Consider the following 144,179-nt stretch of genomic DNA (forward strand, 5'->3'; position numbering starts at 1 on the left):
GAGAACCAGTCATTACAAGACATAATATGTGCAGTACAGTATACACATGGAAGCCATGAAAGACGGCCTTTGACATCAGCATTCTTGTGAAGCAAATTTTTACTTTTTGTAAAGACAGTGCAACTTATAAATATCAAGTGTTTAATACTTCTATTTTGAAGGTGTTTTTAAAGGAATGGTACACACTAAAAATAAAGTTGCTGCCTTAAATTTGTAAGTACATTCAACATGGATGTTTAAGTCAGTTCAACTAATATTACATTAAACTGACTTTAAAAATGAGTATAATGCCGTTCTCTTGCATTACTTCAGATAATGATGTGCTCAGAAATAATCACTGCCATTGGGACAAACGCTTTTTTATACGTATTTTGAGTCTGTGCCAATGTGGGAGTATTTCATAAACATAGTGAAGAGTGTGTATGGTCTTTAAAAATCGCAATTGACGTTTTTTTCCCACAAAACGATCAAATAACCCTAGGATGTAAAAAACTATCAAACCAACAGATAAGACTATCGATATACTGAAAGTATGAGGAGCTGTTCATTTCCTTCTGATAGGAAACCAATGAAATACTATCAGCATACTTTATGAGGGAAAGATTATCATCATCACACTGTAATTCATTAATGAGAACAGTACTGGAGAAAGTACACAGTATTTAAAACCAAGCCGTCAGACATGATATTATTGATAAAGCTGAGGTCGATCTTTTAAAAAATCCTTAATCCATGAAATCATCCAGCTAATACCTAAATCATAAAGGCGCTTTAAAAGAAGATGAGTTTGGACATTATTAAAAACAGATGAGAAATCCATGAAGAGAATTCAATTGTAAAAACTAATAAAATATGTCTTTATTTATTAAACCCTGACATCATTCCAAACTCTTAATAACTTTTTTATCTTCCGTGGAATGCAAAATTTACTTTGTAATGTGTTTGTAATGAATGGGAACTGAAGTACGGTGGCCGAGAGAGCTCAAAGATGTTTTCTTAATTTGCTGGGTTTTTTAGCGCAATTTTCCACCGGACAAAATTGCGATTGTTAACTCATGATTTCTGTTCTGTCTGTGTGCACCAATCTTGCACTTCTATCTACTCCTCAACCAGACCACCTAGAGACTTCGGGTTTTCGGCATTATGTTAAGGAAGGTCTAATCTCGGGAACGCACAAAAAAAATCCAGGAAAAGATTTACTATCTCTTAGTGTTGTGATCCCATGACGTGAGAAAATTGCGCTTAAACACTCACCGAGTTTTTATTACTTTTTTTCTTTCTTCTGTTTGCATGTGTTTTGTAAAGTTGCAGCATGTTGAGCTCTCTCGGCCACCGTACTGGAGTTATCTAGTTTCAAGAAGGAAAATCAGCCATTATTGACTTGAAGGATTTGAAATTTTTGTAATTTTCACAGAAAGCTATCATATGACTTCAGAATACTTTTTAGTTGCGCACGAGTCATGCAATATGGACCACTTTATACTTACATTTACTTAATGTACTTAATTTTTTATTTTTGGTCACTCTCATTAAAAGTAGACAATAGAAAATAGTGGCCTGCATGGTTAAATATTCACCTTTTGTGTTCTGCATAGTTTGTTCCACAGGTTTGGAAATGGCATTAGAGTAATTATCATTTTTGTGTAAACTATCCCTCTCTAAGCTAACTTGCATTTCATGCTGTTTAACCAGATGTTTATTCGGGTCAATTGCCACATAGCAAGCCAGGTTCATGGACTCTGATGTTCTCCAGACACCTGACATACTTTTAGCTTCATACTTTGAACACAACAGGTTGTCTTCTGCCCTTTAATGAAGATCCAATTTCTTGTGCCATTTCTCTTTTAGAAAGGACAGTGTTTGGGTAGGAGAAGCCGGTCCTCTCAAAGCCAAGTGATCTGTACTATTGGCTTATATTCAAGGCTTTTTAAGGCTACTAAGCCACGCACACACAAGTTTTGGGAGTGAGAATAACTGAAAAGTAAATTGTTCTGTGTGTGTACAAAATACAGGTGTTACATCTTGCATTTGAGATGGCTGAAGTAGTGATAACCATAGAAACAGTTTGGCTTCTCAAGGTTGTAAACAAGAACATGGATGTCATCTAAATTGAAGCAACATTAGCTGAATAACAGATACTACCGTTAAAAGAAATGAATACTTTTATTTAACGAGAAAGCGTTAAATTGATCAAAAGTGACAGCAAAGACTTTGTCAAATAGATGATGTTCTTCTGAACTTTCTATTCATCAAAGGCCCTGTTTACACTTGGTATTAAGATGCGTTTTGGTCGATCGAATCTCCAGTGGATGAGGGAGACACATTTCCGTTCACACCTGGTGTTTTAATCCGTCTCTTTTTCGTCCACTTTCAACCACTTCTGTCCTGATTTATTTAAAGGCAAGGTCTGTATTTAGTCTTCAAACCAAACTTGGGTCTTCAGGCAACAAAGTTTAAATCCTGTCTGGCTAGCGCGCTTCCTGTAATTTTTACGGATTAAGTCAGTAGGCGGAGAGTAGTGGATCTTGGACACATTCGACCACATGAGCGTTTACACTACGAACGCGATCCGGTCTAATGCGTTTTCGACTACCTCTGGAAGTGGTGGAAAGTGGACAAGCTCAAACGTTTTAGACCCCATTTGCACCTGTATTTAGCGTTGTCCACTTGTGATCCGATCGACCAAAACACATCTCAATACCAGGTGCAAACAGGGCCAAAGAATCCTGAAAAAATTTAACACGTAGTCTCCACAAAGCATTTAAGCAGCACAACTGTTTTCAACATTGATAAGAAATGTTTCTTAAGCACCAGATTAGCATATTAGAAGTAATTCTGAAGGAACATGTGACACTGAAGACATAAAAATTCAGCTTTGCCATCACAGTAAACAGTTATATTTTTGTTGTAATAATATTTCACAATATTATTGTTTTTACTATAAATCCAACCTTGGTGGGCATAAGAAACTTCTTTTAAAAACATAAAATCTTAACGATCACAAACTTTTGAATGATATTCTTCAATTTTTATCAAACTGGTTTTTAACATAAATTTGAATAAGCCAAGATATACATGTGATTATATCTTCATAGCATTGCACCACAGACAAGCTGTCACAAAGATGGTGGTGTCACTTTCAGAACTGTAAGGTTGTAAAATGAGTTTTTCAGTTTTATAAATAGCCGAACTCTGTGTAGTACAGAAAGAGATGGAATACTCAGAGAGGAGTGACAACCGTAATTAGCTGCAGTATCTATGTGGACATTGTAAAATCAAAAGCTGCTTCCCAACTTCTGTCCATATGCTTTGAAATGTTTATCGGGAACCGTCAGGTGCTTTAAAATTGGCTGTAACTTTCAGACTTCAATATCTGCCAACACGTTCTTGCAACAGGTAAAAATGTCCATTTGGCCTGAAATTCAAGAACTGAACAAAAGGAAAAACTTGACTTGCTGTCTTCCCATAGACCCTCACAAGATACCATTCTCTTTGGGATTTAAGTCCACCTGCCCTCTTTCCCACAAGCGTCTGGGGCTTTTCAGAGGGGTTTATGGTGTCAGCCTTGAGGGGGTTATTGGTGGTGACCCTGGGGCTTCCTCCTTTGAGCCAGGGATTACCTGAAGAATAACAAGAGAAATGGGGCGAAGAAATCTGCAGCACTGTGAAAGCAAATACCCCGAGATCGAGAGGTGAAGGGGAACTGAGAGGTGATAATCAGAGCTCAGACTAAATAGAAATTAACAGCTGGATTTGCAGTCAAAATGGTTTCAAGAGGTGTTTGAAACATGGACTGAAGGGGCACAGAGAGGGAAAAAAAACTTTGTTTACCGTATAATAAATTTCAAGCATGTGCTAAATGGGATTCATGTGTGTTCTTATGAGTTATCAGCATGGTGGAGTGGAACAGGCAAGGGTAATTTCTGTCTTTCTTCCCTTTGAAGAACAGCGACTGAGCTTTAAAGTGTCTTAACACGTGGTTTCAATTCAAAGGCACTCCAATAAATATCACTCTAAATGTATGCCGTCAGTCCCCATACAGTTCTAAATCGGATTTTTGATGTAAACTATCCAGCATATTTACCATTTCTCCTCCAAATAGTTTCCAGAGATACAGGTGTTCGCCCGTGAAATATTCTCTGACACATCCTTTTATGCCGTGCTCTGTAAACTATTGGAACATGTCGGAGGCCTTTTCATCAGGCTTGGATCGCCGCCAGCTTCGTTCGCTCTTTTCAACCTGGCTTCAGGGAGCTGTGTGTTTAAGGACTTGAACTTCTAATTCCCCTGCAGTTTAGCTTTCAAACCTGACATAACAAGCTCTTATGCAGTTGCTACAATTGGGTTGTCATGTCTTGCTCTGTGTTAATGATGTCAGTGGAATGCACCTGCAGGGAAAGAATTATATCTGCAGCATTATATCTGAAGAAGACAAACAAGTAACTGTGGACAAATTAGTAATAAAAAAAAAAAAAAAAGAATAATTTTTTTTTTAAATCTATTTTATTCAGCAAAATACATTAAATTGATCATAAGTGGCAACAAAGGCTAAAATATACAGTATATATATATATATAAGTGCTGTCAAATTGATTAACCGCGATTAATCACATCTAACAAAAGTTTGAATATATACTGTATATGTTTGTGTGCGTGTGTCTGTGTGTATGTATACACACACACACATGTATGTATATATATTCATGTTTGTATGTACTATATATACAAAATGTTATGTCAGACGCGATTAATCGATTCAGCCCTATTTTAAATAAATGCTGTTCTTTTGTACTTTCTATTCATCAGAGAATTTCAAAATTCCTGTTTTCAATGTTGGTAATAAGCAGCAAATCAGCATATTAGAATGATTTCTGAAGGATCATGTGACACTGAAGACTGGAGTAATGATGCTGAAAATTCAGCTTTGCCTCACATGAATATATATATATATATTTTTTTTTATAAATTTAAAAGTAGAAAACTTATTTTAAATAATAATAATTCACAATAATAATATTGTTATATAATATTTCACAATATTACTGTTTTTACTGTATTTTTAATCAGATAAATGCAGCCTTGGTGAGCAGAAGAGACTTCTTTCAAAAACATAAAAACATCTTCCCAACCCCAAATTTTTTGACAGTAACAACAATGATATTTGTTTTGTATAATCTAATTAATTAAATGCTTAACAGATCAAATCTAGTTTATTTTAAACTTGATAGACACAAACCAAAATATTAATTATTAAGTCTCATACAAACACATTACATTACACATTTTACTCTTTTTCTTCTTCTTCTTCTCTTCTTTTTTTGTGGCTTTCACCTGCAAACAACGTAAAGCTGTCCTGAACACTTACATCTTCACAGTATAGGGGCCAATTTTGTTTTTTATTTATAATAATGTAATATTGAAATAAACTTCAGACTGCATGCAGCTCGAGTGCATTAAATAAAGATTTCACTCAAGTTGTTAAAAGTTTTTGCACTTTTGAACCCTACTCTATTGGAGTATAAACATCTTTACAGTCACAACAAGTGTATACTGTCATGCTGCCCAGCCCTCATTTCTACTGTAAGGGTCAATTTTGTGGTGTATACAGTAATTTGATCAGACTCTTCTTCGCAAGTAGCTGTTTAATGGTTGTAAATCAGTATTTTTATGTGGTTTAACGATTATCCCAGCTCTTAACAAGATATTTTGTTTATTACAGGAAGACAGTGAAAACTCACACTCTCTTGCACACTTATATTATAAAGTGTTTTCTTTTCCGTTCATATGAACAGGTCTTTCATTTCCTGCTTCAAAGGTGCTGTAAGCCATTTTCTTGGAACACTAAGAATAAAATGGCCCTATTATCTGAGAAATCACATTGGTCTTTGTAATGAAAAAGAGTCTGTGTGCATTCTTGTGGTGCCATCGACCAATCACTGTTGGCATGACATAATTTCCTGTGCCTCCAGAGTGATTAGCCACATGGCATTCAGCCCATAAGCAAAGATGGCAGATTTTCAATCACGTACTTCCAGGGGTGCATGCTGCAGCTGAGCCATTGAGATGAATGGGATTGCTAACAAATAGCTAGCTTTCATCCAGTTTGCTGACATGTCTGCGGACAGTGGGAACGTGGTTCAAGCAAGATGACGGAAGTTAGCAAGACAGCTGAAATCGCTTACAGCACCTTTGAAGCCCTGTTTATTTTACTTGTGGAAGAATGATCTTTTCCACTGTGACAAGAATTTATTTTCGCCATCCTAACATTGGAACAAATTTCAATATTTAGAGCGGTGAGGACAGTTGTATACATCCACCATGAAGCACAGTGTAAATCAGAACATCTGTGGGAAATGTGATGTGAAAAAAACAACAAGAGCAGGGATTCATTTGCCATAGGACCACTAACCACGCAGCCTCAGGCTCAGGGTTTGTGGACCGCAAAGCAAAGCCAGGCTGTTTGATTATGACAGATTCTCAACATCCTTGCCCCTTCATTTTTTTCCAAATGAGTTTTTGCTTGTGACTTGTTGATATATAATATAATTGACTCTTTTGTCAGCGGCATAGCAGCCATTAAAATGGCTTATATAGAAATGACTAAATTTGCTCCTCTTATTTTTTCGAAGATAATAACTATAATCATTTTTTTTTTTTTCTGTCTGTCCAATGTGAAGAAAATATCCTGAGCTGTGATGTGGAAGGCATAAATCTGTTATTATATATATATATATATATATATATATATATATATATATATATATATATATATAGATAGATAGATAGATAGATATAGATATAGATATAAGGTCATGTTTGTAAATGAGAAGTGGTTCTCAAACAGTTTACCTGGATAAATAAAGGTTAAAAAAAAAAAAAAAATATATATATATAAATTAAATAAAAATTACACTATCTACTAGTAGGGGTTGAACGACTTCAGAACATTTTTTTAAAGGCTCACTGAAGTGCCTTGAAATGTGCAGCGTTATTCAATGTGTTGACATAATTTCCTCTGAAACATGAAGACAGGACCTCCCCTTTTTTTAAATAGCCATTAGCATTTAGTTTATATCACAGCTCAGAGCCGTTGAGATCGGTAAAGCCGCAGTTTCCAACTAATCTCTAACCGTTTCTCCTCCTAATCTCCTCCATATTGCTTTAAAATATAGCATTCTGTGCAGACTTCAAATGGGTCCGATAAGTTTTGTGGTCTGCGCCAACTCACAGATATGATCCGCTCTGTGCTATCGTGTCTCTGGACCGGAGCAGACTGTGTGTGTGCGCTGCGGCAGTTCGCGTGACACTAACGTAAAACCAGACTTCATTTGCCCCAATGGAAAGCATGTTCACACTCTCTGAATAGTTCCCTATCCCCTATATAGTGCACTTTGTGCCATTCATCATGTAGAAAATAGTAAATGTGTGAACAAGTGACCGATTTCAGCCGCAGCTTCAGCGTCGGGGGCGGGACACTTTAGATTCTAGAAAGTATTTGATTGGACAGAAAATCTGATGAGAAGCTGAAGTTGCAGAGTGATGTCATCAAAATCATTGATCCATATTTGCGGGTGAGAGTGAGAGACTGTAAGTTTTGAATGCTGATATCTTCTAAATGCGAATTTTTTCAGTGTTTTGGAGAACACTTGCTTATAGATGACAGTAAGGCTAACATAGTTATACTAAAAACCAAAAAACTTGCTTTGATTTCATGATGACGTCATCAATGAACAAATGAGCCTGAATCTCGAGCTGAGACTTGAACGCGGGTTGCCTTGAGCACAGATAGGGCATCTGACACAGTGCTGCACACAAGGCTATTGCTCCTACAGAACAGCTTATTTTTATCAGTTCTTTGTCTATATTTCTCACAAATTTCTGATTGTTCTAAATCATATACAGATACAATAGCACAGTAAAGATTACATGTATGTGAATGCATAAGTGAGAGAGAGATTGTGTGTGAATTAATTCTACCTGGCAGGGTCTCTCTATTAATAGTGAAGCTTTGGGTTTTAGTTACTAAGAATTACATTCTAGAACTTTTCAGTTTCAGAATCTATTTTATGATAAATCACAGAACAGTGTTGACAATACATTTCAGCGCTACTGAATGTTTCTGTGCACGATCTGCACGTGATGTGCAAGCTACTTTCAGTCTGTGTGTGTGTTACAATGCAGCACGCATTAGTTTAGAGCGGCGATTAACTTACGTGTACAATAAACTGTTTAAAATGTGCATACACCCAATTTTGAGCATCTGAATGGTATAATCAAACATATCTCGTGGAGCGCTCCCGGAGTATGCATTTATTTGTCATTTTAACTGTTGGAAACAGTAAAAGTGGGCTTAAAATATTTCTTATCCTGTTGCGCCCTCTATAGGCCATGATCAGCGACTAGTCGATGTCAAGTATTATTGTTATGATTAGGAGTAGTAGTAGAGCCCTCAATAAAAACAACTATAACATAATGAAATGTTTTCAGCTAATGGATAAGTAAGGGATAATGTACATCCAGCCGGTGGTTCTCTCAAAATAACCCCCGACAGGATGAAGAGGATCAGCCTGAAGGGGGTTATTTTGAGAGAACTACCAGCTGGATGTACATTATCCCGCTTATTACACGGCTACTTGCCACATAAGTAAATAATTAGACACGAAATATTGATCTGTGTTGAAATATTTTATTAGGTCTTTAAACGCAAAGCTTCCGCGGAGAGAGCAGTTGCAGCGCGGCAAGTTCAAACTAAACAGACATTTAAGAGATACGGTATACAGTCATTCATATCACTTATTACACAGCATTTCGCCACATAAATAATTATGGGGATAAGATTTATTGATTTCAGATTAAACTGTTTTAAAATCATACCTGTTTGAATCTCATAATCCAACAGCGTACAAAACAATAGTCACAAAATGGCAGCAGCTGCGTTTGTATGAGTCCACGATACTGGGTGGCATAATTAAATAACTGTACACAAAATATTGATTCGACTGAGTTTGAATATTTTATTAGCTCACCAAACGTAAAACTTTTACGAAGAAAAAACTTTCCTAGCGAGCGTATAGCGCTGCTGACTTCAGTGACCCGGATGAGCCTGCGTTATCTGCTTTGAGCGGTTGTTATCTGGGAATAACTTACCGCTGGATGGCGCGATTGACCAATCAGAATCAAGTATTCCACAGAGCCGTGTAATAATTGTTGTTAACCATTACCATAGTCCAAAATGATGTGGTCTTACACAGTTTGACAGCTGAGAGATAATGCAGAGATCTTGTGTAGTTCACATGCAGTGGCTGCCGAGACCAGTCTGTTTCTATGGTATATCACTAGTGTAGCCGTAAACAAGTCCGAGGCCAAATCTCACAAATCCCTAAGACCAAAGTATCAAGTCTGCATGCCAAAAGAGTTGCTCTTACTCTAAAGAAACATCATGCACAAGTGCAGTCTGTACTCTGTCACGGTAGATACCAAACATGGTTTAAAGCGAGTGATGAGACTGTCCAGGTGAAACCCGTGAGCTGCGGCAGTTTCTTTAAATACCTTTCGTGTCTGTGTTCTCCAGCCATAGAGTGAGCTGTTTTCGTGACTGCAAGGGTTAGAATGTCCAAGTGTTTATTCCAGGACCATTAACAATTCATTCCTAACTATTTCTGATGTCATTTCGCTCTTTTACTGGCATCCAGAGCCTTATTCAGACTTGCTTGTGAAGTCGCTCCTCACCTGCCAAAAATTTGGAAACAATGTAAATACTGTATGTCTTTTGTACTGGCAAAGGTCTTCTGTACTGTTTTCAAAGATGAGACACTAAACTATTTGTGCTAAAGCATTCAGATTCAGAAAATGCAATCATGTGTTCGTAATGTATTTGTGCATTCATTTGAAAGTTGCTTCAGATAAAAGAATAATTATTAATGTGGAGGAATTAATGTGGCTTTAACAGATGGAAAAGCCTGGAATTTGTATTGTGTATTATACCAACAGGAACATTGTTCCCTAATAGATTATAACTTAATTAGGTCCTGTATATGTCCACACAGACATTGAAATTGTTGTTAAATGCGCTACTCATAGGGAAATATTTCAGCTTATTCCTAAACCTACCAAGACCTCCTGGTTCTGGTCAAGAGATCCAGCACATCTGTTTTAGATTGAAACAGCCTGACAGAAGCGGTCAGATTTAGGTATCTTTGACTTCATGCCTGCGATTTCCCCACAGTTACTCAATACCATAATTCAGTAATTGGCGAGCTTTCACCTCCACACAGAGAAACAGAAAGGGAGTCGAAAAAATAGGACAGCTGACAGTTGGTCTAAATTGCCTGCTATTATGCTTTTTAAGACAGCTTCCGCAAAATAACGTCCTGAGGGCAAACGAGACAAAATCCCGGCCTCTGGATTCCAAGCAAGCCAGAGCTAGCCGGCAGCACGCAATCCTACTCAAGCATTTGCTTGGCCTGGAGCATCAATTCACTGCAATTATTCTTTTGATCAGCTTTTGTTTGTTTTTTTCCCTTTTCTCAATTATAGTTGTTGGTTAAGTAGCTGACTGTCAGTTTGTGCAAGCATATTAACTAAAACAACATGATTTATAAAACTTAAGACATTTGTGAAGTGAATGGATTCCCAGACCAAAGCATTTCTTATGTTGTTAGTTGTTTTCCACATGATTCCTTTTGAGATAAATTTGTTTTATTCCATATTCTTGGTGGCTCCCTACAAATAATTTGATTAAAATATATAGAAATATGTATATATATAATCACAAGTAAGATATTTTTTTCTAAAAACCTAGGTAGGCCTATATATTTGTTTCTAAAAAATCTGTTTAAATTTTTTTTCATTCTTTTTTTTTCATTAAAGTATGACCATCATGCATCAGACTTTGTCTAATGTTAAGTATCTGATGGAGACAGATGTTTGAATACTGTGGTAGGTGAAATCCAAAACACTAAAATAATGGTTTGCATTGCGATTTATAAACTGTCAGAAATAGGGGTACAGTAGGAGTCCATTTCTGTCCCCCAAGGTACAATCTACACTAACGTATCCCATAGGGCTTATTATTTGACCTCAAGGTACATATATGTACCGTTTCTTTTAAAGGTTAAGGTACAATATTATACCCTTGAGGGTACAGCCCCAGTGACAAGCCATTGTACCCCTAAAGGTACAAATATATACTTTATTTTCTGAGAGTGTACATAATATGAAAGCTGAATAAATAAGCTGTATGGTTTGTTAGGATAGGGCAATATTTGGCTGAGATACAACTATTTGCCAAAAAATCGAAACATTGAGAAAATCGCCTTTAAAGTTGTCAATTTATGTTCGTGATTGTGCTGCATTCACTAACAAAAATAAATGTTTTATGGTAGGTAGTTCACAAATATCTTCATGGAACGTGATCTTTACTTAATATCCTAATGATTTTTGGCATAAAAGAAAAATCGATAATTTTGACCCATACAATGTATTGTTGGCTATTGCAACAAATATACCCGTGCGAATGTAGTCCAGGGTCACAAATGTAGTCATTACTCTTACAGTCATTGATTCCAAACACAGTCAGTGATTTTATTTTTGGCAATTTAGCCCTTTTTTAAAATACCTTCTCATGATTTTATGTAGTGAAACGATTTTGGATAAACTTAGAAAGTGTAAATCGTTCACAGTGTTCACAGTAAAAACGATTACTATAACGATAACTAGTGTCCACACCAATGCATGATGTTGTTCTGTTTATTCTGCTGCTTTAAAGCAGGATGGATTCTGATTGGCTGTCAATCTTTAAAAATCGTTCTGAAAGTGATTCCAGCGATATTGTTCCTCTCCTCTATGCCGTTAACGTTATAGTTGTGATGTGGACTCTGCTGTTCTTTTATATTTACAACGATTTTTGGAACTATATATTTACCGTTATAGTTATTGTCCTTGGTGTGAACGGGCCTTTATACTGGCAAAATTGGCACGAATGTCTTGTTGTCTGTCCTATGTGCATGTAATTCAACATTCGAGCATAGTTGTGTAAATACATTTAGTCTGCCTCTCTGTACTACATTAAAAAGTCACTCAGTATTTGTTGCTTAGATGTGGCTTCAATGCAGAGTAAAAATCAGCAATGCAGCCATAACTCATAACTCAGCGAGGGGCCCCCGCACGGGACTGTCCCAAACGCCTGTGCTTTTAATGTTGTCCAAGTAAATGATGTAACTTCTGTTTCTCATTGAGGGAATTTGTTGAGATTGTTAAATTACGCAGCTGCTGGTTCAGAGAAGTGCAGAAGAGATCTGGCTTTATGCTTGGGAGATGTGAGATATATTTTACATTGATGTCTTCACATTTCAACACGGCTATATCTCTGGTGGGAAAAGTCAACCTGTTTTCTTTAGTCTGAAAAGTTGAGTCTCAGCAGTGTTTTTGTCAAGGAAACATCAAAAGATTCTCATTATGTGACCACTGATGTGTTTGAAATGTTTACTGTTCACCCACATGTTACTTTTATACACAATGAAAACATATCTGCTAGTTAATGAGTTAAACAGCCATTAATGAGTGACTAGCATTTTTATAGATGCTACTGAATATCTGTTCTGTGTTGTATTGAAATTGTTTATACTTTTACCGTAGGCCTATATACATTTTGCAATTTTCTGTGTAACTGCACTTATCTTCATATTTAACCTTAACTGGGTTAAAGGGTTAAGAGTAACTGGATTAAGATGAACTGGGCATGAACAGTATGATGGCAGAGAGAGTTTGGGGTCAGATGAGGGACTTCAGGCCAGTGCTGTGTTCACACTATATCTTCACTCTCAGAAAACTCAGTAACAAAATAGGGCACACATTTTCCATATTGCTTATTCACAGGTTTTTTACCCCTATTTTGAATTACGCATTACATTGTGTTGTGTTTTGGGGTTAAAGGAAATGTCTGTAAACTTAACTGATAATGTCATGGCAGAAAATGACCTGCACTTTTTCAGTTTTTCTACATTTATTTTTCTTATAGTGTGGCATTCATTGTGTTTTATGCAAACATACACATTTAGTTTACTGTGGTATATTAAATGGTGTTGTTGCAAATGAACATGTCACCACAGTAACGTTATCTAGTTGGCTGACAGATTAGGTTCTGTCTAAATGATTTGTGATAGTCTTGGAAGCATCATAGCATTGGTAGAAAGTTATAAACAAATGAGTAATGTTTTGGAATGTATGTCCTCATTTTCCAGAAAAAATGCATTTATAAATTACAGCTGTAATGGAGTTACATTACAGCCAGTGTTGCAATTTAATTTGCATAATTTCCAGTATATAATATAAATAGATTATACTATACTTTTATTTTTATTTTTATTTTTAAATAGTTTGTTGTAAATAGTTTGTTATTATTCAATGAAAAATAGATATTTATTGTTAACTGTGTGTGTGTGTGTGTGTGTGTGTGTGTGTGTGTGTGTGTGTGTGTGTGTGTATATATATATATTATTTTTATTTTTTAACAATGTATTCATTAATAATTATGCTACTGTAAAAAAAAAATGTTTTATCTGTAAGATTTTTTATTTTTTTAGTTTCTAATGCTCACCAAGGCTGTATTTATCTAATAAAATTGAATTACAATTTTAAAATGTAAGTTATTTCTGTGATGCCAAGCATCATTACTCCAGTCTTCAGTGTCACATGATCCTTCAGAAATCTTATATGCTGATTTGCTGCTCAAGAAACATTTCATCTGGAATGTTGATCTCTCTTTTGATTCGTCTCTCTCTATTTTATTCTCTGAAGCTTGTAGAAACTTGATTTTTGCCATTTCTGTTCACCACTGCAAAGAGACAAAATGTACGAGTTTTAGCCGGTCCTGGGAGAGGCTCAAGCAACTGTCGGATACAATAGCCTGAACACTGTGTGCCACACACACACACACACACACCCTCTGGCTACTCACTCGGATGAGCCTGTCCACAGACGACGAGCAGGTGCTTCATCTTGATCATGTCGGTCTACTGGGTGGCTCTTTCCAGAACACTACATGCATTAGTGTGTGTACTTCAGGACTGTTTAACTGAATGAAATAAATGACAGATTCTTTTCATCCTTTTTGCAAATACTTATCCTAAAATATAATTAGGTGGTTAACTAATGAACTCCATCCAGGAATTTCCATCATGATAAATGTATCTGTTTCAGTGATGTCACACTTAATCATCATGGGCCTCAATGGCCAACTGGTGTCCAAAATGAATGCCGTAGTCACGGCTGCATTCATACAGTGATGACCTAAATATTACTCCATCATTCTGAAAACAATAACTAGTTTTTTTGCATCTTTTGGAAAGAGGGCTTTCCCAAGATCTTTATAAAAGCACACCTCTCATCAACGAGCTGCATGATATCATTTATGTCTGTGGCATTATGTTACTCATCATAGTTTAATAAGTACAGTAGGGTTAGGGGTTTGGTCATCATACATGTGTTTATGGTTTGTGAAATGATATCTTTGTATAATTGCTAACAGCATGTGTGTGAAGGTACAATAGTGTCCAGTTCTATATCCAGAGCTGATTATAATTCCCCCATCTGGATTCATCATCGTCTGTTGTCAATAACTTCAGCAATAAGTCTTTTACACCCTCTCATAACAGAGCTCATCCAGCCAGCCATCTGGATGTGTGTATGAGAGTGTGTTCGTGTTCATTATGTCCTTGGTTGGTTTTATTAACAACCATAAATTTGTCAGTGAAACATTGATAAATTATGCTGGCAATGAAATACTGTACTTAAATCATTATTTTTATTGTCTGACTTTTGTGCAAGCAATAACTGCCTTTAGATAAATGTTCTTTATATCCTAACATATTTCCCCGTGCAACTATACAACCCATTGTACTAATACTGCCATCATATTTATGATTTCCTTCCGGCAGGGCATAAAACAAGTGGAAAATCTTATGGAATTGCATAGAAGCAAGGACCCGAGCTATATCTAGAAACCAGAAAATAATAGAGACTAGGGCTCTGTTTGAGGAACAACCCACAAAAGCCTAGCATTCACTTCCTTTTCCTTTAGAATATGTAAACAACATTTTACAGGTCTCTTTGTAACAAGTTGTAATATAATAAAATACATATTATATTTATTAGCTATATATATGTAATGGTATATATTAAAAATGTATATGTAATGTTATATATTATAAAAAATAATTTGTGATAAAATTTTTAAAAAGACAAATAAGTACCTATATATGAAATTCATTCTAAATTAATTCTACATTTTTAAATTGTGATATATATATATATATATATATATATATATATATATATATATATATATATATATATATAACACACACAGTATGTATGTTATGTAATGTGATATATTTAGGTATTAATTTGTAATAACAGTCAAATTATATATAAAAAAATTATTAAAAATGTTGTAAAAAAGAAAAGAAAAAGAAGCTAGTCAAATGAAACCTGTATTCAATGAAGTATGAAAAATACCCAGATGAAAAACAAAGGTTCAAATGTTTGTCATTTGAACCTATGTTTTTCATCTGGGTGTTTTTCATACTTTATTGAATATAAGTTTAATCTGCTTCTTTTTTTTGCAGGAGGGTCCGAACATGCCCGCCGTTTCACCTCATCCTAAACCATGATGATTCTCATTTTATGTAATGCTATGTGACAGCTTCTAGTGAACCTATAGCACAAGTCTTCAGTGTGCACTAAAGCGGATGCTGTCTATGCATGGACTACTAGTCCACAGCACAAAGCCATGCTTCATCCATGAGCTCTGCCACACATGAGTGCTTAGAGAAAGCTTGCCCTCCAGCCGCTGGAATCCATAGCCCTGTGGAGGCTGGAGATAAGGCCGGGCGTATGTGCGCTTGGGAAGGGCTCACGTTACACGCTGAAACTCATGCCACCCAGGAACTGTTACCATATGAAAGCAGACTGTTTTGAAAGGAGAGTACCGCCTGGCTCGGCTCTTTGTGTCAGCGTGATAACACCGGCTATGCCAGACGGAACGTGTTAAACTGTCTCTATCACAGCTAATGAGTTTGAGGTCAGCAGCTGAGGATTTCTTAGACAAGCCACACAGAAAGGCTGTGCGATCCAAAGCAATTTACTGGAGGTTTGTGTATGTTGTGGCATGCGGATGGTTTGGGTGTTTGGGCGTTAGTTGATGTGTGTCACATTTGGGGTTTTGGTCTGTCTTGTTTGTCTGCGCGCGTCACGCTTGAACAGTAATTTGACAGTGATTACTACATCACTCACAGAAGATGTTTTCATTGACTGAAGCTTGGCCTATGATGTCTGAAATGTGCCTGACTTCATTTCACCAGTGGAAGGAATGTATTTGGACAGATGAGGTGTTTCTCCCTGTAGGAAAGAAATAAGTCATTGGAGTCATCTTTTTAATGTGAGAAATGTTTCTCCTTGACAACAGTGAGACGTCATTGAGAGCAAGTTTAGATTTTTGTCTTCAGAAAAAAGGCCGAATGCGTTGAACTGGTGAATCATTTTTGTAAATCTGCTCAAATAAACTGATTCACAAATAAACTGATTCACAAGAATGAATCGGGCTTTCCAATGCTGCATGAGCATTATGTATTCAGTAAATGGTAATTATATAAAATTATAGCTTGCTTCCTATTTTTTTCTACCTCATTGCAGAGGAGCTGGAAGCAGAAGATGCCACGCTGGTCTATACATGTACCATGAGGAGCACAGGAGATCTACGCTAAAGACAGACAGGAGAAAACAGTTCACCTGGATACATTTCACAGGTAAACATTCTTTCTTTCAAGTACAAGATTACTTGTATAAAAAGCATATAAGTCTCATATTTTCAATTGAAAAAAAAAAAATCAATGTCCAGAAACCAAAAACTATGCCATGGTAGCTTACAGAGGTTCATTCAGGCTGTGCTGAAACACATGTATGAGGCATTTCTACTGTTAAATATAATGTCAATTATATCTCAGCTCCCAGATTCAATGAAAAAAAAAAAAAAATACCATAACGTCTTTTGGACATGTAACATGGTACTACCATGTTTTTTGGACATGTACCATGTTAATACTAAAGTATTCTTTGAAGTATTCTGTGATTTATGTAATATTACCAATATGATATCATCAGTTCTGTCACAATATCCAGTTTAGGAGACTATTCTTAGTTATTTTTATTAAAAGGTTTATTACATTGGATAATGGATTCTTAAAACTGATTAAACTAAACCAATTTTCAGCTGCAGATGGTCTTATATATGACACCATCTGCAGCTAAAAATCTTTTTTGAATATTTCACTGTTATTTTATTATTTAAATATATGACCATCAGTTCAATAAATATGCATTATTTTCAATATATTAATTGGCCAGTATTAAAAGGAGATAATTTTTCAGATTTAGACAGTAAACTTAGTATAAAACAAAAACAGTTATCCATCTACTTGAACTTTTTCAGTACTTGAAAATAAGAAGTGCCTGAAAGAAATGAAAGAAAAAAAAATCTCACAAATATTTCAGTATGTAAAATACTAGATTGTAGCTTTATTGTGAAGCTGTTTGTGGAAAAATACGGTTTAGATCTACAGATGTCAGCCATCATATAGTTTATCTACCATTCTTTAGCTGCCATTATATAATTACTGGATACCCATAAAGCATCTGTGCATCACAGTGCAGAAGAAAATCTGAAGAAATTTGGCATCATATTTGTATGTATGCTACTGGTATTATGTGTGATCAAACCTAACATGAATCTGTGCCGTACTCAGGTCACGTTGAGCCCATGCGGTGGTCCATGCTTGCCCTGCTGCTCTTGTCCTGCAGCCAGATGTTTGCCCAGCGCCCAGGTGACATCTGCTTACAACACAACCACCACGGAAAAGATGTCACAGCCATCCCTGTGCCAACCGTGGATCCCAAACTCTTCAACAAGAGACGGTACCGCTCGCCCCGCGTACTTTTCAGCGAACACCCCCCCGACTCGGAGCCCACTGGGCACCGGATGAGGAGCAGGACGAAGAGGAAAGCAGGACCGCCTCAACACCGCGGCGTTTACTCCGTCTGTGAGAGCGTCAGCACATGGGAGGGGAACAAAACCAAAGCTACAGACATGTCAGGCAACGAGGTCACCGTCTTGCCTGATGTCATCATCAACAACTCCAAGAAAAAGCAGTACTTTTTTGAGACGACCTGCAGCAGCGGGCGGACCGGAGGTTCTGGGTGTTTGGGAATCGATGCGCGCCATTGGAACTCATACTGTACCAATTCGCACACGTTCGTGCGAGCGCTGACTTCATTCAAGAACCTGGTGGCGTGGAGACTCATAAGGATCAATGTAGCTTGTGTGTGTGTGCTGAGCCGAAAGTCTTGGAGACAATGACACACTGGCTGCTTCTGAATACACCAGCAAAAGCCTTATGATATCAAACTTGATATTCCAAATTCCTCCATGGGATGGTGGACATTTTACTTGTGCAAACCGTTAATGATAACTTGTGACATAAAATATACCATCTAAGGAGGATATTGTCAATGGAATGAGTTGGACTTCAGAGTTTGTTCTTTCTGTTCTTTTTTATGCATTTCTGTCTTTTTAAAATAATTGTTTTCTTTTGCAGCAGTAGGCCTACCTGAACATGTACATACATTGTTGTGTGTGGTAATTGTTATTTATTAAACTGCAGCATTATTGTCAAGTTTATTGTGGGTCCTTAGTGTGCATATTAGGACGTGGATCATTTTTTAAAGCAACATTCTGGGTTAAATTCAACCTAAAATTAAAATTGTCATGATTTACTCTTACTTGCAAACTTCAGTACATTATTTGTAATTGCATTGACATTTTGTCCTGTTTTTGTTCTGTGGAAGAAAAAAGCCATACAGGTTTGGAACGACATGAGAGTGAGCAAATGATGACAGAATATGTTGTTAACAAAAGTGAACTTAATTTTTTCCTAATACATGTTCCTTTTATTATAGATTGGTGCACATTTTTCCAAAGCAAAAAAAATAATACTGAATGAATTTCATTTTTGGCCCCTCCAACCACTTTTTCAACATATTTTCAGTCTTGCCAGTCTCCAATAGTTCAAAAAGTCATGGGCCCAGTTGCAAGAAGTGTATTGTCAAGGGTTTTCTTAATTTAAGGGATTTCTTGCAACCAACTGCTGGCCTGCATTTTGTTTTTGTTGAATATCTTGACTCTAAAATTCGTCACCTTATCAAATTAAAATGGTTTGGAAATGGTAAAAAAAAAAAAAAAAAAAAGTATCTTCTATGATACACTTAGTGAAGCCTAGTAGATAACCATGCTTAAAGGGGTGGTTGATTATGATTCCACTTTTCTAACTCTAGTTAGTGTGTAATGTTGCTGTTTGAACATAAACAACATCTGCAAAGTTACAACGCTCAAAGTTCAAAGCAAAGGGAGATATTTGCTTTTAAAGAAATTGCTTTTTAAGGACTACAACAAACTGCTGGTAGGGACTACACAAGCTTCCTCTCGGGTTAGTGACATCACCAACCCTAGAATTTACATAAACCCCGCCCCTGAACATGATTTATAGATTATCAAGACAGAATATGCTAATCAATGACTAGAAGATCTACACATAAATTCATCAACTAACCATTCAGAAACGTCCTGTTGTATTCTACATGTTGTCACTTCTTCAGTCTCTCCATCATTGTCTGACTCCGATTTGAACATAAAAGGCTAAAAGTTTAGAAATTTTCAGTGCATGTCTGTGTAAAGTAAAATGACATAAACTGTTGAAGCTCCGTCCCCCGTGCTGGGAGCAAAAGCTCATTTGCATTTAAAGGAACAGACACAAAACGGTGCGTTTTTGCTCACCCTCAAAAATGTACAACTTCAACATGTTGTAAAATGTTGTATAAAAAAGCTGTATAAAAATATCTGTGGGGTATTTTGAGCTAAAACTTCACATACACACTCTAGGGAAGTCTGGAGACTTGTGAAAAGGGCATTATACCACCACTTTAAAGGGACAGTTCACCCAAAAAAATGGGAATTCAGTCATTATTTATTCACCCTGTTGGTGTTATAATGCCATATGACTTTTATTTTTAAGACCCCATATGACTAATGTCATATTTTCCAAGTGTTCCGAGGGCATATGATAGGGTTTGGTGAAAAACACACCAACATTTAATTTATTATTTAGCGAAAATCCTGCACAATTATTTTGGTTGTATAATCATAACACTCAAACATTACATGTTAGCATGACACTGGTTTGATAGATTTGCTTATCACCCAGCTAAAAAAAAGTTGGGGTTACTCTTTATTGGTAACTATTTTTTAGCATATACCATATTTTACCACTTTATTACCATATTAATAACAGTAAAATATGCATAATTACATTAAATTAATCCTCAACCAAACCCTAATCTAACCCTAACCCTATAGTAAGTACATGTTGTTAATTATTATTACTCAGTGCTTAAATATATAATTACACTGTAACTCACTGACTCCTTAAAATAAAGTGTAACCCTTTATTTTAAGGTAACGTAGTTACATCAAATAAGTAGTGACTAAGTAATATTAATTAACCATGTACTTACTATAGAGTTATGGTTATGGTTTGGTTTAGGGTAGTTACTAGTAATTATGCATAATTTACTGTTACTATAGTAGCCTAAGTACATGTAACGTGTAACTACGTCACCTTAAAATTAAGTGTTACCAAAGTTAAACCCAGTTAAACCTGCATTTGGTATTTGTGCAAGAATACCAGTAATAGACATGTAAGGAAACCAGTGATTATGTTGGTGGTAGTGTTAGTGTATAACCAGAACTTTATCTAGCGAGAAAATTAGTTCCACCTCAAAACCTCATAAATTTACTTCATGCAAGTTACTATAACATAAATTACCTTTATCTTTTTGCTTTTAAATGTTGGCCCACTAGACTTCAATTGTAATTGCTTTACTATAAATATTTGATATTATTTTTTGAACATTAAGGAATGTCCAGATTATTTTCTGTGGTCACTGAGCACATGCCAAGCTGCTGACAGAGCCTAAATTGCATTTAATCTAGCATATTCCTTTAAATATTTCCCAGTGTGCTTGAAGCCCAAAAAAGCCATTGAACTTTCCATAAACGACCTCAGTTTAAGCTTTCAGGAGTTGAGTTTTTTTTTTTCTGGTTTTGGTGTAAAAAAAACCTGTGACTCAGACATGGCCTTCAACCATGTGGCAGAAAAACTAAACGGTTAGGGCAAATTTTGTCAGAAGCTTTGAGTAAGCTGGAGATTTTGTTAAATGTGTTGGTGGGGTCGACCTCACGTCTCAACAGATGTGCTTCTTACACATGGAAACGGGCCTACGCTGGAATGCATTAGATGTTATCCTTCCAGAGGCTTCCACATGATGCAACTGGCCTTGAGAGTGAAAATCGTTAAAAAGCAATTCTAACAACCACAAACAGGTGTGTCACTTCAATCAGACTCTGAATACATTTGTTTAGGCAGCATGAGGAAGTCTAAAAAACAGATGGGCCGCGGCCTGCGATACCTACCTCAGGTTTGATTGCGTAAACAGGGGGAGACCACATGTCAAAGGTCAGGTGCATGGCCAAATGATGAGGTCATGTCTGGAAGCCTGAAACCCTGAAAGCCACAGGCTTAAGTCTGCGAGGTCAGGCGTCAAAGTTCGGGTGGAATATTCAACAGGATTGTTAGGTTTATATATCACATCACCCACAAGCGAGTCCTTCATCAGCAAGTGTTTGTTTAGCGATATAGTGCGGGTCAAAAGGGGTCGTCATTCAAACAAAATCACGGTCACACACTCATTTGCTCTCGTTAGGTGATGTTTTGTGGTCATCGGCTATTTCAAACAGTTCTGTGTACTCGGATGAAGAATGAGAGAGAATTTTCCTCACGCTCATGTAAATGGAACAAACATGCCTGTCTCTGATTGTTTGTAGGACAGCTCCCAATGGAGAGTCTGCTGTAACAAATCCAAGAGAAGCTCTTTTGTTTAATTCACAAAGAATATTAATGAGATTAATGAACTGTGGATGGTACTGACACACTGTGGAGATTTCAAACAAGGCTACGGCCACCCTCAGCATGCGTAGCCTACTACAACGCAGGATTTATTGTCTTTAGAAAGGTTAAAGATTCCCTAATTACATTCACATAAAAGTCTAAAAGTCTTAATCGAGATATGACTGTGTATTATGGTAGGTTATGTAAAGTGATAAGGTGTACAACAGTAAACAGCGCTGGATGGAGCGATTCAAAAACAAACAACTGTCGCCCCCTAGTGCTTCATTCGCTCATTTACGCTTTCCAGGATGATGACTGTTTGCATTCTCCTCTGTAATATGAGTGAGAACGAAGTTTGGTAACACTTTATTTTACAGTGTCCTTGTTACATAATACATGTACTTACCATAGAAATAACAGTAAATTATGCATAATTACATGCAGCTAACCCTCAACCATATCCTAATCTTACCTTAACCCTATAGTATGTTGCTTAATATTACTCAGTAGGCTACTTAAATATATAATTACACTGTAACAATGACACCTTAAAATAAAGTGTAACCCGCAGTTTATGCAGAAATTCTATTCCAGATGTTATTTCACTCAATTTTACTTTCAGTTTCTTCAATTGTACTTTCTATTGTTGTACAATACTGAGCATGTTTGAACCACAGCCTACATATTTTATCACAAGAGGGAGCACTGCTCTTACAGAACACATTTTATCTCTATGAAATTGGTGTTAAATTAATGTAATGTTACTTATTGCTCATATACCCCACGCCATGATTTTATTGCAGCTCTATAAGGTTGTGCTTGATTCATGGGAAACCATGTTCCTGAGATAATTATGAATCTTTTAAATAGCAGCATTTCCACTTTGAAATCAATATATTTTTATTAATTTTCATATTACTTTATTAAATCATGGTTTTATAATTATCACTCATTATTATCCATAAAACCATTTGTCCTCAGACCATAACTCAATGCTATATAACATTATGTCTGGTGTGGTGAGATCTGGTATTTACCTCAGTGTCTGATTAACCCATAGTTAGGTGGTCTTTTGCTGTCAGGTCAGATTTACTACACTGGCTAGTTTGTTAAATCTAAAGTATGCCATTTAACACAATATACAACAATAACAATCATTGACTCAAAATATCTTACATGCTTACCCTCCGGTGAAAGCTTCTTGGATCTTTTTTGTCCTGGTCAGGTGAAGATATACAAATCCCTATTTTATTGCTATTGGACTTTCTTTGTACAGCTGACGTAAGACGAAAAAATACTTTTCTTGTTTAAATAAAATAAAAGTTTATTTAAACAAAAGAGAAATATAGCCTACTTGTCACGTGAATTACAGAAAACAAAGGGAGGACTCAAATGCAAAGGGAAAATAATTTATTTACAAAAGAAACACTAAACACAAAACAAAACCCACGAGGGGGAAAACATAACTAAATACAAAACAACTTCAAAAACGAACATACCAAAAGGGGTCACGGGAGAACAGGAGACGTGTACAAGACAACGATCCGACACAGACTGCAAACACAAAGGAACTTATAAAAGGGACAAATCAGGCAGGTAATAAGGAACAACAGGTGGGGCAAATGAAACCAATAATGAGATAACAAGGAGGGTGGGGTCAAACAGTGACAGGAACACAAACACCACATGTGCTACACAAGACAGGACAGGCATGTGACATTACCCCCTCCTTAAGGAGCGGCTACCAGACGCTCCACAAGGGACGGGAGGGACAGACCAGGGCGGGACGGGAGGGACAGACCAGGGCGGGACGGGAGGGACAGACCAGGGCGGGACGGGAGGGACAGACCAGGGCGGGACGGGAGGGACAGACCAGGGCGGGACGGGAGGGACAGACCAGGGCGGGACGGGAGGGACAGACCAGGGCGGGAGGGGAGGGACAGACCAGGGCGGGAGGGGAGGGACAGACCAGGGCGGGAGGGGAGGGACAGACCAGGGCGGGACAGGGGGAACAGGAAAGACAGACCAGGGTGGGACAGGGGAAACAGGAAAGACAGACCAGGGTGGGACAGGGGAAACAGGAAAGACAGACCAGAGTGGGACAGGGGGAACAAGAGAGACAGACCAGGGTGGGGCAGGGAAAATGAACAGTTCTGGAGGCCAGGGTGGAGCCGAGAGTCCATCGGACGGCCAGGGCGGAACAGAGAGTCCATCGGGCGGCCAGGGCGGAGACTTTCCCTCGGGCGGCCAGGGCGGAGACTTTCCCTCGGGCGGCCAGGGCGGAGACTTTCCCTCGGGCGGCCAGGGCGGAGACTTTCCCTCGGGCGGCCAGGGCGGAGACTTTCCCTCGGGCGGCCAGGGCGGAGACTTTCCCTCGGGCGGCCAGGGCGGAGACTTTCCCTCGGGCGGCCAGGGCGGAGACTTTCCCTCGGGCGGCCAGGGCGGAGACTTTCCCTCGGGCGGCCAGGGCGGAGACTTTCCCTCGGGCGGCCAGGGCGGAGACTTTCCCTCGGGCGGCCAGGGCGGAGACTTTCCCTCGGGCGGCCAGGGCGGAGACTTTCCCTCGGGCGGCCAGGGCGGAGACTTTCCCTCGGGCGGCCAGGGCGGAGACTTTCCCTCGGGCGGCCAGGGCGGAGACTTTCCCTCGGGCGGCCAGGGCAGGGACCTTCCCTCGGGCGGCCAGGGCAGGGACCTTCCCTCGGGCGGCCAGGGCGGAGACCTTCCCTCGGGCGGCCAGGGCGGAGACCCTCCCTCGGGCGGCCAGGGAACAGGCACCGGCTCAGGAACAGACATCACCGGCTCGAGCACTGGAACTGGCACCACCGTCTCGGGCACTGGAACTGGCACCACCGGCTCGGGCACTGGAACTGGCACCACCGGCTCGGGCACTGGAACTGGCACCACCGGCTTGGGCACCGGAACTCGCACCACCGGCTCGGGCACTGGAACTGGCTCGGGCACTGGAACTGGCACCACCGGCTCAGGCACTGGAACAGACACCACCGGCTCGGGCACTGGAACTGGCACCACCGGCTCGGGAACTGGCACCACCGGTTCAGGAACAGACACCACCGGCCCAGGAACAGACACCACCGGTCTAAGTGTGTGCGTAGACCACACACACCACATGGCTGTGGCCATAATGGCCAGTGTCGCGGTCACTGAGGGCGCAGGAACAGACGCCTCCGGCTCCGGCTCAGGAACTGGCACCACCGGCTCGGGCACTGGAACTGGCTCGGACACTGGAACTGGCACCACCGGCTCGGGCACTGGAACTGGCTCGGGCACTGGAACTGGCACCACCGGCTCGGGCACTGGAACTGGCACCACCGGCTCGGGTACTGGAACTCGCACCACCGGCTCGGGTACTGGAACTCGCACCACCGGCTCGGGCACTGGAACTGGCACCACCGGCTCGGGAACTGGCACCACCAGTTCAGGAACAGACACCACCGGCCCAGGAACAGACACCACCGGCCCAGGAACAGACACCACCGGCCCAGGAACAGACACCACCGGTCCAAGTGTGTGCGTAGCCCACACACACCACATGGCTGTGGTCATAATGGCCAGTGATGCGGTCACTGAGGGCTCAGGAACAGACACTGGCTCGGGTACTGGAACTCGCACCACCGGCTCGGGCACTGGAACTGGCACCACCGGCTCGGGAACTGGCACCACCGGTTCAGGAACAGACACCACCGGCCCAGGAACAGACACCACCGGCCCAGGAACAGACACCACCGGCCCAGGAACAGACACCACCGGCCCAGGAACAGACACCACCGGCCCAGGAACAGACACCACCGGTCCAAGTGTGTGCGTAGCCCACACACACCACATGGCTGTGGTCATAATGGCCAGTGATGCGGTCACTGAGGGCTCAGGAACAGACACTGGCTCGGGTACTGGAACTCGCACCACCGGCTCGGGCACTGGAACTGGCACCACCGGCTCGGGAACTGGCACCACCGGTTCAGGAACAGACACCACCGGCCCAGGAACAGACACCACCGGCCCAGGAACAGACACCACCGGCCCAGGAACAGACACCACCGGCCCAAGTGTGTGCGTAGCCCACACACACCACATGGCTGTGGTCATAATGGCCAGTGATGCGGTCACTGAGGGCTCAGGAACAGACACTGGCTCAGGAACTGGAACAGGAACAGACACTGGCTCAGGAACTGGAACAGGAACAGACACTGGCTCCGGCTCTGGAACAGGAACAGACACTGGCTCCGGCTCAGGAACAGACACTGGCTCCGGCTCAGGAACAGACACTGGCTCCGGCTCAGGAACAGACACTGGCTCCGGCTCAGGAACAGACACTGGCTCCGGCTCAGGAACAGACACTGGCTCCGGCTCAGGAACAGACACTGGCTCCGGCTCAGGAACAGACACTGGCTCCGGCTCAGGAACAGACACTGGCTCCGGCTCAGGAACAGACACTGGCTCCGGCTCAGGAACAGACACTGGCTCCGGCTCAGGAACAGACACTGGCTCCGGCTCAGGAACAGACACTGGCTCCGGCTCAGGAACAGACACTGGCTCCGGCTCAGGAACAGACACTGGCTCCGGCTCAGGAACAGACACTGGCTCCGGCTCAGGAACAGACACTGAAGGTTTGAAGGGCGTCTCCAGGATCCGAGCTAAATGCTCTAAATAGCCGATCAGTGCCCCCCCGGCCATGAGAATGGGCATCTCCCGATCTGTCTCCGACTGGGCAGACGTGGCTTGAACCATCTCTGGCTGGGCAGATGTGACCTGAACAGTCTCTGACTGGGCAGACGGAACGTGAACAGTCTCAGGTTGGGCCACTAGACTCGGGACCACCAGACTCGGGACCACCGGAACAGGGACCACCGGAACAGGGACCACCGGAACAGGGACCACCGGACTCGGGATCGCTGGAACAGGGACCACCGGAACAGAGACCACCGACATAGCCACGGAGGGGTTCTTTCCTCTCCTCCTCCGTTTCGGAACCACCGGAACTGGGACCACCGGAACTGGGTCGAGGAGGGGCCAGAGTGGAGAGTGGTCCTGAAATTCCTCTCGCCCACCTCCTCTACTGCGGCCTCCACGGGTCCCGCGAAATATGACCAACCGGGTCCCCTCAAAACTTTGCCTCCTCTCCCGCTCGGTGGCTGGGGAAGAGACCCTTTGCTGAGTCCTTGACATGGTCGGATCGTTCTGTCACGTGAATTACAGAAAACAAAGGGAGGACTCAAATGCAAAGGGAAAATAATTTATTTACAAAAGAAACACTAAACACAAAACAAAACCCACGAGGGGGAAAACATAACTAAATACAAAACAACTTCAAAAACAAACATACCAAAAGGGGTCACGGGAGAACAGGAGACGTGTACAAGACAACGATCCGACACAGACTGCAAACACAAAGGAACTTATAAAAGGGACAAATCAGGCAGGTAATAAGGAACAACAGGTGGGGCAAATGAAACCAATAATGAGATAACAAGGAGGGTGGGGTCAAACAGTGACAGGAACACAAACACCACATGTGCTACACAAGACAGGACAGGCATGTGACACTACTTGGTTACACAATAATCAAAAAACTTTTTAGCAAATTATCAAAAGGTTATTATGATTCTTCAGCTAATCCATTCCCGGGGCAGTCCCAGAAAATGGATGTACAAAGAGTAACTTACTTCTAAGCAGTTCACGCAAGCAATCTGATAAAAAATAACCTGTTCTCGTCTTGAGCTTCTCAGGTTATGAAATAGCAGCAGGTAAAAATAAGGATCTAGAGAGAATTCACTCCCTCTAGAGATGAACAAATGAACACACTTGAACATTCTTTTTCTGAGGCATATATCCTAAACCACATACAATGTTCCTGTTTAGGCCACTTTGGGTTTTTCCAGAGGAACTGGGGAAAACACAGTCTAGTGACTTCTATGCTTTGTTTGCAACATGCAATCCTGCATAGTTGCAGATAAGTCCTCACGTGTCACTCTTGTCTTTTTATGGTGTTTCCTTCCCTTGTGCTTCTTATGTGTCTGTGTGCGCGTGTGTCCGAGTGTACATTTACACTTGTACACATGTACACTTTGGAGGTTCATTTAACTCCTTATTAAAATATTCCACTACACTGGGTGAATTTCTAAGATATGACTTCTTCTTTAAATTCACGTCCGTTTGTGTCCTAGAAGTACTGTATGTGAAGACTTTATTGATATTTAGCTGGCTGTATGATGAACTATAGGGTTAGCTTAATCTTACTAATATTTTATAAACCCAAGCTCATCATTGTTGATCTCTTCTTTGTTGGCACCACTTGTGTTTTGGCATCATTGTCTTAAAGCATTTTAAAGTTTATACCTAAACAGGGAAGGCTAAAGACCCTAACTAAATATGAGTAAGTATACAATTTTTTATATATATATATATATATATATATATATATATATATATATATATATATATATATATATATATATATATATATATATATAAAGCCTGATTTGTTTTACATTATGTATAAATACTCAAACTCCCACGGTTTTGGATAAATATGACAGTCTCTAATGAAAATGTGAGAAAGATTATCTCAAGATTATCAGTGTGTCCCGAGTTTGACCTCAGACCAGCAGACAATGGTCGTTGAGATGACAGTGATTATGACAGATTCATTGTGTAGTGAAACAAACCTTATGGAAGATACTCAGTAATGAATACCCTGAATGTCTGACCACATGATGAAGGCGTTGTAAATTACACCGTAGTTTCAAACATAATGCCTAAAGCAATTCTAAACCGACAATCATTGTATTTTGTGTGTGAGGCGTGTGTTCTATCTATCTATCTATCTATCTATCTATCTATCTATCTATCTATCTATCTATCTATCTATCTATCTATCTATCTATCTATCTATCTATCTATCTATCTATCTATCTATCTATCTATCTATCTATCTATCTATCTATCTATCTATCTATCTACATTCAGGAAAACGCGGGAAAGAAGCATTGCCCTCGCCCCCGTGTCCTGCTGGACCAATGGGCGGTGCTGATCCGCGCGCGCGCGCTCTCTCACACACTGTGCACACGCGAGCAGCGCTGGTGTTGACGGTCCGTGAGTGGATTCTGCTTGAATAATATTACTGACCTAAATCTCCGAGACAGGCCTGCACATTTGCGCAAACATTTTGGTCGAAACGGCGAGCGCGCGAAACGAAACGGCTGGCAGGATGAGCAAAGTACAGGGCGGCATGAAATGTGTAAAATACCTGCTGTTCGTCTTCAACTTCATATTCTGGGTAAGTGCGAACAGTGCTGATGATATCTGCGTGACGATGATGTCACACATACATGCTTTGATCTATAATGAATTGCACTGACACAAGTGTACGTGCAATTGCTGTCGCCTTGTTTTCTAGGAGTTGCTCAACATCTGTAGGATGATTTTTCTGTCTCGGCACAATTTTTATTATTATTTTATTTTCGCATGATGCAGGTTCCTATGGACTCTAGCAAAAACAACAGCAACACATTTAGGATGCCGATGTTTTTGTAAACTACAAACAGGTGACAGATGTCGGCTCTGTTCAATACCTAGTGAGCCGACTATCTGGACAACACTTTTGAGCCTCAAAGGCACGTGCAGACATTTTGAGCATCATTTGTGCATTATAGATAGACAGTAGATTTTGAAACACAGCCACAATGTGCCTATGTCTTAGAGGAAAGCTATATATTTTTATGTTTATATAGTATCCATGGTCTATTATAAGGAAGAACGGGGCAAGTTGCACACTTTTTTCTCTCCAGTGAATATTCTTAGCGTGGATTTGTGTCAGCATGTCTCAATGGGAACTTATTGTTTATTGACACAGATTTTAAAATAGTACCTTATTTTGAAAAAGCCATTTTCCACAATATATCTGTATTTATTAATTGAATGTAATATTTATTAAATAATTAATGTAGCCTATTTATTGCCTTTAGGGCTGACTTCTAATAGTCGAGGATTCGACGATTCGATTCGGAGAGGTCTGATTCGACTATGAACCTCATAGTCGAATACATGGGCGTCAGTTTGGTTTGAAATGTGCTGGGGACAGAGACGCATTCGCATTTTCAGAAGGGCTGGGTACCATTTTTATTTTATTTTTTCGCTTTCGCGCAGGTCAGGTTTTGAAAGATGTCCTGTAGCTTACTAATGTAAATAAATAAAAATGTATTCAAAAACCTGCTTCACGTTTTCAGCAGGGCTGTGGAGCGGCTGTGAGTTGACTCCACACGGTTCTCATGTGCGTTAAAAAGCTTTACGTGGTTTAATGTACCTAAACAATGATTACTAAATTCCCCTCTCATGTTGCTCCTCACCACTTAAAATGGTAAAAAAAAATCGAACCCAGAGTCCAATTATTATGGACGTTAACTGATATTAAGCGTTTCTGCTTCACATTTTCAGCAGGGCTGCGGAGCGGCTGTGAGTTGACTCCACACGGTTCTCATGTGCGTTAAAAAGCTGACTCCACACGGTTCTCATGTGCGTTAAAAAGCTTTACGTTGTTTAATGTACCTAAACAACGATTACCAAATTTCCCTCTCATATTGCTCCTCATAACCACTGAAAATGGTCAAAAAATCGAACCCAGATTCCAATTATTATGGACGTTATCTGATATTAAGCGTTTCTGCTTCACATTTTCAGCAGGGCAGCGGAGCGGCTGTGAGTTGACTCCACACGGTTCTCATGTGCGTTAAAAAGCTGACTCCACGCGGTTCTCATGTGCGAGTTGACTCCACGCGGTTCTCATGGGCGTGAAAAAGCTTTATGTGGTTTAATGTACCTAAACAACCATCACCAAATTTCTCTCTCATATTGCTCCTCATGTTTATGAAATGTTATGATATATGTGTGATATATATGTGTTTTTTAGCTCTTTTGTTTGAAATGGAAAAAATCTAGCTGCTATCTAAAAAAAAAGGAAAAAAAAAGGTTCGACTATCAGTCGACTACGGCAAAATCTAACGAATCAGATTCGACTATGAAAATCCTTAGTCGAAAACAGCCCTAATTGCCTTTTAAGTTAAATTCAAATAGTAAAACCTTCATTAGCTGACTCTTGATTGAATAATTTCTGTGGTTTTATTGTGTTTATATTTTACAAAATTATTCTAGTTTTAGGACAGTTTTAACTAGGTGTTTGAAACCAACATACAAAAACCACACTTCCAGAGAATAGGCCAAGTCTCGGCTGTATGTATATATATAACAGTTAACTAACTATGCCATACCATAGGAGAAACGGTTTCTTATTGTTTTTTGACTCTCTATCCATCCACTTGCATTGTGGACTGTGTCTCAATGTTTTATTTGGGCATTTTCTAGTACACCCCACCAGCTGAGAGTGACAAATGTTTAACAGGCTGTCAGTTTGTTGTGACATTTTCAACAAAACTCATGTATAGCCAGATAAACAGAATTGGTCTTATTTATTTAGGATCATTTGAGGTTGTGATGTGATTTCCTTCGGTCAAGTCTTTGAAAGTACTGTGTGGATCCATAATTGTGTTTTAAAGTGGAAAGCATATGTCTAAAGCTGAATGTGGGTCATTCTATAATTTAGGGTATATTTTATGTACATTAATGATGATTATATTTTTTGTAACAATTTTCTTTAGAAATATCATATTTTATCCATTAAGAGAATGCATACTATAACCTCACCCAAATATTTTGTGCACCCTGTTTTTTAGTTTGCTTGAAATTGCCTTTATGTCCGTAAAATTAGTTCTTGCTTTGACCGTTCTTTGAAGTCAGTGGGTCTAGAGAACTACATTTATTTCTAAAATCTAAAAACCTTAGAAAAATACATTGAGTTTAAATGTAATTTTCTTTTTCAAATAAGAAAATGTTTAATTTTACTGTAAGCTCAAATTCTGTCAACTAAATGTTACTAGCCAAACCACGAAAATCTAAAAAATGGTTTATCCAAAAACCGTATATCCAGCATCATGTGGTCTTTTTCTTCTGCGGCAGATATTTTGAAGACATTATGCTAAATATCCTCTTATTTTTTTATTTTACCTCCAATGATCTTTTGTCAAGGAGTATACTAATTGCCCGTCAACTATGTTTGGTACATTGTTATGGTTTGCAATATTTTTTTATGATTTTTAATTCAAGTAAATATTAAAATTTGAGGGTAACCTGATCAAGTAATAAAACATAACGCTTGGTTGTCCAGACAAGGCCTGCCCTTGAAATTATGAGTGAAAATGGTAACATTGTCAACTATGTTACCTGTAAAATAAGTTACCCTGTAGAGCCAACTCTTGAATGAAATAGTTGTTATGGTCCTACTGTGTGACTGTGTCCTCTGATGATAATGAATTATTTGTCATGGATTAGTTTTTAATCATAATTTAACCCTATTTGTCTCAGAGGAGACTGAGTGTTGATGTGCATGAGGGTGAATCTGGATGAGGAAGGATTAAGGGATATTTGACTTATTTTACGAAATTAACTTTATTGTTTATATGCCAGTGAAAACATAAGAGATCTTCACATGCAAATGACTTGAGTGTCATTGTAACAATGTGTCCAGTCAACAATGTTTCTTGTGTCAACTATGTTACTGTTAAATAACTAGAATGCTGCTTCTGATATTCTTTCAGGGTATAGTTTACATCTACACTGACTGAGTTTTGCAGAACATCTCTTAAAACTATCAAAATGATCTTTAAGGAAGATTTCTGATTACAAAATATTCTTGTCCTTAGTGAACATGCTGAGAATTTTACAGAAATATCTGCAAAACATAAAATTCTCAGAAAAGTCTTGAGTCACTTAAAGTGTAGCACTTAAAGGAACACTCCACCGTTTTTTAAAATAGGGCTTATTCACCTTCTTTCCTACATTTAGATAGGTGGGCAAATGCATTTTTGTCTCAGTGCATGCATTATTTTAGTTTGACAGGGTCGGCGCTAGCTTAGCTTAGCATAATGAATGGAATCCTTTGTTGCCAGCTAGCATGTCCTGAGTAAAAGTGATATAAAAAAAAAACCCACCTAATTACTTCTTGTGGCCTGCGTATTCACAACAAGTACAAATAGCGATGCAGATTAAGACTAGGCGATTTCCTAGGCAGATATTGACTTATATATTAAGGACTATATTAGGGGGAAGCACAGGCGAAGCACTGCTACTTGGGCGTGATATCTCTGTGCCCAAGTAGCTGTGCTTCACCTGTGCTTCCCCCTAATATAGTCCCAAGTCAATATCTGCATAGGAAATCGCCTAGTGTTAATCTGCATCGCTATTTGTACTTGTTGTGAATACGCAGGCCACAAGAAGTAATTAGGTGGGGTTTTTTATTTTTTATATCACTTTTACTCAGGACATGCTAGCTGGCAACAAAGGATTCCATTCATTATGCTAAGCTAAGTTAGCGCCGACCCTGTCAAACTAAAACAAAATGCATGCACTGAGACAAAAATGCATTTGCCCACCTATCTAAATGTAGGAAAGAAGGTGAATAAGCCCTATTTCAAAAAACAGTGGAGTGTTCCTTTAATAGTGGCATACAGTTTGCTGGTAACAGAGTTTGCAAAATTACCAGGGAAAACATCTTTTTATTTGTAATATCAAAATGGTGATATTGGCAACTAGCTGACGAGTTACACTTACCAATAGTTGTTTTATTAAGAAAGCATATTGTTTTTACACTTTTTTGCCGATGTGATATGTGCCCTAAATTATAGAATGTGATCGTTTTTACCTTGATACTTGCACTTGTACATAAGAAGCAAACAACATACATAATCCATCATAAGGGGCTTTGAAATTTCTCTGTGGCTGTGCAAACGTTTTTTTAAGATTCAAGCTGCACATGCTGAATGGGAAAACCTTCAAAGCTAGTTCTCAAAGATCGGGTTACTAAGGAAAGTTATTGAAAGTGTAGAACCCTCTTGTGCTGCATTCAACACCCCTTTATTCACTGGGCTGCATTGAATTCTGAAGGATTCATTGAGACTGAAACAACTTTCTGGATAATAATGGTGTTGTCATTTCTTCAAAGATAACGCCACATTGTTGATTAAGTTTTTGTCACATGCAAAGCAGAGTACATGCACTGTACGTCCTCAGATAATAATTTTACAGCATGTTCCGTGAGGTGGATAAGGTTAATATTTGATCATTTTATGGTCTCAGTTGCTTTATACACTTCGTTTTATTATTCCTTTGATAAAAGTTCAATCCAGCTTAGTGCTATAAGTGCATAAATTCGTCTCCGTCTAAATTAAGGATATTTTTGGTTTTCCTTGCATACTACTCCTACTTAAAGGGATAGATCACCCATAAATGAGACACACCCACGTTTTTCTGACGCCATGTTATTCCATCAATGCGATTAGTGCGTTATATTCCGAGTCTTCGGAAATCAGACGATAGCTTTTGCGAGAAACAGAGTGAAAACTGTTATTGGCTCATAATCTTCACCTCCTAATTTGTGCTTATGCTCAAATAAAAAATTGTGCCTTCCATTATTGGTGCATCATGTCGCTGAAATAAATGCCATTGGTTTTCATATATCACATGACCAGTTGTTATGCTGCAAGTTACATGGCCTCATATTAAAATCTAAAGAAAGATTATTAGTAGACAATACTTTACCAGTATTTTTATACTTTTATGGTGCTTTTTTTAATCCTTTTAGTATAAGTCACCATCCTGTTTTGTTAAATGTAAACATTAAGCTCAGTCTCAAACACTCTGTAATTTAGTTTTTTGTGCTAAAGAAATATGATTTACATTTTCAGACGCTTTTATCCATTGCTCTTGATGAGAAAATGTTAATTGTCGACTAAATAAATATATACTTAAACTTATGCATAAGCCAATAGATTGTATAATTAGATCAGTGTTATATAAGTACTATTTATATAGCCTACTATTGTGGCATTTATTAATATTTTGAATTGGCTTTTATTTTGAATTGTAGTTTAAGTTTTAGTTTTCTATTTAGCTTTAATTTAGTTTTATTTCAGCTTTAGTAATTTTAGTACTTGAACTAAAATTAGAAATGTGGCATATATGCAATTAACTGAACTAAAATCAGTTTTAGTTGAAAATTTTTTAGGTAAGTTTTGATTTCAGCTTTATTTTAATGAAGGGTTTAAATGAAGTTCTTTTAAAGCCTCTCTTCATTCGCTCTTTGTTGCTCAAAACCACACAAATGTCATAGGAACCATTCAAAGGCCACATCACACTGTGATTTTGTCACTGCGCTAATGGTCATTAGATTGGCTTAAATGGTTAGTGTAAGATGTAATTTAGGGCACAGTGGCTTCAGTCATTGGTTATCTGTAGAGTGGTTTCACTGCGCTGGACAGCAAGGCCTTTGTCTTTGAGAGGGCAGGCAAAAAAAAGAAGTGGGTCGTTGTCCTGTGCAGTTTTATGTCCTGGTGTTGCATAGGGTGGGTATGAGGGGGCAGGGGATGGCACTGGGGGATGGTGGATACCAGCAGGACAAGCCTGTCAGACTGGCACAGCCTGCCTGTTGATCATAGAGATGGGCACCAAAGTAGACAGTGGCCTTAAAAACTATTTAGATTCTCAATTTACGCTTAAAAATGTAATTGCACACGGATAACATTCATGATGTCGCCTTTGCAATAATCACCTGTTCCACAAAGATTATGCAGTCATTTCGATGAAAGCTCGTATCTGCCACATAAGACAAAAAGTCATAAAAACTCGAATTATGAATTTAAAAAGTCAGTTATTAGCAATCAAAATGATGAGATATAAAGGTCATAATAGGATTTTTTTATCTATTAATAATTTGACTTTTAATATCAATAGATTTTTTTTCAACTGAGTTTTGTCATAATTATTATTAATATTTCACCATTTCAAAATTGCATATTGAGGCTGATTTAACTGAGCAAACATTAACTGTTGACTCACTGGAAAGGGTAAATTTCTGAAGATTTAGTGTTAGTTCTCGAGACCGGTCTTAAGACAATTTTTTGAAGGTCTTGATCTTGTCTCGGTCTCGACCGCATTTGTTCTCGGTCTCAGACTAAGAGGATTCTGGATTTTATTTCAAGACCACAACAGCATGGATATCACTAAATTCAAGATATGATTGCAGAAAAGTACTTGATATCTTGATTTTTATATTATAAAATATGATATAATTAAGCAATATCGTGAGCAAGAGGGTTGTTTCCACAAATATGATCACAATTGCAAAGTGATATTGATTTTATACAGATGTTCAATAAACAAAATGTTTTTTTTTTAAACATTAATCTCAACATTATTTATGCATTTGTAATTGTACCAATTCAGATGAACTTCTGTGCCACCTCTGCTGTGAAAAGATGCATTTTGCTGTTAGTGATTTCATTTGATTATTAACAGCTCTGTATAGTCTCTTATTATTCTAATTGTAATAGTTGATTAATAATAAGACATTTCTCAGGCAGTAAATGTTAATCTTTCAGATGAATTTGAGGAATGTTAGCCTGGTCTTGGTCTCGACTTGGCCTCGGTTTAGGTGGGCTTGAGCACAACACTACTAAAATTTGGAAATCTAAAATGTCTAGTAGGTTTCCCTTTGACTTGATAACTAGAAGGCAAACAAACTTTCTCTGATGACCTTACAGATGGACAAAAGGTTATTTTCAGTATCACAATAATACACTTTATCTTACAGAATTACAATCAATGCTCTATTTTAGTCAAGGTTATCCTTCCAGTTACGGTGATGGGAAAAATACAAAGTATCCTGTTCTCAAAGTCAAACCCTGCATTCATGTGTTTGTAACTAAATAGACCAGTGCAGAATTTGAAATCAAAGACATGGAGTAAGGACCAGCAAAGGTCACAGAAACAGCGTGAAGTGAATTTTTTCCGCACATGTTCCTGATTTGTTTCACTCTTGTTTCCAGCTGTCGGGCTCAGTGGTGTTGGCTGTGGGATTATGGTTGAGGTTTGACCCAGACACGGCCAACCTCTTAGCCGAAAATGATGCCCCTGAACACTTCTTCATTGGTGAGTTGCAAATTTTTTTTTGAAGCCCACAGCAAATGTTTACATAACAGTTTTGTAGGTTTCATAAACCTAACGCAAAATATAGAGTCATGAAAGCAGACTTGGGGGGGGTTTAGGAGAGGAAACTACACTGTAAATATATGAATAGGCGAAACTGTTGAAAAGGGGACATGTGACTTAGTATAAAATGACTAACCACAGTTTCCTTTCTTTTTCTGTACCTTTTAGGAGTGTGTTTATCTGAAATAGTTGATACTACAATGATAGAGCAAAATAAAGAAAAATAATAATTGCACAGGAGTGTTGGCCAGTGTTATTTTAGCTTTATTTTTATTTCATTTTAGTCAATTTAGTAATTACGAAATTTGTGCAGACTTTGTAATCTAAATTTCTGTCCCTCTAAAAACTAAGAAAACAGAGAAAAAAATATTGTGTACACAAGAAAGACTGAAATAAACCTTTGCACCCTGACTTTTGTTGCATAAAGCCAGCCAATCAGATTAGATCTCACAAGATTAAAATAAACTTTTTGTGCTATATAGAGATATTGTGACAGTGAATAATAATTAAATACTTCCCTACTTGTTGTTGAACATGCTGCATATGCCATTATGCACTACATCATGGGATACATAGTATGTGTTGTAATGATATGTGGCATTTATTATGCTGCCTTCATGTGCTAGCGGAAATTTCCTATTTCCCACTTTCATGATTATTAGCTCATTGCATTTAAGTGCTTCGTTGTTGGAAAGAACAGGAATAATGGAGGATTTATTCTTGCCTATTTATTGGGAAAATCTCTGGAAAGCCAAAATGAAATGTAGTGTCCCATTCATTGACAACTATATAAACATTCACAGCGCTGTCTAGATAATCAGCTTGTGGCGATTCTGGAATTTCGGTAAAATACAGACTATCTGTGTATACAAACATACAATACGCTTCAAATGATTATTCATATATGTAAATATGCACTTCTCTGATGATAAGATATGTTGTAGCTGTTATGAAAAAACGAATAAAGCATTCCTGTCACAGCAGCAATCGTTCTCCCCTCCGTCAAGTTTATAGTTTATGGCACGCTCAACTCGGGAACTCCGATATCAAAATTATCTCAGAGATTTCCAGTGGTAAATACAACATGAGAGGGTGTTCATGTCCTATTTTTAACTATGAAACTCATATTTACGATAATTCTGATTGCATGTGTCGTGAAGGCAGCATTAATTCTACCATGGTACGTTATCTGTTTATTAATCACAAAGTACAGAAACTGTCATAAAGAAATCCATACTGTACCTCACAGTTTCATAAATAAGCACAACACCAATGCCTATTAATAAAGCACCGGGCTCCAACGGCAATTTCAAGCTGAAATTTCCCATCTGCATCATGGAGCCCTAATGGCCTCTGTAATGGCGAATCTGATATTGGTTTTAGCTGTGATGAATAAGCAGGGACACTGATAGTTCTTGCTAATAGCCAAACCTGATTTCTCATAGGGGAAGGCGTGTAACTGGTGTCGGTTAATTATAAAAACATAATTTCCCCTTTAGCTCTGGTTGAGTCCCCAGAGCAGCCGTTTGGTGAGCTGCTGTTGGTCGGAAAGTTGGTCTCAACATATACCTCATTGGTCTTGCAGAGGAGTGGTGCTGTAATTGGTTTATTTGTAATGGTTAGTGTGTTGATTGGTGTCTCTAGTTGTAGAACTGCATTTAAGGGCATTTATTTGCACATTAATAACGCGGCTTCCTGCTGTTTTTCCACTGGTGGCAGCAATGAGACGATCTATATGGGACTGCTAACTGCTGTCCGGAGCTACATAATGGACAAACAACTTCTTTGCAAGTGCTAAACACAATGATTATGAAACAAATTGCAAAACTGGGTCTTGACATCATATGCCCATATACCCAGACACTGAAGCTGATCAACCAGGTTTAACCTAAGGCATAAACGTTTCAATGATGTCTCGGTGACAGAGCGATAATAAAAAAAGAAGAAGTGAGAGATGCTCTGTGGATTCGTCTAAGATAACAAGCATTTCCTGGCAATATGTTTATGCTTGGAACAAACAGTTTCTACCCAGTAACAGAAGAATATCACTTGGCAAACAACTATGTGCTATGAAGCTAATGCAGCAGATGCAGAAGACAAAAACAGGAAGCAAGATGAAGAATTCTGCAAAAATACATAATATATTCTCTGTTTCCTAGTATATATATAACACTAGGATATTTTATTTCCGTATGAAACACAACTCAGATATTCTATTTCTTTATTAACTCAGACTTCTTAGCTAAAGATATTTCAGATATTTGCAGTATTTACCAGATGCAAATTACACTTATTTTAGTTACAGAAGTGGTGGGAAAAAGTTTTAAAATCAATTGCATCTACTGTAAGTACGTTTAAATAGATTTGTGATACATCAGTAAACGGGTAAAAGGGTTTTTGAGCAAACTAAAATAATCCTAACAGACTTTTTTTTCTTCATATTTTCAAAGACTGGACTATTAAAAACTAAGTTAAGAGTTACTGGTGAAATGGTTTTGTAAAAATGTATTTTGTAATTTTTATTTTAACAATAATGTAAGTGAAATCCCCCCATTGTAATATCAAGCAAATATGTGCCATCCTTCTCCTAGACAAGATACCGGTATGTTACTCTATTTATGCGCTATGGTTAGTTCCTATGGGTGCTTTTTTTTTTTTTTTTTTTTTTGCATCATAGCTGTTGCCATATCGTGCATTTATAATTCCAGTCGACACTGACAGCATGTGATCTTTCGGTAAACACCTTTACAGAAAACTCAGGACTTTCCATTTGCTCATCTTCTTGCTGTTGATGTTCTTATCATTGTTAAACAACAATTGCCCATTTTCCAGGCTCTCAAGTAATGAATTGACTGAGTCCTGAGATGTTGAAGAGAGAGCTCTCTGCCCATTTAGAGATGTTCAGTGTTTATAGTATAAGGAAAGGAGGAGGGCTGTTTATATTAAATGTCAGCTTGTTTTCCATCCATTTGGCAATTAGGAAGTCAAGAGTAGAGGAGGCTTGGTGTTTTTAGCTTGCTGAACTCACAGAGGACTCGTGTCAAATCTCCTTAGTTCTGTCCTCGGAAAACAACATTATTTTCTCCCTTGGGGATCAATTATTGTGGGTTGTGATGCTTGTCTTCCTTTAGCCTTAATAAAACCTCGGCAAAACTTCAGCTCTGTGCTTTCTGGCAAGCCTTTTGACCTTCTTGACTCTTTCGAGGATGGAAATGTCAGTGGAATCATGTCTGAAATGTAAACCTGTGTACAATTGGCTTTTAATTTATAGTCTGGCGTTAAACAACAGGGATTGTAGCATATTTAGCGGCGTTTAGCTTCACCAGGCCCTCAGATTTTGCTCTAGTTTATCTTTTTCCATTAATTAGTATGGCTCTAGCTTGTCTAAAGTGGCATGGGAAAGCAGTTGTTCGCGAGGGAGACTGTGCCATCCTAGCAACAGCGGTCTCAAGTGAGTGTGGCACAGCAGACGTGTCAGCGCCCTGCGTCTGGGGTGGCTGAATTGTTGCTATGGTGAGATAATTGGCAAGAAGAGGAGAATGACAACAAGATCATGAAGATCCCGTAATCATGAATGTCCAAAATAGATCTGAAATGTTATGTCTTTAACTACAGTTTCAACTGTTGTGCATTGCTAGGGTTTATCAGTTTATACTTTATATATGAAAATATGGCATAATATATTTTATGCATGAAATATTATGACCATTTTGATTACATATATATATATTTTTTTTATATATTGCACACACACACACACACACACATATATATATATATATATATATACATACATACACGTATATATATATATATATATATATATATATATATATATATATACACACACATGTGTGTGTGATCGAGATGACCAATGAAAACGTCTGCAGGGTAAGGTTTGCGCTTAACTGTTTTGGGAAAAATAAAACCATGCCGGTAAATACGATTAAGGCGTCAGGGCAACGGTTGAGCTTGTGGTGTCTGTATGTGTGTTGTTCACACAAAGACTGTTTCTGTTGAGCCCAGGCCTTTGACACTGGTTGTTGGAGATACGTGAGGAAGCGCAACTCAAACTTCTCACTTCAATGCATAGATATGCAAAACACAAGAATGGTGTTTTTGTGTGGGATTGTAGTTTACATTGAGTGGGAAATTACCTAACACAGGTGATTTTGATTTTGACCATCTGTCAGGAAATGCCTACAAAACCTTCATAAAATTTGAATCAGTTGCTTTCACTCTCAGTAATCTAAAGGTACACCTGGGTCCACATTATTTTCATTTATCTGCCATCTGTACTAGAGCATATGAGCACTTTCACAGTTGAAATTAATAAATGATATTACCTATTCATGTTCTGCCATCATCTGGTCATTTAATGAACTGCACGTTGGGATTTTCTTGAACTAACTTTCAACATTACACTATACTCTGTTCTCCCCGCAGCGGTGTACATCTTGATCGGAGCAGGAGGTGTCATGATGTTGGTGGGGTTCTTCGGTTGCTTTGGGGCCGTGAGAGAGTCACAGTGTCTTCTGGGATCGGTGGGTAAGAACTAGAGGTCTTCTCGGGTCCTAAGATCTGTACCTGACCTGAATTGACTCGAATCACTTCTCACCCAAACCTGATGTGCATCAGTTCATTTGAAAAAAAGAAAAACCTGACCTGATAAAATTAGACTTGAGACCCGAGAACTTTTTTTCAAACCCGATCCCCTGCATAGTGGTTGAGTGGGGACTTTTTCAACCGGGTATGACAGACCAAAATAAGATACACCAAATAAGAAACACCACGGCAGGTGTAGATTTAAAAATATTCTACTTTATTTGCAGTTCACAAACGTTTACGTTAGCTGTTTAGCCATGTTGCCATATAATATCTACTTTGAGTATGTCAAAAATGTGTGAAAATGTTTCCCGTGGATTTTCACAAATTGCTTTGTTTGAGGAAAAACACCAAAATATGTGACCCTGGATCACAAAACCAGTCACAAGTCACACGGGTATATTTGTGGCAATAGCCACCAATACATTGTATGGGTCAAAATTATCCATTTTTCTTTTATGCCAAAAATCTTTAGGATATTAAGTAAAGATCATGTTCCATGAAGATATTTTGTGAATTTCCTACCGTAAATATATAAAACATTTATTTTTGTGAGTGAATGCAGCACAATCCTGAACATAAATGAACAACTTTAAAGACGATTTTCACATTTTTTTTATTTTTTTGCACCCTCAGATTTTCAAATAGTTGTATCTCGGCCACATATTGTCCTATCCTAACAAACCATACATCGATGGAAAGCTTATTTATTCAGCTTTCAGATTATGTATAAATCTCAATTTCAAGAAATTGACCCATGTGACTGGTTTTGTGATCCAGGGTCACATATACAGTTATGGTTTCATTTTTGTTCATTTGATTTAGTACTGCATATAGATGGTTTTCTGTAATTAATGTGTCTGGCAACAGGAAATAATTTTTCTTCTGGGGCGAGCGAGTCCGACCGCTCACAAGCTTTATGTTGCACCTCAAACGACATAAATTGATATGAATGTTAACATTAATCATTCCCTCGAATGTCTCAGGTGTTGCAGAACACGGTATCCAGGAGGGTTTGGTTGTGTACACATATGAACCTGGAATAAAGTAGAATCATTCGTTTTAAATAATAAAATATTATTGAACGGCCAAAACGAATAATGAAAAGTTGGCATATTTTTAAAGAATTCTGGTATTCTCAGGTTATATCTGTAAAAGCACATATATTTAAAAGTACCCAAGACCAGAGGCTACTAATATCACACTCGACCCGTGTCCGAGGCACTTGTCAAAGTTTGGACTCGGGTTTTCAGATCATAGTGGACCTGTGAACACCTCTAGTACAAACTGCGCAACAATAAATGAAGAAATACTTGAAACACACTGTTTCTGTATTACTGTACTAATTACTCTCTCTAAAAAGTATTGCATTACTTATTACTAATTATTTTCCTAATCAAATCCCACATTGAACAATACAAGGATAAACATGAAACTGCTCTTTTAATTCTTTCAAATATATAATAATAAATTGAATAAATTATTCTTGAATTGACGAACGAATTGAATTGTATTCTTGAAAAATGTACATTTTAAAATTGGACATAACATTTTGATGTTAAATCCACTATTGTTTTATATAGAATTGTTCTATTGTCTATATAACATTTAATGCAATTACATCATAAGTAACAGTAATTAAATTACAGAAAAATTAAGAGTAATCCCTTACTTTACTTTTTCAAGGAAAAGGTAATTAAATCACAGCAGTTAATTACACAGTAATGAGTTGCAGCCAACTCTGCCTTGAGCACTTTTTTGTCAACACTGAAGAATTTAAATTAAACATTAAATCAAAATGGAGCTTTTTTACTTCCTTAATACATGTTCCTGGTCTCATAATGCTCGACCCGTGCACAGTGTTCAAATAAAATAAAATGTTTACATAATTGAAAATAACCTTCTTGATATCCTGCTATATGATCCTGTTGAATTGCAATTAGTATTGAGAAACTAAAGTGAAGTCTCTTTTGTAGTTTTTTGCTTGCCTTCTGGTGATCTTTGGGGCAGAGGTCGCTGCCGGAGTCTTTGGCTTTTTGAATAAGGAAAAGGTATTGCATGCACAGTGTCAATCATTTTATTGAGCTTAAATATGAACTGTCATGTAATAATGAGCTGATACTCGCACATGTGTTTCTAGATCATTAATGATGTACAAAACTACTATGAGTCCACTCTGGGAAATGACAACGGGACTGCTATTGCCACCAGCTATCACAAAGTGGTCAGTCAAGCATTTGATTTAGTAAATGATCTGTGGCCATAGTGTCTGTGTGGATGTAATGTCTGTTCTTATTTCACAGCTGGAGTGCTGTGGGACTGAATCTTCTCGCCCTCCTGATCTGTGCACTGAAGCCAGTCCTAACACGGTTAGTTAAAATGCAGCGATCTTTTATTGCTTATGTTAGAGGGCTCAATATCATTTCACCTCTGCCACTTCATCTGCTTGATTGGAATTCAGTTCACTATTCTGAAGGAAGCTATTGAATTAGTTGAAGAGAAACACATGTTTCAATGCCAGGTGATTTTGACATGATTTTCCATCCATAATTATTTCCTTATAGGCCACGAAGCTCTATTATTTTGCATTATTTTATACAAAAATAATAATTATATATATATATATATATATATATATATATATATATATATATATATATATATATATACTGTGCAACAGGAAATTTTGTCGATTTCAGTGCTATCCCCACCCACAGTTAAATTACATTGGTCCAAAATTCCACTCCACATGTTTATTAAATATCAGATGTGTTCTGATTCACTGAGAATGTGGAGTGTCTCTCTGCGTTGTTTAACTCTTTCCCCGCCAGCATTTTCTAAAAAAGTAACCAGCCAGTAGCAGCATTTTTTTTATCATATTCACAAAACTTTCATCGACCCCAGAATATTAAGTTGTATGAATAAAAAGTCAATATATCCAAAGAAAGAACAGAGCCTCTGCTTTTAAACATTTCATTTGGTAACATTAGGCAGTTTTGATTTATATGCTGTTGAATGTTGAATGTTTGATTACTATGGTTAGCTTACTTACTATCCATGCCTTCTAGTTATTAACCGATCTTCGCTTGTTTTTGGATCCAGAGTTGCTGTACTATTTCAGAAGACGTGTAACAGCGCCCCCTACCATATAACAGTGAAAACAAACACGGATTGCCAGAAAAACGAGTCAGTGGCAGGGAGAGTGTTAATGAGGACAGACAAGCATGTCTTTAACAAATCCTGACAGTAGTTTTTTAATGCCAAAAGAGGGTTTGCGCTGGCGTAAGCTGTTAGTAAATCTGGCCCTCAGACTCACAGGAAGGACACCTTTCATACTCGAATGATGAGCAGTTCTGACACAGACCTTTAGGTGGCAGCCATGTTGCTCTGTACGGGGTAAAGAAAGGGAGGGAGGGAGGGGCGCAGACCAGTGGAGGGAGAAGGTAAGAAGGGCTTAGAGAGAGAAATGAAGCAGACAGCGGCAAGATGTCCAATGAGTCACTTGATCCGATAAGCCCACAGGGGCACAAAGGCGCCAGTTTTTTATTTATAGCTGTCACGAAAGCACATTGATCGGCTAAGAAACATGATGTCACATTGTGCTTCAGTTTTGAAGTTCACACTGTCAGTTGATCCCAATCAGCAAAACACATTAGAAAGAAGATACCGCAACAGCGCGTTAACAGTGTTTACAATGGCTTTAGCCTATAAAAAATTACTACTATTCAGGTGCAGCTCATGTGTGTATGTGTGTGTGTGTGTGTGTGTGTATGTGTGTGTGTGAACATACACTGCCGTTCGAAAGTCTTGGGTTGGTAAGATATTATCAGGGAAGCCACTGTGACTTTTTTTTCCTACATCATGAATGACTGGCGTCTCAGAGCGTGCAGACGAAACGTAATACGCAATCTTGGCATTTCCATCCAGTTTTTTTTTTTTTTTTTTTTTTTACATAGTTTATGGGTTTTTATGCACGACACAACATATCTTTTTTGGCAACAAAGATGTGATATAAAACTCTAATATTCAATTAACTAATTAATCAGAATAATAATTACTGTAGTTCTAAATGGTGTGCACATCTCTGGTATTTTACAACGGCTTTGGTGCTCGTCCAATCAGATGTCAGAGCCAGAGCTAAATCTGTAGAAGTGAACAGATGTGTATTCATTGTTTTAACATTAACACACTACATCAGTTTGCCAAACTCATCTAATGTTCTTTTTAAAGGCTGATAAGGATTGCGTCAAAGCTATCGAAGACTTCTTCAATGAAAAACTCTTCATAATTGGATACGTTGGGCTTGGCATTGCTGGAGTAATGGTAAGAATGTGAAACCAACATTCTTTTTCAAAGTTGGACATACTCATATATACAACTTTATATAAAGAGCTATCGCTTAATTTTGAGACAAAGAGAAAAAAAAATCAGCCAATTGAGATTTGCTTTATAAGTGTGGCTTAAGTGTTCAAATGCTTTTTGGGAACACTGTAGCCTATATTTATGTATCATGTATAACATCTGAACATTCCCTCACTGTTTTAACAGATAATTGGCATGATCTTCAGCATGGTTCTTTGCTGCGCCATTCGAAACAGCAGAGAAGTTATTTAGGCACCTCACAGTTCCCCTCTCGCCCAGATGGACTGTTTCAAAGCGCACCTTCTTTGACCTCATCGGACCATCACATTCAGGCTTGGGAGCGGGGATGGAGGAACTCCCATGAGGCAGTGTGGGTCTTGTGGTACTGTTTTGTGAACAGCATTCTCTCTCTGATCGTTTGTGTCTTTTCTGTTCCTTGCATTGTTTGAAGATGACCTCCTCTGCATGGACTGCTATTGTAACCCAATTAACCTTTACATTTATTTTGTCTTTATTTATCACTGAATCATTACAAGGGGTACATAGTGTACATCTCTTTTTCAAACTTGCTCTCGCTTAATAGAGAGTTCTCACATCTTGAGTCCTTCTTCGGTCCAGACTTTCACAGTGAACTGACCATTTTCTTACTGATGTAAATAAGCTTTCTGATGCCTCTTATTGATCAACTTATTTTCATGTTATTTATTGTGTGAAGTAGATCAGGTTTTCTGTGCTAATAGATAATGGGTCATATGTTTGTGTTTTGCTGGTTATTAATATTTGGTTATTGTAATTTTGCCACATCATATAGATACTGAATGAAGCCAAAGAGTGGAAGAGTGTGAGTGAAGACCTCTGGCACAGATTGTCACACTTAAAGTCAGCATGAACTCAAAATAAACCTATTTGATTTAGTAATGTTCCTGGTTCTATTGTGAAAGATTCATGAGTGCATGATATTACAAAGAAAAACAATTAGCTTCATAATTGTTCATCAAAATGTAAACTTGCTCTTCCTCTGGAACCTTTTGAGTTTGCTGCTATTGTCTAGGCTATTGGTTAATGTTAAGCAGTAGACAAATTCCTAATTTGGTTACTTTTTTTTAAATCTTGCCAGTAGGAACTTAATGTTGATTAATAGTAATATAATACATATTACAGCAGTACTAGAAAAAAAAAACTAGTTACTGCTAAGTTGAAACTCAACCTTCAGGCTCTTTAAACAACTTTTCATTCATTTTGACTTTTTCAAGTGTGTCACTCGTTTAAGTGGCTAATCCACATGACCTTCCTCTCTTGGCTGATTTTGAATATGTAGAGTTCAAACACCAGGTTTTATGGAGATCAACAAATGTAATTTGCAATATTACTGTAAAATTGCACAAAACCAGCCAAATCAAAAACATATCTAAATTCTTCAGCCATTGCTTCTCTTTGTCTTCTGTTCAAGAATATGACCCAATAGTTTAATTGATCGATGTGCCTTTACAACTGACAAAGCCCCATTATAAATGTGTTTGCCGTTCCAGTAATATGCACATTTGAGTTTGTAGTTCCTCAACTTCAAGTAGGTTTTTTTTTTACTCTTTTATAGCATTGTGTTGCATGTAAATGGCTTTGAAATGAGAAAATATGGTCACAGGTCAATAAACCCTGAACAATATTAAAACAGCTCACAAGTATACATTTGCTTTTTTATTTTTGCAATGTTGAATAAAACCCATTTCCATTGAACAGAAATGAATACATGTTGCACTGAAATGTCATTGTCTGTAGATGTTAATACTGTAGTCAAAACATCATAGCACTTAAATATATAGTCTTTGTTTAAGGCTGGGTCCCTCAAACTTTGCCTTGAATGAATACGATGGACAAACTTCTGCAAACACATGACGTGAAAATAATGACCTATGCTTTGAGATTAGAAATCTCAGGAAGCTACAGTTGTAACATGAGCTGGTCCATGTAACAGAAGTTAAAGTCTACAAAATATTGCATAAATACGATATGCATCAAATGTTGGTCTGTTATAGGAAACCATCAAGATAATCCTGAATTTTAGACTGCACCTCACATACTTTCCCCAAATCGGTTCAAAAACCAAAATGGTGTAAGATGGAGGGCATGTGCAGCAACAGAATAAAAAACAAAGACATTCCTTAAAATATTAACAATTTAGAGTTACAAGGTCTGAAGGCTTCAAAAGCATTAAGTAACCCAATTGTTTAGACACTGAAAACAGTGACAGGAACAGAAATAAATGAATTTGGAGTTGGAAAAAAGACAGACAAAGCAAGTATTAATGCAAAAAGAATTGTACAAAGTGAATAGATGGGAGGAAAAAAAGTCAACAAAAACATTAGTGTCATTACAGCAACACCAGTCTTCCTCATTGAGGGGAAACTTTCACATATGCTTCTAGAAAATGTAAGCACATAAGCGCTCTCCTCCAGACATATCCTTACCAACAAGTGCAAAATGTTGGCTACAGCCCATCAAAGAAGCCTGTAAACCATAGAGGAAGTGCGGTAAGGCTGGATAAACTCACAGGAACTTAACCAGAATAGAAGTTGTCGTTCTCGCGACAACTTCACCATCTTGATTAATGTTTATCTTTTCTTGTAAATGTACAGTTGGTTGTGTAGCTGCCACAGTCTTGGTCGACTCAGAGGTATGTGTGTCTGCTCAGTCAGAGATTAGCTTTAGGGGGGACTGGCTCATGATAAACTCTCCCACACCGATGAAGTACATGACCTGCACGATGCCGAACAGCGGTGCGATGACTAGAGCCCTGCAACCTGCACCCTTCAGGAATGCAGACGGCCCTTCTCGCCTGAAGATCTTACTGTAGGAACAAAGAAACAAGCAAAGGTCACACATGGTAGATGATATACTCACATTCCAGAATTACAAATCAGTTAAATTGTAATGTTTAAAACAAGTAATGGGGATGATGCATCACCTGAAACAGTCAATTATGCCACTGTAGGTTTCCTCATTGGCTCCTTTGTTCAGAGACTGCAGCCTGGTCTTAACCACTGTTAAAAACAAAAGACAAGGTGAGCATCTGCATTCCCATTTGAAGTGCACCAACAAAATGGGGCTTAAGAGGACAAAAAAGCAGCTCACCATCACATGGGTTAACAGCAACAGCAGCTGTGGAGCCCGCAACACATCCAGAGATGAATGACCAATAAAATGGTGCCGCTTCTTCAGAAGAGGGCTTACCCAACTTGTTCAAATTTGCAAAGAGTGGGAAGTAAACGATCGAGAAAGGTACGTCTCTAAATTGGAGAAAAAGAGAAAACAAAAAGTTGCATTTATGTTCTCATTATTGTGAATGTCTGCATTTAACAGTCACAATAAAGATTTTACAATGCATTACCTCAATAGAGTTGCTCCAAGGCCTTTGTAGAGCCCCTGAATGCCTTGAGTGTGCAGCAACTCTCTTGCGATCTGGGTGGCAGATATGGCCCGGTGTGAGGTGCTGGGTATCACATTGTAGGAGCGACTCAGCACTGCGTTTGTGGTGGCCAGTCTATTGGGAGGGATGATGCCTGGTTTTCTCTGCTGTACGGCTGTAAAGACAATCAGAAAAGTTGTTCCAAGTGAGTAATAACTACAATAAGGGATAATATTGATCATTATAGCGAAATAAACTCAGTCAGCATGGTGTTCTGATCACCTTGTTGGGGTTATTTTGCAATAATTACCAACTACATTATCACACAAAAATAAATGGACAAGAAATGGATGAAGAATGATGCAACTAACCAATCAGAATAAACTATTGCATATGCTAGATTTTAGGGCTGTACAATTGATCGTAATTGATTATCTTGTTTTCATAATCGTTAAAATCCGAAATCGATGTGCCACTGCCACATTCAGTCCAGCGTACCTTCCTTTCCTTCACAGCAATGCGCTTTCGTTCCTCCCTAAAAGCTCAAGCTTGACATCCAAATAGCCAAATAAGTGAGTGTTGTAAAATGCAGTCTGTTGCTAAACTGCAAGTCATGTTTCATATTAAACTGTGTTATTAAAAGGGCATTAAGCCACAAAAGAGACAGTTCCCCAGGTGGCTTTCTGTGTGCGGAGCCGAATGCGGATCAGCAAATGGGCATTTTGACAAGTCAAAGCCTTTTTGGAGAGTATTCATGTAAACAGTCAGTGAGTTGTGTCTTAAGTAAACGTACAGAGTTAAGAAAGAAAACGTGTGTAACAGTATATTGGATCCGTGCATTAGCTCTTAAAGTGACTGCAGCCTAATAAAGCTGCTGCAGCCTGTCATTAAAGATAAACAACAAATGACAGGAACTCACTCACTGATCTTGACTGAATAACTTAAGTAGCTTTAATAAGGATTAATCTATATGTAATGTGTCCAGTATGACTATGCAATGTTATATGAAGTGTTGTATTTCATGATTATATACATTTAAATATATTATCTGAATACCACTGTTTGTACATACTCCTGAAAAACTTAACACTGTTTATTTTGTTCATTCAAAATTTAGCTCTGTTGTATTTTTTCCGTTTTGTTTGTAATCAGTTTCTTTGTTTTTATTGTATTGCTGACAGTTTACTTGTCTTGTGTAATTATTATGAGGACCTTTTTCTTACATTAGTTAACCTAGTATTAGTTTATGCTGAAGTATCGATAATTGTGAAATTTAAAATTACTTATGATCAACGTCTTATTTCACAATGTTGCACACCAATAATCGCGATTTCAATATTGACCAAAATAATCATGATTATTATTTTTTTGCCATAATCGAGCAGCCCTACTAGATTTCACTGCTCTAATAAGCACAAAAAGGAAACCCTACCTAGTCTGCCAGCATCCTGTAGTTGAATTTTCAGCATCTCCATTGGAGTAGTGATGACAACCTGGCACATGCCAGCAGCACATCCAGCCAACATCTCTTTAAATACAGTCAGCCCTCTCCTGTAACAAACAAGGCAATGGTTATATAACAGCACAGATGTTATTTTGTAATTGTTAGGTAAAACAGATATTGAATAGCACCAAGTGTAGCAGTAGCAAACATACCCATCTTTGGAGAGGTGGTGCCGGAAGAAGTCATTGGCTGCCAGTTTGATGGCCTTCTCAGGAGTGACCAGTGTAAGATTAACTGCAGCACCTAAAAGACAAACAAACAGAGGGTTAATAAACCACACCACAACTGATCACAGATCAGCAAACACACATTCCCCACCACCATCAAGCCAGAGATACATCTACAACATGACCTTATCAAGTAACATTCAGGCAGATTATAAGATTAAAAATGCCACTAACAGACTAAGAATATAAGCAAAGCTTATTAGAAAACTGAGATGATGATGGAGGGGGATTTTACATAATGTGAACAAAATGAAAAATAAAATAAAAACAACTATATAAACAAACAGAGAGGATATTAGAAATATAGGATAGAAGTTTCAGTGAGAAAAGAATGCAGGCACATTCCAGAGAGAGACTGACATTAGGGTTGTGCAGTATGACGGTATATTCAGCGCAACGGTAGAAATGTGAGATTTCGCAATGCCGTTTATGCAGCGTTAAATCTGCAAACAAACCACTTCCAATGAAGACAGCTTTGTTAATGTGCAGTTTTGACGTGTTGCATGTGCTAACTGTAACATTAATAAAGTAAATCAACTGATGTGCAGTCACAGCCATTTTACAACAGCTTAAAATGTTGCAGAAAATGATATTCATAATACACTGCATTGATAAATTCACACATGCATAAGTCTGGCATTAAGTTTAAATAAAGAAAATGATTAATATAAAAGAAAGGAAAATAAGATAAAGTAACATTCATTTATAATATATTCGATTCACTATCATCATGTAATAATGCCTGTTTTCGGTAATATATAAAATGTTTTTACTTGAATTCAGGCCAAAATAATTGATAAATAAATATACAGTGATGCAAGTATTTGTTCATACTGCCCAGCCCTAACTAGGACCATGCTGTTTTAAGATACAGCTGTTTAAAAGAAACAGTTGTTCACATGATCAGACTGATCTTAAAAAAGGAAAAGAAAGCAGATAATGAGCAAAAGTGATGATAATATCCAACAAAACATTCTAGATGTTAACAGAACATGGCAAGATGGGTTAGTACTGAATGAGACAAGAGCAAGGACAGTGAAGAAAAAAGTAAAAAAAAAAAAAAAAAAACAATCTACAAAGAAACAAGAAGCAAAAAAGTAAATATCAAAATGATTCAACAATTAACTATAAATAAAAACAACAACAAAAATATTGGTGCCTAATTGTAATAGAGCAGAGTGGGTAAGAACCATGATAAATGATTTGCCTCCAGCGTGGCTGCGCCTTATCGGCTAGCCTTCACTATGCCAGCGGGGACCCATGTCTGTAACATGAAAAACACAGATGCAAACAACAGCATTCCTCACAGAAATGGAGACCCGGCACAAAACACCGACTCCAATCTCCCCCAAACTCTACAGATAACACTCTTCAAGGACACTTATATTGGTCAATTGAATAACTGAAGCCAAACAACCGATCTACCAATTGTAATAATTACAACATGTTTGATTTGCTTAATTTAAAATTAACCCTCTGATGCATTAAATATTAAAATCACACGTCTTAAGACTTTAAAACAGCATCTAATCATTCTCAATTTTTTTTTTTTTATCTAAACTTTCTTGAATTTAAAATAAAATCTGCATTTTGAAAGATTGGCCCATTTAAAATGAAAAGATTATGGTAAATATTGCAAATGTACGTGGTGCATCACCACTTTCGTGAAGCTATGTTTAACACACGTGGTCATGAATATGGACAGTCATGCAGAATTATGGCTAAGGGTAAATATAAATCAGCCCATTGTGGTTTGGGTGTAACATCACACCCTGAATGGTTAAAATGCCACTGTAGTGGACACCATGCATCAGGGGGTTAAAAGTAAGGTATATGTAATACTCTAGGTTGATAGTGCGTCCATTTTACCAACCAAAGTACACTCTAAAGTATTGATTTTTAATTAAACTCTTTTAGTTAAATTTTTTTTTATATATATATACTGTTCAGATGTTGGGAAAATGCTTAAATATTGCTATAAGTGCAACAAATTACAAAAAAGTTTGAGTTTACTATCACCAGCCAACCAACTCTAGTGCATTATCCAAAGTCATATGGACTGGATTCCTCACGTCTATTCAGGTGTACCCATCATGCCATTTAAAAAAACTATACTAATCTAAAAAAGGCATACTATACATTTACATGCACTTATAAATAAATAAATGAGTGAATCTTACCTCTATACATGCCAAAGTATCCCTCAGATCGCACTGTTTTGATGAGGCAGTCAATCCTGAAAGACAAACAAGATGTTTTAACATGGGCCAGTCTACCAGTTTCCACAAATTAACCTTTATTAACAACAAAAGCCATGTGCTATCGGTTCACTATGTATGTGTTTGCATCATGCATGGGACGCTGTCTGGCTTTAATCCTTATAAGGCTTTGCAGTGACCATAGCGGCCAAACCATCATGTTAGGCGGCAACTAACGCCTGCCCATGCATCACATTCCACTAGGATTAGCTACCAATGCAAGGCAGCTTATCAAATCAAAGTAAGGGGTCTGATGCACAGCCATGACTCAAACAGGAGTATATTATAACACCACTAAAATGGTGTTTGTGAATTGAAATGGAAAAGTAACAGAATTTTCGAAGCATTGAGAGGTTTAAAGAAAAAAAGTGGCAGGCTCTTACATGCTCTTGTAGACTTGCTGGCCTGGTCTCTGGTTCTGAAGTCTGGTCTTAACCAAATCAATGGGAAACACGCAAGTGACCCCAACGATGCCAGCAATACCACCATTTATCAGCTTGGCAGGGAGGCTAGGGGAAAAACAAACAAAAAGAGGTGAGAATGAAAGCATGCCCAAGATTATTTATATATATTTATATATATTTATATATATATATATATATATATATATATATATATATATATATATTATATATTATATATTAATATATATATATATATTATATATTATATATTAATATATATATATATATATATATATATATATATATATACACACAAATATTGTAAATTAAAATATACAACTAAAGTGCTTTACAAAATTCCTAAAAAACACACTTAAAAATAAGTGAATTCAAGGGGTCTTTTATCAAATTCACTTGTAAGACATTAAAAAATGTACAGACACATATTTATATATCCTTTTGATATTAATAAACTTATCGATTAATGAAACACACACTTTCAATGTTTATAAAATATTTAACTAAAGGCAATTCAATAAATGCAAGGTGGTGTTTGTCAATTCATTAACATCAAATAGACATTCAACAGAAGAAATCACACAGAAACAGCCATTTACTTTGTTAAACAAAACGTTAAAATGTATATAAATGAATAATATTCTCCTGTACCTGATCTGTTGAGACATAATGAAGTTTCAGATAAAGATTGAAAGTTTGATGAGAGCTTCTTGCAGTGATCAGTGAAGGAAGCAAGGAAGTACAGACCACGAGTGCGGAGACCTGGAAGTAAAGACACAGAGATGACTGTTAACTGACTGATATACCGTAAATAAGCCTGTCTACACGTACTCTACAACCGGAAAAAATAACTTGCACCTCACTGTCATTAAGCTCTTCCTACGCATCTCATGACGCTTTAATCCACTGACCAAAACACTGACCGATAAAGGTCAAATGACACGGACTCACTCACTTCCGGCTAGTGTGTGTGTGAGGGTGCGCGCGCATGTACACAAGCACGCCTGCCCTGTACGCATGTGTTCAGTTCCGTCAGGGTTTGGCTTTGCCTTTGTGTCGTGTTATTGGATCTCTGCTCTGCTGAGTAGAGATATCAGTAGTCAATGGGAAAATCAGACTCATTTCCGCGAATTGGTTCTCAATTTCAAAGAGCGGGCAATTCTTTTACGTCCTGACGAAATTACGCCATCACGTTGTCCCCAACATCTCACAGATTAAATGTTCTAAAACGTTATAATAAAGCCATTTGTATACAGTTTAGTACGTTTTAATTTTTAAATAATGTAATTTGTTATTGACTGCGTGTCTATTGGAAGCGTGAATAACTCATTCAAACTAGTTGTGTGAATGGTTCGAAAAGAGTCGATCCAAAAGAAAGATTCAAATTCACTTCACAAGAATTTAACAAGATTATTCAAGACCTGACATGTTTCAGTGACATTCCTCTAAGTCTAACACACAGCTTTTGCTTCAGGCTTGCAAAGAAACTGAAGACTCTGCATGTTATTTCTTCGTTAATTTACAACACATGCAGTTCCCTATTCTTAAAATATGTTTTTTTTTTCTGTAGCATTTAAGATAGGCAAATACAGTAATAGCAAGACAATGAAGTATCTATTGCAATGCATTTTTATAAAAAGCGAAAAATTCAAAACTACGAGGCGGTAAAGGAAATTTCGAGAAAAGCGGAAATGAATGAATTAACGTTACCCGGTTTCAACTAACGTTAACAGTCAAAACTGCAGTGTTAGTGTTAGTTGCAAACACACTAAAGCCGGTTTAAATAAGTCAAACACTTAAAATAACACACCTCCACCACTGGATATATTATCAAATGACTTGATAATATTACTAATAAACGTTTGGTCGGCGCATAACATTTATATATCTACTACGTTAAATTTTAACTTCTATGTTACTCTACTAGAACATAAAACTGGTTTAGGCTTTTTCCTAAAATAAACACTCACCTCTGAAATCGTTCAAATATTTAAATGAGTTTCGGTACCAGAACCTTCCACAGCGAAGAAATTTGAATGAGTGGTTCTGTGGAAAATTCCTTTCAGCTTTAAAATAGGAGGCGGGCCATTTGTGTAGGGTGTAAATGTACTTGTCCAATCATGCCTCAATGTATTTGCATACCCACATTCATTCGTCACTCAGTTCTAAGGACCTCCCCCTATGAGTCAAAGCCGAGGGGGTGCGTGCATTGGTGTCAAATTACACCAGCCATATGGAAAGCTACGGGTGATTTAGTTCAATGACGTTTACAGAATAATAGTTGTTTGTGTTAAATAAAATATGAATAATATATAGCCTATCTATCGTCAGCATGAATAAACATAAAAACATACCATAACAAATGACAAAAACATAAACAAATGGTTGTAGGCTACATTTTGTTTTCCAGAGTAGCTGTGTAATCACAGAAACTACTCTCACAGACACTAATAAGCTAATTCTCTTGATTGCCCTGATTAACATTAGAATGCTTGTGTAAACATTGTAGAAAGGCCAACTTGCAAAAAAAGCCTTTATTTTTCACCTGAAACCCTGTTTTTATAAACTGTGTCATGAGGCAAAGTGTATACTTGTTTGGTCTAAGTAGCCTAACTGTGATTAAGAGATGTATACGCCACCCTCTTTCTAGATCATGATCAAGGCAAATACCTGGAAGTTACTAATCTAACGACACTTCTTCTCAATGAGATTAAGTGAAACTCCAGAAAGATCATGTTAATCTTTGTTTCTCTGGCTGAGGTTGAAATACAGTTATACATTAAGCAAACAGTTGTCCGATATGCTTAAAAGAACACACAATGAACTCGCAGGTGTTATATTAAAATGGCCAGGCATGCAGCTGGTGGTTATCAGTCACAGTACCAGCTTTATTTAGCTCATTGACTCATAGCATGTGATCCACGGCTATCGATCAGGGCTGCGTTTCCCAAAAGCATCGTAAGCCTAAGTAGATCAAGAACCGTTGCCAGCAATGGTCTCTACGATAAACTTGGCTCACAATGCTTTTGAAAAGTCTAATTATAAAAGTCTAAGTCTAATCTTGATCTAATTTAGATACAAAAAGCAAATGTTGTTTTATTATATTGCATGGCTGTGTTTTTCTGTCATGCTGCTCTTCTTTTTTTTTAGACTCTCTTTTTCAAACACTTTTTTTTTTTTGAGCTTCTGACTTGTTGAGACCTGAATGACATCTGAACGTTTTTAGGTCATGATAAACATCAAAGACACGACTGGAATGTATCTTATAGACTCAGAATGCAACGCTACTATAGTTCAGCAACAACAACCCCACTGAAATTCAGCCATTGGCTTCTCAACCTTTGGTTTATGTTTCAAGTCTAGCCAGTTTTAGCAGGAGGAATGTGGCAGAAAAAAATTCCACTGGACACTGAACACATGGGGAAGGTATTCTAGTCCCACCAACCCTGTAAAAGACTGCTGAGCAGCCAGATTCCACCAGCTTTATTGTTTGATGTATTATTATATCAGGGCATTGGATTATCACAACACAGACTCATGCGCTATTGTCAAGAAAGCATCTGCGCCATTCTAATTTGATTGGCCAGATTGTGACCAAGCCGACAGGAATCCTTGAATAATATAAAGGGGATCACAGTGGGATCACGTCTCTACATGTGAATGAACATTAAAGAGAGATTAGCAAGGAGAAATAATGACATAACAGCTGAAAGATGAAGAACAACTTCACATTATGCTATTGTGTAATCCTTACACACCAATATAACATATTTGGACGGGAACAAAAGGACATACTGCATTTTTACTCATAATTATAGAACATGTAGCACCTTTCATTTGTTTCAAAAGAGGAGTAGGTTATGTTTGTACTGGTTGTTAGGACACTGACTCAGAGGCAGAACATGACATATTTAATTTGTTGTCCTGTTATGACCCCCAGGCATGTAACCATGGTGTCAGTCCTTGATCCACCTCTAGGCAATTTTTTCCCAACCCTCCCCTGTAGCCCTTATTTTCTGACACGTAAAAAAAGAAAGATATATTATTGCGTGACAGCCATAAAAGAAAAACATAGTAACGGCTGGTTACAAGAACCCATAAAATACAATATGGCCTATAAAGACAGAAACAAAAGGACTAGAATGAATGCAAACTTGGGTTAACCATCCTCTGAGTTCGTAATATAAATAAACCCACAGCTTTTTGCCTCTCTAAATGTGCATTATCTAGCAATGATTGCTCATTTACTACACACAAACACACTGGCTACTTCTCGGACAATTAAAAGTCAATGACACTGTTTGGTGGTTCAATACAAAGCAGGTCTTTTAATGAAAAACACTTAGGCAACACAATGTTTTACCAAGTGACAATCTCAGAATCAGCATTCAAATGGTTCTCTAAGCAAAGCAACATCGGTTCAGCCAATGGTATATGCTTTTAAGGTGGGGCTATCTGTTTGATGACTAATGGCAGACAGGGGGAATGTTTGGCAGTCGTTTTTGTAAGAATTTTAAGAGGCAGCAACTTTGTATGAATTTGATTTATGTGATTTGAATGGAAATGTGAGGTTTTTTTTTTATTTTTAGAAAAAGTAAGCATGATGGTTCACCCCTAAACCTAAGCAGATCGTAGAAAAACGTACAAAAGAGATTGTAGAAATTCAAATGAATTAGTCAACAATTTGCCAAAACATAAAATGGTTCAAGCCACTGTCCTTACAACCAACTGTATGAATAATTCCATAATCACCCATTGTTAAACCATATACACAAGTGATAAAACGCATTTTTATGGAAGGATTTTTCCTCTAAATTGTTTATAGAGACACTGCTGATCAAACACTAAAGCATCATTAAAGTTCGCAGAAGGTCTATTATCCATAAAAGCATGAGTATTTGAACCCCATTAAAACCACACCTTTTTTTTTTACCACTTTTGGCCTCATTAAAGCCATCAGATGCTTGATATAAAATACAGCAAACATAATGAGTTAGGTAACTTAGTGACATAAGGTTTACTCAATGATTGTCTAACAAACAATTGCCCCCAGTCAACACACACACTATGTTTTAATTTCCGTTTTAGTCAAGGAATTATCAAACATTACTCGTACTGTTCCCAATATGGCTGGATGTAGTTCTCCTCGGGGTCGGGGTACAGATGACGGACAGGTTTGGAGCATTTCCTCGCAGCGCTGCTGATTTTGTGGGCACATTCATCACTGTGGGTGTTACAGGTGCTGCAGTGGCAACTAAGTGCCACTGGATAGGTGAAGTGAGCATCTGCATATGAAGGACAGCCAGGCAAGATGGCCGTCCGGTACTCGACTTCCTGATAGGTGCAGCCCCTCTGAACCAGGAAACGAGGACCCACCAACTCCTTCACATTACTGTCCTACAGGACGAATGTACGTAGAGATGCATATTTAGCCAAATTGCCACTAAATCATTTCAGAAAACATTTGAGGGAAGAGATTTCATGGAATGATGAGTGTTATCTTACTTCTGTGGCGGGGCATATTTGGAGTGTCTGCGTGAGAGCGCCCTCTGGCTTTCAGATGGAGCAGCATCTACTACTGATCACAGAGCCGTACTTCACTGACAAGCTGCGTGTAACATAATCGCAGCCTTTGCCAAATCGCCTGCGGTTTCATTTCGATTAATCGTGCAGCCCTACTTTTAGTGAATGATTCTTTGTTTTTCTTAGTGTAAAGAACATTTAAACCCTTTGAACATTTTAACATTTATGAAATCACAGCTAGAAAAAAATAAATGACTTTATATTTTACATACATTTAAGGCTAAAAATCATTTTCCAAAATCTGACCTTTGACCTTTTTTACGGTGCCGCCATTTGACTTTGTCCTATTTGGGTAAATAATTTTGGCAAATTTTCTTAAAACGTCACACACTGTATTAAAAGTAGTGGAAAGGTCTTAGTGTTTCAAAAAAACATCAAAAGGGCGTTATTAACATTCCATTGTGCTAGTATATTTCATTTGGAACTCAATGTGAAAAACTTGACACAAATTCAGATGAAACTTGGAAAGAACAGATGGACAGTAGTGAAACCATGTCTTAGTTTTTTTTTTTTTTTTTTTTTTTAAACATCAAATCTTTTACATTGTTTCTTTCTTGGAATTCCAAACCAACTGTAGCACAAGTGAAAATCAACAAGACTCTTCGTTTTCAGTGTATGACTGGATTTTGACCTGTTTAGTCATTATTTTTGGAGCATCAATGCTTGTCAGTGTAGTGAGGCCAATAGGCAGTGGCGTCTTCCCTGACCTTTAGTTGTAGTATGGATCACATATTCCAAACTGGCAAAGGATAATGTACTCAAATGCCTGACTTCCACAACAATCTATGATTTATATTCTTCATCTCTGTTATCACCCTCACTGCTTCTTCCTTTCGCCTTATTTTCTGATGCACTGCCGTCACTATCATCAATACTTTCTGGAAAAGTACAGTGTTTCCTCTCTTTCTTCATCCAAACAACATCAACCTAAAACACAGGCAAAAAGGCTAGCCTGCTAGTACTGAACAATAGTGTCATCTACATAGAAAATGCAGGTAATTAAAGACAGAAGGTTAATTTTTGGGTGAACTAACACTTTAAAAGTTCTTCGTAGAACAATAGATGTCAAAGATTATGGTCTTTGTTATTCTGTGGGACACAAAATGAAATGAAATGGAATGGAAAAATCTCGTTTGTGTTCCACAGAAGAACGAAAGTCACAGGTTTGGCATGGGTGTGAGTTATCAGATATCTTATCATTTGTTAAAATCAGCTTGTCACACTGCATGCTGGAGCGTCTCTCCTTGGATCCAGCTCTCTACAAAACCCTCCTCACTTTCTGTCCATACACTTACCCTGGAGAAACAGAAGCCCATGCAGATGCTGGTGTTGACAGCCACACAGTAATTACACTCCTGTCTCTCGATGTAAATGGTGTACTCAGTGGGGGCACACATAGGCGCTGATATCTTCATCAAAAGTCCCAGCATGCCAACCACATACAGAGGAGACATTATAGCTGGCAGGGTATCAGGATGTCTGTTAGTGGGATATGGAGAACTACAGTGAATATAATGAGAAATTTACTCTAGAAATCACAAATATAGACATAGTAAACAAGGCAACATGATTTAAAAGTCATCTTAAACTGGATTTGGCATTTATTGTGAGTGGTGATAGCACATGATTGCACAAGTTGCCATTGTGGCTTGTTGTTGTGGGTGGTTTCCAGGGTTTTGTTTTGCTGCCTTTAAGTGCAGCTGGGAAACTCTTATCTCGATGTCAGGCATTAGTTATTACGACATGTCGAAATATTTTGCAAACAATTAACCCAAATAACCACATCTGAATTCAAAATGATGAAAATTTCTATCAGTTATTTTTTTACATAGTATCACAACTAAACGTGATGCAAACTGTGAAAGTTGAGTGATTAACATCATTCGCTACACACTTGCTGACTGATCTCTATATAGATTATGCATATTTATTATCTATCTTTCAAATCAACACATTCCTTCCAACATCACAACTTTGCAACTCATATATCATCTAGAATTTTAAGTTTTCCACCCGTAAATTTCGACTATGTTCGGTCATTCGTGTGCTTAGAACTCATAATTATAATATTTCTGTCTCCACTTGAAGGGCACAGTAGGTTAAATCTAATCATGTTTTCATGGAAGCCTATTTCCACCACATAAGAAATAAAAAATCATGCTTTTGTATAATTATGACATAAAACGAAGAAATTATTTTAGATGAAAAGTCACAATTATGACATAAGTCACAATTTGGGATGAAAAGTCCAATTTTGTTAAAAAAGTGGAAATTATGACATTAAGTTTAAATTTTGAAATCAAAAAGTCATTTTTGACATTAAAAAGTCATAATTATGAGCTAAAAAGAAGAAATTATAACAAAAAGTCATAGTTATGATATAGAAAGTCATAATTTCGACCTCTTATCTCAATGAGTGTCAATGGCTTAGTCTGTCATAAATAATTATGACTTTTTTATATCATAATTTTTTATGTCATAATTTTAGTATGTCATAACTATTACTTAGCATGTCATAATTTCAGCATAGTTTGTCATAATCATATTTAAGACATTTTTAGTCATCATTTTGACTTTTCATCTCATAATTGACAGTCGACTTTTCATCTTATAAATATTTCTTATAATGTCATAATTTTGACTTTTTATGTCATAATTATGATTTTAACAAAGCAGTTTTTTTTCATATGTGGTGGAAATAGGCTTCTATGATTTCGTAGCTCCACTGACAGCGGAAAAAACGTAAAGGGTCATTCACACAGAAAGCGTTTATGCAGTAAAAATGTGAGGCGCAGCACGACTGCAGGGACGAGCACTGATGAATGGAAAATACACAGAGCTTGGAGAGCCGTTTTGAACTTGATCTACTCTTAACCTTAATTTGCAGGGGTTCTCAACTCTGGCACTCGTGGTCTTTCCTGAACTTTCCTGCAGAGTTTAGCTCCAACATCCAACTCACCTGCTGCCTGTAGCTTTCTAGTAAGCCTGAAGATCTTGATCAGCTTGTTTAGGTGTGTTTAGGGTTGGAGCAATGCATGAAATTTGACCTTGATGGCCAGAGTTGAGAACCCCTGGTCTAATGCATGTTTAGAAAAAAAGACACCATTATGGAATTCAAAAAATGCATTCCATTGCCTACTTGCCTGGAACAGCATTGTTTTGCAACGAGAAAAAATTGTCCATGATGAAAAAGAGTCAGCCAAGAGAAAGTCACTTTTTGGACTATAACTCAAAAATACATACAGAATCTCATTGCTATCTTTTCATGTGTCTTTCCTACTTTTTGGCTGCCAAACAGCAGTGTTATAGTAAATCAAAATGACCACTTACCTGGAGGATCTGGTTTAACCTGCTTGTGTTGAAAGGCTGCTGCTCTTATACAGACACAGAACCTGATCTCTCTCTGTCTCTTTCATCTCCATCATACTGTGCAGCATGCATAAAAATGACTCTTTTCTAATCAAATCACTTACATGCTGTATGGTCACTATTAAGGGCCTACTAAATATGCACAGTGTATGTCAATACCCCTAAATCTCTGTTACATTTAAATATCAATTTACTATAAGTCTAAGATGTTTCTTCTAAAATTACATGCAAAATAAACATTAAAAATAAAATAAAAATCCAAAAATAATTAAAAGCAAGCGAAAAAACAAAACAAATACATATAGACACAAAGGGCCCTATTTTAACGATCTGAAACGCAAGTATCAAACGCGAAACGCAAGTAACTTTGTGGGCGGGTCTCGGGCGCTGTTGCTGTTATACCGGCGGGATAAATGACTCTTGCGCCCGACGCAAATCTAAAATGGGTTGGTCTGAAGTAGCTTCATTACTCAGGTGTGGTTTGGGCGTAACGTGAAATAAACCAATCAGAGCGACATCTCACATTCCCTTTAAGAGCAGGCTTGCTTGTTCCATGGCGGATTGCTATTATAACGGCGGATTTGCCAGGCGCACACCAGGAGGAGTTCACAGCCGAGGAGACCAACGTTCTCTTCAGGGCCGTAAAACACAGAGAAGTGACATTGTATGGGGATGGGAGAAATCCACCCAAATAAGTTTCGGTTAAACAGGCGTATAATAATTTTGGCAAATGTGGAAGCTAGATTTATGGATGAGATAAGCAAAGTGTATGCGCGTTGTGCACACGCTACATTATGGCCAAGCATGCGCCCTTAAAATAGCATCTGAACGCGCCACTGACTTTAGACTAGGTTTTTCTGGGTCTGTGGCGGAATTGTTTTCTGGAACTGCAAAATAGCACCAGGGAACGTTTGCGCTGAACTGCCCCCGGGAGTGCAAGTTCATTCCCTAATTTACCGATGTGCGTCTGTGGAGGGAAAAGTCCGCTGTGCGTCGGGTGCAAAATAGGAATGATACATGCGTCGGTGTACAAAGTCAATTGCACTGTGTGCAAGATAGTATAAAAAGTATTTTTTATTTTAATTTTTTCTTAAATTAAATTCTTAAAATGAATATTGGTCTTAGACTTACTTAATATTAAAATCTCTGACCTTTGTTTGCAACTTTGTAGCCCAAGAGACATTGTTGAGATCTCATTTAATCTCATGAACAGACATAAGAGCCTTTTTTCCAGGAGAAAAATCTGAGAAGCAGGAGACGTCACTTAACTGAGAATCAACATCTGCTTTCGCAGTATAGGAGAAACAATTTAGATACTAGGGAGATCTCATTTGGGATTTTCCTTTCCTACACAGTAGCTTTTTGGGTCTGATCCAGTATCAATGTTGCCAATGTATGATATATAGCTTATTTGGCATAAACACATACCCTATAAATGGTCACTTTCCCACAATAATTACATGATTCATTTTACACTTTTTTGGTGTTCCTAAGATACTCAGTGTTGAAATATATCCTATGTGGGTTATGTACACAAACCAAGCTGTATTATTACAAAACATGGCAACAAATGGGCTTCATTAAGTCATCTCGCTTGGCAGATCGTCATACACCTGATCTTTAATAAAGATACACACTGTCAGTTCAGTCAATTTACCAAGCTCTCATTATATAAATCTTGCAGGCCTTATCTTGTGTTCACAATATTGAAAATGGAAAAGTAAATGCATGCACAGTTAGTGCGCAGTTCTTTCCTGAGTGACACGTATCTTCAGCACTCAAATAGGAGAAAGAATGCCATTAAAAATTGTTTTGCAGCTTGGAGAACCTATAACAGCATCACAACATCAAGATGTTTTGACAGTGTCACAGATTAACTTCCTCAACCGTCACAGCACCATTACTCATGTTGTTTTACTGGTGTGAATTGTAAGGTTCACGTTCACAGTACACCTGTGCAATTGAATGTCTATCTGAGATTTTACAGCTCTTTTGCTTGCTCATATCAACCAAGAACCCTGGTTTCATATGTGGTTAATAATTGCTTCATCTTATCGCGTGTATTGTTTCTGTCAACTGTAGCTGATTGGAAAGCTGCTCACGGTTTCTGATTTACCTGGAACCGTCGATAGATAATGATTCAACACGACTGAAAGGAAACTTTTTAAGCTAAAAACAAAAGTCTTATTTCAAGTAAACCTCAAAACAGTACCAGGAACTGAGAAGATTGACATGACCTGCTATGGGCTCACAATGAAGTGGTATGTTAGTCATATTCTGGAAGTCCTCTGATCTTGTTAAAAATGATCTTAAAAGAGCCAAGTTCTTTTTTTGGTTTATCTTGTGTACCTTATCACCTACAAGTTGACTGACTAAGCGAGGTTAAGTCAGCACAAGGCATCCTCCTGAATTCATTTTAATTTGACTAAACAGTTTCTGTAAGATTAGGGATAAAAAAACATTCACTTCCTTTTACAATGTAACTTGATATATCTTCTGGCCTTGAGGGATCATTAACCCAAGTTTTTTTGTTGCTGGTCCAAGATTGCAGAAGACTTGAATTCTTATCAGTCATTGGCACTGACTGGAGCTACTTGGTTCGTCCTCCTGTTGGCAAAAGATTCGGAAGGAATTTCCAGCAGAACATCACTTCTAACCGGCGTGACACCGGGTATATAACTTTTTAGGGTCTCTCAAAGAGCACTTTCCAAATCATGACGGGCACTGGAGGTCCAGTTGCGACGTTCTCAGTTTGGGACTATGTGGTGTTCGCCGGCTTGATCCTTTTTGCTGCGGGCATCGGTTTGTTCCAAGCCATCCGTGGACGCAAGGAGACCAGCAATGAAGAGTTTCTACTGGGTGGCCGTCAGATGACCGCAGTGCCTGTGGCTTTGTCCCTAACGGCTAGTTTCATGTCAGGGATCACTGTTATTGGCACCCCTGCAGAGGCGTACATGTACGGCACACCATTCTGGCTCTTTGTCTTCTCTTATGCCATCATGTCCATCATCAGCGCTGAAATCTTCGTGCCTCTGTTTTACCGCCTGGGCATCACCAGCACATACGAGGTAAGAGGGCGACACGGGGCACAAGGGGTTTGCATGAGGACAGAGAACAGAGACAGACTGGAAACACACTCATTTGTGCCTGTGTTTGATAAAGAATCAATAGATGGAAATGCAATGAGGACGAGAGAGAGAGAGAGAGAGAGAGAGGATTAAAAGGAAAAAGGCAATGTCAGGATAGATTATTGACAAACAGATTTATCACCTCTGACATTGTACTGGATTTGACAACTTCAGTCAGAAGTGCTTTATTGAATAATCACTGTCACTGGTCACTGTCTATATGAAAAAGACTAATTAAAATGAAATAAAAAAAGTAAAATATATCAAAATTAAAACGAAAAAATTATATATTTAGTGTTAGAATATATTCATTGAGTGTATTTCGAAAACAGCTAAACTAAAAGGGTTCGGGTGATGTGACTTGTCACAGATAAGTTAAAGTATCAGCACACAAATCTTACGATTAACCTTTAAAACAACAATGATGTTAATTTGAGAAAAACAGTATGTAATAGTTCATCGTACAATCTGACTTTTGTGTAATGATGTAAATGATATAATGTAAATTTGTTGTTTCGTTTGCTAATAATTAATTGAATTGGTCACTTGTTTTTGCAGTACTTGGAAATGCGTTTCAACAAGCTCATCCGAGTGATTGGAACCAGCATGTATATTGCTCAAACCGTAAGTTGGATTTTAGCTTCTTGCATGACTTTATACATAACCAAACATGCATCTGACGAGTGATTGTGTCATCGTGAATCACTTTGGAAAAACAATGTCTGTTGTGTATATGCATTTTCCGCGTCATAGAGTCATAAATGTTGAATATATTTAACGAATTTTAGGCAAAACAGATTTGTTCAATCATCTAATGGGTGGTGTTATCTCTCATAGGCTTTATACACAGGCATGGTTATCTATGCCCCTGCACTTGCACTTAATCAGAGTAAGTAAAGAACTATCTTTCATTTATTAATGTCAAAAACCATTTAACAAAGCCTGCTAGAAGAAATAGTAACACATGTATATTAAACCAAACAATGCTTGCACGGAAATGGGTGATACTTCAAATACAGAAACTTTTACAATTACAAAAATTATTATTTTTTATATAAAAAATATTCCCCAATACAGCAATACATTACCAACTATCATTCATTGATGAAGTAGTTTAAAGACATTTTGAGCAGTCAAAAGTGCCGCAAATTGATAAAACAGCCATAGGCCCTGTTTACACTTGGTATTAAGATGCGTTGTGGTCGAAACTCAGACGAGAGGAGACACATTCCCGTTTACACCTGGTGTTTAAATCTGTCTCTTTTGTCCACTTTCAACCACTTCTGTCCTGATTTCTTCAAATGGAGGGTCTTATGGGCGGGTAAATTTATGGGTTTTTTCATTTTTTTCGATCTAATGGACAAAATAAGCTCACACTATTTACCCAAGTTTGGTTTGAAGACGAAAACAAACCAAGCACAATGTTCTCTCACCATTCCTGATTTCTAACACACACTCACAGCGTTCGGCTGGTGTTTTGTCTATCAGAGCAAGAACTAAAACTGCTGCTCTCAGTGTTTTTCAGTCACACAATTTGCATTCATAAGTAAATTGTGTGAGCTTATTTCATCCATTAGATCAAAAGATCTGAAAAAAAAGACCATGCATTTACCCACCCATAGACACTTCCCTTTAAGAAATCAGGACAGAAGTGGTTGAAAGTGGACAAAAGAGACGGATTTAAACACCAGGTGTAAACGGGAATGTGCCTCCCTCGTCTACTTTAGATCCGATCGACCAAAACGCATCTTAATACCAGGTGTAAACAGGGCATATGAAAGCAATCTGGTCGAATGTGTTTTCTACTACTGGAAGTGGTCGAAAGTGGACAAGCTCGAAACGTTTTAGACCCTGTTTACACCTGTATTTAAACGCATCTTAATACCAGGTGTAAACAGGGCCACAAACACATTAATGTCTATAAATAAGCTTTTGTGTTGCAGTCACAGGTCTGGATCTGTGGGGAGTGCTAGTGGCGACAGGGGCTGTCTGCATCATCTACTGCACCCTGGTCAGTAACATCATTCAGTTTAATCACAATTTTACATACTGTTTGCGATTGCAGAAAAGGGCAAGAGCAGATAATGTCCCATTCACCCCTGGCTCATTTACTAGTTTTGCATTAACTTCCAATCGATACACTGGTATTTATGGTTCCATGAAGAAAAGGTTCTTTATAGTGAAGATTAGATTATCTTACTCTTTAGATTATTAAATGTTCTTTGCATAAAGAAAAAAATGGTTATTTTGAGAATTGTTTACTGGAATTGTTCATTGCTATGAAAACCACCTCTTTTTTAAAGAGAGTAACTCGAAATCACCAAAATTACTGATTTTTATATGTTGTTCTTGGTCATCAGGTGCTCATCTAAACTATGGTGCAATTTGTGCATTTTACGCGGATCTGCTTTTGTTAACAGGGAGGGCTGAAGGCAGTGATATGGACAGATGTGTTCCAGATGATCATCATGTTGGGTGGGTTTGTGGCGGTCATCGCTCGGGGGGCTGTGCTGCAGGGGGGACTCGGGAAGATCTGGAATGACAGCTACTATGGAGGACGTTTGGAAACTTTCAGGTAAAGAAATCTGGACTAGAAAACTAGATCACATACTGATTAAAAAAAATAAAAAAAATAATAATATATATATATATATATATATATATACTTTTATTCAGGTTCAAGAATGTGTTAAATTGGTCAAAAGTCAAGTCACCTTGATATAGCGCTTTATACAATACAGATTGTTTCAAAGCAGCTTTATAGTGATAACAGGAAAATAATGCATTTCGTTTGTTGTTCAGCTGAAGTCAGTTCAGTGTTGATTCAGTTCCGTTGTAAAGATAATTAATTATTAAATGAATTACTACAGTAGATAGATACTTTTTTCAAAAACATTAAAAAACTTACAGCCCCAAACTTTTGAATGGTGGTGTATTAGTTAGAAGGTAGGTGTAAAGAAAGAGACAGACAGATAGACTTACCTCTCAAATGTTTCTCCAGTTTTGATCCTGATCCTTTGAGGCGTCATAGTTTTTGGACAATCGTTGTTGGCGGCAGTCTGATGTGGGCGTCCATGTACTCAATCAACCAATCACAGGTGCAGCGCTACATTTCCTGTCGGACAGTAACACATGCCAAGCTGTGAGTATTCACTCAAGACATGATATTATTAGATTTTACTCATGCTCCTACAGCTAATACTGCATATGTTCAAAGCAAACACTGGTGTCCTGTCAATATTTGCCCACACAGATCTCTGTATGTGAATATGGTTGGTTTATGGGTCACAGTGAGTTTGGCCATGCTCTCTGGTCTCACCATGTACTCCATATATAAAGACTGTGATCCTTTCACTAATAAAGATGTAGGAGCTTCAGACCAGGTAATACAAGTGACCTCTTCATTTTTTACTCACAACAATGCTTACAATCAGAGGTGGACAGTAACAAAGTACATTTACTTGAGTACTGTACTTAAGTACACTTTTTGAGTATCTGTACTTTACTTGAGTATTATTTTTTCTGGAAACTTTTTACTTTAACTTCACTACATTTGAAAGACAAATATCGTACTTTTTACTCCACTACAATTCTGTCAAGGTCCTTGAGTAGAAAGTAACATCAGTCAGTGGATGATTTTGGTTGCAGGGGTTGCATTTTGGTTGGAAATGAAAGTCGGGTTGACGTCAGAACCCTGCATCCGATTGACATCAGAACCCGACGTCAGACTGACGTTGGATTTGATTGAAAATAAAAGTCGGGTTGACGTCAGAACACGACTGATGTTGGTTTCTGACGTCAACCCGATTTTCATTTTCAACCACAATACAACGTCTGTCCAACGTTGGAGATTAACGTCAATCTGACATTGGATTCTGACATAAACCTGATTTTCATTTTCAACGTTGGGTTTGATTTTCTAAATGCGACTTTTGTCACTTTTTTGGAGCACACTAGCTTATAGATAACAGCAAGGCTAACATATGCATACTAAAAGCCCAAAAACTTTAAATAGGGCAATATTTGAGGGAACAGCCATTTGGGTGTCCGAAACCATTGTGGACGTTATTGAGGGCACTTATTCAATCTCACATTCAATCCCACTACTGGAACTGTGTTCTAGAAATAAATTTGATATTGATATGAGGGTAGGCAGGCATAGATTCAGAGGCATACGGTACTTTAAGTATTACATAAAACAATGCAACAATAATAAAACAATGCATTGACATTTACTTTTTACTTCTGATACTTAAGTATTTTTAAAAATGAGTACTTCTGTACTTTTACTTAAGTAAAAATAGGTCTTTAAAACTTTTACTTGTAACGGAGTAATATTTGACCTGTAGTATCTATACTTTCACTAAAGTAAGGAAGTTGTGTACTTCGTCCACATCTGCTTACAATTAATCTGACCAAATAAAATGTTTTCCAGCTCCTTCCTTATCTGGTGATGGACATACTAGCTGATTTCCCAGGACTGCCGGGCTTGTTTGTGGCTGCAGCTTACAGTGGAACATTAAGGTGAACAACCAATAAATATCTGTCAGAGAAGTCCATCCTGATCATTTTGGGAAAGTTTTCTAACCTGAAACAAGGTCATTGTTAGGGGGAACAACCTAAAACCAAAACCAAAACAAACAAAAAAGTGAACTAGCCTATATATTTTATAACACTAGAATAATGACAATAATAAAAAATCATTAATATATATATATATATATATTTATATATATATACTATAAATGTTCATACTATATTGTATTCTATTTAAAACTATGCTAAATGTTAATGTGCTACATATATATATACACACACTGTATACACACAAATATTTACATGAATTATGATTTAGTATTTAAATACATTTTTACATTAACATTTAAATATATTTAAATACAATACAAATGTTCTAGTGATTATACATTTTTAATTATTGACAGTTTTTTTTCAATTATAGTTTTATCTATAATACTATACTGAACATATCATATTAATAATATTTCAATATTTTTTATTATGTTTATTTAAAGTTTAAAACATAACTTGAAATATCAGGGTGTACTTAAAATAAAAAAAATAAGGTCATTAGGATTTAGCTGAGAAAAAGCATGGGATCCTGATTTTTAAGGCTTGATGGAACACAATGTGAATCTTTTTGAGATCAGGTCACACATCAGACACCATTAGTTAGCTTTTGTGTTGTGTTTCAACAGTACGGTGTCATCGAGTATCAACGCTCTGGTGGCTGTCACAGTGGCGGACTTTTTAAAACCAGCAATGCCCTGGCTGACAGAGAGACAGCAGTCCTGGATCAACATGGGCATGAGTGAGTTTCAGTGACAGCTGTATACACTGACAACAGAGTGAAGCAGTAGTCCAGTCATTTTAAGCCAAAATGGGGGTCAACCTTGAACAAATTGCAACAGAAGCAAACTCAATTGATTTTGTATCCTTAATATGTCCTGAGTAAGGAAAAAAAAGTCCCGAAGAATCCCATTAGGGGAAAGTTTCGAAAAAGACCCAAATATATCCTATTCATACGCCTATTCATTCTTTCTCTCACGTGAATAGGGCAAAAATGTTAACCTTTAGATATCACCATGAAAATTACTGAGTTGATTACTTACATCAAGAAAAACAAACAAAAAATGTATAACAAGTTTTTAAAAATTGTTTGTTAACATGGACAAACGGTGCATAATCTAATTACGTATGTGCTAATTTGCATAAATACCACAACAGATCTAAACATTGGGTATAGCCGGGTGAAAATGTCTTGTTAAATCTTGGTGACACATAACAGTAAAATTCTTAATATTAAGGTCTGAATGGCACACATTTAGGCTACCCATGAGCATTAATACATAGAGGCAGGAAGAAGTACTTTAGAAACCAGCCTTTATTAATATTTAAGAGATGGGGTTTGGGGCTGGGTCTGTGGGACTGTGTCTGGGGGACGAGTCTGAGGGAAGAACAGGAGACAATGATAAGGAGAATGCAGAAGACAAAAGGTAAGTAAAAAAAAAAGTGAATCCCCAGGAACAGTCCCACAGACCCAGCCCCAAACCCCATCTCTGCAATAATAATTAATAAAGGCTGGTTTCTAAAGTACTTCTTCCTGCCTCTATGTATTAATGCTCATGGGTAGCCTAAATGTGTGCCATTCAGACCTTAACATTAAGTATTTTACTGTTATGTGTCACCAAGATTCAACAAGACATTTTCACCCGGCTATACCCAATGTTTAGATCTGTTGTGGTATTTATGCAAATTAGCACATACGTAATTAGATTATGCACCGTTTGTCCATGTTAACAAACAATTTAAAAAAACTTGTAATACAATTTTTGTTTGTCTTGATGTAAGTAATCAACTCAGTAATTTTCATGGTGATATCTAAAGGTTAAATGTTTTGCCCTATTCACGTGAGATAAAGAATGAATAGGCATATTAATAGGCTATATTTGGGTCTTTTTCAAAACTTTCCCCTAATGGGATTCTTGGGACTTTTTTTTCCTTACTCAGGACATATTGAGGATACAAAATCAGTTGAGTTTGCTTCTGTTGCAATTTGTTCAACCTTTTTTCATAAAATGACTGGACTACAGGGGGATGATGGATTGATGTGCATGTTGATGTGTAACGGTGGACTGTTCATCACTAGGTGTATTCTTTGGAGGTGTGTGCATTGGAATGGCTGGTATCGCATCTTTGATGGGCAATATACTGCAGGTAAATCTATTCTGTACACAAAGCAAATTTTAATGTAATACTCCAATAATGTCCCTCCACTGACTTTTTCACTGTCCCACCCTCTGCTGATAACAGACTGTAATGACATGCTGTGAATCCCTTCCTCCACAGGCAGCTCTGTCCATATTTGGTATGATCAGTGGACCTCTCTTGGGCCTTTTTTTGCTCGGCATGTTCTTCCGCTGTGCAAACTCCACTGTAAGAACTTAAATATTTCAGGTGTCACTTTTTTTAAACAAATAACCAAAATGTCTTAAATGTGCTCTAAGTAATTTTTTTCCCACAGCAAGTGGGTATTTCTATAGTATCAGTAACCAAAAATGTTTGTCATGCTACATCCACACCAATAGCTCTTGGTATAAATTTCAAGACCACTGTCATATAAACAAAAAGTACTTTTTGCACTTTTAACACTAAACTAAATTCATACAAATTAATGATGTACTGTTTCCAACAGGGAGGTTTAGTTGGTTTGATTTCCGGCCTGGTTATAACGTTATGGGTGGGAATTGGAGCTCAGTTGTATCCTCCTTTACCTGAGAAGATCCTCCGCCTTCCTTTGAGTGTGGAAGGATGCATTGCACAGGACGTGAATGAAACCACCACTATGATACCATTCAGCACAGTCCTACAAACCACAACTCCACAGTTAGTACACACACACACACACACACACACACACACACACACACACACACACACACACACACACACACACACACACACACACACACACACACACACACACACACACACACCTAATTAAAAGTTTGGAGTTAGTAAGATTTTTTATTGTTGCTGAAAGTCTCATATGGTCACCAAGGCTGCATTAATTTGATCAAAAATACAGTAAAACTGTAATACTGTGATATTTTATATCAATTTAAACTACATTTTCTTAATATGTTTTAGAATGTAATTTTCTCCTGTGATCAAAGCTGAATTTTCAGCAGCATTACTCCAGTCTTCACTCTTCAGTGTCACATGATCCTTCATAAATTATTCTAATATGCTGATTTGATGCTCAAAAAAACATTAGCATTATTACCAATGTTGAAACCAGTTGTGCTGCCTAATGTTTTTGTGGAAACCATTTTTTTTTCAGATTCTTTGATGAATAATAATAAAAAAAAACAGTATTTATTTGAAATAGAAATATTTTGTAACATTATAAACATCTTTACTACAGTATCACTCATTTGCACTAACATTTAATGCATTCTTGCTACATACTTGCTACAAGTATTAATTTCTTCATATAAAAATATTTATTTATTTCTGCTGTTGTTTAGATGAAATCTACACCGCTCACATTTCAGAAACTAACAAATACACAAATGTCTCATGCTGTCCTTAAGGCCAAGACCAGCTTTGGCAGACAACTGGTATTCTCTGTCCTACTTGTACTTCTGCCCTGTGGGCATACTGGTGACCATGATCACAGGACTAACCGTTAGTGCAATCTCAGGTAAGATGACACTTTCTCATATGCCTGTTGGTGAGGCAAACACACAAAGATTGAACTTAAACTGATTTTTATTTTATTTTCTACTTCAGGTGGCTGTAAGCAGAAGAAAGCTCGACCTGAGCTCTTTGTCAGAAAGTCAGATCTCATTTGCTTTGGCTGCAGAAACTCCGACTCAGAGGTAAGACCTTTTATTACCAGTGTGACAAACACAGTCCAGAAATATTGAGCAGGATTAAACATCATAATTTAGGGTCCGTTTACACAACACAGTTTTCAACTAAAAACTGAAAACTTTTTATGAGTTTTGGTGTTCATTTACACAACAACATTTACTGGCCTGGCAGCATAATAAAGTGTTTTTAGTTGTTTTCACGGATCCGTGTGAACAGAGATCATTTTGACAATGTTGTCGTCTGTACGCGGAATATTTACAGTTGTTAAAATATTGTAGCAATGCAAACATATATATATAATTTTTATGAAAAGTTTTAGAAATGTCTGCAGTAAATATCCATTTTTCTAGATGCTTAGCTGTTCAGTTCTGATTGTTTCATTGCTGAAGTTTTAGCAAAGCTGCTTTGCAAAATACATTTATTAAATGCATTGCATATTTTTTCTTTCTTTCTAGGTGTCAGACTTAATTGAGAAAGATCCAAACCACATCCAGGGTCTGGACAGTCCAGTTTTCTATGACAATGAAATTACACTGAAAGAGAAAGACCACAAGGAGAAGATCACAAAGTTTTAGATGTGAGATATAGATACATTGTAAATAGTAAATTATGACTGTGTTTTTGTCTGTTGAAATTGCTAAGTGATGATAATGATGATAAATTCAGTTATTTTAAACTTTCCCATAAGAGAAGGAAGAAATGAATAGCAAGCATCTATTTTTGTGCCAGTGGGCTACTTTATATTGTATATGGTCTGTCCTCATAAACTAAACATTATGCGGTTTTCATGATCAAGTTTTGAATCATTTACACAGCTATATTTAGTAAAAGGTTTTGTATTAAATCTGAATGGTTTTTAAATAAAATTTGACAAATGATTACATGTCAAACTCACTGAATATCATTCACACACACACACACACACACACACACACACACACACACACACACACACACACACACACACACACACACACACACACACACACACACACACACACACACACACACACACACACACACACGTCTGGTTCACTATCTTTGTGGGGACTCTCCGTAGACGTAATGGTTTTTATACCGTACAAACTGTACATTCTGTCCCCTTACACTAACCCTACCCCTAAACCTACCCATCACAGGAAACATTCTGCATTTTTACTTTCTCAAAACAACTCATCCTGTGTGATTTATAAGCCTTTTGAAAAGTGGGGACCGCTGGCTTGTCCCCACAATGTAGGTGATCTCAGGTTTGACTATTCTTATGGGGACATTTGGTCCCCACAATGTAATATAAACAAGGGCACACACACACACACACACACACACACACACACACACACACACACACACACACACACACACACACACACACACACACACACACACACACACACACACACACACACACACACACACACAAAGGAAAAGGGAGAAAAACACTGAAATCAAACAAGTACTTTAGAGTGAAGGGTTAAAAATGGCTGAGCACTTGCCTCCCTGATGCTGGATAAGGAAGTCAGTCATTCAAGGCCGGCCCACTCTACCTGTTTGTTTGACGTGGAGCCGAGCCATTTTCTTTAGGGAGTGGAAAAAGCATTGAGCCTGCAGCAGGTGGGGGAGTGTAATAACCGCTGCGAGACACTTCCTGGTTTCACTAACCGGGTTCGTTTCAGCTTACAAGGTAAGTTCTGCTCTTGTTGTCATATATTAATACTGTTTATATATATATATATATATATATATATATATATATATATATATATATATAATATATAAACTACTACAATTACGCAAACAAGAGGGTGTAGGAGAATGAAAGAGAGATGAGAAAAAGAGATAGAAGTAAAATTAGTTTCTTAAGATTCACAACATACAGTTCTCAAAATAATTTACATGATGTAAATTCTACAAAATTGTGAGAATGTTAAATTATGTGAGGAGAGTCTGTGATGGATGGCATTAATAAAACCGGTAGCTCGTGATTGTTTGTTTAACTTATGCACAATTCATGTGGCTCTTTGTTTGTCTTAAGTTTCATGTCAGTGCCATTTTAGATATACAGCAGTTTAGAAGATAAGTCATCATTATGTGTTCTAAACACACAGTATGCATTTTATTTTTTAATCCAGGACAATAAAATAAAAATGTATTGTTTGAATCAAGTGACTATAATCGACTGAATATAGTAGTAAAATACTAAGGAAGTCGTGATGACTTTTTTTTTTGTTCTTTTTTTTTTTTTTACCAGAAATAACGCCTAGCAGGAAACCACATGTCAACACCACACACATACAGATAAAACACACTGAACTAGGTCATGCGCTGTATGAAAGTGTATTTTGTTGACCTAGACTGACTAATGCTCTGTGTATGTTTTTTTTTTTTTTTTTCAAGGAGAAAGCAGTTGCAACAGTTATGGGTGTGTTAACTCTTCGGCTTTTAGTATGTGGCCAACTAATATTGTTTTCATTGGCTGTGAATAATATAACCAATGCACAGATGATCGGTGAGTCACCATCAAAAGCTCCACCTCTGAATGCAACAACAAACCACACAGAGAACAATGCTTCAAATTCATCCAGCAATTCAGTGTACAATGAAAGTAGTACAACTCAAAACACCTCGACAACCCAGACGACCCCTACTGGCTTCAATAGTACTTTGGGACCCATCCAAAGCAATGCAGCAGTCACAGGATCAGCAGTGCAGCCAAACTCAACAGAAAATGCTCAGACAACCCAATCAGTCACATTCACAACAATCAACATCAATTCAACAGCTGGCACTTCTACAGACAACAGCACTCATAGCAACAATGAAACTGCTACTTCAAGCACTGCACCAGTGACCAAACCAACAGCGATTACTTCTCCCACTGTAACTCAAAATGGCACAACTTCTTCCAATGAATCTCAAGGTAGGTTTGAACATATCCTAGCATTAATAATGTAAGCCAAATAATAAAATATGTGTATCCTGCTTAACTATTCCTACCTCTATTTTATAGCAGGTGGTGGCCTGAATCATTCAGAGAAATCTCTGACTATTTTATTCAGCATTCTGCTTGGTGTAATAGTTCTGGTAATTCTGATGAACTTTGTGTACAAGTACGGCAGAAGCAAAGAGAGAAGTATTCAATATACTCATCGTCGTCTCCAGAATGAAGATGCAGGTTAGGAGAATCTGTTTATGATCTTATTAGTGGTGTTTACCAATAGTATTATTTTTTTCTTAAAAAAAAAACAAAAAAAAAACAACACATTACGAGCTGATGACACCATAGAAATGGGTCATCATTTCTGGGAAAGTTGTCAGGCAAAGTCCAACACCATACCATCAATTTGTGCATGGGCAAGCCCATTTGATCTAGTTTATAGTAATCACAAAGAATATATACTCACAATAAAAACTATGAATAGTATTACTGTATTGTCTGTAAATTGCTTTCACAGGTGAGCCATTTGCACTGCCAGATGACACGCTGGTCATTTCAGGAGGACTCTATGACGGCCCTCAGATTTACAACCCCACCATGACAGTGCAGAACGACGAAGAAGTCCAGACAGGGATACCTGGATTTGCTTCCAGACCTACTCAGTTCCGCTTGGAGTTTCTGAGAGAGGATCAAGACAGAGCATCTGACAACGAGACCTCCACCTTTCAGACATTTCATGCACATGACCAAGAGCCTTAAGATCTCAGCAACAAACCTCTTTTTATTCAAAAAAAACAAAAACAAAAAAGGTTTTTCAGTTCACATTTTGAGATGAAAATGTTGCTTTTACTTAAAGCTTCAATGAAAAAGGCTGGGAAAAAAAGGCTATTTTTAAACTACAATTTTTTTTTTTACTTTGAACTAATGAAATTAGTGACATAACAAAAAAAACACAAATATAAATGTAAATACCGTACACACATATAAATGTAAATACAAAGATTTGTAACTGCAACCAACAACTGTACCAGGAACATCTTTTGATAAATATTGTAAGGTACTGTATATTAACTGAACATACTATGACGTGAAATTGTTTTGAGAGCTTAGAATAAATAATATAAATATTTCTGCTAATTCAAACACCAGTAGAAATTAAAAACAATCATACGCTATTGTCTAAGGAGTGTCATGCGCACTATGTCATTTAAAAAAAAAAAAGGATAATCACATTTTTTATGCATACAGTTTCAAGCAAAGATTTTGTCTATAGCTTTTTTCTTCTTCTTATCTGAACTGCTAACGGTGGTCCATCCAGCATCTCGCATTCTCTTCATTGCAGCCAGTTTCAGCGCTGTTCCTGGAGACTTACACATGAAAGAGCTCTGCACCTGCACATCATTTGCACATGAAGACAGTCAAAATAAGAACATAAAGAAGACAAATTTTTTAAAAACTGGTGTAATGTGATTTTTTTTACCTTCTTGACCATGTCCAAACTCTCAGTGTTTGGGTCTTTTGGCTGCATAGGTTTCTTTGATTTAACAGGTCTTGGAGAGAAACTCTGCACATCAGATTAAGAAAGAATTAAGAAAGAGTAAAAAACCACAAGCCTAAGGATTTACTTGAGTTGAACAAAAATAAATAAGCAGAGCACTGAAGAGTCTGTTTATAGCACAATACTAATGGTATGCGAATAGAGTGACAGTAGATACAATTTACCAGTATGTCATTGCTCTCGGAGTTGTCTGACTTTGGGTCCAGCTTCAGAATGTTTTTCTTCCAAGACCCCTTAATCTCAGGTGAGGGTGGTGTGCGGATTCTGAATGACTGAAGCAAAACGAATGAATAAATAAATAAACTGTCTGGCTGGTATAAACGCTTAAGATAAATAATAACTAGTGCAAACAATTTAGGTTGCCCCCATACCTTTATTTGAGGTGTTCGTGCTATTTTGCTCAGGCTCCATAATGGGGTATGAAGGACTTCGTTCACTTCTCCCTTGCACCAATAATAATAAAAAAAGATTGTTAGATGTGAAGAATATGTACAAAATGCACAAAGATAAAAAAAAATGGAAACAAAGATGGAAAAAAACCTACAACAGGAGTGTAAGATGCATTTCGTGATGGAGTTTCATTTTCTTCCTCATACAGTCTCTTCTTAGTGGTGCCAGCTTTTTGAGTTTTAGAGATCTTGTTTCCTCCCTTCTTTGGTTTGATTTCAGTAATCTAAAACAAGATTTACATGTTGTACTGTTCAAGTTAAAGGACAAATCAAGTGAAAAATGAACCTGGGGTTAATTAACACATGGTTACCGAGTCGATCGTTCCCTGCGATGCGTTTTCATGAAAATCGAATGTATAGAGTTTTATCTTTAAAAACAGATTAGCTCATAACTGTAGTATATAGGGCACAGAGTAAGTAAAAATAAATCGCTAGTTCATACCACTAACAAGACTCAAAATAGCCTCACACTAACACGGTAACTTAATGAGGGTCCTTACATACAAACCGAAGCATTGAGAACTTTGTTATGATATACTACAGTTATGAGCTAATCTGTTTTTAAAGATAAAACTCTATACATTCGATTTTCATGAAAACGCATCGCAGGGAACGATCGACTCGGTAACCATGTGTTAATTAACCCCAGGTTCATTTTTCACTTGATTTGTCCTTTAAATTCCCATGTATACCTATGGTATCTCAAATGACAAGTAGGGCTGTGCCGGTAAACTTGACAACCGCACCACCGCGGTGGCTGAGTAGTACCGGCGGTGTTTTGCCTAAAAAAAATGTTTGTATATGAATGCTGTTTTACATTAATATTATGACACACAAAGCTTTGTTTACAAAATAAATAATAGGTTAGCAATTAAATGTTATATCGCAGCCATGGAAAAGTTTGAATTCATGACGAATGAGAAAGTTGTAGCCTACGTGAGCCCATAAACTTAAGCTTTGTCGGCTTTGAAATCTGGTCACCCGATTATTAGCGAATTTAAAAATATTCCATTAGTTATTCCTTATAGAAAGCTTGAATTATCTACTTTTAAACAAAACAATTCAAAACGAAAATAAACCGACTAGCATATGCTTATGTATTCCGTATGAAGTGTGCATTTCTCTCTAGGCGCGTTCACTGCAAGAGTGAGCATCGTCAACTTCATCTTTGCAGCTCGACACTGACACACACACACGCACACAAAACACTTTATTAATAAACAATTCAAATGTCTCCTTGCTATATTTGACACGTTCATAATCATTACTTTTGCCGGTTCTTTGTGACAGCTGTTATGTGCGTTATTTGCAGCACTGCGTCACCCTCCGGTTACATGAACGCGTCACCGCTGCATCAGCGCCAGAACATGGAGATTTTATTTTAGAGAATGATCGCACAACAGACATGAGAACATTAGATATTCTATAATTAAATCAACTAATTGAATATTCAAAAATCGTGACTCATCCCTGCATGGAATCTCTTTTTTCTTTTCCCATATCTTCACTTGCGTCTCACCCAAAGACGCGTTAAACGTTTCTTCCTTTGTTCGCTTTTAGGTAGATTATTTTCGTATTCTTTACTGTGTTAAAGTAGAAAAAACTCTGTAGGACAGATAGCCAACATTTTTACTTCTAAGTCAAATTATTTTTAACACAGTTTGTGTTTGTTAGACATATGATAATTGGTAAGGCGCGTCAAGTTCATTTTGTAAAGCGTGTTTCACACGCGCGGGTGATTTTAGTTTTGCTTTCTCTGGCAGCGCGCAAACAGCTTAAATGCCTTGCCCTTGTGGAAGATAAAATTCGCTCTCCATACCTTTTACAAGTAGAAAACATGAGGATATCAGAAACGAGATCGATGGTCTCTTTCCTGCCCGTGTCCCACATCCCTCTCAAAGCGCAGAGCGGTAGGCTTTATCACGCGCCTTTGTGTGGAAAGTTTTTTTTTTTTTTTTTTTAAATAGATTCAACTTTATTATATTATGTAAGTTGCCAGTATTTACTGATATTTATTTCAATGCTTTTCAGGCTTTAGTGTGTTGTTTCTTTCTTTTTTTTTTTTCAAAACAAACCATACCCCCCCCCCCCAAACACCGCCGGTTTTTGGGTACATTACTACCGCGGTGGTAAAAAACTGCCACCGTCACAGCCCTAATGACAAGGTACAATACCTGGTAAAGTGTGTCTTTTTCAAGAGATGAAACTGGTGTCCTCAAGGCCATCTTTTCTCCTTTGAGCTTTTCAAGTTGTTGTCTCAGCTCATCATTTTCCACTTGCAAGTGGGACAGCTCCAGGTCCTACATTTATAGGTTATTTGGTTTTTAGATATTTTACATATTATACCTACTAAAGGTACAAAGTCTCGCTTCAGCAACCTTTGGTTAAATGTCTCAAACACAATGATAACTCTACAATAAATGTAATTATTAACTTTTGGACCTAGGACTTTTGGATTAGCATCTCAGGCATTTAATGACAACTCAGTTATGCTGAGTATGATATTCAGTGCAAACAACAGAATTCAATATTTACCAGTGATGCTTTGCTTGCGTTGACTTCAGCTTCTTTCATCCGTTTTTCACTCAGCTCTGCATCTTTTTCTTCTACCATTTTGTCATACTCATGCTGCAAAAAAAAGAAAGAAAATACATTAAAATGAATGAAAAGTGACTAAAAACTGGGGCTGCCCCCTAATAGTCAACTAACCGTTAGTCAACTAGAATAGAACAGGCTTGGTCCACCAAACTTGTATTAGTCGGTAAAAAAAAAAAAGAAGTAATAAACACTTTCATTACTTTTTCGCAATTTTCTCACCTCATGGGATCACAACACTAAGAGATAGTAAATCTTTTCCTGGATTTTTTTTGTGCGTTCCCGAGATTAGACCTTCCTTAACATAATGCCGAAAACCCGAAGTCTCTAGGTGGTCTGGTTGAGGAGTAGATAGAAGTGCAAGATTGGTGCGCACAGACGCAGAGAACAGAAATCATGAGTTAACAAGCGCAATTTTGTCCGGTGGAAAATTGCGCTAAAAAAACACTCCAAAAGAAGGCTGTGAAGGACAGATCGTTGATGGCAGGAAATCCAAACATTCGCCTATCATTCATCAACCTCAAATATGGCTTATCACTTGAATCATGTAAGTAACAGCAACTTTACAAGTCCGCTTGCACTAACATTAACCTAGAGAAATTTGCACTATTATTAGGCGCATATCCAAGTTTTTGTGTGAAGAGCGAGCTTACTGCATGACATACAGGTGCTAGTGCGATCACTTGTATTTAATTTAAAATACTCTGTCATTTTTGGTCATACAGATAAGTAATGCAAACTCTAATTTCTGTAAACTCACGATAACAACAAAACATTGTGCTTTTGTAAAATAATGAAAACAACCAGGATACGTGTCACATAAATAAACCGAAACTCAGAGTCAGTGTATACTTGCCTCACAGACATGATAAATTATCAATAGAAATCTTAAAATGTCTACTTTTGAATGAACATTCAAATGGAAAATAAATATTCTCAGATTATGTAATCCATATGAAACGTGCATATACGCGAGTCAGCATCGTTGACTAAATCTCTGCAGCCAAAAACAGAAAACATTACCAATAAATTATTACAATGTTTAAACAGTGTCCTTCTGTTTTTACACGACACACTCATAATCATTGCTTTTGCCGGTGCGCTGTGGCAAGCTTCATGAGTGCGCTTGAGTGCTGATTAGGCTATGTATTTTACATAGAAGGCTCGTTATTTTGATTTATGGCTTATTAATATAAACGCGTGATTAGTTGACTGATGAATGAACGACTACTAGTCGACTAGAAAAAGTCTAGGGCAGCCTTCCTAAAAACAATTGAAAATATTGTAGAATTTTAGAGACCACTGGAAAATATTAAGAATGATAATGACCTTGTGCCTCTCCATCAAAGCAACCATGTCTGATATCTTCTGCTGGCATTTAATTTCTGTGTCATCTTTACTCTTCAGTGCCTCCATGGCTGTTTGCTTCAGTTTTTGCATCTAAAAACAAAAACAAAATACAAAACAATAAAACATAACCATTATTTGCATCATGTCTTGTTATTGTTTTTTTTCCAGTTACTGCATTTAATGGGGGAAAAAAAATCACCTCAAGGTTGAGTTGGGCCTCTGCTGTTGATTTGTCTTCAAAGTCAGAGCGTATTTTCTGAAGCTCCTCTTCCAGACGTTTCTTTAAATTATCCGAATCTTCCTTAAGTTTACTCATCTAAGAGAAATATGTCAAATAATTCAAACTTCATAATTCAAATGAATTATATGAAAAAGCAATAATGCAATAATGTATGCAATCTCAATCCTCTAAAGAAAACCCTCCCCTCTAAAGACCTGCTGAATAAAATCCTGAATACCCTTTTAGCAAAATGGGTTGCAAATGCCGTTTCATGTATTTCATGTTTATGTACTTCATGTTGACTTCAACAATCTTCTTATAACAGTATCATTTTACAAAATAATAGTGAAACCTCTTTAATACATTCCTTGTGAGCTTTAGTTTTGGTTTTAAGACAATATTCAATTGTTCCCATTCAATTGTTGTGCTGAAAGTTAGGGATCTTTAACAACCAGTCCTAGTAAGAATCATTAAAAACATGTGTTTGAGTACAGTGCACAATACTGTATAAGTATAACACAATCTGATATTTTACCTTTGACTCTAATGCTTTGATTTTTTTTTCTTTTATGAGAAGTTCTCTCTTTGCACCTTTGCCCTGTTGGGGTGATTAAACATGAATTATTGTTGAACACGTGAGATTATACACGTCAACAAACTAATGGAATAAAACAGTATAATAATAAGAACGCACACTCTCTCTCAACTGCTCCTGAGCATTCTTTCTCTCTTCATCCTGACCAGCAATTTTTGCAGATAAAATATTCACCTGTTCCCTGGAATATGAAATTGTACATGCAAGACAAAATAAAATGATAAATGAAACCAAATTTGCAATGTTGCAACTGCAAGACAAAAAGTTTCCTCCAGTCTTACTGAAGCTGTTGCTTCTCTCTCTCAAGTCTATCTATTTCTGTCTTCTCCCGTTCGGCATTTACATTGCTTTCCTGTAAAAAACAAAAAAACAAACAAACCATCACATGCAGCATTTGATGTCATTCTGTAAATTTACAACATTTAGAGACTTGATTTAATTTACAAACCATTAGATGAGACTGAAGGACTTTCTTCTCTAATGCACCACTATCAACCTGTTGTTGAATGATGTCTTTCTGCATCTGCAGGTCATTAAACTTCAACATCAGCTCCTTGTAATAATCCCTTCAAGCAAAAAACAACTTCAATAAGTTCAATAAAATACTGAACAGATCTCAATTATACAATAGAAAATGGCCAACATGCTTAATTTAATGAGATTTAAATTAACATTAAATTTTTTAACTCATTTTCTCATTTGAATTTTTGCCTACATCCCATTAATTACTCGCAATACATATGCATTTGCAAAACATTTTGATGCTAAAAGAATTCAAAGATAGATTACCTCCCTTACATTATTACCCATATCAAGATTAACTGTATGTGAAACAGTATGCAATAAATTAGAGGTTTAGTTTGAGATTTAAAGATTAATGGTGTAAAACCAGACAGGTTGTGGTTGCTCTTACTTCTGTTCCTTTAAGTCCCTCTCCAATCTTTCAACCTCTTTAGATGATTTACAACAGCTCTCCAAAGCTCCTGACAATTGTTCCTCCATCTCTTTCAATTTAGCCTGGATGAAAGATGTACACATTCAATTTGAGTATCCAAAGTATTTGTCTTATTACTTAACTCAAATAAATATACATGATGTTTAATATAGTGAAAAACTGAAACAAAATGCCACAAATGCACAAAAACTGAAGAATGTCTTGACCTCTTTTAAAACCACAGCTTCTTGCAGCTCTTCATTATCATGCCTAGCTTTTGTCAGGGCCTCCATCATGTTTTTATTTTCTGTGGTGACGCACTCCACTGCATCCTGAGAGGGGTGAATGTTAGATACGAAGCATGTAGCATTGTGATTATTGGAGGATGCATTTTACTATGGAGGATGCATTTTACTATGCCGATGAATGCTTAATGACCTTCTACTCACCTTCAAATGATTTGCCTCACTTTGTTTCTCTTCAAGTGAAGCAATAAGCTGTAGCATCTGAACCTCACTTGTCTTTAATTCCTCCTTTATAGAGCAGAGTGAGTTTGACTTCCCATTCTGTGAAAGAAATACTGTGAGCTTAGTTTCATAAATGCATAAATCATAGAATATAAATGCTTAAACAGAAGGGCAAACACATACCAGTTCATCTCGGAGTATCTGTATTTGCTTGCTATGGTCCTCTTTCTGCCCCTTGATAACTTCTGCATGAAGATAATGAAACCAATGATCTTAGAATGGTACAAAGCATGCAACTGCGCCATTATTTATTAACATTTACAAACTTAACATACCCAATTCTGCGCTTTTGACACTGAGTTTATTCCCCACTGAGGTTATCTTTGTCTCAAGGTCTTGTACCCTGTGAAAACAAAGAAATCATTTCAATATGGATTACAATTAATTATTAAAGTTCTTGGTTTAATATTGTACCTTATTTCCACCTGTGCTATAAGCTTGAAATGTCTACTTTTAAACGAACCAATTCGAATCGAAAACTAATACTCTGATTATTCAATCCAAATGAAAGGTGCATTTCTCTCTATAGGCGCGTGCGTGTTCACTATACTGCGGAGATGACAAGTCAGCAACGTCAACTTCATTTTTGTAGTCAACACTGTCTCAGAAAACACTAGTTTATTAATAAACAATTAAAATGTCTCTTGCTATTTTTCCCCTACACATTCATAATCATCAGGCTACTTTTGCCAGTGCTTTAAGGAAAGCTTGAGCATGAGGCATATATTCGGCCCCCCAGTGGCCTATTTGAGTCTTTGAGTATGTAAAAAAAAAAAGAAAGAAAAAAAAGTCAACAAACCAAAGGTTTTTTTAGGTATTGGTTTGGAAGAAAAGTATCGTTCAGGAACTGGTATTGAAGTCAAGGTATCGGTATCGAAAATCTTTGAACGATATCCATCCCTAATTATGCTAGATCTTGAACTGATATACTATGAAGTACCTCTGCATCTCAGATGTTAGTGAGGACTGCAAAGAATTCACTGTCAGCTGCATCTCTGCAAGTTGGTTTGACTGTTGCTCTTTGATGTTGTTTAGTTCCTCTAGTTCAGTGTCTTTCTTTTGAAGAACTTTCTCATGGTTTTCGTTGCTTTGCTCCAGTTTGTCAGTTAAGGCTCTCTGGTTTTCCTAGGGAAAGAAATACAATACAATATAAAACACTGCAAAACAATAACATGAATTATTTTAACCTTTATGCACTACCTACCTTTACAAGTAAGTCCAAAACAATTGTATTAAGAGTAAGACCCTGTTTAAGGACAAACCTCAATATCCCATTTGAGTTGCTCCGTCACCCTGAGTTTTTCCTCAAGCACCTCCCGATCCTGTGTAACATTCTGTAGTAATTTCTGATGTTTCCCTAAAAGCAATATGAGTGAACATACATGGCTTGTGGAAAAATGAAGGAAAGACTTATGCAATATGTCCTGCATTCTTACTTGCAGACTCCTCTAGCAGACTGCAGCTTTGCTTTGCCTCTTGTAATTTAACTGAAAAATCTTTGAGATTGTTTTCTTTTTCTTGGAGTTTTTCTTGAAGCATGGAAACCTCAACAAGTCAAAGCAAGGAACACAAAATAGATATGCGTTTTAGTCACAACATGAACACAAAGACAGGTGAGTGTTACAGTATGCATTAAAAGATCACTAAAAATAAAGACTAACCTCCTTCTCCTTCACATGGCATTCACTCTGGAACTTCACTTTAAGATCCTCAAACTGTGCAAGGCATTCTCTTACTGTAGGATGTGTTAACAAAACAATGTTTAAATGTTTCATTTTGTTGTGTCAAATACAGTACATGCTTAAAATGAATTTACTTAGAGTTTTAAAATAATTAGACAAATGATTTAAAAATGAGCACATGTCAACATTTCCTGCTGATCAGCCTCTGCCTGCTTTCGAAGACTTTCAAATGCTGCCACCATCCTCTGCAAATGAACAAATCACAGTGTCGTGAAAAGGATTGTCCCAATCTAGGGTTGGACATATTCCCCACGCTTCACCAGCACTAGATAAATAAGTAAATAATACACTTATTATATAGTTACCTGAATATTCTCACTGTTCTGTATAAACAGATCATGAGTTTCTTCCCGTTCAGCCTCAACTATTTCAGGCAAAATGAAAAACACATTATTGTTCTCTAATAATTGGTAATGGATTAATACATTATGTTATGCTATATGACATATTTTAACATGCTCTCACACTTACACAGATTCATTTTCTCAGCAGATCTCTCAAATGTGTCCTTTAGTATGTTACACAAATTTCTGGTAGCATTACTTCTGCATGATAAAAATATAATATAATATGATATAATATAATATAGTACTAATATAGTACTGTATGTGCTTATTTAAAAATTACCCATGATGTACATACTTATTTCTAAGGTCTTCATTCTCATTGAGTTGGTCCTCTAATTTCATGCTCAGAGTTTCATTTGCAAACTGCAACAGACATAATTTATAATTCTGTCTTTAGTAAAGCGGACAGAAAATAAAAATGAAGTAAAACAAATGTACTACCCAAAAATTATTTACCTGAAGTTCTTGAATGGCTTTGCGCTGCGTGTCAATGGTTTTTCTGTTCTCCTGAAGCTTCCTGTCTTTTTGTGAATTCTCAGAATCTACTCTGAACTTCCACATTTTAATTTTCTCAGCTTCATCCAGCAATCTGGAGTACAGCTGGCTGGATCTTAATGATGTCTATAATGCAAAAGCACCATAGTAATTAAACTGCTTAGATTTATTTTCATTATGCATTTTACGGAATTCATAACATGGACCTCACTATATAGTATACAAATATATGAATGATTAATCTTTTAAGCAATAAACTAAAATACAAAATGAAATGAGCATTCGATCTGACCTCCTCCTTTTCCATTGGCATGACTGCAACCTTCTTCATACCCTCTTTAATCACAAAGTATTAGGTTTAATGAACATGTTGCTTTTAAGACTGGAATTGACGCTACATTAAAACCTCTACATTTTATTCATAAATATTAACGTAACGTTACACCTCTACATTTTAGATTTATAAATGTTAACTTACCTGGTCTGGATGCCTTCGTAGGAAGCACCATTTTGGATGGAAATGGAAGGCTTGTCTCCATATCTGAACACTTGTAACTCTACACACAAAATACATGTAACTTAGCCTATCATTCTAATTAATTCAAAGTTCACACAGCAGTTTTAGCAGCCAGCCACAGGTCAAATAGCAACATTGTAGCACAAACAGAGAATTTACAAGTTTGCCAACCTGATCCGAAGGAGAAAAAAAAGAGCTTTCTTCAAACAAGCCTGTTTCCTGAGGCTTCACTGCATACACTTGATTTAAATGAGCTCTTGGGGGCACCAACAGTTTGAAGTTGAATGGTTTTTGCATTCTGTGGAGTCAAACGAAATAGCACTTAAAAATCCTCAGGATTGTATACCGAATAGTTTTATTTTTCAGGGCTTTTCCCTTTTGAGATAACATTAGCTGTTACTGGCCAACGTTAACGTTAGCTGAGAAAGTCGAAAATGTTGAGACGGTTAACGTGAACGGTAGGCTGTAAGTTCTTCCTTACAAATGATCAAAATCATAAAATTTTCGTTACTCCTCCACTTTTATAAACTATTACGTAATTAAACGTAATTTTAAAACATTTTTACCTTAAAACAATTCACACGAGCTCCTTCTGAACTGTTTTTATGATTGATACGACTTCGTTAACCAACGGTTTTTCCCTGACGTCAGTTGTTATACTCGCGTGACGCCGATTTTGAAATGGTTTGCGCGCCGCGGTTCCAGCCACGCGCTGAGATTCACTAGCAAGCAACTGAAATGAACACGGTTGCCCCATATTAGTTATAACTTCCAAAATATTACTAATTATTACAAAACTCTTTTAACAGTTTTAACCTTGATGGCATGCTTCAAAGGTATTTCTGAAACTTTCAAATACTTAAACCATTTCGGCGCCTCAGAGACCCAAGGTAACATAAAGCAAACGCATTGCATTCTCACACAGGGCCGGCCCGCGGCATAGGCGGAATAGGCAAATGCTAGGGGCGCCACTCATCCATAGGGGCGCCAGAATGAGTGAACGAGTGGATTTTTTTTTTTTTTTAGTTTTTTTTTTTATATATATAATACTATTTTAAAACCATTAATTCGAAATACTACCAAATAAAGCAAAAAAAGTCCGGCTCTTCAATCTTCCCCCGCCCAGCGAGTGCTTGAAGTGCGTCAGAAACAGAGCGCGCGCGATCAGTTGTTGGTAATTTGTTGTGTAGCGTGCCCGCCTCATCCAATGTAGACAGCATTGCTTTTGTTAACACACAGCTCGTAGAAACGGGCCTGGCAGCTCGCGCTAGTCCTAGACACGGTGAAAGTTTCCTGATTGTGACGGATGGCCGAATTTACATGACACATTATAAATGAGCATATAGTCTGCGATAGATACAGTGCCAAAAAGAAGAGAAGAGGATAAAAGGGGATAAAGACAGAGGTAAAGTGATGTAGTGTATGAACAATTTATTGCATTGGAGTAAGATACTATAATTTCATGGCAGTTATTTTTTACCTTAAACTTAATGTTAGCAGTTGTTCTGAGTTCTCCAGAGAGGCCCCAGACTGTGTGATTATGTAACAATCATGTCAGTTTTAAGACGCATTTTTTATTATCACTTTTTTTTATTAATGTTTTACTCTACAGTTGTGCAGTTTTGTGGGGGATAAATACAGGCCAAAAGTTTGGAAACATTACTAGTTTTAATGTTTTTGAAAGAAGTTTCTTCTGCTCATCAAGCCTGCATTTATTTGATCAAAAATACAGAAAAAAATAATAATATTGTGATATTACAATTTAAATAATTGGTTTTCAATTTATTATACTTTAAATTATCATTTATTTCTGTGATGCAAAGCTGAATTTTCAGCATCATTACTCCAGTCTATCCTTTAGAAATCATTCTAATATGATGATTCATTATGAGTGTTGGAAACAGTTCTGCTGCCTAATATATTTGATGAATAAAATGTTAAAAAGAACTGCATTTATAAAAAAATCTAATTATATAAATCTTCTTTACGATCACTTTTTATTAATTTAACACATCCTTGCTGAATAAAAGTATTGATTTATTTCAAAAAAAGAAAGAAAAAAATTACTGACCCCAAATTACTGACCAGTAGTGTATATTGTTGTTACAAAAGATTTCTATTTTTAAAACAGTTTCTTCTTTTTCTTTTTTTTTTTTTTATTCATCAAAGTATCGTAAAAAGTATCACAGGTTATGGAAAAATATTAAGCAGCAGAACTGTTTCCACTTTGATTATGAATCATCATATTAGAATGATTTCTAAAGGATGGAGTAATGATCCTGAAAATTCAGCTTTGCATCACAGAAATAAATGAGAATTTAAAGTATAATAAATTGAAAACCAATTATTTTAAATTGTAATAACATATCACAATATTATTATTTTTTCTGTATTTTTGATCAAATAAATGCAGGCTTGATGAGCAGAAGAAACTTCTTTCAAAACTTTAATAATAGTAATGTTTCCAAACTTTTGACCTGTACTGTATATGGCATTTTTAAAATTGATTTTCCAAAATTAGTAATGATATTTATTTACAGGTTTATTCAAAATAGCAAAGTTCACATTAAATCTGTATTGTAAAACGTGCTATATAAGATAATGGGGACTTGACTTGAATGTTAGATGTAATGCTCTTGGTATTTCTGTTTAGGCTGTAATGTGTGTGTGTGTGTGTGTGTATATATATATATATATATATATATATATATATATATATATATATATATATATATATATATATATATATATATATATATATATATATATATATATATATATTATATGCTAAATAATCATGAACACAATGACGGGGTAAAATGGGCTGCGATGCATGGGGCACCAGGTAAAATCTTGCCTAGGGTAGCAAATTGGTCAGGGCCGGCCCTGTTCTCACATACTGACGTTTTCTGATTGGTGTAGAGATAAACTTCTGCCAGTTGTTTATTTCTTATTTTATTGTATTTTTATTTATTTATTATTATTTACAAAAGCACAACTGAACATTTTATTTTGGATATCTCCTGTCACATTTATGAAAGGTGCATCCAACAAAGGCTAACATCAAATGGGCTTTGCCTTAAGGTCAGATAAACATTTTGCAAAAGAAGTCAACGAGAAAAATAAGATTTACATCATTGTAAATCTCAACAGAACACAGGAGTTAACACCCAGCACTTGAAAGGTGATATGAAACAATACAATTTTTATTTAAATGAAAATCATTTTTATTGTATCAGTTTTTCAACATAAAATATATACATTGTCTCTGATAGTAAATTATTTACATTTCAAGAACAATTTTACCTTTAAGGCTATACACAAATGGTGGTTGGACTTACATAGTTTTAAACAAGTAAACAATCTTTCATCACTACATTGCTAGGCTATGCACATACACATAAGATTACACAAAATAACAGACATTGGCAATTGTGCATGGATACTGACAAAAATGAAATTATTTACCAAGTTATGTTTCATTTGTGCATATATTTAACAACATACACTATTTGTATATCTACTGCTGTTTTATTACTCCAGTGTCTTTTTTGTTAGAAGGCAACATTTTTAAACTCAAGTTAAATTCTAAAAATAAAATTAAAAATATAATTTGCATTACTGTGCAGTCATGCAAGGCACTGAAATGTTTACATCACTGACTCAGTCGCCTGAATAGGCCAAGGATGGATATCTGTAACTAAATCTTCAATGTGGAGAGTGTATAAATGTAAGGATCACCCAGAATAACACCAATCAGCAAAGTGTCACACACCATCCTCTACAGTATTCTTATTGGGTACTTTCAGTGCATCTTTAACTTCTTTGCCAGGTTCCTCCTGCAGTTTGGCTCTTTTGGATTCCTGTTTTGCCTCTCTATGCAGCAGCCTGTAGTTGATGCCCATTCCGATGAACAGAAACAAACTGCCAACCAGCAGGATAAATCCACAGGCCATGTAAGTATACTTGTAGTCATGGTAGATGTCGTTGAACTTCCCTGTGAGTGTAGACATAAAAAAAAGGTCAGTCATCCAAGTGAGATCCATCAACCCATTATCAACAAAATGTGATAAAAGCGATTCAAATTTAGGTAATAATACCTTTTTTTTTTTTTTTTTTTTTAAATGAACACCAGGATTTCAGGTTAATATTAACCTGAATTTATTAGGGAAAATTTATTTCTTAGGTCATTTGACTGGTAATTTCTTAGTAAAAAACAAAACAAAAACATTTTAACTACCCTTTGCCTTCACTGATTCATTTTAAAGTGTACCTATGCAATTTTAAAGGTTCCTAATTTTGTTTTGTTTAAGGTTGTACATGCATTCACGTTAAAAAAAAGCACATTAGTTTTCTCATACATTGCAATGTCTGAAATGGTTCGATCAAGGATTCGGTCTCTATAAACAACCCAAACATGGAGGCTGGAATTACTGAAGATTTGTTTCAGAATCGGATTCAGTTCAGAATCGGTTCTTTCTTGTGGGAGACAATAACTCCATTTGTCATTTACTTCGATGTTTTAAAACTTGGCAGACCTTTTACATTCACAAACAGCTATATTACACACTACATGAAAGGTATTATACGAAAAAAGCATAAAAGGGGCACTTTAAATGCTTCTGCTGTGTGACATTAATTTGTGTAAGTACAAATACAATATGTAGTCTCTCAATTAATATGAGGTCATAAAACATGCATGTATTTGATTTGCCTGAGTATGAGACGTAAACACACTCCTTACTCACCTAGTAAAGGAGGCCCCAGTAACACTGGCCCACATTCCACAATCGTCACCAGTCCAACAGCACTGGAGAAACGTTGAGCCCCTACGAGATCCATGAGAGTCTCAAACAGCACTGAGCTCAGCCAGCCATAGGCAAACCCAAAGAAGATAGCGTAAATCACAAACCCTAAGTAGTCTGTGGACAGAGGGGCAAGCAGGTGGCACACACCATTAAGGAAAATAGCTGCGGCGAAGTAGTACTGCACTCTTGGTCTCACCCATTTCAGGTTGGCGACCATTCCCATTGAAGGCCGTGCAACCATATCTACAAAAGCCAGGACAGAGAGCAGAAAAGCTGCCTTCTCCTTGGGAATTTCTTTACTCTTGGCATAATTACTGAGGTACACAAGAGGAGTGAAGAGGCCGAAGAACATGACCACATTACCCAATAGGTAAAGCAAGAAGCCACGATGCTTGAAGAGTGTCAGATCGATAAAGCCATTGATGATCTCTATCATGGTCTTTTGCTCTCTAGCTCTGTTGTTATTGTTAGCAGCCTTAACAGCAGGTTGGGGTTTTGGCCCAATGGGCCTCATCAGTGATCCAGCTACACAACAATTGAGCAAAAGTCCACCCAGAATCAAGAAACTCCCTCTCCAGCCGAAATGTTCAAAGAACCAAGTGTTTAAAGGAGCCAGAGTACACAAGAAAACTGGGCTACCAGCCATAGCGATACCATTAGCTATCGGGCGTCTTATGTAGAAATATTTTCCAATCATTGTGAGGGCTGGGTTGAGATTGAATGCCAGTCCCAGACCTGGAAAACACCATAACAAACAGTTAAAAAATAAAACTGGTCCCCAGGGTGATATTAAAATGTGTCACAAGAGTGTAGCATCAACAGGAGTGCTATTACTACAAATTGCATGGGATAAGTGCAACGATTTATGTTTAAAAGATCCCACTTTATATTAGGTGTCTTTAACTAATATTTCAGTCCTACATTTAAACTAATAATTTGATACAATACACTTATTGTGTACATACATGTTTTTACATTTTTACATTGTACTTGTATTTAAAAAAAAATACCTGCATATAATTACAGCTGCCTAACCACACCACCAAACCTGTCCCTAACCTTTGCCATATCCTACCTCAATATAGCAGCAAAAGTGTATTGCGATACAATATGAATACAAAACGTACATTTTACTTTTTTTTAATGTAACTATAGTAGTTAAGGACACCTAATATAAAAAAATAAAAAAATAATTGATTTTATTTATACCTCCTAAAACACCGACACAGAAGTACAAGCCCTCAATAGTATTGCAGAAAGAGGCAGCGACGAGCCCTGCTCCCGAAAGACAGCCTCCTAAAATCATAACGATCCGACTTCCATACTTATTGACCAGGATACTGCTGACAGGACCTGGGAACAAAAATTGGAAATACAAGCTGTCAGATTCTGCACACGCACACAAAAATAAATAAAAATAAAATAAAAACATTATTGCACATAAAAAAAAGAAAAATAATATATATATATATATATATATGAAGACTTCAGATGCAAAAGCCTCTAAGTGCCATCTGAAATTCTCTTCTAAAATTAGTATTTTTATCAAGCTCGTATATTTAATTTCAGTAATTTCACTTTAATGACAATTAATAGGTAATTTTCATTGACATTAAAGTGAAATAAGTGAACATAAACGTACAAGCTTGATAAAAATGATCATTCTAGAAGGAAATTTCAGATGGCACTTAGAGGCTATATATATATTGAGAGAGAGAGAGAGAGAGAGATTTTATTTCCTATTTTAAGACGTTATTTCTAAAAATGATCTTCAAAATCAGAAAGATTATAATTTAAATATAATCTTTAAATGTATTCTAAGACAGTATAACATTTTAAAATACAATGAACTAAACAATGAATGATAATACACCACTGCAATATTTGTGTGAAATTTTTTTTTACAATAATTTTTTAGATTAAATGATACCTGTTTTGAAGTAAAGCTTTATCAAAAGTTAGTGTACTTGGTTACCAAGAAGATAACGGAGCTGTTGAAACGTATGCTTGAGAATAAGTATAAGATATGTGGTAAAGAAAAATCAAGCTACAAACTAAAAAAGAACAGTGGTTCAAGAAACAGCCAATTCCAAGTTATCAGGAAACTCAACAAGAGAGGGAGAAAATGTAACCCAGGATTTGATTTTATCCATTGGGATTTGATGGGATTGAAAAAAAAAAAGATGGTTTGGCCTATCAAAGGAATGATGTTTTAGAATATAGGAGCAAGTTATTACATTATGATGAAAGATTACAAAGATGTACATCTATTTTCTTTTATGCACAGATTAACTGTTCACAATAACATCAGCAATGTATACTCAAAATTAAAAAGGATAAATAAATATTTAAATTTCATGGTGAAAGTTGATAGTCTCTGTTCAGACCACTAGAGGGCATTGCAGCTCTGTGGGGAAGAACAATAGAATTTGACATCGCATATTACTGCAGTAATCATCAAACTGCAGATTTTGCTGTTTCTCACCATCATCCAGCTAACTGAGGAAAAGATGTTACCTGTGAAATGCAGTGGCTGGAAGACATGCTCTACTAAATCATAATTCAGATATTTTTCACTCCAGTGGCAAACTTTAGCCCTAACAAACTGATCCCCTGCAGTAGCAAACACACACAGTGATTACAAAAATATTAGCAGTTACGTGAGTGTTTTAAGCACTTGTACATGTACAGAGTCCAAATCCTATCATGAATGTAAGAAGGAAGCCTGTTAATCATGTAAAAACCGGGGAGCGATGGCGAGCGCCTGCACGTCTTCAGCCTCCCAGTACAATAGACTGCCTTGTTTGCCTCTCTAATCCACCTCATACAGTGGAGGAGCGAGTCACTGTGTGCGAACATGTACGAAAGAAAACATTTACACATTTATAAATACGGAAATTCATTAGTGTCAGGTTACATATCCCTGGTTTACCCCACAACAATTAGTAATACCAGTACTTTAACCAGATTTGAACATTCCTGCTCTATAAGAAATATGAGAGAAGTAGGCTATATACATGTAGGGCTGCACTATTTGGGGGAAAATATAACTGCGATTTTCTGATAAAAATTGCAATTGCAATAAAAAAATGCAATGTTTGCTGTGCTTGTTCGTAGGGCTGTATAATTTGGCCAAAATGTGAAAACCAGGGAGTGATGGCAAGTGCTAATCCAAATGTGTTGTGATACTCCCCTGCAGTAGCAAACACAGTGATCCCAGAGGTATTAGTAGCTACGTGCGTGTTTTAAGTCTTCCATGTACAGAAGCCAAATCCTATCATGAATGTAGGAAGGAAGACTCCTAACCATGTGAAAACCGGGGAGTGATTGTTAAAGCCTGCACGTCTTCAGCCTTCCAGTACAATAGAATGACTTGCTTTTTCTGATAAAATTGCGATTGCAATTTAAATAAAAAAAATTCTGTTTGCTGTGCTTGTTCGTAAGGCTGTATAATTTGGCCAAAAAGTTGTGATTATATATCATATGGTTATAATAATAATAATTATAATTTTTTAAACGTTATACCATCAAACCTGTATTTTGACAGGTAACCCCAGGGAGCCCTTAAAGCTTCTCTTTAGTTGATAAGCGCTCATTACAAGTATGGAAAGATGGCTGGCACATATTGCTTCCAAAAGGCACATTATAAGCAACCCAAACTCACAGCAGATGCAGAGTTCGAGTTTGTGTGGAACAGCATTTACTGCAAACCAAGCAACTCTGAAATTCAGCAAGCACTGACAGATAATGAGCTACTCGTGTGTAAAAGAACACAGTGCTACGCTTCACTCTGAAACACGCATCACATATGTTTGTTTCCAAATTGCAGCCTTTTGAGATTTGATAATAATTGCACTAAGCTTTGACAAATGCGGAACAATTAGTTCATGCGTTCATGACCTCAAGGCTAGATTATTGTAATGCTCTACTGGGTGGTTGTCCTGCACGCTTAATAAACAAATTACAGCTAGTTCAAAACGCAGCAGCTCAAGTTCTTACCAGAACCAGGAAGTATGATCATATTAGCCCGGTTCTGTCAACACTGCATTGGCTGCCTATTAAACATCGCATCAATTTTAAAATATTGCTGATCACTTACAAAGCACTAAATGGTTTAGCTCTGCAGTACTTGAGCGAGCTCTTAATGCATTATAGTGCTTCACGTCTATTGCGATCTCAAAATTCCGGCCAGTTAATAATACCTAGAATATCAAAATCGACTGCTGGCGGTAGATCCTTCTCCTATTTATCACCAAAACTCTTCCTACCATTGTCCAGGAAACAGACACACTCTGTCAGTTCAAAGCTAGATTAAAGACACATCTCTTTGACCTAGCATTCACATAATACATATTAGACTTCTATAATTCAATGTAAGGCTGCATAGATTAGGTCAGCTGGAACCGCGAACACTTCCCATAAATCCTGATGTACTCGTTACATCATAAGAAGAATGGCATCTACGCTAATTTTAGTGTCTTTGTTTATCCCGAGGTTTTCCCGCAGCCTGTCGGATCCAGGCCGTATCCAGATCTGAGGAAGGACCTTCGCCTGGACCCGATCCAACCCAGTGCTGAAGTGCCAACTAGTCTCTCCCTATGGAGGATCCCTTTACCACTCTACAGATAAAGCGTTGTCGGGAAACTCAATTCGCGTATCTACCCCGAATTGATAAAATAAAATAAAATTCTTTATCAAAAATTATAAGGAAACGCCAGTACTTTGTTTAGGCTTGGTTTGTAGGTAATTCCAAACCTGCGCACATATATTCAAACGCACATAACTATAGAACCAATTCTTAATGCGTATGTGACCGCCATCAGTGTTTCTCACAGGTTCACGTTTAAAGTCTGTGTAGAGAGAATTGTGTCGTCTTAGCGGCCCCAAATTTAATAACAAATGATCATTGCGACGGAAGTGAATCAATCAAAACTAACTTTAGCTGGAAAATAACTTTATTAAAGAACCGCTATAAAGCCAAAACAATCTGTTACCTTAAATTATACGTTTATCTCTGTAAAGCTACTTTGAAACAATCTACATTGTTAAAAGCGCTATATAAATGAAGATGACTTGACTTGACTTGACTAAGCCATTAGCCTGACGTCATCATACTCAGATTCTAGTCAGAATGTGAGTCTGATACTGCTCCATTGAGCTTTGATTATGGGGCGTGTTTCAACCAAACCAGGAAGGAAAATGCCTCTGCACTCAATTGGATAGACCTACAACCAATCAGAGCAACGGAGTAAGTGCGCTGTCGATATCTTCTATAACAGATGCGATGGAGGAATCTACACATGATGTTTTATAAACAAAGTTTGAGAGGAGCACGTTCAAATAATCAATCCAATCAACTTGTCATCACACAATTACCGTCTACGGTCTACACTATCAGCATGAGAGGAAGCATATATTCACTATGTCAACTCACCTAACATTCCTTGACAGTTTTCAGCATCCCTCCACTCACTCTCGGCTTGTTCTTCCACAGCCTGGAATACGGGGGGAGTACTTTGGGTTCGGGCCGAATACCGAGCCTGACAGCACGCCAAATATGCATTTATTCTATTTGACTTATTTGTAAGTGTGAACTCGTGAAATAACAATTCTCCAGCGGTAGTCATCTTTGTTGTAAACGAATTCAACCCAAGCGCTCGTTGGTGATGTGGATGATTACGTTACGTTGCTCATCTGTCCATCATCGTATAAAGCCCGCCCTGACAATTTGATTGGTCCGAACAATTTTTGTTCGGGCATAATAGCTCCTCAACGGATCGAGTCCAGACCGAACTTCCCGACCTAAAAATGTTGTGGGCGGGGCTAAGTTCGGCTGGCATCCAGGCTACTAAGCCTTACTATGATATTCATTAATTGTGCAGTCCTAGATAAATGTGAATGAACACTCCTCACAAATGAGCTTGAATACTTGCAAAAGACCAGAACAATACAGCAACATTGTTTCAAGCACAGCAATGGTGTGATGGCAGACAAGTGGAGTATTCAGGAAACCTGTATGAAAACAGTCATTATTTTGTGAAACGTCACAGTTTAGCATGAACTATTTGAGGGTAATTTGTAGCATTACTACATTCTCTGCACTTTCTTTTGTGCAGATTTGGTATTAAAACCACAGTACATCAAATTAATTTATATTAACATGACTTGTGGTACAGATAGAATGATTTTAAATTAGATTATAAGCCCTTGGGTGACATTAAATAAAAACCCACTCCTGACATATCAGATCAGTCTGCATTCATGTAAATATCCTCATATCTGGACTTCTCTATCGCTCCAGGCGAACTACCTCTGGGCTGCCTGGGTCATGACAACAAGCTTAAATGCACTAGAGGTCTATGTAGGAAGATGTCTTGGCCTAGAATGCCAAAACAACATCCTTGGAAAAGAAACAAACACCTTCTGACAGTATTTAGCTTAGAGGGCATTCAGACTTCTTTGCAAACGGTGGGTGAGACAGTGGATGAATTCATAAAGAGGCAAAGGGGGCATCAAAAAACAGACAGAAAGGGTAATGACAGCAAAAAGAGGACCACAACACATGTCAGTCATGGACAGCATAAAACTAGTTGCTAAAACAATTCCATTCTTATTTATTTGCGAGCATGTGAACTATTAGGAATATGGAATATTGCTACACAGACTTCTGATGTGCATAACTCAGCATAAAATATTCACAGAGTTATGTCTTGCCTGCAAATATGTTAGTACAAACCATAGCTACATGTAGCAATTCTGTACATCATTGTGTTCAGAACAAAACGCTTGGATTTTTTCACGAGTGCTTGTTCTTTGATCATCTGGGTCATGTGCTCTGTATTGCCCCCAGTTGGGAATTAGCTCACTTGGGCCAGAAGGGGCAGCGTAGGAGTATGAGGTCAAATGTAAAGTCATGTGCTTCCTCATGCCACGAGTTCTCATGGCCATAATGTCAACCCCACTGACATAAACTGAAAGGTCTGTGTTTCAAAAACACATCCAGATCGACCACCTTATTCTTTGTCAAGACAAATGTGAGGGCAAAAGCTTAAGTTTGACGGAAGTATGTGGGACAATGACATATACAGATTGAGTGTCCACAATAAAAAAAAAAGGAAAAATCTTTTCAAAGAAAGGAAAATCCGGGATTTTAAATCCCATTGTACAATCAGAACTAACAATAATAATAAAAAAATATTATGATGATCTCAAGCCCTGCCTGCGATGATCTGAATTATTAGCATTATTATTATTAGTCTACTTTTATTATTAAATTAATATTACAATTTATTTGCCCCACATTCATTTCATAGTGCATCACCGCATAACTGATGCTCTGTGATGATTAGATGCTAGATTAGCTTACTCTTAATCAAAAACAACTTTTAGGTTTGAGACTTCTTCACCAGCATAACTATAGCGCAAAGTTTGCATATTGCTTGTGTGATATTCACTGGTTCGCCTTCGTTATTTAAAACGGAAATATTTCAAATATTGTGACATTTCTCTTTATCAACAACTGCTTGCAAAATGATGCTTTACATTACTTCACTGTATGCTTGCACTGAATGGAAAAGAAGAGTATTAACATTCTTCAAAACATCTTGACATCTTGTTTGTGTTCCACAGAGAACAGAGTTGCACAGGTTTGGAACGACACGAGGAGAAGAAAAAAAAAAAAGAAAAATAGTATTTATTTTTGCCTCTTCTAAAGGATGTGTGAAAGCATGCACGCAAGCCATACTGATAGTATAATTGGCTTTTGCAATAAAACTTGACTTATAACTAAAAAGTAGCACCATATTGTCAGAAACATTCAAACCTTTTTTTCATATTATCTGTAATGGTTGATATTTTTTAAACTCATTTTTGATCTGCTCAGTAGCGTGAGAAGGAGAAGGTGCGATTTAGTCTGCCTATGTGAGTGTGCTGACATCATTTGGTGGTGCTCCACTTCCTGAGACAAGTTTGCTATTGACGCTAGTCATCACAAGTCTGTGTGACTCCTGAGTTAGGCGTCTCATCTCCTCATCTCTCTCCAAGGAAAACATCTGACACTTGCAGAATAAAGAGCTGACTGAGAAGAAAGACTCCAGAGGGAGATAGAGTTGCCCATTCAGAGCTCAATCTCTCAGCAAAGAAGCCGGTGGCTGATGTCTAAGCCTTGTCTAGCATGCCTCTCGTTTCTACATTCAAATGAATAAGGGTCTTTCACTCACACAATATCCATTGATAAACTGTGCCTTCATTACCTGTGCCATGATCTCACCACTGGCTTGAATGGACAACAAAACAGAATTATTTAAAAGTGACTCATGGACAGAATTACTGTATTAAGCAACTCGGATTTAAATCAGTGCAAACGTCTAGTACGAAATTAAACCATTATGAATTCACAAACAATTTTTTTATCATATATAGAGTGTTTGAGTGGAAGACACCGCTTACCTCCTCCATACATGACAGCAAGCATGATGGAAGAGATCCAGGACACTTGACTGCTATTGACATCAAAGATCACTTCAATTTCCTTGAAGAACACAGTGATGGACTTTGGGAAGGCGTAGGAGAAACCAATAGAAATGAAGGCGCCAACCACCACGGCCCAACCCCAGCCCCCCTCAGGAGGGGTGTAGCCCACAGGACCTCCAACAGCAGGTGCCATTGCTCCAGGTGTTTACAAAGCTCTTTCTCTCTCTAAAGAAATAAAGAAAATGGTCAGTGAAAAAGAGTTCAAAATCAAACAATTAGGTCATTAAAACAAATGTTTTCATAATGAGCCTTATAAACATGGATTTTGACATCATATTTGAATTGCGTTTTAAATAACTAAATAAAACTAAGTTTGGGGTCAGTAAGATTTTTTTATATTTTTGAAAGAAGTGTCTTATGCTCATTAAGGCAGCATTTATTTGATCAAAAATACAGTAAAAACAGTATTATTGAGAATTATCATTACAATTTAAAATAACTTTTTTTCTTTTCTTTTTCTAAAATAACTATTGTTTTCTATTTTAATATGCTTTCAAATGCAATATATTCCTGTGATGGCAAAGCTGAATGTTCTGCATCATTACTCCAGTCTTCAGTGTCGCATGATCCTTCAAATATCATTCTAATATGCTGATTTGAGGCTCAAGAAACATTTCTTATTACTATAAAAAAAAACTACTGACTCCAAACTTTTGAACAATATACATTCAACTGCATACATAAAAAATCCTATAATTAAAATATTAATAGTGTTTTTAGTGTATTGCTATGGGTTTTCTGGTCTCTATATGGCTCAGATCGCACATTCAATGTAATTCTATAGGATTTTCTCGTCCATTTATCTAGAAGGCGAGAAACGTGAGTCTTAAGTCAGAAAAGCTCCTCAAACGCATCATTTGTGGTATCATTCATGTGGTATGAGTTACGTGCTGAAGTTAAACACCTTAGGTTGGGTGTTCAAATCCCTAACACTGAGTATGAGTAATAGTAATAGTGATGCTATAGCACCTCTAAAACTTCGATTCAAGGGCAGGAAATACAACATTTTCTGCACAACTAGTCCTCTAAAGGGAAACCTAAAACTTCAAAGCATCACACATCAATAAACATGAATCACACCTAAAAGCTTCAAGAAATCATTGTGCATACATGTGGCAGAAAACCGTTCAAAGGAAGCGTAGATGGTACATAAAGACTTGTGGTGACTTTACATATTAAAGCCTCACAGCCGACCTGAGTGCAACGAGTATTTGTAAAGCCACAGCAGGAGGCTTTTAAAGTGAACATTCCCTCCAAAAAGGAAATGTGACTTACATTATTTAAGGAGGATCAGAGGTTTATGTCAGAGAGAGGCATCGTATACCAATATCAGGTTGTTTCCCCCATTGGAATTTAAGCCTCTACATGTGCTCTTGGATTTGTTTTGCTAGCCCAGACAACGTGATCTTGAGGCACCAGGGCACCCTGCCATTAGCTGCTACTAGATAGTTTTTTTAATAATGACTTTCTCATTAAAACAACAATGTGCAGTCATTATCACAAAACAAACCCAGACAAGACAATTGGGACCCCAATGCAAAGTGGGTCTTGCATCACCCTGAAGAGGTTTATTTTGTGATAATGACTGGCTGGCTGTACGTTCTCCTCCATATTGCATGGCTACTTACCAAACAAATGAACATGAAATTATACTACCTTTCAAGTATGGGATCGGTAAGATTTTCGTAATGTTTTTGAAAGTCTCATAAGCCCTGTTTACACCTGGTATTAAGATGCGTTTTGGTCAATCTGTCACTTCTGTCCTCTTTCAACCACTTTTGTCCTGATTTCTTTGAGGGGAGGGTCTATGGGTGGGTATATGTATGTTTCCCCCCCCCCAGATCTTTTGATCTAATGGACAAAATAAACAATTTACATATGAACGCACCCGGAGACAACTGAAAAACACTGCTCTGACAGGAGCAAGACCACGCCGAATGCTGTGAGTGCGTTAGAAATCAGGAATGGTGAGAGGGCATTGCTTGGTACCTTTTCATCTTCAAACCAAACTTGAGTCAACAGCCGACAAAGTTTAAATCCTGTCTGGCTAGCGTGCTTCCCATTATGTTTACAGATTAGGTCAGCAGGCGGAGAGTAGGCGTCTTTTGTGGCTGTTCAAACGCATTTGACCACATGCGCATTTACACTATGAAAGCAATCCGATCGAATGCGTTTTGACTTCCTCAAAATGTTTTAGACCCCGTTTACACCTGTATTTAGCGTCGTCCACTTGTGATCAGATCAACCAAAATGCATCTTAGTACCAGGTGTAAACATGTTTTATTTGACAAAAAAATGCAGTAAAACAGTAATATTGTGAAATATTGTTACGAATTAAACGGTTTTGTATTGTGATATATTTCAAAATATAGTTTATTACATATACAAATATATTTGATTGCAGAATGACTGACCAATCAGAATCTAGTTTTCCAGAGTGGCGTATAGTAATTTTTAAGGTGTGTCAAACAGTTTAAAATGTGGCAGAATTATCTGAATTCATACAAGCACTCTTAACATCTCATCATTTATACAATTTTGTATTAAATTCCTACAAGATGTATTTGGATTTAGCCATTATTACATCACTGGGCTGTTCACTTTGAATTTGGACCATCTGACAGTTTGACCATGTTGGCAGAGCATATCGCTCCTTTCAGCTGAAGTGCTGTATGGTTTAAAAAGAAGTGAGAATGAAATGAATCACTTTACAGGTAAAACGGGTCCTTGACACACCGTCAGGCTAGACATTTTAGCGCATTCAAGCTTAGAATCACACATTCCAAACAAAAGTGCTCCTACCTTTCTGGCACAGTCTATAAATTCTCTGCATAAAATAGTCCAAAGTACTCTTCTATTCCACTGTGACGGCAAGCAGCATTTAAAGGGACCACACTGGGTCAAGGCAAGTCTCTAGTTTCTGTGAATAATCCAGAGGAAAAACACGGTGGTTGAAAATGAACTGCTGAAAGTTCTATAGGCCTATGCTATGGTCAGCCTTGTGAAACTGTGTCTAACTGAGTTCAAACCAGCTCTTATTGGCCCCCAATGTCTACAGAAAACTCAAAATAGATTTCTATTGGCTCCTTGATGTCTGCCACCGTGCCCACTTGTGTCCCTGCTCTCCTCCTCCTTGTTCTTTGTTTAGAGCCATTTAGGACTCTGTTGAGGTCTCCTTTGGAGGATACAGGTTTCAATATGGAGTCAATGAGATAGCATGTTGTTTGATGATCATGTCAATGTACCCGATGTCAACAAACACCCATAATAGACCCCGCTATTATACTTCCTACATGTATAATTAGGTCTGATTTATGTTTCTTATTGTCAGTCATTGTGTTTTGTTCCATGACCCGATTAAAGGATAAGGATGAGCATTTGTAGCTGCGCATGAGATGTGACGCACAAAAAACATCACACACTCACACAGTTTCCTTTGAACACAACAATTGTTTACAATGTTAATCACTTGACATCTGTGAGAAAGATTGCATAAAATGCTAAGTCATGTTGCCATGTGGTTCAAGGTAGTGAAATTTCTTCTAATCGTTTGCAATACTACATGAGATGAAAAACAGGTTAGCCAAATAGCTATCTATCTCTAAATCTATGTCTATACTCGTATGTCTGTCTGTGTCTATCGATCTAGAGTAACTTATTCCCTATGTCACAAAATATTTCTCTAAACGAAGTTTAATACTGTCAGTGATCAAAAAGTTATTAAATTATTCAACACACTGTTTTCAGATACAATTTGATAATACTGTAATTCATATTAAAAACACAATTTTATATGATATAATATTTAAATATTTAATAATATTTAAAAACTGATCTTACAGCAGTCGCGATTTCTTTGTAATTCTACTTTCCTAAATTCAAATTACATTTCTACACCCAAATTAATAAATTGAAGTTGAAGTTGAAGAGCCTTCATTGCCTTTCATTCTAAACAAGACCAGGGACCGAAGAGCAAAGGTGACAATCTTTTGAGCCATATTTTCCAAGTGAGAATAAACTGAGGCAATCATTTCACTACAGTTTTTTTCCTCATAAAACTAGAAAATGTTCCGCTCCACGTATTAGCAGACTCAAACCGTAAAACAAACCATTCTCCCCAATTCCTGTCTGTGACTTTCAAAGGCGTAGTTACTCTTTCATTTCAGAGTCTCCTGGACGTGACACCAAGCCAAAATACTGTATTTACTTTCTCTGCTTTGCGTAGTAAAATCTCCATAAAGGTGACAAAAAGATTTCTTCTTCATCTCAGGAAGCTTTGTGCTCAGCCCAGGCATGGGAGGAACAGTTTGTGATGTGTGCTTCTACGCCCAAACGACAAGATCTGATGGTCACACATTCATGGTGAAAAATGCACGTGTGTACACAGCTGTGATAATAAACATGTCACGAAAAAGGCAGGAAATAGTAGACGAGACTGTGCTCTCCCGTCGAGGTCTCTATTGTTCAACACATCATGGTTTGATGTGACAGGAAGTGTTGTGTGACACTCCTAATGGGGTCATATATGGAGTTTATAGGAAAGAGGAGGTTCAAAAGACCGACCAGTCTGGTTGTCTCTTTCAATCTATTTTGTTTTACGTCACAGATATCTGCTGCTGTGACCGTCAAGTGTGTCACTTCATAGCTAAAGGCTAAGATGAAGTAGGGGAGACTTTGACCTTCACAAATTCTAATTAGCTTTGGTGTGCACTGAGGTTAATTGTCATCACTCTTGTGAAACATGTTAGACAAAAATAGTGACAATTTGTTAAGAAGCAGTAAGGATTTAACACTAGTCACCTAGTACCATCTCAGAGTTGGTGTCTTGATCTTGTGGTCTTGGCATCTTGATCCAAGTCTTGGCTTATAGTTCTCCGTCTACCACATCTCCACAACTTCTGATATCTTTCACTTCATTTACACCTAGACACCTGCTGTAACATCTAGAGAAATTCAATTAAAAGTTGTGAGAGACAGATTAGCTTTTAAACCTGGGGCCAGATTCCATCATAAATGATGGAAATTTCCATCAATGGCAGGGAAAGTGTTAATAAATGAATATGTCATTGCATTTTGATAAAGTACAACAAAAAAAGCGGGGGGGGGGGGGGGCATTCATTTATACTGTACCTACATATTGCAATTTCATCACAAACATGACAATTCAAGCAGAAAGCTTAGTGTTATTTAACTTGACCAGTATTTAACTAAATGCACGTCACTCCATGTTAACTGGCAAACAGATTACTGATTTGATCATGTTTTTCAGCGTGCAACATGAAACTGTTAGAAACGAAGGATACAATAATTTTCTTTATTTACTGTAGTTCATAAATCATCAAGTCTGGGATGTGAAGTCTGGTATTGATCTGTTTCAGTCAAAAGCACAACAAACAAGCATGAATCAGTAATTGCCGGCAATAAAATGTATTTTCTACAAGCTTTAAAGAAAAGAAGAAAATAAAATCACAGATATAAGGCCATGATTAGGACAAAACAGGGATGAATTTCATATTTTCTTCATGCATATCATGTAAAATAAATTAGAGACAGTCATGTTAAAACACATACAGTCACATATTTTTCAACACTGACGCTCACACTGATGAGCGAGTTTGAAAGTGCGTGTATGTGCGAGCATCACTGATTATAGTAAGCTCTCTGATTTGTCCAGCAGAAGAGGGCGGTTGACCTTGAAAGCAATGGAGAGAATTGACAGGAGGGAACACTGTTAACAAGGACTGGCCATATATCAAACAGCCAATTTGGATCTCTTAATCCACTGTGGGTCAATTCTGGCCAGGTGGACATAGATCACAGTGGTTCAGGACATATGTTACACAGCTAATGTTTGTCTGTTCAAGTCTCCATCCAGCCCAGCATTGTATTAACACAGAATGAGAAATAAGAAGCAAATGAGCCACACAGCACTCTGAACCATGCACATCAATGCTTGATTAGGGAGTCGACATTGCTTATTGTACAACTGAATGCAATGCATTGGGATAATTGCAAATACATCCACAAACAGATTGCATACATGCTGATCCAATCTGTGTTTCCACACATGAGCTACATATGCAATAATTAAACACCAATGAGCTGAGGAAATAGATGTTACATTAGCAGATTCTGATGTATGAAGTCTTATTTGTATTTCAGATCACACTTTATTATTTGGAGTAGAGCAGTTACATTAATGGCCGGACAGATCTTCTAAAATTTATTTTTGCAATTCGCTTAAATTGCACCAGTGCTCTAGCAGGCAGTAATGTCATTGCTAATGGCTCTCAGAGTGGAGCTGTGGCATTAGCTCTGTTTACTCATTGCACACTTCATCTTATGCCTTAGAAAGTCACTTGTGCTTTCTTGGAAATGTCCAGCTACAATCTGGTAAAATCATGTAAAACCTTAGTTTAACCAAGAAGAAAGTATCATTGTTTTTTTCTTGTCAATCATTTGTCATATTTGTCAACATCTTAGATATTTTTCCTAAAATTTCTTAGGAAAAATAGACACACATATAGGATTATAGAGGCAGGATTATAGACAGGATTATAGAGCTGTAAAGTGTAAATCGTACAGTCCAGATTATTTTGGTTCAGAAGAATTTGTTTGAGTGCATATTGAGATTTCTAACTTTTGATTGCAGACTTTGGCCGTTCTGAAACTCTAGAGACATGTGAAACCTGAGAAGCCAACAAGAAATATAAGAAGCCAAAACAAATTACATTTTTGACAGTAATTTGCTTCTGTTAAGAACTTGTTACGTGTTAAGAACTTGACAGTAATTTGCTTCTGTTAAGTCCTTGTTACGTGTTGCATGTAGTTACTATAGCAACAACTATAAATTATTTATAATTACATGCAACTAACCCTAAACCAAACCTAATCCTAACCCTATAGTAAGTACATGTAGTTAATTACTATTACTCAGAACTCAATGTATAATTACACTGTAACATGGACAAATTAAAATGAAGTGTAACCAAAAAATCTCTTTGTTATAATTCATCAAAATAACTAGTTCTGCCTCTGGAACAATTTTCCTTTTTGGCTGTCATGACCTAGATCATACAGGCTATCAGAAAATGTTAACCAATAGGCAAACAGCAATTGAGGCATTTAAGTAGTGCAGCCTTTCTAAAATATTGCCTATAGTTAAAGCAGCAATTTCATGGCAGTTGACTTTAATAACAAAATTGGATGTCAAAAACAGTCAGCGTTGAGATGCATCAAGATTCTCTCAAAGGTGAACTTTACCTCCACACACAGGTTAAAATCCTCTTTAAAGTCCTCCACAATCCACTGCAAACTCAACTTTGTTAGAAATTTGCATAATGCAAGTTCCCAACCTCAAATACTGGAAGAGTTTTGTTTGTGTTGTCGACATGTCGATAATATGCTGCTTCTGCGATGCTAAAGCAAATCCACTTTGCATTAACTTCCAAAGGATCAGGACTCATGCTCGAATTGATCTGATAACCGCACTTTGCTACTGTTGGAATCACTGTGTATCCACCGAGGAAGATCCGGAGCTGAAATTCAGATATGGTAATGGACGTTTATCCAATCACAACAGACTGACCATGACCATTCAGAGTAGCGTAGCCTCTCAGAAAGGCAGGGTTTAGAGAGGCCGAATCATTGAGCGAACCGCTTCAGACACTGTGAGAAAAGACAGACCGTTCTCATCCCAAGGCGTCATATACTGACGCTTTTGACATTTCGTCAACATCCGACGCACATGGCACCCTTTAGCGTCAATATGAGACGCAGATAAATATGGGCCAGTAGGCGCCTCCTAGCGGTCTAACCCTAACCCTACCCCAGACCTAAACCTACCCATAATCTGCGTCTCATATTGACGCTAAAGGGTGCCATGTGCGTCGGATGTTGACGAAATGTCAAAAGCGTCAGTATATGACGCCCTAGGATGAGAATGCGTTGGAAAAGAGGTGATGCTGCAATTAGGGGTGGGCGATATAATGATATAGTTATTTTTGCTTTATGAAGAATGTGATATACATTTTTGATACCATTGAAATTTCATAATTATTGTCACCATTTTCAATTTCACAAAAAACTAATACTAGCTAAAAAAAATAGACCTACCTGAAAAACTTAAAGCACTACAAATAAGAAATACAACATAAATTGTATAAAGTAATCAAATGCTAACACTGCGTAGTCTTCACTTTGTAAATTAAATATATATTTAATCTTATTAAAGTTGCAAAATATATTCAGAATTAACTCTTCGTTGTTGTTTGATTAACATTAATAACGACAGAAGGTAAATTAGGCTGCTGTCACTTTAAGACCGACTGCACAGATCCAATATATTTGTGCGTTTTCTTTCTCAACAGTTTACGTTCACTTAAGTTCAGTTAAATTACAGTGTTTACTTGCAAAGTATGTATGTAACCTTTAAAACAACATAACAAACTTTACGAAGCAGGGTGTAAACTTCCATTTTTGAGCCTCATTTCTCAAGATGTAGATATGTCCACCATCAAAGAAATTCTTTGAGATTATTTAAATCAAGACAAAACCCCCACAAAATATAACAGATTACACTGCTTAATTAATACTGCTGTTTATTTATAGCTCAGCACATTTGCGTGAATCCACGCGTGACAACACTTATAACTCATATTGACGAAACACAGTCACTGACAGCAGCATCGTCTGATGTTAAATATTCTTTAACACACAAAAGGCCCAAGGCCCCTTGAACAGACACTGAAATTGATGCTCTTAAACTTCTATATAGTGCCCTCATTGTGTCAGCACAGCAGCGAGTACATTCTCCTGTGTTATGCTGGATGAGGCTTGTCTCTGTGTAGTTCTAAAACCTGCGCTCAGCAGATAGTCTAAACAATTCTAGGATCCATTTAAGTCCCCATATGGCTGGGAGCTGCAGCACTCCAGTGAGTTTACGTCAGAACCCTTCTTTTTGGTAATGTGTAACCTCTGCAATATCTGTGGCTAGGTATGATTTGTATTTCTGCCCTTGTTGTAAAGACGAGCCAGATGGCCAGCCTGCTGAGTGGGTACAATCTGTGAGACAAATCATGCGTCACCACAGTGAGGCCTCTGGTGGTGGTCCTGTAGACGAACTTTGAATTTTTATAAACCAGCTTTGTCAATATACGTACATTTTTTCTGATATATATCTTCTAGAATATAGATCTATAGGTCTTGCTTTAGATTTTACATTGGGCTTCAAGTAGTCTCAGCCTCAGACATCACGCCCATGAACCGCTGGCTGAACGTCTGATGCATATGGTACACTTAACTGGAAACACTTCAGGGTTTTCTAAGTAGTCATCTGATTGGTTGAATTCTACAGGATGTCCGGGAGACGTGTGTATCGTGTTCTTAAACTGTCCGTCTGGAAACAAAGATGCCGTGACGGCAAACCCCCTCATGGAAGAAGAACGCAGTCGTGTTTACAACTGTGACAGTGAGCGCTTATCAGGATCAACTACATGCTGGATTTTCAAAAGTATGTGATGTAAAGTTCGCTCTTTATAATAAATCCAAGAGTTTTACACACCGGGACATCGACGTAACATTTTCACACCCTTAATCATGACGCGGAACAAAACAAACTGTAATTGGTTGCTTTACATGTCAGTCTGTTGGCCTTTGGGCGGTCCTTGGCCAATGAAAGCTGCTATGGACTCCAGACCTTCTGTCGTCAGTCTGAAGGTCTGGCTATACGTGACACTAGGTTTCAAGTGGCAATCCAAAACTGTTCCAAAATGCAACAAGAGTGCTTAAAATCGAACATCGAAAATTTTTAATATTTTAATCACAGATGCACAATGATATGAAAAATTATTCATATGCATTACTATTCAAAAGTTTGAGGTTGTACGATTTTTAATGTGTTTAAAAAATAAGTCTTATGCTCACCAAGGTTGAATTTATTTGATCAAAATACGGTAAAATCAGTTGTATTACACATTTTTTGTCTTTTGTAACATTATGAATGTCTTTAATGCCACTTTTGATCAATGGGCAACCGTGCTGAAAAAAATAATATATATTTTGTTTTTTTTTCAAAAAAGTTTTGAACGATAGTGTATATTCCATCCAAATATACCAGAATGGTGAATGGGATTTTTCTAAGTAGGATGTGTTCCTAGATCCACACTCTAATTATCCAATTCGTTTGTAAGGTTAGGTTTACTGTTGATTAAGGGTTACATCTGAAGTCAGAACCTGAACAACATTTTATCAGCCTACCATTTCTATCTTATGTTATTTTGACAAGAGTGCTGTTCTAAGACCAACAAAACATGTTGATCCAAGAACACATCCTACATGGCACCATCACACTCCCTTTTTGTTTGTTGATAATTGTTCTAAACTATTTAGAATGACATTAGAGCGCCACCTTGTGGAAATGGCTGTACTGGTTCCATAATTTGATATAGATGACTGCTATTGATTTCATCAAATATCATTTCAATTAACCTAATATAGAGTAATCAAATCCTTACCCCAAACATAGGGAGATGACAATAGATTTCACAGTTTGTACTCAATAAAATATGCCTTGGAGAGACAATGGATTAAAACTCTTGCACCGTGTTTGTCTATTAAACCACATGAAACTGTATCACACCCTGTGGGTCTGCATGAAAGAGCAGGACTGCATTACAAACCTTGCAGGTCATTTAAAGATTAATGCTGAATGCCACAATTTAACTGATGTTGGCTTTCCATGTAGACATCAAAACTGGTGTAAACAAGCAGACATTAATTTTTAACAAAGCCAACGAGAAACGAGTGACGAGAAAACTGTTAAACCATAAAACTTCCTAAACAATGGGCAGCTGAATGGCTGCACTGCCATGGAAGGAAGCACCCTGGAGTTTTCTTGAATTTAAAACTAAATAAAATAAAATTAAACACATCAAATTAAGACCACTTAAATAATAATTATAACTTTTGTTAGCATATCAGATTTTGGGATCTTAAATTTGATCTGAATTCTTGACCTGCAGAGACCCTGCATAAGTAAAGCCGCGGTCACACTAGACTTTGAGCATGCGAAATCTCTTCGGACACTGCAACGTTCGTGGTATGACGTCACGCTCTTCAGCGTCTTTTGTTTTTTAATAAATATGAATTCAACATAGAACTAATAGTAACACACTTAAAATGTAAAAAATATACAATCTACTCGACTTTACCGCAAAAAAATATATAGTTCTTTTAATTCAGCCAAGAGGTCACGGCATGACGTATCGATCTTCTATTCGTGATGCGAATTCGCAGTTCACCAAACTTAACTTTGAAACGCAGCGAAATGCGAAACCTTTCGCATGAGCTTGCGTTTCCGGTCTGACGCATTCGCATGCGTTTGAACGGAAGTCAATGGAACGAAAAGTGCAGTGTGACCGCCATTTGAGTCTAAGAAAAAAACTCAGACATGCATGATACCAATTGTCCAACTAATTAAGAAGTGTGCTACAGTATTACAATTATTCCCTGGTAGAAAATAAAACGGGTGAAAAATCCCATAGAAAGACTGACATTGCAACCATATTAAAAGCCCCTCAAAACACATTAGAAACCACTTAGCTATACCCTGGCAACCTTCCACAACACTCTATTGTAGCATTACATTTTGAATTTTGCATACATTTGCATTTTTCTTAAAAAATGAAAAAATATAGTTAATAGATGCTGCTGTTGAGGAAAGATGCTATTCAGGCTGCATCTGCCCCCCTCCCCAAACTTGATTCCTAACCTCAAGTTTCCTCGGCATCTGCAACATACTTATTCATGTATTCAGGCATTCTAATATACCCCTGCCTTGGCACGGCAATTACCAGTCCATCTTTTCCACCCCGCTCTCCACTGCCAGCCTCAAATCGTCCCTCAGTTAGGGGATAAGTATTCACCCCAGGGTCTGGGCATTTAAAAATACTCCGGAGAACTCATTTAACCACTGTACTGCTCCTTTCTATTGGGACCGATTCTGTACCGTGGCCACAAACCCTGACTAATTCCTAAATATTGGAAATTTGTAATTCCTGAATGAATTTCTTCATGACCGGCATTTAAGTTTAGGCCAATATCTAAAGGATCAAGTTTTGACATGATTCTGTGCTGCTGTGACCCAAGACAAGCATGTATTGAGAACTCTATTAGGTGGTATTTAGCGGCGTATTGATGTTAATCACAAGGAAAGAGCTTTTTTTAATACACTCTCATTAAGCAACATCTCTCGAGCAGCTTTTAAACAAAACATCACATTGTAAAAAATGGTGTTCGTAGACTTTTAAAAAAATAAGTCGATAATATGCATGGCTTTTATGAGCTGAATTAATGAAAGTAAATGTATTGAGTGATTTTAACATGTCAGAATGCCATGACTTACAATCTGCCATCACTGTAACAATTATCGAATTAGATTACATAACTCAAATTGTTCTATTAATTTACACGGTTTACAATTATTCAAAATGTTCTTCATATCTTATTGTATGATGTACATATCATGGGCATGTCTATTTCTATGTAATTTATTTCTATGATTGCAAAGCTGACTTTTCAGCATCATTACTCCAGTCTTCAGTGCCACATGATCCTTCAGAAATCTCTGTAAAATGCTGATTTTGTGCTCAGTTATTAATAATGATTCTTATTTTTAGCAATGTTGAAAACCATTTTTGCGGCTTGATATTTTTGTGGAAACCGTGATACATTTTCAAAAGAATAGCATTTATTTGAAACCAAAATCTTTTGTAACATTATAAATGTCTTTACTGTCACTTTTGATCAATTTAATGCATCCTTGCTAATTAAAAGTATATATAATTGAACAATTTGCTACTTTTAAATATTCAAATTGAACTACAGTATATACATACATACCTTATTAGACCTTAGTTCAATTTGAATATTTAAGTAGCTTTTATAAACGTGCCCCAGAAAAAAAACTTACTGGTGTGCATCAATGGCACTGGGATATTTTAAGATATGTCAGTACAAGTTACTTTCAGTAAAAGATTCATCTGAAACATGCATTTTAGTCTGGGACTAGGCTTAAGCCTTGTCTGTGAAACCGGGATTAGTGTATCATTAAACACTAAATCTGCATATTAGAATCATTTCTAAAAGATAATGTGACATTGAAGACTGGAGTAATGATGCTGAAAATTCAGCTTTGCCATGACAGGAATAACTTAAATTTTAAATTATATTAAAACAGAAAACAGTTACCGGTACTGTATACAAAGTTAGTTGAGGCTTTGACAGAATATTCCGAAGAGATGAGAATGTCACAAAAATGGCGTTTAGATGGTGCAGTACTGTATAAAAGTTTCTACAGCAACGTTTCCCTTATGAGACTGCCCTGGCATTTGAGTCATGTGACTTTTAAGGTGTGCAAATGTTCTGTAGGTTTTAGAGAGAAAAGAAATGGATGCATCTGTGGATTTTCATTAAGTACCACACAAGTGCAGGTTTTTGCAGGTACTCAAATCAAACGCTTCCCATATGATTACTGATTGATTGCCATGTCTGTCTCAAGGGTCCCTACTGAAGCTTTTAACATTAGCAGTCTCATTTCTGTTCACCTGAATCCCAAAAAGGCAGTGTTTTGCATTTTTAAAGACTGGTGCAAAAAAAAAAAAAAACTGTTCCTTATGCCCTTTCCTATAGGGAATGATTATATTCTCGTTTTAAAGTAAAAAAAAGAAAAAGAAAAAAAAAGTTACATGTTTTTTCCCTTTTGTAATTTAATAATTCATGCATCAGAGGGTTAAATTAATGGAATCCATCCATTTATACCTGATACATATGACTAGTATGGACGCAAATGCTATGTGATTTGATTTACAGCTAAAACCCTTAAATTACATCCTACACACATTATCTCAGAATATGTGCACCAAGCAATATCCGAGGCTCACGTGTCTCATATTTTGTATTCCTTCTATTTTCCGCATGACGAGGCCTGGAAAATTGACTCAGCGATGTTTCCATGCAAAGTGGGTTTACTTTTACATTAACATAAATAGGAATGTCTCGGGTCATCAAAGCGGGACGCAGGTGTAGCCTCATTGTTAACATTGCAGCGATTGTCAACCCTCAGCAAAGACACAGAAGCATCTCAGATGCAAATGAACGGCACGCTGCCATTCACCTCACCGCTTGCTTCCCTCTGTCACACACATGCAAACACACCGTGTGATTTGCGACGACGTTTATGCTAATATGAGCTTATTGTGCAGCAGACAGTCGGCCTGCGTTTGTTGAGCATGTGATGTATCATGGTGTCAAAACTGTTGGGTACCACTGTCAAAACATGTAACGTGACCCTGAGCCTGAGGCACTCAAAATGAACACGGAAGCAAGAGTTTCCACCAAAATACAATAGTTAGTAAAGTAAGTTATAATATATACCTGGAAATAGATGACAAGCCTTGAGTTGAACGATTGGAAAGGTTAATAAGTTATTGTGTCACACTAGTCTCATGACATTGTTGCAGTAGCCTATTCGTCTTGTTGCTTATTTTGCGATTATCCTTGGAGTAAAAGAACACATTGTCAGTTGATCATTATTGCAAAATCACTTACATAACAGTAGTGGCAGTGAATTTAGTAACTATAGTATTTTGGTGGAAATAATGCGCATTTGCATAATACAATAAGTAATTAATGCATCATAAATTAATCTAATCCATTTATTTAGATCTGAACCTGATACATATTTTTAAACCTCAATAGAGTGCAACTTTCGGGTTCCGGAAATAAAAACATGCTTAACATCAGAAATCATGGTTAAATAAGTACATTACCCAATATGCTGTACAGAAAATTCCACCAATCAGAGCATAAAAATAAGCGAAACACACCAAAAGATCTCTTTAGCTCCGCCCACTACCATGAAGCACCGCTTACAGATCCTGTCTGATCTGATCGATTGCTCGATTGCTCCTGATCGATTGCTCCTGCCTGCCTAGCTGCCTGCTGTGAGTGTGTTTGCTTCGGTGCTGTAAGCTCCGTCTTAGCCTCGTATTTCCTTGTTTTGAACCATCATTTACTACAATTTCTACTAGTTGTTTATACTACTACTAAATACAGCTTACCCAACATCTCAGATTAACCTGACATCGCTAGCTTCCGTTACTACTAGCACAACACGATAGTAATTCGCTAGCCTGTTAACGCGCCACCCGTGCGCTCAGCTATTTTTATTTATTTATTTTTCTCTCGCGCCTTTGAGTTCATAAAAGCTCAGGTGAGTAAGAATCACTCAACAAACACGGTGAGTAATGTCTTGTCCTGTTATTGTCACCTTCACTTCATGTCACATGTTTAGCATAGCCTTCTCTGTTGGCAATATAGGATTTATATGTGATAAATGCAAGGAGACAGTTAGGCTGAGAATGATTGTGCCCTAGTTATTGGCGATTCTATTACACGGAACGTGAAAATAGAGACACCAACCACCATAGTCACATGTTTGCCGGGAGCCAGAGCGCCTGACATCAAAGCAAATTTAAAAGTGCTGGCTAATGCTAATCGTAAATTCTCTAAGATCATTATTCACGTCGGCACTAATGATGTTCGACTCCGCCAGTCGGAGATCACCAAAATTAATATTAAAGAGGTGTGTGAACTCGCAAGTACGATGTCAAGCACTGTAATTTGCTCTGGCCCCCTTCCTGTTCGCAGGAGTGATGAGATAGTTAGTAGATTGTGTTTGCTTAACGGTTGGCTGTCTAAGTGGTGTCCGCAACATAATATAGAATTTATAGACAATTGGAAAAGTTTTTGGGGCAAACCTGACCTGTTGAAAAGAGATGGTATTCATCCCTCCTGGGATGGTGCTGCTCTTCTCTCTAGTAATATGGCACATAGTCTTAGAGCTCAAACATGACAATCTGGGGCTCAGGTCAGGAAGCAGACAGACTGGCTTAAAGGTGAACTCCGGTCAATTTTAACATTGAGCTCATTTTTTTGTAAATTTGGAGTGCTGTCAATACAGAGAACAACGACAAAAATCGGTGTTGCCTACACCGTGTTATCCTCTTTTTAAAATTTACACCCCGTTGACTTCAATGGGGCAAGTTTTAAACCTGCTTTTAGCCTCTTAACATCCTCGATGTGTCATTACAAGTGCACAGCAAATGTGAGTGATTCCTTCAGAGTGAACACGGGTGAATCTGACTGCAGTAGATGTGAAAGATATTAATAAAAATGATGTTATTTCAGCCAGCGCACATACCTGTATTTTCTTCCTGTTTTCGGTCGAAGCCCATAGTAATCGATTGTCGAGTTCACACGCATAGGTTTAGTTACCTATGATCACGCGCGTGAACTCGACAATCGATTACTATGGACTTCGACTGAAAACAGGAAGAAAATACAGGTATGTGCGCTGGCTGAAATAACATAATTTTTATTAATATCTTTCACATCTACTGCAGTCAGATTCACCCGTGATCACTCTGAATGAATCACTCACATTGGCTGTGCACTTGTAATGACACATCAAGGATGTTAAGAGGCTAAAAGCAGGTTTAAAACTTGCCCCATTGAAGTCAACAGGGTGCAAATTTTAAAAAGAGGATAACATGGTGTAGGCAACACCGATTTTTGTCATTGTTCTCTGTATTGACAGCACTCCAAATTTACAAAAAAATGAGCTCAATGTTAAAATTGACCGGAGTTCTCCTTTAACTGACCGTCTGCTAGCGGCCTCGCGTCACCAAGGTCAGATAAATCCCATCACATAGAGCCTCTTTCACCTAGCTATCATCATATAGAGACTGTGTCTGTTCCCCGAATTTGGAAATCCAAAAAACGTTTAAACCCATCTAAGGTTAAAAATTTAATTGATGTTCAACAAATAAAAAACAGCTATAATACAGATGAGCAAATGCTAAAGCTTGGGTTGCTGAATATTCGATCGCTTACTTCAAAAGCACTCATTGTTAATGATATGATTTCAGATAATAACCTAGATGTGCTGTGTTTGACAGAAACCTGGCTGAAACCAAACGATTACATTACTTTAAATGAGTCCACCCCGCAAGATTACTGTTATAAACATGAGCCTCGTCTGAAACGCAAAGGGGGAGGAGTTGCTGTAATCTATAGTGATATTTTCAAAACCACTAAGAAATCAATTTTTAAATATAATTCTTTTGAAGTGTTAGTACTTAATGTAAGAATTTGCGGACTTTCTATCAGAATTAATATTGCCGATAAAGTACTAATTGTTGGTGATTTTAATATACACATATTTAATATACACATCGATAATGAAAAAGATGCATTGGGATTGGCATTTAAAGACATTGTAAACTCAATTGGAGTTAGACAACACGTGTCAGGACCTAGGCCTACTCATCGTCGTAATCATACTCTAGATCTAATATTATCACATGGAATAGATGTTGATGCCGTTGAAATTCTGCAGCAGAGCGATGACATCTCAGATCATTATCTAGTCTTGTGTAAACTTAATTTAGCCAAGGCTGCAAAGCCGTCTCCGTGTTTCAAATATGTTAGACCTATCACTTCTGCCACTAAAGATTGCTTTATTAATAATCTTCCTAATCAGTTTCACCATCTCAGCATCACAGATAGCTTAGAAGAACTCGATATTGCAACAGAAACTTTTAACTCTCTCTTTTCCAGCACTTTAGACACAGTTGCTCCGTTGCACTTAAAGAAGATTAAAGAAAATAGTCCAACGCCGTGGTACAACGAGCACACTCGGGCCCTTAAGAGAGCAGCCAGAAAAATGGAGCGCAACTGGAAGAAAACAAAATTAGAGGTATTTCGCATTTCATGGAAAGAGAGCTCGATTGCTTACAGAGAGGCCTTAAAAGCTGTCTTTCGCTCTCCCCCCCCCCCGCCATTCTGGAGGTGGGGGGGGAAGCGAAAGAAACCTAAAATTCTCGGGACAGCAGCATGTGTCCAAATTTTTCTATTTCATCAGAAACGATCTGTAAACAGGGCTTTAAAGTGTAAAATACCGAACTTGTCCTTAAATATTTGAATATATATGCATCTTTTTCAATAAACTTAAAAAATATTGTTTTTATATATAATCAACACTAAAGCCATTAAGTACACAGTCTTGAACCTTTGTAAGTTTGTAATGTTATGATTTACTATATAGTTGGTTGGCTTGGTTCATGGCTTATAACACTTTAACAAAGACTTTTTGGAAATCCCTATGGAAAAAAAATACTTCCAGGACCAACACAGCTGAAAAAAAAAACACAGTGGATGGGCACTGTTGCACTCAATATACTTTCTCATAAATTTACTATCAACATTTCTAAGTGCAGATATTTTGCATTTGCTTGTTTCAAACCCACAGATGATTTATTTGTGTCTGGTATCTTATGACAGTATACCATATAATAAATCAGAAGTCTAGATATTATTTGAACAGATAACGCCTAAAGAAATGAATTAATCTTCTCAAGACTCCTAATCTCCACCATTCCCAATTTACCTGTGTCTCTTTTCACCTTCATAAAAGAATATAAAGCAGTTCACCCTGGGGACAAAGGGCTACACTCGCAACCAAACAAAATGAAGAGCGCAGAGCAATAATCATTTGCATTTCCAACATCTGCTTTCTTGACTGAGACCAATAATTTGTTATTTTGGTGCCTGGAGCACTGTCTTCATATTCAGGTCCCCTATCGAGGTGTTTTGTCACAAGAGTGCATTTTTATGACACCGGAAAAACTCCTGTTGGGTGATTCATTTCATTTACTTTCTTTCTTTGTACATTTATTTATTTATTTTATTAGTGGTTAGGGGCTGGCTGGGTAATTTAGGCTCAATCCCAATTCTATTTTATACCCCTTCGCCTACCCCTACCCCTACCCCTTGCCCCTTGAAACAGAGTGTCAAGGCGTAGGGGTGAAAATATTCCCCTAAGAAATGGGACACCACTACTACACTGTTACATGTCATTATACATCGTCGCTAGCGCCTACGTCACAGGAGATGCGCCAATGTTTATCACAAACTTCCAAGAAGCCGTCGTCAGCTGTAGTCTTGCGTGAGTTACAGCTATTTTTTTGCATATTTCTTCTGAAGTTTGCAGAAAACAACGGAGATGACGATATCGTCGACGCCTAATGCTGCGTTCACACCAAACGCGAACAGAGCGTCTGGCGCGAGTGATTTCAATGTTAAGACGAACGCGTCTGGAGGTCTTGCGGCGCGAATGAAGCCTTGTTTATACTCGACGCAGCCGCAAGAGCGCGAGTCACCGCAGATCGCGCGCGCACCTTTCCAGACGGACGAGGCGTTTATACTTGACGCGCTCGCCGTTGTACTATTCTTTGAAACGACAGGGGGCGACTATTGGGTAATTGTCCTCTAAACCATCAGGAGTCAGCGGTGAGAAGAAGAAAGCTATACACACGTGACAGTTTATTTTAGTACACCACCACCAATACCACACTACAAAAAGAATTGTGTAAAACCCAGTAAACCCTGAGATTATTACTCGTGACAATAAAAACAAATATATGGAAATGAGAATGTGTAAACAATATAACTAAATTAACAATCTCTTACATATTTTCTAATTTCACTAAACATTTCATTAAGTTTTGTGAACATTTTTATTAAACATGGACCTTTATGTTCATTAAAAATACTTATTATGCTATTGTATGCTCATTTTTTAAATGTAAGGAACTCATTTAGATGTGCAAACTGGGTGCCCGTGTGGTGAGAAGTTCGAGCTCGGCCAGATTCGGCTCGAAGTCGTTCATCTTCGGATGCGGCGCCGCGCGCGTTGTTACAAAAAGTGCCGTGCACACCGCCAGGCGAAATTGGGTCTTGCGAACCCAACGCGCGAGACCGCCCACTCCGCAATGACGTCATTTTTGCCGCGCGCGCCTCGCGATCTTGCGGCTGCGTCGAGTATAAACAAGGCTTGAGGCGTTTAGCGCGGCGCGGTGGACGCGAATTCCCCTCATTCGCGCGTCCACTTCGCTTCAAACTTTTGCTTTTTACACGCGTCATATTGTTAACGAACTTTAACGATTTTTTTGCAGCCGTTTCTTTGAAGAACATGACCGTAAACACTAGATTGAATGTGACATAAAGAAAATGATTATTGGCAGTCATGTTGCCTCTGTAGCCGGTGTATGCAGGTACATTTCTCATACCCCTTCGTTTGAAGTGCGGTCCCGAAAAATCTTCGTTTCAAGGGCTATCTGGCCCTTCCCCTTACCCCTACCCCCCAACCAAAAGAGAATTGAGACAGCCCTACCCCTTCACGGGAACGCGCAAAACGGAGGGGTAGGGCCAAGGGGTAGGGTCAAGGGGTGAATTGGGATTGAGCCTTACCCTACACATTTCAGATTACATTAGACACTGCTCTAGCTGGCCGGTCAAACTGAAAGCCATGTAAAATTCAATGTGCATGATACATGGGGCGATTTTCTAGCCTCAGGATTAGTAAAGTACAAAAAAAAAAAAAAAAAACTCTAGCTGCAGCAACAACAACAACAGATCCTTCCTAGTTGTAAAGAGCCATCAGGACTAAGTCCCTGGGGCGGATTTGTGACAGGGTTTTTTTCCAGGAATGCCCCGAAAGCTCTAATAGCAATGCCACTTTGAGTGGGGTCGCAGGGGCACAAGTCTAAACTGCAGGTTGGTGGAGGGAAGAGTGAACAAGTTCTCACTTTCATGCTCCTTCACTTCATTTTCCATTTTACTAATGCTGCCATATATCTCCCCGTAGGGAGGGAGGTGGTTTCAACCCCTGGGAAGAAAGAAATGATCTAATATACTGTGCCGTTTTTTTAGAAAGACAAGATGTTATGTTAGAGAAGTGGTTCTCAACTGTTGGGTTGCGAGGTCTGATCTGATCTGATTGCAGCAGCAAAAAACAATAATAATTATAAATGAAAAATATTTATATAATAAATACAATCATATATATGTTTATATATAATAAATAAGCAAAATGGGGAAAGAAAGCGAAAGAAACCTAAAATTCTCGGGCCAGCAGCATGTGTCCAAATTTTAATCTTAACCGTTCTATTCCATCAGAAACAATCTGTAAATAGGGCTTTAAGTGTAAAATACCGAACTTGTCCTTTAAATCAAACTCTAGCATATTTTGGTGTAAAAAAAAATAAAAATAATGAACCAGACTACAAGAAATACAGGCACAGCAAGAATAAACATGGTTTGTGATCAAAAATAAAGATGAATTTAAAGGGAACCTATTATGCCCCATTTTACAAGATGTAGGCCTACTGTAATATAAGTCTCAGGTGTCCCCAGAATGTGTCTGTGAAGTTTCAGCTCAAAATACCCCACAGACAATTGATTATACCATGTTGTAAATGCCCATTTTTAGTGGAAGGAAAAACATGCTGTTTTCAATATAAAAAATTGGATGACTTGTAATTTCCTACTTCTAAATTCTGAAAAAACAGAGTTTCTAATTATTGGACAAAAAACTTCCTCACGTAATAATCTAGAATACTGTCTAACACTTGATGGCTGCTCTGTTAAGTCTTCGTCGTCGGTTAGGAACCTGGGTGTGCTCTTTGATACCAATCTTTCATTTGAAAGTCTCTGTGTCTAGTATCTGTAAAACTGCATTTTTCCATCTTAAAAATATATCTAAATTACATCATATGCTCTCATTGACAAATGCGGAACAATTAGTTCATGCGTTCATGACCTCAAGGCTAGATTATTGTAATGCTCTACTGGGTGGTTGCCCTGCACGCTTAATAAACAAACTACAGCTGGTTCAAAACACAGCAGCTCGAGTTCTTACCAGAACCAGGAAGTATGACCATATTAGCCCAGTTCTGTCAAAACTGCATTGGCTCCCTATTAAACATCGCATAAATTTTAAAATATTGCTGATTACTTACAAAGCACTGAATGGTTTAGCTCCGCAGTACTTGAGCGAGCTCTTAACGCATTATAGTCCGTCACGTCTATTACGATCTCAAAATTCCGGCCAGTTGATTATACCTAGAATATCAAAATCCACTGCTGGCGGTAGATCCTTTTCCTATTTAGCACCAAAACTCTGGAACAGTCTTCCTACCATTGTCCGGGAAGCAGACACACTCTGTCAGTTCAAAGCCAGATTAAAGACACATCTCTTTGACCTAGCTTTCACATAATACATTATAGACTTCTATAATTTAATGTTATGCTGCATAGATTAGGTCAGCCGGAACCGGGAACACTTCCCAAAAATCCTGATGTACTCGTTACATCATGAGAAGAATGGCATCTACGCTAATTTTAGTGTCTGTGTTTATCCCAAGGTTTTTCCTGCAGCCTGCCGGATCCAGGCCGTATCCAGATCTGACGAAGGACCTTCACCTGGACCGATGACAACGCAGTGCTGAAGTGCCAACTAGTCTCTCCCTATGGAGGATCCCACTACCACTCTACAGATAAGGCGTTGTCGGGAAAATTCGTCTCGCGGTCTTACCCCAAAGCAACAAATAAAATAAAGTTCCTTATCAAAATTTATAAGGAAAGACAAGTATTTTGTTTAGGCTTGGCTTGTAGGGAATTCCAAACCTGCGTATATTCTAACGCACATAACTATAGAACCCATTCTAAATGCGCATGTGACCGCCATCAGCGTTTCTCACAGGTTCGCGTTTAAAGTCTGTGTAGAGAGAATGGTGTCGTCTTAGCGGCCCCTAATTTAATAACAAATGATCATTGCGACGGAACCAAATCAATTAAAACTAACTTTAGATGGAAATAACTTAACTCTGCTGTAAAGCCGAAACAATCTCTGTTACCTTAAATTATACGCTTATCTCTGTAAAGCTGCTTTGAGACAATCTACATTGTTAAAAGCGCTATATAAATGAAGATGACTTGACTTGACTTCATGCATGTATCTTTAAATGCAAATGAGCTGCTGCTGCCCATCCTGCTTTCCAGAAGAGGGCGGAGCCTTTACAGCTCGTGCCTCCGATACTCTGCCAAAAACTAAAACATCTGTTTGGTTTTGATTATCATCTCTATCGTACCCTTTAAAGCCATATCAGTCTAAACTTCTGATATTTGCTTTTCTGAGCGTCAGACGGCATGTTCTGTGAGTATTAAGAACTAAGATCTCTTTTACTCTTATTGCGCTTAAGCTGTCAAATAAACACAAGGTTATGTCAAAAACGCAAAGTTCTCATTAACAGTCGGTTATGTCTGTGAACCTAAACAGCAAGTAAAGAAATCATATGTGTATATTAGATCTGTGTATTAAAGTGAAAGCAGTGTACTATACAGTACCTACTGCTATATATGCTGTTAATATGAATCAAACAACAATAGAAAAACAGAAAATCACGCGTTGCTCTTGACTGAATAACTTTAGTTGAATGCTACTGTTAAATGCTCTGGTGAGGAGATAAACATGGCGGACTGTGTACAGATAACTCAAGGTGATGATACACAGGGCAACTTTTTGAGCAATGTTGCTAGGCAATCTTGCCGAACGATTGTTGCTTGGGCACTTTCCCATTGAAAATGGGCAATACATTTCTATCTGGATAAATTAGATCGGTCGTGGGCCTTGTGTCTCATCTGGTTGCCCGTTGACAGCAACATTGCTCAAAAAGTTGCCCAGTGTATCATTACCTTCAGGGCGGGTCTATGCTAATATGACAGAGTCTATCAGCTGTCGTGGGCGGGGCCTGTGCATTGGGACGTTGCATTGCATAGAAACTGCAAACGGCTTAATCTGAGACACTACAAGGAGTGGGTTGATTTTTACCATTATAAGGTGGATGTACGCACACTGCCGACAAACATTTATGTTCAAACACCATTTAAAAAATGAATTTTGCATAATAGGTCCCCTTTAAAAACTAAATTATTGAATTTATTTATTCCGTCTGTGCCATGTAAATAATTTTGCATACTGTTTGGCTTATGCAGTTCACAGTAATATAAATACATAGTAATTTGTATATGTATTAATATTAGATTAGATTCCTATACATGTTTACTTTTGTACAATAAACAATTCAGGTGTATTGGGTCACCTCTTGATGCCCAATGTAAAATCTGGATCCTGAAGCAAAACATTCTGAGCAACAGTCTTTGCTAAACACGCAAATGTCATGGATGCATAAAAAGATAGGCTAATACTGCCCAAATCCCAAAACACCTATTTTGTTGAACTGTACATTGCAACTGTCTTCCATATCTTCTCTTCTTCCATTCTTCCAGGACTGTATGACCAGCCACTTCATAATTTAGACACATGGTATAGTGCATAATGGACATAATGGAAGTGTGCACCATTCAGTCAAGGGAAATGGTTTGTCCTAGAGTCTTCACTTTGATTATTTTTTACTTGGCCTGTATCAGATATAAGGAGGCAGGTGTTGAATGGCAAGCAGAGGCTTTACTTACACCAGGGCATGTTGATCATAAATCTCTGAACAGTCTGATCTATGACCAAGATTTTGATGCATCAACAGCAGATCATCTGTTCTTTTTCCCCAGTGTCATCTGCACTGCAAACAAATCATATTCTTAATTAATATTTTGCCTTGTTTTTTAGTAAAAATTACCAAACATTCTATAAACATCTAAATTTTCCTGAGAAGCAAAACTGCATTAAGACTTATTTTCACACAATATTTAAAATATGTCAATAGCATTTACCTTCATGTTGTTCCAAACTTGTATGGTTTTCTTTCTTCTGTAGACAACAAAAGGAGATGTTAAGAACAGGTTGTTGCTGTCAAGCTCTAAAAACGACAGCTTGTACTATATTCAAAGTCTTCTGAATATATATAAAATTGGAGCCATCAATCAGTTATGACACACAAAAACAATGACATTTGGCATTATTGATGTTAAATCTAGTATGGCCTATATTGCAGCGCCACGTTTGAATAAAAGTGTACGTGAAGGAGATTTTTAGACTTGCAGCAGAGAAGATTTGCTTTAAATAATGACTTAAAGTATTTTCCTTTCACAAAGTTATTGTATGACTTCAGAAGACCTGGAATATAACACACAATAGCTCCAAATGGGCTGGTAAGCCCCAAAAGTAAAATAAATAAATAAATAAAAACACAATAAATGTAGTTAATTATGGTGCTTTTTGTTATTTTTTGAGCTATTGTTACATTATTTCTCTTGTTGTGAGCATATTCCTCATAAAATTCTCATTAAGTTTCTAACAGCTGTTTTTTGCAGTGTGAAGTTGATATGGCAAAACTCCCATTTAAAAGTTATAAAAAAATTATAATGCAGCATTGATGGATTTTGCACATTTCCATTATAAATTAGAATAGTTTGTCATTTTTCTTCACTGTCACTGTAATGTGACAATATATCCAAAAATATACATTTTGCAAATCTTCAGGTCCCCTTACTAAAAAGAAGTTTATTTAAGTGTGTTAAACAAAAAATAAAAAAGTATACTCTCAGTCTTATAACTGACAGAAAAGTCGAAGTATATTTGGCCTATACTTGTCCTCAATCTTTTGATCGAGATACTTAAAAGTATGATTAAGTATTCTATTATATAAGTATACTTGGATTGTATTTGTGTTTACTCTTTTGATTGAGTAGCCTATTAAAACATACTGTATTTTAAACTAACATTGTTTGAAAATATTGGTTTATAAAGAAAACAGATGTTCATATTTATGTGGTATCTGGATTTTTGTGTAGTTCACTGGTAGTGTACAGGTACATAGGTATTTACAACAAATCTTCCTTACTCTTTCCCTGCCATTGATGAAATTTTCCAGCAAATCAATGTTTTCACTGTTATAAGGTAGGGGGCGCTATAATGCATCTTCTGAAATAGTACAGAATCTCCTGATCAAAACACAGGCGAAGAAGAAGCAGAAACAAGCAATAGAAGCATTGCTTTTATGCACATGTAAAATAACGCAATCATCAAACATGAAACTACCTACAGTAATGTTACCGAATGAAATGTGGACCCAGGAAGAGATGCAGAATTGTGAAGCTTTAACTGTGCTGATGGACTCGATCTACTCTATCTACTGTATGTTTTGATCATCGTTCTGAATCCAACCCGGATGTATTCTTTGACAAAATGTGTTTTTCTCAACCTTTTGTTTTATTTTTCAAAATGTTGCTTTTTTTTTTTTAAATGAAACTTACCCATATTCAAGTGTTAATAAAAAAGAATGCATGAAGCATGATTTTTTATTTTTATCTTTTGATATAATGCATGTTCAGATATTCATACAACAAAATATTCTGGGGGCCATGAAAGTTTTCTGAAAAAAAAAAAAAAAAAAAAAAAATTTTAATAATAATAATATATATATATATATATATATATATATATATATATATATATATATATGCTGTCGCTGGATGAGAACTTAAACACAGTTAAAAAAAAGAGTTAGTACAGGTAAATGTATATTTCAAAAATAATACCAAAATAGGAACATTGTAGTATACTTAGAGTGCAAAAATAATATATAAATAGTAAACTGTAAATATGATATTAAGTTCACTTGAAGAAAACCACTAAAATAGTAGTTACTAAGAGAATACTTCAAAGTGTACTTTCATAAACTAAAAAAAAAGTGCTGCAAGTATTTAACTAGAAAACTATCAGTATACATATGTTCACTTGTAGTACAGTTGCAGTACAAATAAAAAACGTAGTTGTAAATGTTGCATTTATACTTAAAAGTATACTTTTATACACTTAAAAAGTGGGCCAATTTAAACCCAAGTAGTATTGAAATAGTACACTTATAAGTATACTAGTACATTGATATTAGTATACTTCCTACTTAAAGTATACTTAAAAATATACTCAAACTTAAGTATACTTTATAAAATAACCTTTAAGTATATTTATTTTTTGTAACAGGGTGTCTACAGATATAAACAAGTTAAATTTAAGACTTTTTAAGACCTTTTTAATGCCACTTTAAATAAAATTTAAGACCAAACCTGTGATGGAAATACACAATATATTACATGCGTATATGTAATATTTAAGCTAAGTAATTGAAATAATTTAATAATCATTACTTGTTTATTGAACTAAAATCAATGTAACATTTGCAATCGTGAGAATATTCAGCAAAATAGCTCCTGTCATGTTATGTTACTCAGGGTTTTTCCTGGCTCAAAATGAGGCGTAGGTGGTAAAATCCTAATAATGTATTTTAATAATAAGATAATTAAATTTGTATTTTTTTGTAGATCATCATATGGCCTAATGTGTTTCCCACATTATTTTTGTGGGTGGTGCTTGGTACTTGTAGGGGGGTCCGGGGGCATGCCCCCCCCGGAAGAAAATTTTGTACATTTTTAAAGATAAATTCATTAATCTGGTGCACTTTGAGTCATCCAAATCCACTAATAAAAATAGATAGTCCACTCGCAAACCACCCAAATTCTTTGATTTAGATATCTGCATCTGATCATCACATTACAATTATTTAAATGATCAGTGTTAAGCATGATAATATGGTAAAATATCACACTGAAGTAGCCTGATTTAAAAGGAACATTTATTTTAAAGGTCCCGTTGCATGCGATTCCATGTTTCAAACTTTAGTTAGTGTGTAATGTTGCTGTTAGAGCATAAATAATATCTGTAAAATTATAAAGCTCAAAGTTCAATGCCAAGCGAGATATTTTATTTAACAGAAGTTGACTACAAAAAACGGCTCGATTGGACTACACCCCTCTACTTCCTGCATTAGTGACATCACCAGAACCGTTTCTTGACTAACCTCCGCCCACAGGAATGCTCCCTCAACTCTACTGGCTACTTGCGCACTTCTTATAACTTAGCCTACTGTGTTTACTCAGCTCTTACGGTGATTTTCTGAAGTAAAACTGACGCTTCATCTTTTGTGTGATGTACAATAAACTTTATTAAACTCATCAGTACATGTTTGATCATCATTCAGACAGCAGACTTGTAGGCTATTAATAAATAATGGATACATAGCCTACAAGCAGATGACAAATACGTTATAATAACCGTAATTAAACTACTAAACCATACCTGTTTCATCTCTGTACAGCAATCTGACTCTGTAGGCATTATTGTCCGACTCGAAATGAACGCCGTTAGTGAGAGTTTCTGATATTATCATCATTCCGTGAGATGAATTTTTCCTGACAGACTGAGCACGAGCTCATGAAGCTCCGCCCCCTGTGTCGTCCAGCAGCAGCTCATTTGCATTTAAAGGGGACACACTGAAACGGCTCGTTTTTCTGAGCCCCAAAAAATGTCAATTTAAACATGCTGTAAAAAACGATCTGTTGGGTATTTTGAGCTCAAACTTCACATACACACTCTGGGGACATCAGAGACTTATTTTACATCTTGTGAAAAGGGGCATAGAACGGGACCTTTAAAATAAAAGTTCTTCTTTTGGCAAAATTACATTTACTTAATAGCCTAAACAGAGGCTTTACTCCCTTCAAACTTAAATTGTCAATATTTCATTACATCACTGTTTGAAAGCACTATTTTTTGTAACTTTTATAAAAAGGCATTTTTCCCCTAATTTTATTAAATGTATGCTTCATCTTTCATTTCAAATTCTTAAATTTGATCAATATATTCAATTAAAATAATAAGACACTAGGCTGTTAATCAAATTAAACAATTTACATTGAAAAATTATAACTGTATTAAATTGGATTATTTTAAATATTTTTGAATATACAAATAAGGAATGTTGAAAAGATGATACTTTATGAAACTAAACCGCCAGTAGGAGGCGGCAGACGACCGTCTTAATGAGCGAGTCATTGAGTCATTCATTCAAACGATTCGTTCAAACGGCTGATTTATTCAGAATGAGGCAGTTTATGAATGGGCAATTGATTCTTTGACTCAACCGATTCGTTCAAAACGCTGAATCATTCAGTAATGCTGCTGCAACAAGTGTTGCTGTGAGATGCGCAATCTTTGTTTGGAACTATTTTCGCTGCTGAAACAGAACAAAAACAGTCACTGCGTCTAAAATGTAAGTGACTTAATTTTAACTATTTGTTTATTGAACTGTAATGAAATCAGTCTCGGTTTCAATCTTGATGGCATTCAGGAAAACAGCTCTCTGGTCGTGTGTAGCCTAGCTATTTGTTGTTTCTTAACTATGTTATAAATAACTGCGCGAGCCTCAACAGCGCAACATTGTTACCGTATATATTAGGTAGGCCTATATTATTATCAACTATAGGCTATCAATCGCCACTTACATTAAATGAAATAAAACAGAACCATCCTCATTTTTACCTCAGTATGTTTCTTTATGTTTGCCGTTATGCTCATTTGTTTTGATTTCTTCCTTTAAAATCTATGACAGACACAGAGACAAGCAGCGCGAGCCTCAACAGCGTTACCAGAAAAAGCCTACATTATCATTATCAATAGCTGTTTATGTAATAAAATCTGAATCATTCTGGCGATTCGATGCTTCACTGCTTATTTGACGGACATTAGGTCCGTCAGACTGGAGACATTTTTGCGGTAACGTTACCAGAAATATTTAAGACCTATCGAATCTGAATTTAAGACATTTTAATACTTTTTAAGGCCTTTTATTAGGAAAACTTTATTTAAGACATTTTAAGACTTTTTAAGGACTCGCGGCCACCCTGTGTAAGGGTTGGCAAAGCACGTGGATGGCAATACCAGTACCACTACAGAAAAGTATTCCAGTAGCTCTACTTAAGCAACCAATCCGTTCACCTACAAAATAATCAGTATGCAGGCAGAATACTGGTGAAATAGGCAAAGAAGCAAAAGATATAAAATATTTATAAAACAATCCATTCTAACAATGACCTGACATGAGAATTGTCTCAATTTCAAACTGGGCTAAGGTGCTCCGAGCCAAGAGAGACCTGGCATTACCTGACATAATTTCTGCTTATTCTGTTCAACATATTTATGCCATGGCAACATAATCTTTCATAACAGGTCTTAACAATTAAAAAGGGGGCCAGTGCTGATGGGCCCGCTGTGAATGAATGCATTCAGAGGACTAGAAAGGAAAGCTTACCTGGTGGTAAACTACATGTAAATTGCAGGGTACGGCAATGCGTCCATCTTTGATTAGCGCAGTGCCTACTTGCAGCCTGAACAGGAAGAGAGAGGTTAGTCTTTAAGTAAAGCCACTTTCTTTTCTTCATTCTGCTTTAAAAGCTATTCCATGTTATCAGATTTTGGGCACCCATGTAAGGCACGACATTTCTCCCAGATTACAGCATCTTTTATTTAAATGTCAGGGTCCTCTGAGGCTCTCTGGTGGTGCAAGGTCTACCACAGATGTTCAAAGCTGTTCTGAGGTCAGTAGTGGATGTGCGGGGAGACAAGGGACTGAGACTCAATCTGTACCTGCAGCCAGAAAGGTCACGGGGGGAAACTCATTCGAAAACCACAGTATTTAATATATCCACAAGAGACTAACAAAAAGTACTGTGCAGGTACAATGTACTTTGATTTAAACCATGGTACTGAATTATTACCATATTCAAGTCAACTACTGGATTTAACAAAGTTTACCAGGTTGACCATCGTTCAAAATTTTGGGGTCAGTACAATCTTTTTAAAAATGAATTATTAATACTCGTATTGAGCAAGTATGCATTGAATGGATCAAAAGTGACAGTGGAGGCATTACTAATATTACAAAAGATTTATATTTGAAACTAATACCGTTCATTTGAACTTTCTATGCATCAAAGAATTCTGAAAAGCAAATGAGCAATGATTTCTGAAGGATCATGTGACACTGAAGACTGGAGTAATGACTCCAAAAACAAGAATTCAGGAATTTTGTTTGTAAGAGATATTTGCAAGTAAACAAGATGTTTCCCAAACTATCACTTCTTATGCGCAGTCTATTTCCTGCCCCTTTAAGTCACTTAATTCAAATGAAATCGTACATGCCCATTTAAAGCACTGTTTCCAAGCTTCAGTAAGATTCATTGATTAATGATATACACTCAGCATTGGATTCATCCACTGAGAACACTGATTTACTCCTTGGAGTCAACAATGAGCTACAAGACACCTGAGTCACTATGGTTATCACCATCATTGCTGTAATCCCTTCCTGTGATTTCAGCGTAACTCAAATAAAGGTGGAATAAAGGCTTGCACTTGCCTTTGGGTGAAGGGTGTCCAGAAACTTTGTCACATTAATTGATGGCTTCATTAGATCGCAATCAGAGCACTTCAGTTTGCCTTCAGGGCCCGGCTAACCCATTCCTATGCATTTGAGAATAAAGCTGGGAAAATAGGGTTTTACTGCAGTGGATATTGCGCCTGTCACACCGGGAGAACCAAGAGAAAGCCTCTGTCTGCTACGAGCATAATGTAGATAAAGTAGAAGCAAGGTCGAGTTACATGGAGACTGATTGTGGTGCGATAGGATTGCGGCGAAAAAATTCAATGACAAAGTTGTTTAGTCAGATATGGACTTTTTAGACATGGCAAGACAATTTGGGAGGAATACATTTATATCTGGAGACCATATTGTTTTGTGACTACAAGGCCTGCAATCATTATTTTAGGTAAGATTTTTCTTGGAAAAATCTATGGATTTGCTGAAAAAAAAAAAAATCTGGTAAGGGATCAATTGCACAGCTTGTCTTTTGATAGAATAATTACAGACAATAGCAGAGTTATTGTGTGTGTGTGTGTGTAAAAGCAACAAGAGATAACAGTCAAACTGCAGCAAAGTAACAACAATAACTGCAGACCTATTATTGAATTACAGCCACAGTGAGTGGTTTTGAAAGAGGACTATTTCATCTAATGTAGGAGAGCCAAAAGACATTTTTCGAAAACAATGATAGCTTCAACTATAGGCATTGCTGCAATTATGTAATCTTTTCAGTAATAGTGGACACCGGTTTTTGTGGTGGTGGTACTGTAGCTTAGTGGTTGTCTAGAAATTCCTGGTCAAGAATATGAGTCAAATCATAACAAGCAAGTGCTCTGGTGTGTTCAACTAAATGCTTAACTGGCTAAACCAATAATATCTTAAGATCTTAAACCAGCTGCATTAACATAACCATTATGATTGATAAGACTGTGTATGAAGAACTTGTCTTGCCAACTAATTTAGATCACTAACTTGTAATAGCCTACTAGTTTATACAACAGAGGCCAAATACCTAATCTAGATTCATTCATAATATTAAATAATAGGCCACATATGACTTCAACAACTCCAATTTAGATGTCACCATATGAAGCACAATTTTATATTATATGACAGTTTTACAGGGTACATATTTATATATTTCCAAGAAAAAGATGCATTCTTCCACAATTCACGAATATCACAAGACTAGAGCTGGTCTGAGTGCGAATGATCACAGCAAGCGCCCCAGACGAAGTCAAAGAAGGAACAAATGTTGACTGTCTCCGATCAACACTCAGTAGTGGTGTTTGGTTCCTCCTGAATGAATCACAGAGTTTGATCGAATCAGTTGAATGAATAAAGAAAGCCATCGTTCCTGAGTTTCAAACGAATCAGTGCTTTAATTTAATACCTCTGTCGAATGTTTTGTTCCTGAATCGGAATGAACCAACAATTTCGGTTCAATTATAATCACAGTCCCTTGTCGCCATCTACTGGTGTCTAAAAGGGTCGCTAAAAAATCCCCACTATAGACCAGCCAACTATACTTTGTATGAAAAAATAAAACAAAATAAAATTGTAGTAAAATTCTTTCTCAGCAAATAGGTGATTTTACCATTTCACTTACAATGCAGGAGAAATGCAGGTATAGAGCTGGTAAGTCCCGCCCCTTCCGTAAAACCCCGCTGGACCTCAAAGTTGAAAAACCGTCAAGTGAATGGGAGAAAATAATTATTTTCTGGTCCCGTTTGAATTGTGCCATGAATGTGAACATATGTTGTCTGTGAATTTTTTATATAACTTTTCATGTTACGATTTTGCCAGTATATATATATATATATGTATATACGAGAAAGACTACATGTCGCCTATGTGACGTCACCCCATAAAGTTGACTTACCCGTGGTTTTCACCAACTTCAACGATTTTGTCCTCTCCCTGAAAGAAGGCGGTGAAGTGCACCAAAGACACAGCCATGTTTAGCGGGATCCGTGAGCTAGTGTGCGTGTGCGAGTGGTGTTGACGTTTCAAACGCGTCGAGAGTTGTAGTCCACAAAGTGCTCTCACACAAAGTCTAACGTATCAAACTTCTACCCGCTAAATTGTATCATTCTTTACACGAAAAGTTATATAAAAAATCACAGACAACATATGTTCACATTCATGGCACAATTCAAAGGGGACCAGAAAATAATTATTTTCTCCCATTCACTTGCATTGACGGTTTTTCAACTTTGAGGTCCAGCGGGGTTTTGCGGAAGGGGCGGGACTTACCAGCTCTATAGTATTACTGGTAGTTTTAGCTAGTGCCACTGGGTTCTAAATTACTATTTGACAGATATTGAAGTTGTCAGTTATTCTCTATCCAGTGTCTATGAACAGGGAAATATTTAATCCTGTGCGATCTTTGACAGGAATTGCCTCTAAAGGCATCGTACAAGTCAAGGATTTGTTGTAAGTTTGATCCTTATCACTGAGATCTGTGACAGATCTTCGATCCTTAGAATGAGAGGTCAGTAACACCTGGATGCGGGTTTTTAAAAAAAAATTTATAACAACTTTTGAGCTTCTCTGAGTGTCTGCACAGAACTGTGGGTAAACACAGCATGCGGCTGATTGCTGAGTGTGTGGTTACTAATCTGCTGATGTGATGTGCTACGAGGGATAATTAGGGGCTGGTTGTTACTTTGTTGGGGCTTTAAGAAGGAAAGGAAACACTCAAGCTGAGATGATCGCACAGGGAGCCAGGGAGAGGACAACAACAGATGGATTATACCTTGTGATTGTAATAGAAACAGCCCAAATCTTTTTGCATATATGAAATAGAAAGGTTGCAAGGGGTGTTTGAGAGAGTTTTATCTTCTCTCTAAATCCGTTTTTAAAAACTTCCAAGAATATTAACAGTCTTTTTCAAAGTTATTATTTGACTTCTGTGCAAAATCTGTGTGCTTTGGTTTAGCAGTATACAAAAAGGCTTTCAAAAAGGAAAAAGAAAGAAAGGGATGGGGGACGAGGTTTAAGATTTCTGCAAGCAAAAGGGGATTAAGGCTGATTCGATGCCAAACAGTTCTTGGCAGATGGGTTCTGGTTCTTTTAGGATGCCAAAAAGAGTCAATAAGTCATCAGCGCATTCAATCCTGGAGATAATACATTTAGGAGAGGGGATTAATGGACACAATAAAAACAGGCCTTTTCATCCTCTTTGCACGATGAGGACATATTCAAGGAGATATTTGTTCCTCGTCACTCTGACGCAATTCCCTACTGTCTTTCAGTGCAATTTGACTGTTCCAGCTCCAGTCCTTTTACACTGAACAGGTTCCAGTTGTACATTGTGCCAAGGGCAAATGAGCTATGGACTGAGAAGCATGCTGGAGACCAGAGGTGTGCATAATGCTGAGAGGTGCACAGTCTCATTTATAATCGCCTCCATTCAAGTCTTTGACAGTCAGAGTGTATGAAAGCATCCCTTGAGTGTTTTTGCTGTTGTATCTAATGCCATTGCGTTTTATTCTTCACAATCAGATTTTACAGCTTTGTTTCGACCGAATGCTGCAAAGCCATTGATCAATAATATATCACTGTTATTCCATTATAAGGTCAGGAACATGTCTGGGTCATATTTCATTACAAAATCAAATGAAAGAAAAATGATGTTTTATTATATGGCCTATACCAGTATCAATTTAGTTATTTCGATTCAAATATAAACTCTCAGGCGACTTTATTAGGTACACCTGTTCGACTGCTCTTTAATGCAAATATCTAATCAGCCAATCACATGGCAGCAACTCAATGCATTTAACGCATGTAGACATGGTCAAGATGATCTGCTGAAGTCCAAACTGATCATCAGAATGGGGCAGAAAGGAAATTTAAGTGAGTTTGAAAGTGGCGTGGTTGTTGGTGGTGCCAGACAGGCTGATCTGAGTATTTCAGAAACTGCTGATCTACTGGAACAGCAGTTTCTGCACAACCATCTCTAGGGTTTACAGAAAATGGTCCGAAAAGAGAAAATATAAAGTAAGTGGCAGCTCTGTGGGTGAAAAGGCCTGGTTGATGCCAGAGGTCATGAGAATGGCCAGACTGTTTTGTGCAGATATAAAGACAACAGTAACTCAAAAATCCACTCATTACAACCAAGGTCTGCAGAAGAGCATCTCTGAGAGTATTACTACAGCAGCAGAAGACACACCGGTGCCACTCCTGTCAGCTATCCTGCCTGGTATCAACGCTTCAGGCTGGTGGCGGTGGTGTACACTAATGGTGTGAGGGATATTTTCTTGGCACACTTTGAGCCACTCAGTACCAGAGCACCATTTAAACGGCACAGCCTACCTGAGTATTGTTGCTGAACATGATCATCCCTTTATGACCACAGTGTCCCCATCTTCTGATGGCTACTTCCAGTAGGATAACAAGCCATGTCACAAAGCTCAAATCATTTCAAATTGGTTTCTTGAACACGACAATCAGTTCACTATACTCAAATGGCCTCCACAGTCACCAGATCTCTATCCTATAGCGCACCTTTGAGATGTGGTGGAACAGGATATTCACATCATGGATGTGAAGCCGACAAATCTGCAGCAACTGAGTGATGCGATCATGTCAATTTGGACCAAAATCGAACGTTTCCAGCACCTTGTTGAATCTATGCCATGAAGAATTAAGGCAGTTCTGAAGGCAAAAGGGGGACCAAGCTGGTACTAGCAAGGTGTACCTAAGAAAGTGGCGTGTGTATATAATGTACATTTAAAAATAAATATAAATAAATAAATATATATATATATATATATATATATATATATATATATATATATATATATATATATATATATATATATATATATATAATTGTGTGAAAAATATATATATATATATTTTTTGGCTGTACTGGCTTTAATTTTTTCATTTTAAAAATTGAGAATCTAACAAGGATAATTATTAAGAATGATTAGAAAAAAACTAAAAAAATGGACGCCTTGCGATAATGAGGAACAGTTTGTGGTGGAATATGTGCTTGATTATCATGAAAATCTTAAAGATCATGACATGTTTTCCTGATATTTTCCCCAATAGATCCTTAAAACATACATGTGTCAGTGATGTTTGATCCATGCACACCAGACCTGGCCGCCACGCTATAATCATCACAGGTCTAAATGGCATGTGAAATTGCCTCTTACCTTCTCTTTTACTAATGACCAGGGTGTTAGAGCTCAAACCTAAGAAGCCATGTGGGTGTTAGGTTATCTACATCTTCTCTAAAGGGCAATTTGTCTGAGTAATTGCACTAGCAAAAATCACTGTCACACTCCCTTGGCCAATTAACACTTGGGGAAGATCCTTTCTTCCGAGCAGGAAGTGGCCAAGGGAGAAAAGGTGCAAAACAACTTTAAGTGCGCAATTTTAGATACAGTGGTCAAAAGAATTTAAAAAGCAGTATGGGATATGAATTGTCATAAGTTTGAAACGCGTACATCTTTGACAGGCAGCCGATTTGGCATTCAGTGGTTTTGCAATTATGCTGATCTTTAAATGGCATTAACAGCTCAGAGCCTATAATAAGTGTGACAATGTGAATAAGGGTTCTATTTTACATATTGAGTAATATCATCTCGCTCTGTTTGGATGTCAATTGGATAATAAGTAATGTAATATGTAGTGTGTCTAATTGAGCATGTCTTAATAACGTAAGGCCTGCATGTTTTGATATATTATTTAATTGTAAAGTATTTATACATCAAGGCATTTGTTGTAATGCCTTTAATAATTTTACGAATATAAATATTACAAATCCTTTTTTACTGAAATATAGTTAAAGATGCTATATAATAGTAATGAGAATTTAATTAAAATCACAACTGAGAAAAATATAAAACTAAAAACAATTAAAAGTAAAATGTCCAGATGTATAGTAATGGGAATATTGGGGGGAAATGTACTTAATCCTTTTAAAGAAAATGTCAAAATCCAAACAATCTTAATGGTCAAAAAAAATGAGCCTATACTTGACCAGGGAATGTTTTTAAGCGATTCACCAAACAACCATGCACCATTCACTTCATTCAAGTAAAGGGATTTTGTCTTTAATGTCTCAGTGACATTAAAATGCTTTACGTGATTCATGTTTACATATTTAAACGCTACCCATTAATTATTTATAGACAGAGAACATGTTTTTCCAACTTATTAACAGAGCTTGTGATTTGCCACACTGGAAGGGGTTTATAATTCTTTGCCGCCAATTAAAAAGATGAAAAGACAAACACCGTCCTCAGACATAATATCATGCCTGGCTTTCCTTCAATGAATTACAATGCGATCCATGACTCAGTTCACTCGATCACTTTACACGAGTTTCATTAACTATCAATTAGCAGGTGTCTGCCAAGCGGTAGGTTTTAACCACAGAGGAGAGCATCACGGGAGTGGACTTCAGAATGAGAAGAGGCGAAGCATGACGGAATTTTCCTACAGGACGATCGAGCTGCACCAACATTTCCTCCCAGTATTAATGAAAAGAGCTGACCTCTCACCCTCAATGGTTTTACATTACCAGAGAGGGAGAGAGACGTATTATTACTTGCACCAGTGCCCCTTAGAGATGGACTGTGAGACCAAAAGATAAACTGAGAGAAAACTGTAGAAAGGCTATCTCTCTCCAGACAGTTCTACTTCTGCCAGCGTGATCCTTAATTATACTGCAGGTACAAAGCAGTAGATATCTGATTTCCCCTCCTCTCTCCCACAGATTTTCCTAATTAGATAGTAACAGAAGGAAGTGTGACCAGCCTTTTTCTGTATTTAAATCAGAACATGAGCAGTGGATTCTGAAACCAGTCAATCAGAACCAGAGGCCCGTCATTCAAATCAAGCCTTTATTAACTTGTTCTAAATCCTGTCAATCAAAAACCTGTCAAAAAAAAATCCAACATATTTCACCTCTTCTGTCAGAGCTGTGGCCAAACATGTGCCATGAATGGTGCTAAATGGTATATATTATATTATATTATATTGTATTATATTATAAATAGAAAATAGAAAATAGGACAGACTTGATTTTGTCCGTCATGAATTGATTAGATGGTTGTGGTTTGCTATTGGTCGATCTCATGTGAGTGACAGGTTGTCCCGCTCTCATGCCAGTAAACATGTCATAAAGGGGAGGGAAAGTTATTTTGATTAAAGATTTTAAGGGTACATGATTTAAAAAAATAAATAAAAAAATTATGATGTGCACGGATAAATCCTTTATAATAAATACTGCAATATTCCATTAGAAAATAAGAATTGTCTTTATTATTTTTATTAGCTATGATTATATAGATTTTATTAGCTGTTTCCATCCACCTATTTTTATGTACATTTTGGGATATTGCATCAAAAACTGCTGGATGGAAACACTAAGATCTGCATAAATTTTAAAAATGCACAAAAAAAGTATGGAAAACACATTTACCGAATAAATTTCTCAATGCGCATGAAAAAGAAATCATGTGACTTTGCACATCTGACTAACCAGCTGAATGATCTTTTTGCACAGCATCTGAAATGCTGTTTTGGTCATTCTGAAATGCCTGAGCAAAGTCTGTTGTCAAAGTGGTTCGGGGAACTATCTTACACAACTGCATTCCCAAACAGCAGCATTTGCCTTCGAAAAGCAAGATAACGTTTTTTTTGCGTTTCGTCTGCGCGCTCTAAGACATTATGAACGAAAAATGATTACAGTGGTAATACAGTGGCAAAGATTTTAGTGATATTTAGTGCCAGTTTATCAGGAAGTGACGATTTTGTTCTCTTCGACTGACTGGATGGAAACAGTGCTTTATTCACAAATGTTTTATGTGATATTCCAATTTTGCGCATAAGTTAAATTCACAACTTTGGATGGAAACATATAGATATTGTGACTTTATAAAGACATTTGAAGGCACCCCTATTGCCCCCTTGAGTAATGGGATTGTTGTTCAACAGTTACAGTTATTAACTGTGGCAATTGCAAATATGCATGTTTGTGGCCTAAAGGGAACCTTTTAGACTTTGAGTTGGGAATTTGGATGTTGGGCCATTAAAAGGTATTTGTACATCAACTGCTTGGTAAGCTTCCATGAGCATGTGCCAGTCCTTTCTTATAAATTGAACAGTTACTGATGTGGCTTCTTATTTTGTAGTTTAATTAAGGTTTTCATTTATGAATAATTAAATTGATTATACCCCCTGCAGATCCCAGTAGCTCTGTAATTACGTGGAAGTTGTTAAGCAGGTGCTGCAATGAAAAATGTTTTGTTAAATGATGTGAGAAATGTATTTGACATGACACTTGCATGCAATGCACCCAAATCCCATGTGTAATCCCACATATAAGGTAGCATTAAAGTTGGTCTTGTCCTATTAAATTGAATAATGTTTTCTATAAAGAAGACATATCGTGAGGGATTATTTTTTCCTTGATCTTTTCAGAATAAAAGTCTTATGAAAACATAGTGTAACTTCCAGTTTTTAATTAAAACGACAACAACAAAAACCTCCAGAACATCATATGTCTGATGTCCAATCAACATTTCCCTCAGCCTGAGGCTTATTCATTTCACTATTGGTGTGAAAGGGCATTTACATTTGCCAAAATAGAGCTTTTTTTGTTATTACAATACAAGCAAGACCAGCCCAGATGAGACAAAGTAACACAACACATTACTTAAAGTAACTAAGTAACGCAATTAGTTACTTTTTTAGGGAATAATGCGATATTGTAATGCATTACTTTTAAAAGTTACTTTCCCCAACATTGCCATCAATGAATGACACCAAGTTTGCATGACAACATCACCACCATAAGCTTCCCACAACTCTTTCAGTCTTTATTTAAAATCTTTTTCCCTGAAAGTTTGATATAGTGAGTAGATGAGTTTACCTGTATTACTGATGCAGATTTTTGTCGTATAGTAAAAGGTGAAAAATTTAACTTGTGTTAACCACAGGCTTTATTTAAGGCAAAAAATGTACTTCTCATTTCACATGTAAAGAGGATATTACATATAAACATTGGAACACACACACAAAAGGAGAAAAGTCAGAGAAGTTTTTAGAAGTTTTAGAAAATAGTTGTACAAATTTTTCTTATAGCTTATTGGTGGATTTATTTATTTTTAGTTAAAAGTCTAAACTAACCAAAACAAATGCATTTCAGTAAATTCTCTTTGAATTCCCACACTAAAAGAATCATCTTGATATGAATTTGTGCAGCACACAGCAGATCCATTAAGATACATAATCCCTGGGTGTCTTTCACTTGGTTTTGTTGCTGCTAAACAACCCTTTCCTTGGTGGAGTGAGCCTTTGTATCAAAATTAATTTCAGGACAATGAAGCTTTTAATGCGCTCATAACAGAAATGGTTGGATGAAGATGAATGAGTGCAGCTCAGGGAACCGCAGGTTTATCTGCTTTAGAAAGAGAGAGTGAGAGAGAGAGAGAGAAACGAGTGAAGCAGCATGCTAGCTGGTCTCTCAGGCCTTTGATTAATAGCCTTAGCTCGGCTCCGGGCCCTCCTCCCTGAGCTTGTGCAATAACTGCCTCGTGGCTGTGCTCTACTCAAGACATTTTGAGGAGAAATGGATGGCTGACTGTTCGTCTTCGAGACAAGCATCAGCCGGGGCAATTAAACAATACAAACATGCAGCTCTTCACAATTCGTTACACTGTTGGGTCTGACAGAACAAGAACTATGGGGAACAATCCGTGAGGGCGATCTCGAAGCCCAACCAGTCATGTTTTGAATTAGTGGTTAAGAGCACACATCGATAAGAAACTGAATGATGACATTGTCTCTCAGTGGTTTGGGATGCAGTTAACGGGTGGTTAAGTTGCAGTTTGCGGTACAAGATTGTTAGTGTCAGTAAAGGCTGAGCGCATGTTATTTTGTTGAAACAAATATGGAGTCGTATGCGACAGCATATCATAGACCTTAGTCAGGGTAGTGCCATATTGAATTTTTGACAGGAACGAAAACAAAGCTGTGAGGGTTAGAAGTACAATTGATTGTACTTTTGTTTAATTACATACTGATTGTTCAGCTGACAAAACTTCTTTCCAAAAGACTTTCAGAAGGCAAACACTCCATAAAACAATTCTGAAAGGTCTGTGTTTTGAAAATTATATGATCTAGGACCTTTGTCCATCTTATTCTGCAATGTGGAAAGAAGCTATTTTCTGATTCACTAGCCGCTATAGGTGAATCACTAAGAATAACAAAGTGTAATAAATGATAAAAATATGACAGTAAAAAAATGATGGCACTAGAGCCACAAATGTATTGTCTATGCATGTTATTAACAGAAATAAAATAACAGTAATTTTTGTTAATAATTTGATAATAAACTAATTAAATATTGCATTTCTTAAAATACAGTGGACTGGAAATTTATTAGGAAGACAAAATGATATAATACTAATAATAATAAATTACTAAAATTATTCAAAACGTGCATGTGGTATCTGGAGTAAACTGATCATTAATTTTAATGACAAACAATTATGACGATCATTAATTAAAAAAAATAATAATACAAAATAACAGTGTTAAAAACATTGTGCAATTTTAACTGTAAAATACAGTAAAAATGGTACAGAAAAAACTGTTAATAGGAAGTTCAGGTAAGTTCCCGTGCTATTACAGGGAAAAACTTTAAAAGATCGGACATTTTTGGACACTTAGTGTAATTTTTACAGCAATTTTTACATTTACTGTTAAATGTACAGTTTGCAAATGCAATGTTTTTTTAAATAAATAAATAAAAATTTACAGTGAAAAACTGTAAACTGACAATTCCCAGAATTCCCTGTGTGACACTTAACATATAAAAGTATTTAGTTTAAATAATTATGTTTCTTAATAGTTTTTTTTAATCAGTAATGCACATTTGGGTTTTATGTTGCATTCCATTATTCTGTTGTTTATTGCACTATTTTAGCGTCTTGTGTTACCATGAT

At 37.2% G+C, this 144,179-nt stretch overlaps 8 protein-coding genes across 11 annotated transcripts in view; 4 read left to right on the top strand and 4 right to left on the bottom strand.

The window, feature by feature from the left end:
• Positions 1–19,279, top strand: part of ngfb (nerve growth factor b (beta polypeptide)) — a 20,128-nt gene extending 849 nt beyond the window's left edge. The window contains exons 2-3 of the mRNA XM_081380587.1: positions 16,693–16,805; positions 17,802–19,279. Coding sequence (XP_081236713.1) covers positions 16,730–16,805; positions 17,802–18,412 — 687 coding nt within the window. The 5' untranslated portion in view covers positions 16,693–16,729 and the 3' untranslated portion in view covers positions 18,413–19,279. The remainder of the gene's footprint in view (positions 1–16,692; positions 16,806–17,801) is intronic.
• Positions 19,280–29,045: 9,766 nt separating this feature from the next.
• On the top strand, positions 29,046–47,891 carry tspan2a (tetraspanin 2a). Its single transcript, XM_081381288.1, has 8 exons — positions 29,046–29,349; positions 37,004–37,106; positions 41,613–41,710; positions 43,748–43,822; positions 43,912–43,995; positions 44,075–44,140; positions 46,002–46,094; positions 46,320–47,891. The coding sequence occupies exons 1-8, from the start codon at positions 29,281–29,283 to the stop codon at positions 46,383–46,385; spliced, it is 654 nt and encodes a 217-aa protein (XP_081237414.1). The 5' UTR covers positions 29,046–29,280; the 3' UTR covers positions 46,386–47,891.
• Positions 47,816–55,997, bottom strand: slc25a55a (solute carrier family 25 member 55a). Of its 3 annotated transcripts, none has more exons than XM_081381285.1 (10): positions 55,918–55,997; positions 54,599–54,709; positions 53,909–54,034; positions 53,448–53,503; positions 51,193–51,283; positions 50,969–51,087; positions 49,519–49,711; positions 49,263–49,417; positions 49,096–49,171; positions 47,816–48,978 (listed from the first exon to the last, which is right to left on the bottom strand). In XM_081381285.1, exons 2-10 carry the CDS (start codon positions 54,613–54,615, stop codon positions 48,819–48,821), a joined length of 993 nt encoding a protein of 330 aa, XP_081237411.1. In that variant the 5' UTR covers positions 54,616–54,709; positions 55,918–55,997; the 3' UTR covers positions 47,816–48,818. The 3 variants fall into 3 exon arrangements, with proteins under 3 accessions (XP_081237411.1, XP_081237412.1, XP_081237413.1); XM_081381286.1 differs by lacking the exon at positions 55,918–55,997 and adding an exon at positions 54,806–55,021; XM_081381287.1 differs by lacking the exon at positions 55,918–55,997 and adding an exon at positions 54,811–54,851.
• A 3,056-nt stretch (positions 55,998–59,053) lies between these two features.
• On the bottom strand, positions 59,054–60,984 carry tshba (thyroid stimulating hormone subunit beta a; the record flags this gene model as incomplete). The annotated part of the gene is made up of 2 exons (XM_081380414.1): positions 59,054–59,344; positions 60,826–60,984. 2 exons carry the CDS (start codon positions 60,982–60,984, stop codon positions 59,054–59,056), a joined length of 450 nt encoding a protein of 149 aa, XP_081236540.1.
• Positions 60,985–65,613: 4,629 nt separating this feature from the next.
• slc5a8l (solute carrier family 5 member 8, like) lies at positions 65,614–74,999 on the top strand (the record flags this gene model as incomplete). The annotated part of the gene is made up of 15 exons (XM_081380039.1): positions 65,614–65,967; positions 66,586–66,651; positions 66,865–66,916; positions 67,971–68,038; positions 68,448–68,602; positions 69,029–69,169; positions 69,281–69,410; positions 70,463–70,551; positions 71,244–71,356; positions 72,695–72,762; positions 72,895–72,981; positions 73,241–73,431; positions 74,142–74,251; positions 74,341–74,429; positions 74,880–74,999. 15 exons carry the CDS (start codon positions 65,614–65,616, stop codon positions 74,997–74,999), a joined length of 1,833 nt encoding a protein of 610 aa, XP_081236165.1.
• Positions 75,000–75,802: 803 nt separating this feature from the next.
• Positions 75,803–78,810, top strand: LOC308699525 (uncharacterized protein). Of its 2 annotated transcripts, none has more exons than XM_081380391.1 (4): positions 75,803–76,105; positions 76,819–77,341; positions 77,432–77,596; positions 77,877–78,810. In XM_081380391.1, exons 2-4 carry the CDS (start codon positions 76,840–76,842, stop codon positions 78,116–78,118), a joined length of 909 nt encoding a protein of 302 aa, XP_081236517.1. In that variant the 5' UTR covers positions 75,803–76,105; positions 76,819–76,839; the 3' UTR covers positions 78,119–78,810. The 2 variants fall into 2 exon arrangements, with proteins under 2 accessions (XP_081236517.1, XP_081236516.1); XM_081380390.1 differs by having other exon boundaries at positions 76,006–76,105; positions 77,919–78,562.
• sycp1 (synaptonemal complex protein 1) lies at positions 78,122–89,438 on the bottom strand. Its single transcript, XM_081380389.1, has 31 exons — positions 89,255–89,438; positions 88,860–88,986; positions 88,650–88,728; positions 88,464–88,507; positions 88,133–88,297; positions 87,972–88,039; positions 87,801–87,874; positions 87,635–87,693; positions 87,448–87,514; positions 87,249–87,322; positions 87,024–87,132; positions 86,850–86,944; positions 86,528–86,712; positions 85,863–85,930; positions 85,711–85,772; positions 85,510–85,626; positions 85,288–85,392; positions 85,040–85,143; positions 84,575–84,692; positions 84,408–84,478; positions 84,226–84,307; positions 84,067–84,129; positions 83,511–83,627; positions 83,291–83,401; positions 81,902–81,994; positions 81,541–81,666; positions 79,462–79,590; positions 79,289–79,360; positions 79,082–79,189; positions 78,840–78,923; positions 78,122–78,750 (listed from the first exon to the last, which is right to left on the bottom strand). Exons 2-31 carry the CDS (start codon positions 88,983–88,985, stop codon positions 78,610–78,612), a joined length of 2,916 nt encoding a protein of 971 aa, XP_081236515.1. The 5' UTR covers position 88,986; positions 89,255–89,438; the 3' UTR covers positions 78,122–78,609.
• A 2,462-nt stretch (positions 89,439–91,900) lies between these two features.
• slc16a1a (solute carrier family 16 member 1a) lies at positions 91,901–105,068 on the bottom strand. The gene is made up of 5 exons (XM_081381008.1): positions 104,831–105,068; positions 101,945–102,193; positions 94,706–94,849; positions 93,437–94,231; positions 91,901–92,685 (listed from the first exon to the last, which is right to left on the bottom strand). Exons 2-5 carry the CDS (start codon positions 102,159–102,161, stop codon positions 92,456–92,458), a joined length of 1,386 nt encoding a protein of 461 aa, XP_081237134.1. The 5' UTR covers positions 102,162–102,193; positions 104,831–105,068; the 3' UTR covers positions 91,901–92,455.
• Between the last annotated feature and the right edge of the window lie 39,111 nt (positions 105,069–144,179).

The sequence above is a fragment of the Scardinius erythrophthalmus genome, assembly GCF_964197995.2.
Source record: "Scardinius erythrophthalmus genome assembly, chromosome: 12".
NCBI lineage: Eukaryota > Metazoa > Chordata > Actinopteri > Cypriniformes > Leuciscidae > Scardinius > Scardinius erythrophthalmus.

Bases quoted from the DNA above. Each gene is read 5' to 3' on its own strand.
- sycp1 (XM_081380389.1), bottom strand. From the start codon at position 88,985: ATGCAAAAACCATTCAACTTCAAACTGTTGGTGCCCCCAAGAGCTCAT. The intron at 88,508-88,649 runs GTAAGTTAACAT...TTGTGATTAAAG, and splicing joins TACGAAGGCATCCAGACCAG to AGGGTATGAAGAAGGTTGCA. The intron at 88,298-88,463 runs GTCAGATCGAAT...TTTGCATTATAG, and splicing joins TGCCAATGGAAAAGGAGGAG to ACATCATTAAGATCCAGCCA.
- tspan2a (XM_081381288.1), top strand. From the start codon at position 29,281: ATGAGCAAAGTACAGGGCGGCATGAAATGTGTAAAATACCTGCTGTTC. The intron at 29,350-37,003 runs GTAAGTGCGAAC...TCTTGTTTCCAG, and splicing joins TCTTCAACTTCATATTCTGG to CTGTCGGGCTCAGTGGTGTT. The intron at 44,141-46,001 runs GTTAGTTAAAAT...TTCTTTTTAAAG, and splicing joins CTGAAGCCAGTCCTAACACG to GCTGATAAGGATTGCGTCAA.
- slc16a1a (XM_081381008.1), bottom strand. From the start codon at position 102,161: ATGGCACCTGCTGTTGGAGGTCCTGTGGGCTACACCCCTCCTGAGGGG. The intron at 94,850-101,944 runs GTAAGCGGTGTC...TTTTGTTCCCAG, and splicing joins TGCTGTCATGTATGGAGGAG to GTCCTGTCAGCAGTATCCTG. The intron at 94,232-94,705 runs GTATAAATAAAA...GGTGTTTTCCAG, and splicing joins CTGTGTCGGTGTTTTAGGAG to GTCTGGGACTGGCATTCAAT.
- slc25a55a (XM_081381285.1), bottom strand. The intron at 51,284-53,447 runs GTAAGATTCACT...TTTGTCTTTTAG, and splicing joins ATACTTTGGCATGTATAGAG to GTGCTGCAGTTAATCTTACA. The intron at 49,712-50,968 runs GTAGGGTTTCCT...TTGTCTTTACAG, and splicing joins ACAGGATGCTGGCAGACTAG to CCGTACAGCAGAGAAAACCA.
- LOC308699525 (XM_081380391.1), top strand. From the start codon at position 76,840: ATGGGTGTGTTAACTCTTCGGCTTTTAGTATGTGGCCAACTAATATTG. The intron at 77,342-77,431 runs GTAGGTTTGAAC...TCTATTTTATAG, and splicing joins TTCTTCCAATGAATCTCAAG to CAGGTGGTGGCCTGAATCAT. The intron at 77,597-77,876 runs GTTAGGAGAATC...TTGCTTTCACAG, and splicing joins TCTCCAGAATGAAGATGCAG to GTGAGCCATTTGCACTGCCA.